At 44.5% G+C, this 104,875-nt stretch overlaps 5 protein-coding genes and 2 long non-coding RNA genes across 15 annotated transcripts; 3 read left to right on the top strand and 4 right to left on the bottom strand.

Annotated features, from left to right (window-relative positions):
- Positions 1–4,462: 4,462 nt before the first annotated feature.
- LOC132332579 (protein C19orf12 homolog) lies at positions 4,463–12,182 on the bottom strand. 2 transcript variants are annotated; one of them, XM_059857017.1, is made up of 5 exons: positions 11,912–12,182; positions 11,516–11,644; positions 9,723–9,872; positions 7,684–7,860; positions 4,463–5,534 (listed from the first exon to the last, which is right to left on the bottom strand). In XM_059857017.1, the coding sequence occupies exons 2-5, from the start codon at positions 11,532–11,534 to the stop codon at positions 5,266–5,268; spliced, it is 615 nt and encodes a 204-aa protein (XP_059713000.1). In that variant the 5' UTR covers positions 11,535–11,644; positions 11,912–12,182; the 3' UTR covers positions 4,463–5,265. The 2 variants fall into 2 exon arrangements, with proteins under 2 accessions (XP_059713000.1, XP_059712999.1); XM_059857016.1 differs by having other exon boundaries at positions 11,516–11,618; positions 11,912–12,181.
- Positions 12,183–13,896: 1,714 nt separating this feature from the next.
- PLEKHF1 (pleckstrin homology and FYVE domain containing 1) lies at positions 13,897–15,011 on the top strand. Its single transcript, XM_059857015.1, has one exon. The coding sequence runs from the start codon at positions 14,346–14,348 to the stop codon at positions 15,009–15,011; it is 666 nt and encodes a 221-aa protein (XP_059712998.1). The 5' UTR covers positions 13,897–14,345.
- A 188-nt stretch (positions 15,012–15,199) lies between these two features.
- LOC132332580 (protein C19orf12 homolog) lies at positions 15,200–23,673 on the bottom strand. Of its 4 annotated transcripts, none has more exons than XM_059857019.1 (4): positions 23,552–23,673; positions 21,463–21,565; positions 17,302–17,478; positions 15,200–16,272 (listed from the first exon to the last, which is right to left on the bottom strand). In XM_059857019.1, the coding sequence occupies exons 2-4, from the start codon at positions 21,479–21,481 to the stop codon at positions 16,010–16,012; spliced, it is 459 nt and encodes a 152-aa protein (XP_059713002.1). In that variant the 5' UTR covers positions 21,482–21,565; positions 23,552–23,673; the 3' UTR covers positions 15,200–16,009. The 4 variants fall into 4 exon arrangements, with proteins under 4 accessions (XP_059713002.1, XP_059713004.1, XP_059713003.1 ...); XM_059857021.1 differs by having other exon boundaries at positions 21,463–21,591; positions 23,552–23,635; XM_059857020.1 differs by lacking the exon at positions 23,552–23,673 and adding an exon at positions 23,170–23,380.
- A 1,010-nt stretch (positions 23,674–24,683) lies between these two features.
- On the top strand, positions 24,684–31,290 carry LOC132332581 (uncharacterized). Of its 2 annotated transcripts, none has more exons than XR_009487936.1 (2): positions 24,684–24,765; positions 26,236–31,290. It is a non-coding gene; the product is annotated as an uncharacterized LOC132332581 (long non-coding RNA). The 2 variants fall into 2 exon arrangements; XR_009487935.1 differs by having other exon boundaries at positions 24,684–24,824.
- On the bottom strand, positions 26,698–35,186 carry LOC132332582 (uncharacterized). The gene is made up of 2 exons (XR_009487937.1): positions 33,667–35,186; positions 26,698–29,961 (listed from the first exon to the last, which is right to left on the bottom strand). It is a non-coding gene; the product is annotated as an uncharacterized LOC132332582 (long non-coding RNA).
- A 32-nt stretch (positions 35,187–35,218) lies between these two features.
- On the bottom strand, positions 35,219–65,662 carry LOC132332576 (uncharacterized protein F13E9.13, mitochondrial-like). Of its 3 annotated transcripts, XR_009487934.1 has the most exons (8): positions 65,348–65,662; positions 64,152–64,234; positions 56,990–57,170; positions 52,274–52,424; positions 50,321–50,448; positions 44,691–44,786; positions 43,738–43,846; positions 35,219–42,604 (listed from the first exon to the last, which is right to left on the bottom strand). XR_009487934.1 is itself a non-coding variant. In XM_059857014.1 (7 exons), the coding sequence occupies exons 1-7, from the start codon at positions 65,418–65,420 to the stop codon at positions 43,818–43,820; spliced, it is 741 nt and encodes a 246-aa protein (XP_059712997.1). In that variant the 5' UTR covers positions 65,421–65,662; the 3' UTR covers positions 42,691–43,817. The 3 variants fall into 3 exon arrangements, 2 of the variants coding, with proteins under 2 accessions (XP_059712997.1, XP_059712996.1); XM_059857014.1 differs by lacking the exon at positions 35,219–42,604 and having other exon boundaries at positions 42,691–43,846; XM_059857013.1 differs by lacking the exon at positions 35,219–42,604 and having other exon boundaries at positions 42,691–44,786; positions 65,348–65,658.
- A 195-nt stretch (positions 65,663–65,857) lies between these two features.
- Positions 65,858–78,434, top strand: CCNE1 (cyclin E1). Of its 2 annotated transcripts, none has more exons than XM_059857008.1 (11): positions 65,858–66,015; positions 66,313–66,403; positions 66,623–66,691; positions 72,960–73,105; positions 73,181–73,316; positions 74,121–74,267; positions 75,040–75,135; positions 75,489–75,623; positions 75,706–75,817; positions 75,901–76,058; positions 76,938–78,434. In XM_059857008.1, exons 2-11 carry the CDS (start codon positions 66,368–66,370, stop codon positions 77,058–77,060), a joined length of 1,158 nt encoding a protein of 385 aa, XP_059712991.1. In that variant the 5' UTR covers positions 65,858–66,015; positions 66,313–66,367; the 3' UTR covers positions 77,061–78,434. The 2 variants fall into 2 exon arrangements, with proteins under 2 accessions (XP_059712991.1, XP_059712990.1); XM_059857007.1 differs by lacking the exon at positions 65,858–66,015 and adding an exon at positions 66,187–66,215.
- The last annotated feature ends 26,441 nt before the right edge of the window (positions 78,435–104,875 follow it).

Below are 104,875 nucleotides of genomic sequence, written 5' to 3'. Positions count from 1 at the left end.
CAGGCACAGAATTCTCAGCAAACCACATATACCAGTCCTCCTGTCAGCCCAACAGGCCACGGGGCTCACAGAAAGGCTATCAGGAAGGCAGCAGCAGTAGGATATAAAAGATATCTTAAAGGAAAGATTTGTCCAAAAAGTTAGCTAATCACTGACAATCAAGAAGAACCAGGAGATGAAGTCAGGATTTGACTCGTCCTCCATGTGAATGAGCAAACCTGGCCAGACCCTCTGAGCAGGCATGCCATGAGAGTATGGCTGTATAAAATCAAATTGCTTAATGACTTTGAATGTTGCAACCCCCTTCCAATAATCTTTCAGTGAGTTTTGTAGCCCTTATTTCCCACAAACCAACCAAAGTGAGAAAAGGCATGCTCACCTCCACTGGGTTGCAGTCATCAGAGAGGTGTCATCTGAAAGAAACGTGGACACACACTGTGGGTCTAAATAGCTTTATGCCATGGGTGCTAAAGAGCTGTGCCTCAAAAGAGCAGCTGTCCTGGCCCACCCAGGCCTCTGAAGCACAGGGTTTCCTCTTTAAAGAGATGAGTGTTAGTGGCAGCAGGGGATGGCAGTCATCCCCCCCAACCTGTGCCCCAGCTGCTGGAGCACATTTGGCAGGAGCTGTAAATTGTGACCTGTGAGAGGGACAAGAGCTCTGCCAGGGCACAGCAGCCTGCAAGCACATGGTAGCACACCCCATGCTGCTAGAACCACCTGAGATTAGGCTGAGTAACAATCAAACACCGACAACATGCTGGAATATCACACCCCAGTCACTGTCACTGAGCTCACACAGCACCCGCCACCAGCTGGGAGCTGCCCTCACCCCCGCACACCCCAGCAGCTGCTGGGGAAGCTGGGTGAGTGTCCCCATCAGCAAAGCACTGCTGCAGGAGAACGTTCAGCCCCCTTACACAGTGCTCAGGCACAGAGCCGCTCCCCAGCCTGCTCAGGCAGGGCAGAGCAGCCCCGGGGAGCCCAGCCCAGGCTGCCCTGGGCAGGAGGGACAGCGACACGCGTGTGTGCCCTGCTCGGGGACAACGCAGCACCTGGGCAGGAGGGACAGGGACACGCGTGTGTGCCCTGCTCGGGGACAGCACAGCACCTGGGCAGGAGGGACAGCGACACGTGTGTGTGCCCTGCTCGGGGACAGCACAGCACCTGGGCAGGAGGGACAGGGACACGCGTGTGTGCCCTGCTCGGGGACAGCACAGCAGCTCCTGGGCAGGAGGGACAGGGACACGCGTGTGTGCCCTGCTCGGGGACAGCACAGCACCTGGGCAGGAGGGACAGGGACACGCGTGTGTGCCCTGCTCGGGGACAGCGCAGCACCTGGGCAGGAGGGACAGGGACACGCATGTGTGCCCTGCTCGGGGACAGCGCAGCACCTGGGCAGGAGGGACAGCGACACGCGTGTGTGCCCTGCACGGGGACAGCACAGCAGCTCCTGCCAGCAGCCCTGCGGAGCAGCTCCTCTGGGAATGCTCTGCCCAGCAAAGCCCTCTGCAGGTGCGGGTGTGCAGCCCCGCAAGGAGAGAGGCTGACGTGGAAAAGCTGCCCAGGGAATGCCAGTCCCTGTTACTTTTCATACTACCTAAGAGGTGGGAGATGATGTGACAAATACGATGTGAACAGGCTGAGCCAAGAACCACCCTCCTTTGTGGGGCACCAAGAAATGCAGCCCTGCAGGTAACAAGCTCCTCACTGGCTTGTCAATTCCACTGTGCACAATCTGCCTTTGCAAACCAGCTGCTGCTCAGCTCACACAATCCACTTGTCCCTCAGTAATCAAGAAGGAAACTGCCCTCCTCTGCCTGATTCTGTATTTTCTCACTATAATTAAATGTGACATGCAGCTGCAGTAAATATTTGTGCTGTCACAGCTCACATATGATAATCACCAAAGAGCCAACTTCTGCAGGGAATGCATATAAATTTGAGTCTAGGCTGTAGCTGGGCTGATATTTTTAGTCTAATACAAATTCATTAAAGCTAGAAATTTGACAGAGTAAGAGCAAAAAAAGAATGCGACCTTACTTTTCATAGAAAAAGGTAACTAACTAACCGTGTTATCCAGATACTGAGGCAGCCTTGAGAGGCTGAGTTTAAGAATTAATCTAATTGCCACTAGATGGCACATCTCATTTACTAGTCTGTAACTGAATTCAGGACTGCCTTTTAAAGAAGCATGTATATTCCCTGTTCTTGCTAACAGAACACTTTGTGTTGCTTCCTATTTTGAAATCAGAAAGCTTAAAAAACCCCAAATTAAAAAAATAAAAAGTTTTAACTAAAAGTACACTATCTGCCAGTGAAAACTTAGCTTGATTCTGTCACATCTACAACCAAACCAGGTTAATAAGCAGCATCACAGATGGCTTTATATAGATATGTACATCTCCCCATAGTGACTCTTTCAGCTGCTTCCCAAAGCTGCTGGCACTGTGTTACCTCGTTTCCCAGGCAATGGCTGTGCCTCACACTCAGCCTGCACATTATGCAGCTGGAATGGATTTCAGAAGATGCCATCCCCTGCCTGTGGCTGTTTCCAGCACCAGCAAGGGCTGCAGTGGTGGACAGCCATGTCTCTACCAAAGAGCAGCAACAGATGGATATTAAAGCATTCTTGCACAGCTTCTCTGCTCCCTCAGATGATCAAATCTGCTGAAGGGTGCTTTTAACTTGCCCAAATTCCCACTCAAGGCTACAGACCAATATCATGGTAACCTCAGTATGACAGCAATGGGGCTGCAGTCAGAGCACTAAAGGTACAATTTGCTCTTCCTGCAGCATTCAGCAATATAAACTGTTAGAAACCACTGAAACACAAACAACAAAATCTTTGTGGCTGCCATGCTCATTTTCCCTCAGTAATTAACATCAGGGTGTCCAAGAGGAGTGGTCATTTCCTCATTGTCTCAAGTCCAAACTCACATGAGATGAGCATTGAGCTCTCTCTGTTCTTCCATTGCCAGCAGTGAAATGTGTTGCAGACCAGTTTGCAAACCTACTGCTACCACTTTGAAAACCTGCCACCTTCCAAGGAGCTCCAAGAGCATCAAATCTGTTAATTAAAGATACAGAGAACAAACAGAATTAAATTCCTTTCTTCTGGTTCTACTCCAGTCATCTGAAAACCTCTAGAAGTTTAAATTTATTGTAATGACTAAGAGCATGCTCCTCTGTGGCATAAAGCTTCTGAGGAGCTGAGCAGCAGTGAGGTTTGACATGAGCTAGGACTGCTCTGTAGAGAACTCTGAACTACTGGGACCTGAGTTCTGCTGGCATCCATCTAACACATGCCCCTTTTATACCACAGTGAAGGCAAAGAGTGTAGTTACAATTGGTTTACAATTTCTAAGGGTATAATAAAAGGCATTTCAAAGAACACTCCTAGAGTATCACAGGAGAGCAGAGGACCAGAGTAAAATGATCTAAACTCCATCCATGTCTATTACACTGATACAAGTGATAAAAATCAAATCACAACCTACGTTGGGGCCCACATTTATGAATACCTGTGAAATGGGGGTCATGATATTGTTGTCTGAAACCAGTGAAACTTGGTAAAGGTCTGTTTAAATACCAAACACTATTGGAGATGAACTGGAACCCCCATTTTTCCTATGGCCTGCTTTACAATCAGTTGTCAGCTCTGTTCATTCTGGGTTTGATCAGCTGAGCATAGGATGCCAACTCCATCCCACTGGATCATTCAATCATCTGCCACTGCTAGCAGCGTGTTGTTTTGGAAAGACTGAATTTAATTTGTGAAAAACCAGAAAATTACAAATAAAAGTGACTGGATTAATAAAAATTAGTATTTTGAAGTGGATATCGTTTGTAAAATGTTTTAAAAGTTGTAGTGTGTATAATCTGCCAATGAAATGGAAACCCAGCTGATTTCAGGCATGGCATTATGAAACTCAGACAAGGTTAGGAGTGTCCACTTACCATTCTTTTCCACCTCCTTCTCACATCACCGAAAAAGTGTTATCAAATGCTAAGAACAATCACTGCCCTGCATGCCACTAAATATATCAAAGGCAAATGGTACCTGCAGAAGTAAATTAATCAAATACATACAACAACAGCTAATGAGTTTAAAACTTTACCTTTTAACCTTACAAAAATCTCATCTCACACACACACAAACAGATAGATCTTTATTTTCGGCAAAAAAATGAACTTGGCAGAACAGTTTCAGTTGTGTCTATACATAAAAAGAAGGCACACCTGCCCATTTTCCTACCTACAAACTTGTCTTATGAAACCCAATGTGACCAACTGGCCAGGACACTCAGCCCCACAGCATTTGGTGCTGACAGTAACAATGCAGCTGGCACATCACCCCAGCCCAGCAGCGCTGCTGCTGCCAGCTGCTGGCTGCCCACTGCAGGCCTGCCTCAGCTCCCAAAGTGTTCCTTTCATTTAAAGCAACACACAGATCACTAGGAGGTTTCTTATTAAGATTTTAATGAAAACACAGGACCAGCTGTACAGACTCAGTCCAGAAACCAAGGCTCAAATGACAACCTTCATCCTGGGGCTCATATAAAACTGGCAGATTCAGCTCCCCATTTTTTAATGTCCCACCTTCCCATCCTAGGGCACAGAAGCCTGGGGAAAACTGAATTGAGTGTTCATAGTTTGTTTTCCTGCTACTTGAAATCTTGTTTAAGTATTTGCTTCACTTCTTACATAAAGGATAACTCAAGAATTACAATAAAAAAGTGACAAAATATGGACTGAGTCTTTTGAGTTCACAGTAATTTACTTCCTTATAAAACTTTCCTTTGCAGGGCTGAAACAAACAACAGGTAAAATTCTTCAGTGCCCCAGCTACTTTGGCACCTTGTGTGTCATTCACAGGGAAAAAGTAAATAAAGCACTTAAACAGAGTCAAGTCTCCAAAATAAAACAAAATGATTTTGAAAATTTTCACAAGTGACACATTAGCCTAAGAGCAGCATGATTCCCTTCAGCAATTTGAATTCGATTGCAGGGCAATCCAAAATTACATATCAAGTCAGTGTCAGGATAATGCTGTAATTTCATACTATCCTTACAAATCCACACAAATTAAAAATGATAATAATTATAAAAATTTTAAAACCCCAAATACTAAACCCAAACACCCCAAAATTACTTAGATCAGCATATATTTGTAATTAGTACTCATAACTAGCAATTGTTGTGTTAAAGATTCATAACTATGGGAGTAAAATGCATTCCAGCATAAAAATCCTGCTCTGTAGAGCGTTATTTTCTATACTTTGGTTTCGCTTCTAGCTTTTTGGTAATGAAATTGGTCAGCACTCCTAATATCTTGTCTAGGATAGGAACATTTGACATTACAAGTTTAATCAGGTAAGAAGCATCACTCTTACGCAATTTTACGTTCTTGAGAGCAGCCATGGCTTCAGCACAGAGCTTCTTCTTCTCAGCAGCAGGCATTTTCATTAAAATCTGAGGGACAGGCTTGAAATCTTCAGAAATCATCCATCCAATGAAACCACCCACTGCTCCTCCTAGGAAACAGAATGAATCATTACTCCTTACCAGTTAATGTTAAAGCCTGGAATTCTGTCCACAGCCTTCACCAACAATATTCCCACCTTGATTAGAAATCAACACAGAGTTGTGTATGTGTCTGCTTTATACAAAGTATTCAAAGCATCACAAAGGATTTTAAAAGCTCTTTAAAAACACAGCAATCATAAAGTAACCCTTTGAACAATCAATACTAATAGCTTCAAGCTAGAAACCAGAACCAAAACACCCCCTGGGACACTCCCTTAGGGTGAGCTCTACTGCTAAATAAAACCTTGCCAAAGGAAAACACCAGACCAACAACTGCCTCAGCAGTGGCACAATCTCTTACTAGATACTCCCAGACTGGTCAGAGCTTTCTGGTTCTTTAGGAGTCACACACTGCAGTGTCCAACACACCTGAAGCCCACCTCTGCAGATGTCAGAGACCAAGCCCATCAGACACATCCAGGCTTTCTCCTGCCATGGGCACACCACACCCTCCCCAGGTGGACAGGACATGCTGGGGCAAGTGGAAGGTCCCAGCTTATCAGGATACCAGCAGAGGGATGGATCTCCAGCTGATGTGCCTGCTGAGAAAGCAGCCCAGCAGCCCTGCAGGGCTGCCCTCCAACAGCAGTGTGAGTGCAGCACAGCAATCCACAGGGCAGCACTGCCCAGAGCACACACGGCCTGGGATGGATGGACAGATGGAATGAAGGCAGAAAGGAGAGACAGAGAGAACCCTCCCAATGGAGAGGTGGCAGAACTGACCCTGCCACCAAAATTGCCACCCCCAGAGACTGTTCCTAAAAAGTCATCTGGGCACTCACAGGGATGTAGTTTGCAGCTTTTACTCAGTTAGCAATTTTCCCCATGACAGCACAGAAATACCTGAAAGCCTCCGACGGCTGAATTCATCTTCAAGGGATTTTTATGAGAACATCAATAACTGATTTAGGGGCACTTAATGCAAAAGCCACTAGAAGCATTGATATCTAAGCTCCTTGTCCATTGAGACAAGATTTGTTTCACAATCACACTTTCTCCCCCAAGCCACAAACCCACACCCCCTGCCACCCAGTCCCACACCTATCCTGGCTGTCTGAGCAAGGTGCACTTGATTGCAAGTGTCTTCTCTAACTGTTCTAAACTTTTCTGGCTTATTTACCTCTCCCATTTTAAAAGTTAAATGAGAGGGTTGTGATTTAGTTGCACTGTAATTGAGCTTTGGCTCATAGCTTAGTTAGTACTTATTACTCTTATTATTTATGTTTATTAATGTGTACTTTCAGTATAAAGTAATAGGTATACTTGTTCCAGTGCTTTCTTCAGTGGTGAAAGAACATCAAGCTTGACTTGAGACAATTTGAAAGCTTAAACAAACACTTAAAAGAGAAAATGCATCCATTAATAACTTCAGTATTTCTCTCCATCTCACTCAAGAATGAGGCCACTTACATTATTACCTTTACTTCAGATTTTAAGCTTACAAATTCCTTACAAAAGCTTAATTTCCCTTCTTTGTTCCTGATAACTTCAGTCATACATTTGTCAACATATTGTTCCAGCAATTAAGTTTTGTACCTGTACTAGGAATAAATGCACAGCTTCACTTTGCATTTTCTATTATCACTCCTCACAAATTATTTGCTTGTTTTTGTAACTCACCCTGACAGAGGCACACTGCAATTCACCCCAGAACCAGTAAGCCTGTGAAATTCCTGCTCACAGGACATTCAATTGCTCAACATTCATGGGCCAGGGCCCACATGCCTTCAGCAACAAGGCAGCTTTCAAACTATTCAACTCCTAATTCCAGAGTTACAGAGGAGAAACAATTCTGTACTATTAGACTTTGACATTTCTGTAATTTTCTGCAACAAGAAGAAAAGCAAAGTGACAGGGAAGAATCCCAGCAGAGATTCAAGTTGATCAGGACATGGGTACCAGGAACTTTTAAATTAAAGAAATAAGGATCATTTTTAGTGAGAAATGATCCTACCCCATTATAAGGCTAATTCAGCCTCACCCCCATGGCAACAGGAAATCTCAACACTGAATGTCCCCCTCCTTCAAGCCACACCTCCTCATTTCTTCACTCAGAGATTTAACCACCCTCTTGTTCCTAAAGCAAAGCACACTTACCTATAAAAATTCCAACTGGGCCAAGCAGCAGCCCCCCAGCAATGATAAATGGACTTGCCACTGCTGCTCCCCGGGAAGAATGTCTGTAAGCAGCTTTCAAGCCCGTCACTGTGGCAATGTGGATGAGAAGCTCCATCACATCTTCAGCACTGGGTTTCACCTCTGCCTCTACAGATTCTGCAAAAAATGTCTTAATTTATCTTCGCACCATTGCATCCAAGACTAAACAGAGCTGCTAAAGGAATTTGTGTGGAACAAAACCCTAGTGTAACTAGTAACTGCCCACTCTGCACACCAGCTGAGGAAAGGGCTTCCAGGGATAAGTAAAAACAAACAAAAAAGTATTCAATGGGATTAAAAATAAAATAATACACACAAAAAAATGTAGTTTTCTCGTTGTACCTGTAATGTCAGCACTATAGAACAGATGAGCATTTGGGGTTTTTTCAGACACTAGAAAACCTCTAATCCCAGAGTGTGTGCAATACTTTTTCAGCCCAGGCCAACCTGTTTCAGAGTATTTCTTGAACAAATCTCCTCAGTGCAAAGTGAAAGTGGAGTTGTATCTCACTATTTTTCATATTAAAAATTAACTACTGCAACAGAGAAAGATTTCCTTTACACTAAAATGGCTGACTGCAAATCATCCATGGCACTGCAGGATCCAAGCACTGCTGACCCTGAAGAAGGGTCTGAGTTTTTGGAAGGGACCACATATGCTCCATAGCTGCAAAGAGACACAGCAGGAAATCTGTAAAATAGTTGATTTCTCTCAGTGCTTCATTCATCTTTGTGCCAGTCTCAAGGAAAGATCCAAGTTCACCATTTTACCACTGCTGCTTTTTGGCTCTTGGCAGGCTGCTGACCCAGCAGTGGCTCAGAGTGGCAGAGTGTGTGGTCAGTGACAGCAGAGCCACACACTCTGCTCCCAGAGTTACAGATTCTCTCTTTCCATAGGGCTCAAGCTCCAAGGAATGAACAAATGGCTGTCCTGCCTGTCCTAGAGCAGTGGGGAAAACCCCCAAAAGATACTGCTGGAACAGCTCCCACTGCCAGGCCTGGAAAAAGAGACAATTAAGTGTTTGTTTTCACCTTTCTAACCAAAGGTGAGCAGCTTTCCACGCAGAGTGCCATTCAGAGCAGCCCCCAGCAGGCTGAGGTGCTGCAGCATTCACTCCCTCCTCTCAGACACTGATTTGTGCTTGAGCTTCACCTCCGTGCCATGTCTCACACTAACCCAAAGCGCTGAAAACAATTTGCTTCTCCTTTCTGGGCTAAATTCAGTCCATGTCCCACACAAAGCCCTCCAGGTTGAAGGCTTGGCAGCATGGGTGGGACAACACATCTGGGAGAGCTGACAACCCAGGGCTCTCCCTGATGTTAAGATAATCAGCTTTGCCCCCTCAGACTGAGGCAGTGCTACAATTTCCTAAAGCAATCCAATTGTACCAGATGTGCAATGATGTTTTGTGAGCAGACATGCCCACAGCTGCAGCACCAGGTTCCAGCACTGGGTTGAAGCTGGCTGCCCAAAGTCACCTGCACTACCACCCTCCACAGGGCCAATACTGCAAGGTGTCCTCACAGTGACATGGCAAAGGTGACACAGTCCAGACAGTCATGATACACAAAATAACACCAGACAACTTGCGAAGGCAACTACCGTTGCTACAGCCCTTGGTCCACCTGCTCAGTTCTGCAAGCTCTCAGGCTCCGATTCCTCTTCCACCTCCAGCTCTCTTTTCCATTCGTTTAAAATCTCGTAGAGCAATCTCCAGGTGGTAGCCAAATCTGCAGCCACCTTGTCCCCTTTGGATACCACATCTCATAGACTTGCCCCAACTTCTTGCCATGTTCTGACACTAAAAGCAGTACTTGCATCACTCTCAAAATCTGGTGACTTTTCCCAGGGTAAAACACTACGAAGGGCGTAGTCAGTACTCTCAATGCCTTTTCTTTCCAACAAAGCTGTCCATGTAGATAAAACAAGCTGTCCTTCACTTAATAAGTTGGTCCCCATTGTGTCTCAAGAGGCTCACCTGTAGTCGTGAATTGAGGATCGTTCAGGTCCTGAGCAGACAGTGGATACTCCTTCTCGCAGGCGTCATACTGGGCTCTGTCTGTGGCTGGACCTTCCTGTACAGCTACACCGGCCACAGCGTCGCTGTCAGCATACCTTTCTTTGGAGACTGGCATGATACACAAAATAACACCAGACAAATTGAGAAGGCTTCAAGCATCTGCCCCTTCTATTCCCTCAACAGAACCTTTTATACCCTTCCACGCTACATGCCTTACACCTGTGCCCTCTGTACCAGTCTGTGATTGGTCACTGCAGCTGGGCACTACATGGCTCGTTGCCTTCAGTGCTATTCACCTATTCTATGCAGTTGGAGCTCACTAGGGATGAGGCTTGGCCCCAGGTCCCCTCCCAAATACTACAAACTGTACCTACCACACATTGCAAAGGGGACCTGCTACCCTTGGTTTCTCTGGATAAATAAAACATTCCTCAATATCAAACTTCGAAGTGCAGTTGACTTAAAGCTAAAAAAGAGCCAGGCTATAAGCAAAGTGGTAGTAACACTGTTGGCTGGTGGTATACAAATTATTGGCAAGCAAATTAATCAGCCTCAAGATAAAGCAGAAACTTACCGGGACTCCAGAAACTGAAAGTAGTTTCTCCATACTAAATTACTGATCATTTCACTCCCCCCCAACTCCCCCAGAGGATACTGCCATTTGCAATATTAACATTTATTTGGGCTCTTTTGGCTTGACTGAACAAGGTTCTTGGCATAGCAGAGTGGGTCCTGCTTAATTCTGGATGTGAGCATCACACTCCAAACACTCAAAGACTTCACAAGGAGAACTCATTTTCTCCAAACTCTTGATGATCTCTTGTCATATTCACTATAATTTAAGTCCTGCAGAGAACATTAGTGAACACAGTACCTGAGGCACAGCAAATACAAGGATTTCTTTTTAAACTGTACATACAGAGCAGTAGTGGGAGCCACTGAAACATAAACCATGTCCTAACATGTAAAGTAATCCCAGATTCCTACATTTTGCATACAGAAATGTGCTATTAGCACACAGAATTCCTTGAAAAAATTTAATTAGGAATCAAGATGATCAATCAGGTAAATTTTCAGTGAGCTGGTATTTATTCAACCACACACTCCAGGCCATTAAAGGATATTTTGACAATACACTAACACGTTGCAGCACAGAGACACCACAAAAGCATTTAACCTTCTATCAGGATAAGCAGCCCCTACCAAAAAAACAACTGTCAGCAGCCAGCCAGCTTACTCAGGAAATCAAAGAAAAGGCTTATAAAGCTCTACAGCTGCAAACCTCTAACACCTGACACTCCTGTACGGTTTTCTTAAGAAGAAAAATGCCATAGAAAGAATTAAAACAACATCATACCCAACTCACTGAAAGTCCTGCTAATACAAATAACTGACAAGGGTTTCCAGGTAACTCAGTGGTGGGAACCTCATTTCAGCTGTTCCCAGGTTAACATTCCCATCTCATCAGCCTACTTCCCCCTTCACCAAATGGTGACTTCAGACAAGCAAAAGCCCTTCTATCCCTGCCCTCACTATCCCACTCAGGGAAAAAGGAGCCTCTTCCAAATGCCCACACAGCAGACATTCCCACCAGCACCCAGCCTGCCCCAAGCTGTCCTCACTGCTCCTTACAGCTTCTCATGGAGGGGACTGAGGGAACATCTCTGCCACGGGCATGTACACAGCACAAGATCCCACCCCCACAGCACATTCCAAACCCACTGGGAAGATCCAGAGATAAGTCTTCTTACCTGTGCCTGTCCGTATCATGGTGGACACCAGATGGTGATGAACAAGAATGTGACAATTTCTTCTCTCTCAACTCTGCAGTGACAGCTCTCTGTGAACTGCAACCTTTTATAAGAAATAGGAGAACAGCACTGGCGGAATTCCAAACACAAGGTACTCAGACACTGGGACAGACTAAAGAACACAACTTCACAAGCAACAGTGTGCACGACAACATCACCTGATTGACTGAACAGGCCAGAAATCCATCAATAATTTCAATAACAGCTGGTGGACAGGCAGGGACTCAAGATACTGAGTCCATCTGCAGAGGAGGACTATCTCATCACTGGTCCCTACACATTCTGTAAGCATGAGCAGCATCTGGCGGCTAAACCATCACTTTCTGAAAATCCTACCTTTACAGCCTGGTCTTCTCCTGTAGAGGTACTGAGCACAACACACGGTGGTGATATCTTCAAAATCTCAGCTAAGCCTGAAAATTAAAGATGTTTTCCCTGACTCGTTGCAAAAACATAAAAACTCATCTCATTAAACACAGATTGGTATCCTGGTATCTCCAAATCCTGCAAAGGAATTTTTAAAGTTATCTTCTGACCACTGCAAATGAGACTAAACCCAGCGGCTAAATGAATATGAGGAGAACAAATCCCTAGTTTTTAAGAAAAAAAACACAGGAAATAGTAAATGCTTTCACTTTTGAGTCTCAGAAAACTGCCCCTTACAGGAATTGCTGAAGTTTACTGGAAATGGCAATGAAATCACATGTCAGACCAGAAAAACAATGGGTTTATAACAAATTCAGAGATTCTACAGAATCAAATTCTTCAGTAAATTCCTGTTGGCCTGAGCAATTCCCATCTGTGTTCAGCATCACACACAGCTCTGGGAAAAAGACAGAGCTTTACTCTGCCCCAGCTAGCAGATTATAATTGACTAAACTATCAGGTATTGTCACACGTCCCAGGTAGATGGTGACAGTGGGGGGGGGGCAACAGTCCCCTTCTTTCGGGGCTCCGCAAAATCCCAGCTACCAGTGGAGGCGAAACACGGAACAAAAGGCCACAGCACGGGCCTGGGGGGCACTGGGTTACTTTATTTGATGGTAAACTCCCTGCGTCCCGGGGTCCCAGGCGCTGAACTGGGGGCAAACAACAGCTTATAAAGGGGAGCAGGTCTCAAGGGAGGATACAATGTTCAACTAATCGGGAGAACTGGGGCTGGAACACAAGGCAGGGAATACAATGTCTAAACCAGTGAAGGATTTCAAGGGAGGAAAACCGCTTGGGATAGGAGATGCAGAGGGGGAGGGAGTTTGAAACTTGGTAGGGAAGTAGCTAAGTAACAACAGAAAAACCCACACCTGGTTCAATTGAATAACAAAGGCAGGTCTGTGTCACTCGAAAACAGGGGAAGAAAAAACCCAAAAGGACTACTAAACCACAAATCAAACAATAAACCTGCCAAATAAAACCAAACTGCAACAAGGTATCTTCTCATTGTCCTAACTTTTACCACAAATCAGTCAATTATTTTCACATATCAGTTCTTCTCCCTTTTGTGTTACATGTTTAAACAGATCCATGGTGATTTCTGAAGGCAGGAGGATTTCTGAAGGCACAGGATTTCTGTGGCAATAAAGAAGTACTTGCCTGACAGCCACACACTCTGCTCCCAGAGCTACGTATTTTCTGATTCCATAGGGCTTAAGCTCCAAGGAATGAACAAATACAATTCCAAAATCAACAGTGTGCAAGACATCACCTGATTGATTAGACAGGCCAGAAGTACATGAATTACTTCAATAACAGCTGGTGAACAGACAGGGACTCAATCCCAGCTGCAAAGGAGGACTATCTCATCACTGGTCCATACACATCCTGTAAACACAAGCAGCATCTGGATCCTAAATCATCACTTTCTGAAAATCCTACCTCTTCTTCCTCTTCCCTCCAGCCTCCTTGGCAGCAGGGACCCTGGGCAAGGAGCACAGGGATAGCAGTGGAGAGCAGCTCTGCATGAGTGCTTCCATCAACCAGCAGCAGCAACCAGGGTAACAACACATGGCCCTGTGATGTGCCTTGTGATGGCTGAGCTACCTCTGTGCAGGAGGAAATGACTCACATTGCCATGGCCAGCTGGCCTTGGGCAGCACCCTCCAGCCTGCAAGGGGCAAGGAGAAAATCCACTGACAGGGGGCACCTCCCTGACTGCAGACTGCCAAGAGCCAGCAGCTGCTTTCCCTTCAGGGTTACCCATACCTGGGTTTCCTGCTAGAACAAAAGCACAGCACACTGTCAGACCCCCAGACTGTGTGAGAAGGAGGGTGCAGAGGTGTGGGAGAGATGAGTGTGCTCCATTCCACTTTCCCTTCAAGCAGAGCTGACTGTTTTCAGAATGATGTGTCTTGCATTTGGAAGCACCATCAGTCCTGGGATAACAGAGGAAAGGCTTGGCTTGTGTGGGTTTACTCACATCATGAGGGCTTTTTAAATTTCTTCTTTTTACCCTTTTTGCCCTGCATGGAAGACCATCAGGAACAAGTGACAACAGAGGATTTTCTTTTGTTCCTGCCTCAGCTCTGGCCCAAAATGGAGCTGTGGGGGGTGTGTGTCTGTAAGCAATCCTTGAGAAGGCAGGTGTGCAGTCAGAAATCATATAAACCTGTACAGCCTGGGCTGTTGCAAAATGAGGTCAGAAAATTTGAAGATTTTATTTAGAAAGGAAACAGACTAAAGCCAGGAGTGCTCAGGAGATCACCTGTAGCCTCAGACTGCATCAGGAGCATCTCACCTGTGCATCCACTGGCTATTCACCTATGCCCTGGGGCAGATGTCCGCAGTTTCACCACTTCCCTCTTTGTTTTCCTCCCTTCAGAGCGAGCTGGACATGATGGACCACCTTGCAAACACGGAGATCAACAGCCAGCGCATCGCTGCAGTGGAAAACTGCTTTGGGGCTTCTGGGCAGCCCCTAGCCTTGCCGGGCAGAGTGCTCCTGGGAGAAGGGATTTTAACCAAGGAATGCCGCAAGAAGCCAAAGCCTCGCATATTTTTCCTTTTCAACGACATCCTGGTCTACGGCAGCATCATCATCAACAAAAGGAAGTACAACTCCCAGCACATCATCCCCCTTGAAGACGTCACTCTGGAGACGCTGCCAGACACCCTGCAGATGAAGAACCGCTGGATGATTAAAACCTCCAAGAAGTCCTTTGTGGTGTCCGCAGCCTCCCTGACGGAGAGGAAGGAGTGGATCAGCCACCTGGAGGAGTGCATCAAGCACCTGCTGAGCAAGACGGGCCGGCAGCCCTGCAGGGAGCCCGCGGCTCCCTGGATCCCAGACAAGGCCACGGACATCTGCATGCGCTGCACGCACACCAAGTTCTCCACGCTCACCCGCAGGCACCACTGCCGCAAGTGTGCCACAGCTCCACATGTCTTTACAGAAAAAGAAGGCACACCTGCACTTTTTCCTACCTACAAACTTGTCTTATGAAACCCAATGTGACCAACTGGCCAGGACACTCAGCCCCACAGCATTTGGTGCTGACAGTAACAATGCAGCCGGCACATCACCCCAGCCCAGCAGCGCTGCTGCTGCCAGCTGCTGGCTGCCCACTGCAGGCCTGCCTCAGCTCCCAAAGTGTTCCTTTCATTTAAAGCAACACACAGATCACTAGGAGGTTTCTTATTAACATTTTAATGAAAACACAGGACCAGCTGTACAGACTCAGTCCAGAAACCAAGGCTCAAATGACAACCTTCATCCTGGGGCTCATATAAAACTGGCAAATTCAGCTCCCCATTTTTTAATGTCCCACCCTCCCATCCTAGGGCACAGGAGCCTGGGGAAAACTGAATTCAAAATGTTCACAATTTTGTTTTCCTGCTACTTGAAATCTTGTTTAAGTATTTGCTTCACTTCTTACATAAAGGATAACTCAAGAATTACAATAAAAAAGTGACAAAATATGGACTGAGTCTTTTGAGTTCACAGTAATTTACTTCCTTATAAAACTTTCCTTTGCAGGGCTGAAACAAACAACAGGTAAAATTCTTCAGTGCGCCAGCTACTTTGGCACCTTGTGTGTCATTCACAGGGAAAAAGTAAATAAAGCACTTAAACAAATAGAATTAATTCTCCAAAATAAAACAAAATGACTTTGAAAATTTTAACAAGTGACACATTAGCCTGAGAACATCATGATTCCCTTCAGTAATTTGAATTAGTCCTTGTGCAGGGCAATCCAAAATTTCATACCAAGTCATTGTCAGGATAATGCTGTAATCTAATACTATCCTTACAAATCCACACAAAGCAAAAATGATAATAATAAATGATAAAAATTTTAAAACCCACAAATACTAAACCCAAACACCCCAAACTTAGATCAGCATATATTTATAATAAGTACTGATAACTAGCAATTGTTGAAGATTCACAACTGTGGGAATAATATGCAATTCAGCATAAAAATCCTAATCTGTAGAGGATTATTCTGCATATTTTAGTTGTGCTTTTAACTCATTGGTAAGGAAAGTGGTCAGCACTCCTAATACCTTTTCTGTGAGAGCAGAATTTGACATTACAAGAGCAATCAGCTGAGCAGCATCAGTCCAGTCTAAGTTCTTGACAACAGCCATGGCTTCAGCACAGAGCTTCTCCTTCTCAGCAGCAGGCAATTCCATTAAAATCTGAGGGACTGACTTGAACTGTCCAGAAGTCATCCATCCAAGCAATCCACCCACTGCTCCTCCTGGGAAACAGAATAAATCATTAGTCCTCACCAGTTAATGTTAAAGCCTGGAATTCTGTCCACAGCCTTCACCAACAATATTCCCACCTTGATTAGAAATCAACATGGTGCTGTGCATGTGTCTGCTTTAACTAGATTTATACACAGTATTCAAAGTATCACAAAGGATTTTAAAAGCTCTTTAAAAACACAGCAATCATAAAGAAACCCTTTGAACAATCAATACTAATAGCTTCAAGCTAGAAACCAGAACCAAAACACCCCCTGGGACACTCCCTTAGGGTGAGCTCTACTGCTAAATAAAACCTTGCCAAAGGAAAACACCAGACCAACAACTGCCTCAGCAGTGGCACAATCTCTTACTAGATACTCCCAGACTGGTCAGAGCTTTCTGGTTCTTTAGGAGTCACACACTGCAGTGTCCAACACACCTGAAGCCCACCTCTGCAGGTGTCAGAGACCAAGCCCATCAGACACATCCAGGCTTTCTCCTGCCATGGGCACACCACACCCTCCCCCAGGTGGACAGGACATGCTGGGGCAAGTGGAAGGTCCCAGCTTATCAGGATACCAGCAGAGGGATGGACCTCCAGCTGATGTGCCTGCTGAGAAAGCAGCCCAGCAGCCCTGCAGGGCTGCCCTCCAACAGCAGTGTGAGTGCAGCACAGCAATCCACAGGGCAGCACTGCCCAGAGCACACACGGCCTGGGATGGATGGACAGATGGAATGAAGGCAGAAAGGAGAGGTGGCAGAACTGACCCTGCCACCAAAACTGCCACCCCCAGAGACTGTTCCTAAAAAGTCATCTGGGCACTCACAGGGATGCAGTTTGCAGCTTTTACTCAGTTAGCAATTTTCCCCATGACAGCACAGAAATACTTGAAAGCTTCCGACGGCTGAATTCATCTTCAAGGGATTTTTATGAGAACATCAATAACTGATTTAGGGGCACTTAATGCAAAAGCCACTAGAAGCATTGATGTCCAAGATTTAACCACCCTTTTGTTCCTAAAGCAAAGCACACTCACCTACAGCAATTCCAGGAGGGCCTCCCAGCATCCCCCCCACAAATGCTGATGCCCCTGTGAGCATGGCTCCCCGGCCAGAATGGGAGACAGCAGCTTTCATGCCCTTCACTGTGGCAACGTGGCTGAGCAGCGTCATCACATCGTCAGCACGCACCGGCATCCCGGCGTCTCCAAATCCTGCAAAAGGTGTTTAAGTTACCTTTTGGTCATTGCAACTGAGACAAAACCTGTCTGCTAAATGAATCTGGGGGGAACAAAACCCTAGTGTTTAAGGACAAACATAGGAAATACTAACTGCTTTCTCTATTGATTCTCAGAAAACCACCCCATGCAGCACGTGTGGAAGACTACTGGAAATGCCAACGAGATCTCAGGTTAGACCAGAAAAAAAATGGGGTTATAACAAGTTCAGAGATTCTACAGAATCAAATTCTTCAGTACATTGCTGTTGGACTGAGCAATTCCCATCTGTGTTTAGCACCACAAACAGCTCTGGAAAAAGACAAAGCTTCACTCAACTACTGCTAGCAGATTATAATTGACTCATCAGGTGTCTTCTCAGGACTCAGAGCACAGATGCCAGGAGAGTCTCACAAAGGAACAAGCAGAGACACAGGAGCTCAGCTTGTGAAATGCTGTCACACATCCTCAGCAAGGGACAGTGACCTGTCCCTGAGAACAAGCACTCTGAGACCAAAACTTCACCTCAGTCACTAGCTGCTGCTGCTGCTCACTACATAAATTCTATCCACTCTGCACACCAGCTGAGGAAAGGGCTTCCAGGGATAAGTAAAAACAAACAAAAAAGTAGTCAATGAGATTAAAAATAAAATCACATATACACAAGGAGCCTATTTCTCATTGTACCTGTAATGTCAGCACTATAGAACAGATGAGCATTTGGGGTTTTTTCAGACACTAGAAAACCTCTTATCCCAGAGTGTGTGCGCAATATTTGCTCAGCCCAGGCCAACCTGTTCCAGAATCTTTTCTGAACAAATCTCCTCAGTGCAAAGAGAAAGTGGAGTTGTATCTCACTATTTTTCATATTAAAAATTAACTACTGCAACAGAGAAAGATTTCCTTTACACTAAAATGGCTGACTGCAAATCATCCATGGCACTGCAGGATCCAAGCACTGCTGACACTGAAGAAGGGTCTGAGTTTTTGGAAGGGACCACATACGCTCCATAGCTGCAAAGAGACACAGCAGGAAATCTGTAAAATAGTTGATTTCTCTCAGTGCTTCATTCCTCTTTGTGCCAGTCTCAAGGAAAGATCCAAGTTCACCATTTTACCACTGCTGCTTTTGGGCTCTTGGCAGGCTGCTGACCCAGCAGTGGCTCAGAGTGGCAGAGTGTGTGGTCAGTGACAGCAGAGCCACACACTCTGCTCCCAGAGTTACAGACTCTCTCTTTCCATAGGGCTGCAGCTCCAAGTCATGAACAAATGGCTGCTCTGCCTGTCCTAGAGCAGTGGGGAAAACCCCCAAAAGATACTGCTGGAACAGCTCCCACTGCCAGGCCTGGAAAAAGAGACAATTAAGTGTTTGTTTTCACCTTTCTAACCAAAGGTGAGCAGCTTTCCACGCAGAGTGCCATTCAGAGCAGCCCCCAGCAGGCTGAGGTGCTGCAGCATTCACTCCCTCCTCTCAGACACCGATTTGTGCTTGAGCTTCACCTCCGTGCCATGTCTCACACTAACCCAAAGTGCTGAAAACAATTTGCTTCTCCTTTCTGGGCTAAATTCAGTTCATGTCCCACACAAAGCCCTCCAGGTTGAAGGCTTGGCAGCATGGGTGGGACAACACATCTGGGAGAGCTGACAACCCAGGGCTCTCCCTGATGGTAAGATAATCAGCTTTGCCCCCTCAGACTGAGGCAGTGCTACAATTTCCTAAAGCAATCTAATTGTACCAGATGTGCAATGATGTTTTGTGAGCAGACATGCCCACAGCTGCAGCACCAGGTTCCAGCACTGGGTTGAAGCTGGCTGCCCAAAGTCACCTGCACTACCACCCTCCACAGGGCCAATACTGCGAGGTGTCCTCACAGTGACATAGCAAAGGTGACACAGTGCAAAGGTGAACAGCCAGCCTTGGTTTCTCTGGATAAACAAAACACTCCTTAATAACTACCTTTAAAGAGCAGTTGACCTAAATTTAAAAAATAGCCAGGCCATAAGGAAGTTGTAATCACACTATTGTCTGGTCGTGTATGAATTTGTGGCAAGGCAAATTTGGAATTCATCAATCATCCTTGATATAAAGTGGAAACTTACTGGGACTCCAGAAACTGGAAGTAGGTTTTCCATACTAAATTACTGATCGTTTCACTCCCGCCCAACCTCCCCTAGAGGAAATTGCCACTTGCAATATTAACATTTATTTGGGCTCTTTTGCCTTGACTGAACAAGGTTCTTGGCATAGCAGAGTGGGTCCTGCTTAATTATGGATGTGAGCATCACACTCCAAACACTCTAAGACTTCACAAGGAACACTCATTTTCTCCAAACTCTTATAGGTATTTCTGTGATCTCTTGTCATATTCATTATAATTTAAGTCCTGCAGAGAACATTAGTGAATACAGTACCTGAGGCACACACAAGGTTGGCCTTTTTTTTTTTAAACTGTACATACAGAGCAGTAGTGGGAGCCACTGAAACATAAACCATGTCCTAACATGTAAAGTAATCCCAGAATCCTACATTTGGCACATAGAATTATGAATTCTTTGAAAAAATTCAATTAAGAATCAAGATGATCAATCAGGTAAATTTCAGTGAGCAGGTATTTATTCAACCACACACTCCAGGCCACTAAAAGTTATTCTGACAATACACTAACATATTGCAGCACAGAGACACCACAAAGCATTTAACCTGCTATTAGGAAAAACAGCCCCTACCAAAAAACCAATTTAAATAACTGTCAGCAGCCAGCCAGCTCGGTCAGGAAATCAAACAAAAGGATTATAAAGCTCTACAGCTGCAAACCTCTAACACCTCACACATTGGTGAGGTCTGTGAGAAGCCAACTGCAAGAATGTGGAGCACAAAGTTGCATCTGACATCAACCTACGGATCAGAATCACAAACAAGGAGAAGAGAAAGATAGGCATGTTGCAGAATTCCACTGGTGCTACAAAGGACTACAGAAGGAGCTGTAAACTTTGTGTGTTAGAGGTACCATGACATGATAGCCAAAAACATTTACAAATTCTGATGGTGTAACTGACAAGTAACTTATTGTGCAGTTTGATTCTAGCAACAAATTGTTCCCTACTGAATTTATCCAGACATTAGGAAACACCACAATTGTAAACCACTGGCTTTGGTCTAATGAAGGGATAGAAATGTCAACATCCATAAAACTGTGTGCAGCTTTCAAAGGGGCTAAGTCCCCACAGCTCCTACTGACTTCACGTGGCACTGAGAATCTTCCAACACCTCAAGAAAAAAACAAACCCAAGAGTTCCAGAACATGAAGCTGCTGAGAAACCAAGCTCTGTTGTGCAATGTTTTTGTTGCACTGCAGTTTGATGGCTGCTCTCCTGGTGTCTTTGTGGCCTCCCCAGATACGGATCCCAAGTCTTAGATTCTGTACTTCAGTTGGTGCTGCCTCCCTCACTTTCAGCCCAAGGACAGGAGAACAAAGTGAGCAATGCTCCTGCTCTCCCTATCCAAAGAGATCATGTTCCAGCATCTCAACTTTGAACCTACAGCCAACAGGTTTTCTTAAGAAGAAAAATGCCATAGAAAGAATTAAAACAACATCATACCCAACTCACTGAAAGTCCTGCTAATACAAATAACTGACAAGGGTTCCCAGGTAACTCAGTGGTGGGAACCTCATTTCAGCTGTTCCCAGGTTAACATTCCCATCTCACCCTTCACCAAATGGTGACTTCAGACAAGCAAAAGCCCTTCTATCCCTGCCCTCACTATCCCACTCAGAGAAAAAGGAGCCTCTTCCAAATGCCCACACAGCAGACATTCCCACCAGCACCCAGCCTGCCCCAAGCTGTCCTCACTGCTCCTTACAGCTTCTCATGGAGGGAACTGAGGGAACATCTCTGCCACGGGCATGTACACAGCACAAGATCCCACCCCCACCTCACATTCCAAACCCACTGGGAAGATCCAGAGATAAGTCTTCTTACCTGTGCCTGTCCGTATCATGGTGGACACCAGATGGTGATGAACAAGAATGTGACAATTTCTTCTCTCTCAACTCTGCAGTGACAGCTCTCTGTGAACTGCAACCTTTTATAAGAAATAGGAGAACAGCACTGGAGAAATTCCAAACACAAGGTACTCAGGCACTGGGACAGACTAAAGAACACAACTTCACAAGCAACAGTGTGCACGACAACATCACCTGATTGACTGAACAGGCCAGAAATCCATCAATAATTTCAATAACAGCTGGTGGACAAGCAGGGACTCAAGATACTGAGTCCATCTGCAGAGGAGGACTACCTCATCACTGGTCCCTACACATTCTGTAAGCATGAGCAGCATCTGGCGGCTAAACCATCACTTTCTGAAAATCCTACCTTTACAGCCTGGTCTTGTACTTGGAACCTGCAAAACAGGTGCCCAGTCTGATATAAATCATGACTGGCATCAGCAGTCAGTAAATCTACCAGTTTTGAACCTGCTCTGCATTTACAATTTTCATTTATTTTGCTAAGAAAGGGTTTACTCCTGCTTGATGGCATAACAGTTAAAATATGCTTACTGCCATTCTCAACTCAGCATTTAGTACTCTTCTTTCCCAACCATAAGAATTGACTATATCTACAAATATTTACTGTAATAATATGTAACTGACTACATATTTACTCAGATTTCTTTTAGTTTCAATTATATGAGGAGATGGAAAGAAACTCTCATATTTGCTAGACAACCTGAATTCAATTGAAATGCATAAAAGAGTATTTTAATATAGTTTTGTAAGTACTGAGGCCTTAAGAGCATTGCTCTTCTGTGTATTTATCAAAGCATGTAATATAATCAAAGCACTTAATAGGTTTATTTAAAACAAGAGGTAACAAATTCACTTGAGGTAACAAATTCACTCATTAGATGAGCAAACTACTTGTAGAGACCTAGAAGCTGATTTTACAAGGTTCGTAGATACCTAAAAATGCAGCTAAATATTCAATGGGAATGATCTCATTCCACTGAGATAAAAGGAAATTTGGCACCTAACCTGTCTAGGCACTTAAGATACCCAGCTTACCTGGTCTGCAGAATTACAAAGCATCTGTGAAAGACTGGCTATAACTCCTTCTGCCCTTGAATTTTTATAGACTTCATTCATTGTCCTTCTAATTATAAACTAAGAGCAATTCTTTCCCCACATTTCCTAGCCAGTTTCTCCATTTTGAAAGTCGTATTGAAAAAAGTTACAGGTCGCTTTCATCAGCCAGCTGATACTGAAGCCAATAATGAGACTTTCAGTTAAGAAAGAGGAAAGAGCTGACACTCAGAAACACAAATAGCAGAGCTGTTCTGCTGTAGAGGTACTTAGCACAGCACATGGTGGTGATATCTTCAAAATCTGAACTAAGCCTGAAAATTAAAGATGTTTTCCCTGACTCACTGCAAAAACATAGAACTTCACCTCATTAAAATTAATCAACATGTTCTGAATGCTTTAAAATTTATTAAAAATGTTATGACTAAAATAGGCTGAGCATAAAATGTAATTATAAATCCTTCGAAATAGCCGAAATTCAATTACACTATAGCTATTTCTTTATTTATTTCCCTGTCAATTTCAGGTTTACTTTTGCTGAAGCACTGCTCCAGCCCAATATGACTTGGAGAAATAGGGAATGAGAGGTTCATTCAAAACCCACCTAAACGCGTTCCTGTGTCACCTGCTCGGGGTGACCCTGCTTGGGCAGGAGGGCTGGGCTGGGTGATCTCAGAGCTCCCTTCCCACCATAATGACTCGGGGATTCTGTGCAGCGCAAGGGGACTTCAGTAGGGCCTGAAGGTCTTTAGGGGCACTAGCGCCGCACCGAACCATGGCCCCAGGTCCAGGTCCGGGCCCGGCCGCAGGCGCTGGGGCGGCTCCCCCGGCGCTCCCTCCCCGGGCAGCGCGGCCCCGCCGGCCGCACCCGCGAACCCCGCGGGCCGATGGCGCTGCCCGGGGCCCTCACCGACAGTGCCAGCGCTACAATCCGCCGCACCACCCTTCCTTCCTCCCCTCCCGCCTCCCCTCTCTCCCCCGCCTACCTGCGCCGGCAGCGCCCGGCTCTCCGCCGGCCGGGCAGGAAACAGCCGCGGCGCCGGAGGAGGGGCCCCGCGGAGCGCCCGGCCCAGCCCGCCCTCAGCTTCGGCGGCCGCGGAAGGCCGGGCCTGCGCGGCGGGGCCCGAGCTCTCCGCCGCCGCCTCGGGCCCTCCCCGCCTGCTCCACCGCCGAGTGCCGCCCCCGGGCTGGGAGCACGGCCCGGGCGGACACGGGCTGTGTGCGGGGCGCCGCACGCTGTGCCGGGCCTAGAGCAGACGGCAGGGTGGTCAGAGCGATGGAGCGCCCAGCCTGCGAGGGAAGGCTGAGAGAGCTGTGATGGTTCAGCCGGGGGAAGAGGAGCTTTGGGGTGACCGCACTGCGGCCTTCCAGTGCCCGAAGGGAACTTGGAGAAAAAGATACGGAAAGGCTGTTTAGTAGAGCATGTAGTGACATGACAAGGGGGAATGGCTTCACACTGACTGAGAGTAGGTTTAGAATAGAGATTAGTGTCAGGAAATTAATCACGATGCCAGAGGTTTGTGTCCAGAAAGGAGACAGAGGAGTAAGTAAAGTTCTCTAGCTTTATTTGAATAAAGGGAGAGGCCATGGAGCATTTCCCATGGGGTCTCAAATTCCTAGAGGATGCAGCCTCCTTTTTATCCTGATTTCCCAACTGCATTTCCCCCTCTCCCCAGGGGCTGAAGTACTTGAGAGGTACAGACTTCCCAAATCGCTTAATACAGAGCCTCTTCTAACATGTATCCTGTTCTTTTTCTATAAAAGTCCAGGAATTCAGCATGGCCTTGGGTGAGCAGCAGTCTGTGTCAATTAGTGGAATTCTGAAATTTTTGGTTCCCCTCCCTGCTTCTTTCACCTATCAGTATCTGGCTTAGTCTACCAGCAGGCACACAGTTTGTTTGTAAAGACACCTCAGTCTCATTGCTTTCATTGGGAAAAATTCTTGGGTTGTGGTGAGGCATTGGAATAGGGAAGGAGAGGCATTGTGGTTGCCCCATCCTGGAAGTGCCCAAGGCCAGGCTGGATGGGGCTTGGAGCAGCCTATGGCAGAAGGGTGGAACAAGATGTTCCTCAAGGTCTCCTTCTAAGCCAAACCATTCTATGATGCTATGATTGTAGGAACATGGTTGTGGAATGGAACATCCCAGAACTGCCTAAGCTGGGAAAAAGGAAGAGGAAAGGCGCTGCCTGCCACAAAACGGTACCTGGCCCTACTCTGAGAATTTAGTCTCAGAATATTTTTGCATGCTTGTCATCCAGGTTTGTTTCAGCCACCAGCTCAGTAAAATGCAATGTGCTAGTCTGATAGAGCACCAGGAGCAATCAAACAAGCATTAAAACAGCTGTGTCACATATGGCTTCTGAAATACCACACTGGTTCCTAATACTAAAACAGTCTTGGAAAAGTTACTGCCAAATGTTAAAAATGCTGCCATTTCCTCAAGAATGGTTTAATAACAGAGGTTTTTGGGTTTGTAAACTAAGCCTTCATTATGATTTCATTTCTGATTTAAGATAAACCATCTCCCCTCAGTTCCTTATTCAGAAACCAAAAATGCAGGATGAGAAAATGGAGGAGAAATATAACTCACAGTTTTTGTCCCTTTCCTGCTGCTGCACTGGGGACTTCTTAACCTCCTCATGCTTTATATGATCATATAAAATAACTCTCTGTGTAACAACTCAAAATGTTACAGGTCTACTGATGCTCTTGATTTTTATGATTTGGACGTAAAACACAAATGTAATTCCTAAAATGAGCAAAGAGCCGAAATGCCATGTACATTTTAAAAAGTTACACCCCAAATTCCAGCTGCAAGCAACTTTCCATGGGACAAAATTAAAAGCCATGAAGTCTGCCAACCCTCTAAGGAGGGAATTTTTATCACTATGCCAAACGGAATCATTACTTCACTACTCCAGTTAAAAATACACACGGGTTATTAGGGCTACATCAGTGGGTATTTACTAGGTCTGATTCTTAGTATGATGGGAATTACTAAAATCAAGATGTAAGATAACTGTGTAGGTATCCTTTAACGCTGTACAGGCTGCTGTAATCACACTGCAGCCTTATGCAATCACTGACTCAGCTGCAGCCAGCAGGAATCTGGTTCTTTAAGGGAATCTGTTTATATGAGGGAATCTGGTTCTTAGAGGGAATCCGGTTAACGGAAACCTGGCTTACAGGAATCTGGTAACGAGAATCTGGTTCTTTAAGGGAATCTAGCTAATGGGAATCTGGTTCTTGCATCCGCTGGGTTAAGAAACGATTGTGTCCGCGGTTCCCAGCCAGGATCTGATGGAGTCAGCCTGTTCCTGCCCTGGGTGAGCACTCAGCCATGCCCGTGTGCCAGCCCGGCTCGCACTCGGTGGGCTCGGGCTGGATCCCGGCGCTGGTTCGGTTTTTCCGCGCCCAGGTCCCGCTGCCCGGCGGCTCCATCTGGCGGCAGCCGCAGCTCGGGAGAGCCCGCAGCTCCTCTCAGGGAGCCGGGGAAGCCGCAGCTCTGCCCCTCGGGAAGGGCCTCCTGAGCACACGCAGGGACAGCTTTGCTCCGGGACAGACGATCGTGTGCTTTTTAATTCTAGGAGCTGGTGGAGTGAGAGCAGCTCAAGGCAGTCCTGCTGCACATCCGATCCTGCCAATAATCTCACTGTATTCTCTGTTTAGGGACTGGAACTTCTCTCTTAGGAGGGCAGGCTGAGAGAATTGGGCCTAGAGAAGAGATGACTGAGAAGGAACCCCATCCCTGTCTGTCAGTGTCCAAGGGGCAGTGTCTGTCAGAGCACAGACCCAGCTCTGCTCTGTAGGGCTCAGCAATGGAACAAGAGGAAGGAACTGATGCCCAGGAAGTTCTACCTGAACACGAGGGAGAACTTTCCTGTGCAGTGACCAAGCACTGGACAGGCTGCCCACAGAGGATGTGGGGTCTCCCTCACTGGGGCATTCCACAACGATCCTGAACACAATCCTGGGCTGTGTGCTCTGGGATGGCACTGCTGGAGCAGGGAGGTGGGGACACTGTGTTCCCTTCCAACCCGGCCCATTCTGTGATTCCCTATTCACTACAGTGAGCTGGGCTCTTAATAAATACTAGATGTCATTGCTCTTCCCCCATCCCTTTTATCAGTATTGATTCACTATTTCATTTCCTGTATCAGGATATTTTATATATTTTTGCTCTTCAGGTTACTAGGATCTCCATGCTTCTAAAAATCCAGATAAAAGCCACCCAAAATCCTTTTACCCCCCAAAATCCTCATTATGTGTCAAAAGCAGGCATCAGAAATCAACCACAGCAGTGGTGCACTGGCATTCTGGTTTGAAGAGCCTTGTGGCAGATTTTTGTCAAGGGCTTCCCTAACATAAAAGAAGAACCCAAAATGACTGCAAGCCCTTCATTGTATCTTCAGCCTCACGTTTGCACAGCTTTTGACATACTAAGAGATAGGCCAAGGGGCACCACAAATGGTTTCAGCTGCAGAAAGGCTGTTGCTACCAAAACAATGATTCATTCTGGCTTTCAGCCTGTCCTTTAGTACATCTTGGGAAAATGCTCATAGGAAGCAGGCTCAGTCTGGAGAAACTGTCCAGAGACGCCTGATCCAATTATCTGAAACACCTCTATTACCTTCACAGGAAACCCTGACAGATATTTTTTTTCCAAGATGAGACACTTAATCTTGTTGCACAGAAAAAAGGTTGTTCCTCTACATTTTAGTTCATGCTAGAGCTTGCAGAGAAAACATGAGGATTAGGTAACTGTGTGTGACAGAATTAGTTTCATCATTTCATTTAGTTGCACCTTTTTTTTTTCCTTAAAATCTTGAATTTTTTTATCATCACAATGGCAGGACAAAGAACCATTTCAAACTTGAGGCATGCATGAAGTAATATTGATTTATTTGTCTAAGTTTGCAAAGCACTTAAAAATAGTCTCAAGGTTTTCCTTTAGTGTCAATGCATTGCTTGGATTTGGGTGAGGATGGTTTAATTTAATGTTAGATCAAAGCAAAGAGAAAAGAGGAAAAAGGAAGAAATGTCATGTGTTCTCCAGAACATGTGGTGGGAGTGGGCCATGGAGAAGAAAGGGGATGGAGAATGTAACAAAGCAAGTTTCTAATCACATCCCAGTTTAGGAGGGTATGAGATTCCCATTGTTTCCCCCCAAAGGCTGGAAAACCCTGTGCTGCAGTGATGAAAAGCTGCTTTGCTTATCCCTGTCTCTGCTGTCTTGGGCTCCAGAGAACTTCTGTCTCTCCCTAGGTACTGTCATACCCTGGTATGCGTGCTCTTACAGGTCACAGCAAGCACAACAGCTGTTCTGGAAGAGTTTAAGTGATTGCTATGAAGCCACTTCTGCTTCATGGCAATCATTTGAACCGTCTCTTCTTGACAACACAACAGTTTTATAACTTCTGAGCTCCTCTTATTATACTCAGGATTGCCAGGAGAATGGTGAGCCTTCACAGGATCACACAAGGCACAACTGTATCAAAAAAGAAAATGAATGTGGAAGTAATGCTACAGCATTTAAATCCTTAAACAGAGCTACTTGGTAAGGGAAATTTGCAACTGCAGAATGGCTTTTTAAAAGGAATGAGAAAAGGCAACATTTCTAAAGGCAGGAACATAACTCCAGTTGTCACCTATTAAAAGTCTTTACCCCTGAGCTGGAAGGTGTAAATAATACAGTAGAAATGACCAAATCACTGCAGGAAGACACAATAGCAGGTTACTGAGATCCACCACAAGCAAAGCATATGCTTGATGGCAAATCTTTTCTCCATTTCCTACACTAGATATTCATTGGGGTCTGACTTCTAATTGAATGCAAATAAAGAATAACAGGTTTTTGCATATGAAGTGAAGCTATAGAACATCTGCCTCTTCACAGCCTTTCAATGTACCTTATGTGATATTAAGCAAAGAAGAGGTTTGCCTCATCAGCTTGTAAGAAATGGTGAATTTAAAGAACACTGTGACAGAAGTAAATCATTCCACTGCTGCTGTAAAAGGTGTCTCTTTGATCTCCCCACATATTCCTAGGTGATAAAATGCCAAGTTGGGCAAAATCAGTTTCGATGCCAAAAAGATGGACTACTGGTGCAGAAGGTCACAAAACACTATTAATTGCCTTATATCATCTCAGTCTTGAAAGATGATTCAAAAATATAGGCTGGTGCTTTGGAACAGAGCACACATTGCTAGCTAGCATTATCCAAGCAAGCTGTTACAGGTACTTTAGGCATGCTCTTACCTGCAAATGAAATAACCTGTCTCCTGCTCTTTTAGCCTCTTTTACAGTAGTCATTGATGTTGGTTTTTACTTCCTCAGCAACCTAATTCACTAATTGTGTTTACTGGTATAGTCATTTTGTGACCTTTTCAGAAAAAAGCTACAGCAATCTGAATGTAAAAGTCAGTGTCCTGAAATTAGCTTACATGTTTGTAGGTTATAGCATGGATGAACAATGATGTGGAAAAAAAAAAACCTGGTTAAAAAATAGCTACACAAAATACCAGAGAGGAGCTAGAAAGATTCCCAGAGAGGAGCTAAAAAAAAAAATCCCCATCTCTTACAGCACTCTTGCAGAGTGTGTCTAAAACAGTGCATCTGAGCTTTTGTCAAGACTCTAATTAAAGGACATACAATAAGTAGACAAACATCAAAATCAGATCTAAAATGCCTATTTTACAATCAGTTAAGGAACAAAACACTTGAGTATCAAGGATGGATGACATTTGAAGGTGTCTGGAATAACATCAGCAATACATTTCCATGCTTGGTACTATTCAGTGGTGTGAGATGTGCATGGCACTTCTGGAGTCTGAGGACAGTAATTGAGTAGTTCTGGCCCCCACACACATTATTTTGGAGACATGCTGTAAGCCCAAAGAAGCTGATTTCAGTCCCACCAGAGCCAAGGGTCCTTGGCTGACTTCACTTCCAACCTTACACCCACTCCAGAGGTGCTGAATGAAAGCCCCAGTTTTCCAAAGGAACACAATCATTCTCTCCAGCATTCCTGGGTTGGAGTTCTGATAACGTGGCAGGCAGGAGGGGAAGCTGCAGGCAGCTGGGCAGTAGAGTGAAAGATGCCAGCTTGTACAGATTACATTACCTGATTTTCTTTTATCATGGTAAGTTGGAGGCAAAAAGATGACAAGGTGAATTTGAATTACTCTTTACAATGATGGACCAGATTTGAAGCTTCCAGAAGTCACTGCAAATGCTCAAATATAAAATGGGATTTTCAGACTCACAGTTTAGCAGATTTCAGTACTGTCTTCTGGGTCATCCCTCAGTGTCACATGCAAGCACAAAGGTGTCACCCTTTGGGATGGATCACATGATGCCTGTGTGGCTGCAGCAGGGTTCTCTGAAGAACTAAGCTAAATGAAGAGTAGGGCATTGTTTATGTAGCATTTATATTGTCCTCTAACATGAGCTAGACTTTGGAAACAAAATGAACTGGAAACTTTGCAATTACAAAGGGATCTTTTGCTGGCTTTCTGCAGCCCTAAACTTGGGAGCCACTGCTTTAAAAATGTCACAAATGACTGTGTCAGGAGTAAAATTATGTGCATTGCAAAACCAGTAAAGGGCATACTTTGTAAAGAACAGCTAATGCTGAATGGCTTTATGGACAACAGTGTGTGCATACCACAGTGACGAGAGGCAAGCACCACTGGAGGAGAGGGCACTGCCCAGGCAGGTGACAGAATGCTAGAAAGGGAAAGAACTGGGCAGCTCTTTCTCTACAATAAGTTCCAGGAAATTCTTTACTCTTCCCTAAGCAGACAAGCATTAAGTTTTCAAAGTCTGTTGGAAAGACTCACAGCAGGATGTGCCAATTCAATCAATAGCATGGAAGAATAAAAGGCCAAGACTTTGCTGCAGTTAGAATAAACAACTGTCCTAAATTTCTGACAAACAGGAGCTGTGTCTCTTTGGTAGCATTTGAGATGTATATAAAATGTTGTTAGGCTACACATTCACAGCCAGCATCATTGCTCTTTTTTTTCAGCTGATACTCCCATCATGCCTCAGAGGTGACGAAAGGAAATACTGAGTCCAAACCTGAGAACAGGGTCTCATGAAAACAAGAAATTATGCAATCTACTGAAGAGATTTTCTTCAGAAAGATCACAGGTCTCATGCTTTAGTCATGGCCTGTTCCTTTGCCAGCAGGTTCACTGCAAGCTAAAGGATTTCTTTCACGTAAGCTGCTCACAACGACTACAGAAACCTCCAGGATTACAGTGCACAAACAATGGGAGAAAAGCTGCTTCAAATAATACACCCAGACAATGGAGTTGCCATTATGGTAGCAATGCAAAATATAGACAGGGATTTAAATGAAACTGGTGCTATCTGTATACTTTGGAGGGCTCACGTGTGCCAAATTTGGCAGCATGAGTGTTCATACTGCTTGTTGCTCCACCCCTTGAACAATGAGGCTAAACCCCATATGTGCAGGAGTTGGTAGAGCACAAGCAGTTTTGCTAATCATGCTGCATGCAAAAGCAAAAAGACAAAGGAAACTAGTAATGCTTAGACTAGCATTGGGGAAATAATTAAGCATGAATGAAATATTGTATGTGGATTTGAAATGAATGTTCTCGGAAACAATTGTGCTGTTTCAGTTGTGCTGCTTTCCCCCCTAAGTTTCAAAAAGTAATTTGCATGTCATTTAAATAAATACCGTAAATTATTGCAAACTTTTTGTTTTTATTTACATAAAACAAAATACTAATTTCCATTATTGTTTGGATTACCTGACAAGAGTGAAATGCAGAGGTCTGAGAGGAAACCTGTCTCTCCCTAAAGTATTACAGATTTCTCATGCATGAGAGAACCAGAAAGCAGGACCCCATATTCAGCTTTGCCTGACATAGACAAGGAATGCTCTCTACATGAAACAGAGATATGGGATCAGATCTTCCAAGATGCAGCTCATACTGCTTTCACTTTCAGTGTCATCCACATGTCACCTATTTGACTTCACCTCCGATAAGTATTTGCCTTCCTTCTTGACTATTTAATTAAACTTTGTCAGATTCCTTCTCAAAACCTGCTTTCTCCTCTCACCCCATCATGGGGTCAACAGTAGCCAATTCAGAACCCTTGACATTCTCTGTGTTTAGACAAATCATAAGAAAATAAATTACTGAAATACAGAAATCCAGGAAAAACTGAGTGAACAATAACCTAAAAAGTTAAGAAGGTGCACACAACTCTGCAGGATCATATGGAGCCTGATGGCCACTCAACTCAATACAGGTACCTGAAAAACTAAGTGACCTAACATCCTGCAAAAGGAGGAATTTAATACATAGCATAATTTTTAATGTTCTGGCTGTAAGAGAGTAAATGATCATTCATGCTTCTGACCTATGAAATCTGCCTGCAGGTTTCCTCCACAATGCTTTTATTTATATCTAGTTTCTCTCTCCAGTCTAAATGGGAACCCAAGAGATATTCCTCACTCTTCCTACATAACCCTGGGCTGCTTTTCCCCATGTTGTTAAACGTGTCAAACATTACAGACTGCAAGCCAGATGAACTCATTATACAGATGTTCTTTTCACAGAGGACTAGCCTGTAGTCTCAGTTTCTAAGGCTGTTTTTTGCTTTATAAACCCATTCCTATTTTGGGTACAAAGGCATTTAGGTACTTACTTTCCTGGACTTGGCTTATTGGAGCCCTAAGATGTGCTTCACCACAAAGGAAATAAAATTGACTGGGTGTAACTACATGATTTCCAGATATCACTAGGGTGTGCTGTAGATCATGAAATTTCAGTAAAGCACCATTAGCAGGGAAAAATCTAGCTGCTATAAATTACAAACACAGAAGCAGCTCTCCACTGACTTGGATTCCTCTTAAAACAACATCCACACTCAAGATAGGTAATGTAACATCTAAAACAATTTAAAACATTTTTGTACACAGGCTTGGTCAGCACTCTAGCAGAAAACTAGAGTCAGGCAGATAATCACACACCAAAACTGCATGTAAATAACTAAAATTCAGGCATGCAGTCTGGTGGGAACGGAAAAAATGAGACTGGAACCAATATTCATAACAAACCAGGTAACAAGGAATAACACTGTGGAAAACATTCTCTGAAGAAAAAAACCAGTCTATATAAGTCACCAAAACTCACAAAGGTAGTGCAGAGTGAGTTATGTTTACAAATTAATATATAAAAAAACTTACAGTTACTTATACAAAGTTATTATTAACACAGTTATTTATACAAATTAATTAATATAAACAATGGTGCTGAAATTTCCAGTGAGGGTAACAGTAAGACTGAAACAAATTCATCATAGGAGACTGCACCCTTGGGTGTCAGCTCTTAGTAACAGAGGAGGAGGCTGCAGCTTTGGGAGGAAGGAAAACATCACCTCCCAGCTCTGGGCTTCCAGCCCCTGCAGGAGCTGGGCACCCTGGTTACAAACACCCCCAGCAGCTGCTCAGCACCTGGGATGAAACTCCTTCCTACTCTTGCACCTCTAACCTTCAGCCTAGGAGAGAAACTCCCTGGCACCCCATCCTTCAGCACCCACAGTGCAGGCAGGGAGGGCTGGTGGGATCATGAACCCAGCACAGTGAGGATGCTGAGTCAGAAGAGTTTTTAAGCACAGCTAACTTCAAGCATGTATTTACACCAAAACCCACAGACTCAAACACAAATTTAAGAAGCACCTATTAAAACAGTAACAAAAACTTAACTGGTTTATTGCTGAGACCTCAACTGTCAAGACATATCCAGAATGCCATAGTCAGTGGTAACAGCAAACACAATTATCAAGGGATGCTCCCAAGCTCCATGAACTGAGTTTGGTGGTCTTGCACCATGAACCACATATTCATTATTATCATAAATTGTATTGCTATTTGTTGCATCTAGGGAACCCCAATCAGGGCTCTATTGTGTGACAGACTGTACAAGCACAGAAAAATAGGATGGCTTTTATAATGAGTACATCACAAGCCCCACTACCATAATTAACATTGATTAGCATCGATGCAAACAGCATGGGAAGACAAAGATTGAGCCAGTTTGGAAGCTGAGGTACTCTCTCACCCTTTAAGGTGGCTCCTTTGGTTCCCAACTGCAGAACAGAGGGGAGGCTGTTTCAGTGGGGAAGGCTGCAGTCCCCAGTACTCCCAGGAGCACATTCTAGGACATGAGATATAAAGAGGCATCTTTGTCACTTACTAACACACTTTCTATCACAGGCAAAACCCCATGGCAGCACCACCATCAACTCTGAGAAAAAAGCATGGTTGGCAAATTCTGATCTACTCCATGTACTAGAAAGGACCCCAAAAAGCCAAGTTCACTTAAAATGAAATCTCAAAAGAGTGACCTTAATGGACATGGGATGTGTAGCTGCATGTGATAAACTTTCTGCAAAAACCAGCCCTTGCTAGACCTGTAACTATCACATGCATCTCCTCCTCCCAGGTCCACGGCATTTTCCCACACTTGCCTTGGATACTAATGCAGTTTTTCTGTTTTATCTGCAGGAAAGAGTTGACAATTCTGTAATGCCAGCAAAAATGGATAGTGTGAAATCATAGGGTTGAATATGTTGATTGTGTTAATGAAATTATCTTCACTAACCAAACAAGATTCCAGACCCAGAACCTTCCTATGAACTCTCCTCTCTCCCAAAATGTTTCTACACTTCTTTTACTGCATAAACTAACAAAATCCAGACACCTGGAATTTTATTCCCACATTCAGTAGCACAGAAAATATATCTAAAGAAAGTATATTCCCACTAGAAATTTTGTTCAGTTCCCCATGCAGTCTAACCTGCAGTCTGCTGTCTCTGCAGACTTACTGCTTGTTTCAAGAATTCTCATATGCATTAAACTGAACATGTATGTAAATATTTGCAGGACAAAACTGTAGCCACAATTTCAAATGCAATCAGGATATGTTGTGCTCAACTGTAGTTAGGGTCCAGTGTTTTGCTATTTTTTGCTGTTCTGGTGAAGTTTCTTAATTTGTTTTTCTTCTAAGCTACTTCCTACAATTTCACTCACAGGGAAATGAAACATAATTCTATAAAGCCTAAAAATAAACTCAGATCTGCTAAAAAATTCATCATTTCACTCCCAGGCTTCCACCAGCTGGGCTTGTCTGCTTTAGGTTTGACACCCCTGAGAGCTACAAGCATGACTTACAAAGATGAGCAAGTTTACATGAGAATGATGAAAAGATCCATTTTTTTAAATCTTTGCTTTGCCAAAATACCATCCGGGGCATTTATTACTTGAAGATATTTATTTTTGCCAATTTCTCACTCCCTTTAAATACCATACTTACATTATTTGCAAATCTGGAGAAGTAATACCCAAATCCATATTCTGCTTTACCTGTACTTCTTTCAGGCTTGCTCATTACATTGGTTAAACTGTTTAATTCTCAAGGATCTACTAGAGATACAGTGAAGACCCCCCGAACACCAGTTAAGAATAAACCTGTAATGAGAATAAATTACACATGCATATCAATTGCTACAAGTCCTGTAAGGATTGAGACCTTTCCACATAAACATCTGCTGCAAAATTAAATCTGATACATTAATAAAAGCCCTCCCCACCCAACCCAAACAATGGATGTGTAACAGTTACTCTATCAGTTAAAAGAATAAACCTTTTAAATAAATAAATTTGCGCTTCACCAATTTATGTCACTGTGGTACTTAAGGCGAAACCTTTTAAAGGAATAGATTTACTGTGCACACAGATCTCCACTGGGTATGTGTAATTATGCTAAGGAAAGGCATTACTTTTAAAGTGGATGAATGGCTGATACTTTTTGATTTACTGCTAGAAACAGAAAAATGGTAATGGCATGAAATAAGCATTTGCAAAACCGTTTTGGCAGACGGAAAATGTTTGATTTACCTAGGGCATCTATCAGGTTCTATATTTTAGATCAAAGTAGATAAATGGAAAGGCAAATGGATATTTGGAAAAAAAATCTACTGCTTTTCTGTCAGCCTTGCAAGTAAGTTAAATGTTTGAATGAGGAAAAAGCCCAAGGCTCTTTGGATGGAAGAAAATCATGATTCATCACTGCTCTGGCAACTACAGCTTTCTGTATTTACCTGAAAAGGTGACATGGAAGTCATTGTCACTTTCTCATTCTAGGCTTGATTCTGAGAGGTGTTTTTAAAGGCAGCTGGCAGAAGTCAGCATTTCCACCTGACAACTTGAAGTAGACAATACATACCCTGGGTCATATTTTCATCTCACCTCCACATTTTTTGTTTTCCTTTCTGGTTTGAATTCTTGTTGGTGAAGAAATTATGTTCTAGTTAAGACATACAGATGCAAAACCAAAAGCCTTCTGAGATCCTTCTGAAATCTGTGCCATAGGAAAGCCCCCTGAAGGCAGGGTATGGCTGACTACACAATTACCTGTTACAAGTCAGGAGACTGAAGAACCCAAAAAATCAGCTTCTTCCTATGACAGAATTCTTCCTAGAGGTTCCCAGTAAAAAGCATGATTTCTGATTGTGCAATGATCCTGTTCTGAACTCTTCTTACACTGAAATGCATCCCCAGGAGCTGTGGGGTAGAAGCACTGTGTCCAACCCTCAGAGCACCACCAGCCTAGTGGTACATGTGCTGCACAGATGGTGTGAACATGCAGAGTTAATCCAAAATGTTTGGGTCACATCCAAATTGCTGTGCTTGTGGAAATCCACAGGAGGGCACAGGCACAGGACCCCCAGCCACATCAGATGCAGGGGGAGTGTGCACACCACGTGCAGGGCACTTCCATGGAGTGTCAGGTTTGCTCTACAGGCACGGTAGGATTTGCTCCTGTGCTGGGATTACTTGACATCTGGAAATCCTGACAAACACATAAACCTTGCACATAACCTCTTGACAAATTGTCTGGTGTGGGAATGACATGTCTGGAGAAATTCAGCGTGTGTCCCTCTGCCTGCTCTGTCAGGAAATGATGGAGAGTGGGGTATGGCCTCTCCAGGTCTCTCCACAGCATTATGAACATGAGCAGCAAATCCATCAGCTACTCCTCATGCATTTATTCTGTGAAAGGGCTGACCAGCTCTTGAAAAGCCAAAGAGCAATCAAAACTCCTATCTTTTGCCTAGACAGGTAAAAAGCCAGCAGGGCTTATAACTGCACAGGGAGTTGGCTGCTCTCTAGGATGCAAAATCAACAGACATCTGGTCCTGCTGACTTACATGGCCTGTATTTTTAACTCAGTAGCTTATCTTTGATCACTGAAATACTGAGCAGGTTACCCAGAGAGGCTGTGGAAACACCATCCTGGCATTCAAAACCTGACAAGATCCTGAGCAACCTGTTCACTGAGCAACACTGAGTGCACTGTGCTTTGAGCTGTGGGTCACACTAGGTGCTCCTTCCAATGTCCACTGTTCTGTAATGCTGTGGTGAAGAACTCTCCCTTCAGTTTTGTAGATGCACTTCCTTTCTAAAAAGCAGCTGATTGATCCTAGCTCTGCCTTCAGCCATGGCTATCACTGTGGACAGAGTTCAAAGATGATGTATTTGTGGAGCAGGCCAAATCCTCTGCAGTGATCAACCAAAAATGACCACAAAATATGAAGTTTCACCAACAGGAGCCCAAGATGCAGGATGCTGGCCCTCTGCTTCATTCCAATACCTGTGACAGCCAAACAGTCCCTGTACAAAGGGTTTTACATGCACAGCTCCACAGATGAGCACAAAGCCAACACCAGGCTCAGCAAACTGCACCCAGACATTTTGTGCCCTTCAATCTCCCCTCCTCCCTCCCCAAGGTCATCTTTAGTGATGTCTCTCTGAAGTAACAATCCTCCTATACAGACTTTCACATACATAAACTACTAAAATCAAGACTCATGACTGTAAGGCTACCAAAGGCAGGATGCTTGTACACCCATAAGTCAATGTACCTCTTGTGCATACCCAGGGCTAGCTGGAAATTTTACACTTTGTCTGTAGAAAAAGCTTCTATGCAAAGAATAAAATAAGTCTTAAAATATTGAGCCAGAAGTAAGGCCAGAGCATATTTCTCCTCTGTAATAAATCAGCACTATATGTATATATTAAATCCAATCCCTTGATGTGTCCAGTTTCAGTAATAAAAACTTAGTGAGCAGGGCAAAAGTTATTGGGTAGAGATCAATATTCTTGCTTGTTGTCCTTGATTGGCAATAATGTGATGCTTTCTCCTTGACTGTAAGAGGTGCTTTTGTGATTTGGGAGCATAAAGAAATTCTGTACTTGACAGATTTATGCAGTAGGAATACGCTAATGTCCTTTGACCCGCTTAAGAATAAATATGACCTACCAAATTGTCATTTTTATGGGTATTTACAACTGAGGCACTTTGTAAACCTTAGAACTAATATTTCCCAAAGGAAATCTGTGCTCTCGAATCTTGATAAATTATTGAAAAATACAAGACACTACCAGCCCTACAAATTTTGTCTTCTCTTTCTCCTATATTTGGTTACATAGGAGTTGTCAAAGCAGACTGGACCACTGATCTATTTCACAAGGTATGCTGCTGCAGCCATGGTTAGTGATTCAGAGGGATCCTATAGAATTTTTGGCTCTTTGATAAAGGCAGTGCGAAAAAAAAAAAATTCCTTAAACTTGAAGGTTTTCAGTGCATGACTGAAATATTAGTTACAGAATTCTTTAAACTCTCAAATTACTGTTAGAAGAATATTACAAACTATAATTTCCACAGCCCAAATGCCACCAGCTGCATTTGCTCTCATAAATGCTTCAGCTGATAAATAACACAAGGAGTAGAATAAACCAGCCCAATTCACCCAGATGCCAGTGCTCACAGCCTTGTGGGTGTAATGCAGATATTCCTTAAATTTAATAATTGTTGCTAAACAACATCCCTAGCTCCTTAACTCTGCAGGCCAAGTGACCAGAAGCCTTCATTTAATTGCTAAATCTCAGCTCCACTTCATCTCACCTCCCCACCCACTTGCCACACATTTTTTTTTCACCATTTATACTGTCCCTGCCCTCAAAGGTTTCAGAAAAGACAAGCTAATTTCCCACAGAGATGGGAACTAGTGAGCTGAGGACCTCTGCCCTTCAGAATCCTCCTCTGAAGAAGAGGATGATAGCACATGACTCTCTCAATAGCTTGGTCTTAAGGAAAGAGAAGTTTTTGACACAAAACTGAATAGTAACAGTGTCATCCATACCAGAGTTATGAAAGCTGTTTCCTTTTAACCTTATTTGCCATCTGAAAACTGGTAAAGAGTCAGCACTGCTCAGGACAGTATCTAAGACATGAGACTTACAAAAGCTGCTTGTTCCACCTCTTGGTTACATCCCTGCACAACAGTACAGAAGCTCTCAAAGACTTTGAACACACCAGATTTTGAGTAAAGCACCATGACGTGGCACTCAGCTCTACTTTTACTCCATTTCTAAGGGCAGCTGCTTTTCTGTTTTTCTTTGCGCATCTGTGGACAACAAAATCTTTTCTCTCTCACAAGAATGTCTTCATTAAGTCAGTTTCTGCCTTCAGCTTATTCTTGTGCATTCTATAATCTGTGTATATGCACAAGAAAGGCTTGAGAAGCAGACTGAAAAAACAGGAAGCTGGAATAAACAATGAGGCAGGAACTGTGGGAAACTTAAGCATCTTTTCTTGCCCTTATTGTGCTGCCTTCCTTTTCATTTTTGTTTACTGCTGAATTTAGGATTCCTCCTGCATTTGCATGAAACATGATTTCAGTGTTCTGTTTTGTGACATCTTTCTGAAGCAATATGACACAGCACATCTAACACAGTGACCAGGCACAAAGTCAAACAATTCTGAGTTCAACCACTATCCTGAACACTTGGTTTCATATCAGATTTGCCAAATTTAGATGTATAATCTTTTTTTACAATTAATGTTGTTCACTGAGTAATAAAAAGGTCCTAAATACCCACCAATTCAGCAGCTCCTACTCTCTACACTGAATATTCCATCTCCCTTTGCACAGATGATAGGACAGAGGGAGAAACTGCATTTTAATATACAAAACACCCAGTAACCCATGCACCAAACAGCATCTCTGTCCCATTCACTGATCACTCATTTTTAAAGGAGTGACATCCTTTTAAAAAAGAAATTATAAAACACTAACATTTGCTGCTGACACTGAATTTACTTCATGAAACAAAAATTTGAGTGACAGGAAAGAGAGGAGTTAAACATAGATAGAGAGTAGCAGTTTCAGCCCAAATCAGCAAAATCCCTTTTTAGCACCTTGAAAAATACCTATTTAAGATGATCAATTTTTTTAATCAAGATAATTACCCTCACACATTTTTTTCCTATCCTTAAGTGTTTAACAAGAAACATCTCAGGCTCTCCTTAGCTCTACTACTTCTAAAGCTTCTAACTGTAAGCAAAGAACCAGATTATGTTGGGAATTGCAACCCTTTTACCTCATGTGAAAGGCTTTCCTGTTTGCATTGCAGAGATTTTTTCCACCTTTAATTTTCTGTGTTTTTAAAGATTAGGGTGAAAAAGCATCTACTACTCTCAAGATTTCACTGGAGACCACCTGGCATTTTAGTTTGGCTGCACCAGGGGAGGTTTAGGTTGGGTATTAGGAAAAGCATCTTCAGTGCAGGGGTGGTCAGTTCTACTACACCCACCATGGCATTTCAGCCCACAAAAACAGTATCTCAGCCCAGTTCTCCACCCTTTCTGAAAAATACATCCTTTAGGTCACTGATAAGCACAACAAAAAAGCCACAGTCAGTTCTGTTCCTAAGCTCAACTTCCTCAGCACAGCAAACACTGCCTGGATGTCAGGGCACAGTCAGTGAAGGTTTAATTTAAGTCACATTGAAAGGGTTTTTTGAAGATGCATGTATCTAAATCTGCTCTTGAACCAAGGGCTGTGAATTCCAAGCCTGGATTTCTCTACAGGCAGCACTTCCCATATTGCCATAATTACCTTGGAAACTAGCTTTCACTTGAGAAAAATGTCACCCTAAGCACAAATACAGCAAAGACAATCTTGGGAACAAAACCTAGGTGCAAATTCACAGTCTTAACTGAAGAGGCTGCAAACAACCTGAAAGTAGAGCAAACAGCCCCACTCACTTCCCTGAGGAGAGCCATGCAATGGAGCAACTTGTCCAGGACTTCAAGGTTCTGCTAAAGCCAAATATTTTGGTTTCATTTGCCCTTCCTGCTCTGCCAGGGCCTGCCTGAGAGTTCTCACATTCCTCAGTCTCCCCCTAGTGAGGAGTGTGCTGGGATAGGTGTGAGAAAAAGAACTGGACTCCCAGCTTGTGATCAGGGAGTCTGTGGAATCAAAATGCTGGATCAAAGAACAGCCCAGCAGCTGGATCTGCTGCTAAAATGACACTAAATAAAATCTTGTAAGTTTATATATTTTCAGCACCAAAATAGAAAGATGGGTTTTTACTTATATTTACCTAAATACTTGTTTTGTGGATGGAATGAGAGTTTATGAAGACTGACATACTGATTTAGACCACTATTATTAGCACAGTGTTTTATTCATCTATAATTTCACTATTTATCTTTCTTGGTCCAAAGGTGATACTGAATCTTCAAACAAAATAATTTTCCTATACAAATGGACACTTACATTCTCTGCTGGTGCACAGGTTAACAGCAGGATCCACCTGTGAAGTCTGGGGGGACAATTACTATTATATTTTCACAACCTATTGTTATTTTTCTTTCTGCTCAGCACAGAACAGACACAAGTAAGAACAGTTACTATGCAAGAGCAAAACCTGAGAGAGAGAAGAGATCCAACAAGAAAAGGAGGCCACTATCTGACATTTTAAAAGGGCAAATCGAAAGCAATCAACACCCAACAAAACGCTCAGTGTAAGATGAGGTGATAGCTTAGGATATACTTAGGGTGGTGTAATGAGGCTAACAAGTGCTGTGTGTTTTAATGTAAATTAACACAAGATAATCTCTTCACATGTTTAAGTGATGCACTTCAAGTTAATTAATACATATTTAATAGAAGTCTTCTTGAACAGCTGTTATTTACTTCTGGAGTTCCTACACATTAGCACTGGCTGCTTTGTTCTGCTCTGAAGTTGTTCATGCTCCAAAGTACTTTAACAACTTGGGCTGTATAAAAATTGAACAGTCTTCCCAAAAGTCAGCCTTTCTGATAACTTAATATTTTCACGTTAAATATTCAAATACTTGCTGAACAAAAGGTCAAATTCTACTTACAGCATCTGTGTGAAACAGACAAGCAGATGCTTAATGCTGCTAGACAAATACTTTTGGCACAAAGAATGACATAGAGCTGGTGATCAGTCACATTTTCAGGCTTGAAAATCAGCTCTCCTTTATTTCTGTTCCCTAAATCCTGCACTTACCTTTCATATGTAACAATACAGACCCAATTTATGACCTGTTCCTTCCACAAGTGCTGGTGTTCCTCACACAGTGTGTTACATGAAATCCTGGCAGTGAAAGTGCTGTCTACAGTATTCACTGCTTTATTTTGAGTATTACACCAACCCATTGAGGCTTCTGTTTCAAACAACTACTGTGTATAACATCACTGCCTCTGGACCTTGCATACAGCACTGAGGAAGTTCTCACTTACCCCCTCCTCTTATTCAGGTGAAAAACCATTTGAGTTTCAGGCACTTATGAGTTTTTAGGATGTAAGTAGAAACCAATTCAAGAAACATACTGGCAAACACAAAATTCTTATACTCACAGTGGTGAATGTGACTTTTGACAACAGGCACCAGTTTCTTTGAAAACAACTATCACCACTGAAGAATCCTTATCAGTAGATCTGTTGTAATTTTCAGCTGACTAAAGACTTTTACTCTTGTGCACCTAGAGCACCAGTGCTCATTGCTTGCACATCAGCCTTTCTAGCTCACAGGTTTACTGAAAACAACTTCCAAAGCTGGTAACAATTGTAACAGTGCATACCTGTTGGGACAACCTTCACTGCATCTTCTGTGCAATGCTGTATGGAAACACACACAAGACACTCCAAAATGCACAAAGACCAAACACATGTACTGATTTAAACAGATGGATATTACTACTATCTAAGCAAATTTATTTTAATTTAATGTGTTTTTCACAATACAGAGGACACAAAATAACATTTATCACTCAGGCTAAGAATTGTAAGACTAAACCAGATCACTGCTTTACCTGGCAAAGATGCTGTGTCTGTGTGGAATAAACATTCAAAATGCATCTTTTCATGATCCTTGACTGCCTCTACCAAGAGCCTGGTGAGCTGCAGATGCAAGGACTCAGGAAGATAACCTCAATTCTCCTTTCCCCAGCCCCTGAGTGTGGCTGGTACAAGCTGGGTTAGGTTCCAGCTAGAAACAGTCTCCTGAGCCCTGTAAGGCCACAGGGATGGGGTTGGGACACAACTGTTGGTTCTGAGGAAAGCACTGTGACACAGATTTGAAGTGCCTGTGTAAATGTGAACTCTGACAAAGCAGTGCAGCCACAACAAACAGACACCTGAAAGGATTTCTGAGCATTGAAGCTGTGTCAGTGCATTTAGGAGAAAAAGGGAGAAAAGCCATGGTTGCCACAGAACCTAAAGAACATCTTTTCCAGCAGGGCAACACACCAAAGAGATTTCATTGCTTTTGATGGGAGTCATGTGGGAAACAGATCAGTCCAGAAAAAAGAAACCTGAGAAGACAGTCTCATACTGTGATGTTCTGGAATCACCATTATGTTAACAAAACTAAATATCTTGAAAATCTGTCTTTGGAAGGAGGATATATCTTGTTCAGAGAAGCATGGGTGCTCTGCCAGCTGCCACAAACCCCATGCTTGTATGCTTGCTTTGATATCCACAATTCCACTTTCATTGGCATCAGCACAAGCCTGATGTGTACACATCAAGGAAAGAGAGATCCCAGAGGACAAACTCAGCTCTCAGTCCCAAGGAATGAAAATAAATGCCCACATTCTGTGCAGCCATGACATAACAGGTATTCCTTGGGTTCTTCTAAGATTCCTTAGTGCTAAAGGATCAAATTCAAGGGGATTGTCTTACAACATACACAGTGAGACTGTAATATTTTCTCTCTACATTTTACATGAAAAATAAAAATTTGTGTTTACCTGTGGCTTTGGTAGAAAGGTTTCTATTGTAATTATACCTTGTGTATTCCAAGGAAGTTTTTTACATCACTATTACTAGTCTAGAGAGGTACAAAGCTGCAGGTGCTTGCTGAAAAATAATAAGCCTTTATTAAAATCTCCAGTTTTTGCAAAAGCATTTTGACTACATTCCAAATCTACTTAAAATGTAATTAAATATTTACATATACTCTCTAATAAGTATTGTAAGTAAATCAATACCCCAATTATCTTAAATTTTTGTGTGCTATTACAAAAATGTAGCAATTGTATAAATGCACAATTCTAATGAAAAAAATAATGATCTTGAACTTTAAAAGAGCCCTTCATTTGGAGAGATGAAAGTGCTGCACATTCTTTCCTTCACTATGTCTTATGGCCCCTGTGTGATGTAGGTGCTATTATCATCATTTTACAGATGGGGAAACTGAAAGGCTAATTAACTTGTCCAATTTACAACACTTTTAGCTGTAAACTTAGGGCATCCTATTGTACTTAAAGGCAAAACAGAACTCAGCTCACCTGTGATGAACATTTTCTAAAAATTCCTAAACTCTGGAAATGTTTGACTTATAGGAGAGAATATCTCACACAAGATTTCAAAGCTGGCTTTGCATTGATGGTAGCTTTGAGCACCACAGCAATGTGCTGCCTAGAAGCAAACATCAGAGCACCAGGTTATTGTGCAGTATGTCACCAGGCTCCCCAGCTAGTTATGGAGATGATGTGCATTTTTATTTGCTATTATTTGCCATTTGGCCACACATTTGTGCTTTAATTCTGTAGGACTTACCACACTGCATTTCTACAAACAAACACAAACAGTGTTTGCTGACAAACTCATTCCCTCAGTTTACTTATGTGTTCCATGAATTTCTTGACTCTGTCAGGATCAACAGCATTTGCCCAGTATCCTTCTTTCTTGAAATACGAACCAATTATTAGAGCATCTGCATCCAAGTAATTGCTGACATTCTCCAGAGTCACTCCAGACCCAACCAGCACAGGAATCTTCACAGCATGCTTAACCTCTGAGGAGAAGAAAACCAAAATCAGGGTTAATTCTTGTCTTTGAAACTCTCCATAAAGACTCTAATTTGCCTAGTTTTTCAACAGATAAACAAATGTATTGAGAAATTTGTGATTGTGGTATTTATTACTTCTACTGCAGAATGAAACAGGTTCTCTAGAAAAAACACCTCTAGCTCTAAAGAGAAAAAAAAAAATCTTACTTTTTACATTTTGTTATCTGGAATGCTTCCTATATTTGCTTGTGTGAAAGAGAGCAAGGATCATACAGGCACCACTGACAGCTCAGCTAGTTTTGCCAGAAAGCAAAAGCCAGAAAGAAGAGTGGTCTTATATCACTATGAGGAATGACAATGGGATAAAAAAGCCTCTAATTTCTCCTATATACAGTGTTACTTAATCTTTTACCTGGTTTCAAGAGGAGAAACAGACAAAAACAAGGCTCAAAATAACATACTAGCTTTGGGAGGAGGAAAAAAAAGCCCAGCTCAAGAATAACTTAAGCAGCCTTCTCATCATTTTATGTCAAACTGACCATCCAAAGAGTGACTCATAGGACTGGATGCTTCATCCCTTAGAGGAATGTTGTGAGCCATTATTTCTGACCTTTAAAAACATATAAATTGGCTTAATTAGTGATAAGCTGATGGCAAGGTAGTTATAGCTTGAGGTAACTTGGGAAAGCACACATGCAACAAATAAAAGTCTGCTTCAAAACACTGTTTAAATGAAGTTTCATCAGAAGCCTAACTTATTAATTATGCTTCAGGGAAGACTAATTATTTATCACCTTCCTACTTCACTGAAGAAAGGGGATCAATTAAAATGTTCTTGAATCTCTTTTTAGGTCACATGCTTTACCATTTTTCCATCTAGGAACAATAACTCCCTCTTAAAATATTTTAACATGAAAATAAAACCATTCAGCAGAGCCCTTCCTGAAAACATACAACAAATCAAATGGCTCATGCATATATGATTAACACTTAAGTTATTTCTAGGCATATTTGATATTCTTAGTCATTCTGCTTACAACAACAAAATAATTCCTAGTTACTTATAGCATTATTACAAATATCCTGTTCTAAAAACCAGGAGATTTACTTTAAATTTTATTTTTTATTTATATAATATCTAGATGCTCTTAGGATTATCCTATCTGCTTTACATCACTACCAGCACACAATTAAGGTGCATCTGACCACAGATTTGTGACAGTACTTGACTAAATCCCCAGAGGAACCAGGCTCCAAGTCAATATTTGTTCTTACAAGTGTGTAAAGCACGTTAGCAGGGAGTTGCTTGATAATTATTTCACATCAGCAGGAAAACCAAAGAGCCAAATAATTAAAGAGAGCGAGTTCATATGGGTCTGAAACAACTGGGCAAGGGGAAAAAGCCAGTGGAGCCTGAGACTGATGAGAAACTCCAGAACAACCCAAAGCCTTCCAAAGTGGGAAGGTATCAAGTGCTGCTGTGATCTACACGAGGCACAGAGACTGCACACACATCTCCTGGGCTGCAGATCTATCCAGAATGACAATGTGAAGAACGGCAAAGGGAGTGCTCAGTGTACACTGAGATGTGTTACCTCATCAAGTATGCCACAGATGCACACCAGGGCCTAAAGTTGTTTAGTAGGTGATTTGTCTATTGGCTGTGCTAATACAAATTCTAACCTGTAAAAGAAAATAAAGCAACAGCAGTGAGATGTGCTTTTGTGTGGCAATGTTCAGTCACTGTCAAAATATCTCTAAACACGGAGCTCTGCTTCAAATCTCTCCGTTTTCCTGGCATTCTTTTTCTTGACATAGTGAGAAAAAGGAGACAATTTTGTGATGTTACAGGTACAAGATGCTGAAGTTTACACAGATTTCTCTGTTCCAGTGGACTGTAACTAGAGGGCACTGTGCTCTTTCTTGTGGCAGCACAGCTGCACACAGGTCTTTAATAAAAGCCAATGAAATCGTGCTTGGTTGCAAAGCACAATGAAAGCATTTGAACTATGGTATGCACAAGTTTCATGAAATAAAGGCCAAGTGCTCCTAGCTTGAAAACAATGGCAAAGAGTGGTGTAAAAATAAGCACCACTGTGCCAATAACTTGCTTGACTACTCTTCTCTAACAGCTTTCTCATTGCAGTGATCACTGTACCATACAAAACACTCTGTTTATGGTAATGCTCCCCCTCTTAACACATTTTAGGTTTTTAATTCAAAGGACTTTTTCTCTGTCATTAAATTTAGGGCCTAAACAGGAGATATGAGTGATCAGTACTTTTTCTATCTCTGAGGGTATCACACAGGCAGCAGTCTCTATTTTGGCCATCAAAAGATGAGAGGGGGTGAGCCAGTCTTGAGGCCCCTTTTATGAACAGTAATTAAGGAGGTGACAGTCACAGCCAGCTGTTGGAATTCATTATGTACCTGTTTTCCACAGGTTACTCAGCTGAGACACTTTGTTTTGCTCAAAGAGATAACTGAGCAGTCATTGTGCAAAGCTTTGGTCACTCAAAATACAAACTGGATGCAAAGCAGGTAGTTGAGCAGTTAGAGCCAAAGAAAAAACCTGATGGGTTCACACATCACACATCCAACCAAAGAATATTCCACAAGGCAGCAAACTGGAACTCCTATAACCTCTAAGACGAAAAGATGGTTTATTAATGAATTCAAAATGCTCAGCTATAATTCTTGCTCCTTAACAACAGGAAGCCTGATTTTTCAGACCTCGTACTCCCTCGACCTCTGGTGCCCTGCAGTGCCCAGGCAGCCCTGGAGCAGAGCCTGCCAGCCTCCAGAAGGCAGCAACACAAACTGCCAACAAAACCTGACTGAACACACATCTCTGCCTTGAGAGGGAAACACTTCCCACAGCCCATCACAAATCAATCAATTCTACACAAAGACAAAACCACTTCTACATTACTGCACAACAAAGCTGAAAAAGAGACATGACAAAAATCTCATCTGTCTCTCAGCTTTGCTTTCAAGAGCTGCTTTGCAGTGTGATGAAAGGTGCCCAATTGTATCACTGTAATACAGCACTGCCAGGGCTGCATAAATTCCTGAAATGCAAAATCTCACTCACATCAACACCAACTTTGTAGACTGTAGATCTGATCCCTTTTAAGAATTTCCTGACATAGATATGCCTAATTTGTCATTTTTTTATACTGTGGAATTTTTAAGTTCTTCTCTTACCTGTTTTAAGACATCTTTCTCCTGAGAGGGCCTGCTAACATCCAAAATGCTGTGATCTAAGTACAATAAACCCATGATCTGCACACTCCTGCTTTCATAACACAAATCCAAACACAGAATTAGTGTACTTCATTACAGCTGCCAACTCTGATTCATTTTGTTCTTTGGACCCAGAAAGAGAAAGAGACAGGGACTGACAAGTTTGTTCACATGAAAGAAAAGCAGAAGCTGTGGTTCTGTCTGGTTGGGGTCCTGTGACAAAAAAGCCTCTGGGCCTACAGGTCAGGTTTTGCTCTCTGATGCAGTAAATCAATGGAGGTTGCATGTGCATACATGAAAGCAGAATTTAACCTAGGATTTTGCCCAAAGACATATCAAATATTTTTTAAAAGTTATTTGATCTACAATAATAACAGTGGAGACATTAAGTACAAACAGGGATGGGTCTCTAGATTAACAAAATTTTGCAGTCTCTAAAGCAGGCATAGCTTCCAGTATCACCTGTTCCACATATTATTTCTGATTTGCTGTACCAAAAGACCCAGCTAATTCAAGAGGCTCAGTGTTCACACCAAGCCATCATTTTCTTTTTAGCATTGGTGACTGAGCAATTTGTAATCTGTTTTATTAGCAAAAAGTTTAATATGTATGAAATAAGAAAACCATTCTGAGAAGTTCAACATTCATTTTGAATGCTCTTAAGCATGTGTGATATACATAAAGCCCTAAAACCATGGAATGATTTTATGTTGTTTCAAGAGATACAAAAATAGAACACAAAAGATACAAATACAGCCTCTTGAGGCCCAGCTTATCTCTGACAGGTAAAGTATGTTTTTCACGCTGATAAATTGGATACAATACAGTGCACTGGAACTTCAAAACATGCCAAGTTACAGAGTGTTGGGTAAAGTAAAACCTAAAAAAATACACATTCTATTTTATGTAGTGAGACATTCAAATTCAAGCCATTGATCTAAATTAAAACTAGTGATGAAAACTAAATGTCCCCATGATAGAACTTTAATTCTAGCATGGGAGCAATACTGTTTCATGAACACAGCCCAAACTGATGCTAATATAAAAATATCAGAATCACAGCAGTTCTGCAAAGGTCAGAACTCATAGGTCAAATGAGTCTCCCTTGACAAAAGTCCACACTATTTAAAAAGTATTTTGATGTTAATATCTTCCTGTCTAGCAATGGATTTGTATTCTTTCTGAAAATCTTCCGAGCAGTACTTTCTCTGGTATTAATATTTGGAATGTTGCCTTATGAAAATGCCCCTTTTCTTGCAAGAATTCAATTTTCATTGTGAAATATAAAAACACTGAACCCTTCAATGAAAAGATTTATGGTTGGCTAGTTAGTTTAATATGGCTAGTTCTGGTATAGCTAGTTTTCTAGGGTTATAAAGTGTTTTTTTCTTATATTAGGGGTTTTTACAAATGAAACAGTATTTTCTTTCAGCCTCAGCATCACCCAGTGTTATAAAAGCTTGGAATAATTGTCATTTTTGCCCTGCCAAACTGTTGTATCGAAACATACCACAGCCCATCTAAGTACCATCTCAAATATGATCATTCTGATCAAATCAAACCCCACAGTGTGGTATCACAACCTCTGAACAGAGAGAGACATAGCTCTCCCAAGATTTTCCTAGGAAGCTGTGAGAAAGCTCAGAGAAAGAATTAAAACAATTATTATCTCAATCTCTGCACCAGGCAGGCAATCTCTGTTTGTCAAAGATGTTTATAAGAAGGAGCTGACCTTTCTTGACCAATAGGTGAGAGAAGATTCCTAAAGGCCAATCAGGTTTTAGGTCCACCATTGTTTCTATAAGAACTGTGGATTTCAATAATGAAGTGCCTTTTCATGCCTTCTGATGATGAGTCTCTGTATCACCTTTGTCTGTCCCGATACCCCTTTGGTGACACCACAGTGAGAGTTCCTTGTCCCCAGCACGTCCCCTCCCTGCTGCCCAGCTGGGTGCCCTGGCTCACCTGGCAGCTGCCCCCTCCCTGCTGCCCAGCTGGGTGCCCTGGCTCACCTGGCAGCTGCCCCCTCCCTGCTGCCCAGCTGGGTGCCCTGGCTCACCTGGTAGCTGCCCCCTCCCTGCTGCCCAGCTGGGTGCTCTGGCTCACCTGGCAGCTGCCCCCTCCCTGCTGCCCAGCTGGGTGCCCCGGCTCACCTGGCAGCTGCCCCCTCCCTGCTGCCCAGCTGGGTGCCCTGGCTCACCTGGCAGCTGCCCCCTCCCTGCTGCCCAGCTGGGTGCCCTGGCTCACCTGGCAGCTGCCCCCTCCCTGCTGCCCAGCTGGGTGCCCTGGCTCACCTTGCAGCTGCCGGGGGTCAGCGGGGTGCCCGGTGGCCGTGCCGGTGAGCACCACGCCGTCGGCCAGGAACAGCTGGGCTGCGCTCGCCGTCTGCGCCACGCTGACATCGGCGGTCAGGGCGTGAGCACTGCAGGGACACAGCCTGTCACACACCAGGGACTCACGCCCTGTGTCCCCACCCTCCTGCTGGCAGAACCCCCAGGGGCTGCTTTAGCAGTGTCCAGCTTCACACTGGCAGGTGACACTGCCACCAGGGGACACTGCCACCTGAGCAGGAGTTAAAAACCAACCCTTTCCTTCATTGATCGGTGATTGCTCCTCCGGGTCTCCTGGCTCTAGAGAGTGAGTGCTAAGTGTGAACCACCAAGTGTCAATTGAGACAGCTGCTTACATGTCAAGCACCTGTATTTCAGAAGTGTTGAGCACACAGAGCTCTCTGCCTTCAAGTGGGAGTTGTGGATGTGCCCTCATTCATAAATCAGATCCTGTTGCCTAGGGCAGAATCAACAACCTCCACAAGTCCAATAACAGAAAGTATAGTTAATACCTATGATATAACCACAGGAATCATCTTACACAGCAATTACAAGCATCAATTACACCTGCATCCCAGCTGTTCAACAGCAGGCTTTGATGTATGGGTGACACACTTTGTCTGAAATCTATTGCAATAGTAACTATTAATTTATGTGGTCCCAAACTTGGAAAGAATTCCAGCCATTGCTGGTTGAACATCCAACACTGTTGGCTTTTCTGTATTTAAACAGAAAACAACAGCTATGGCAAACATGTTGCACTGCAGAGCGCTGATGGCACAAGAACAGTTTCTCCTCATTTAAAGAACAGGAGCATAGCAGCTCTCAGTGGCAGCTGCACTTTTCTACATTAAAAAGCTCGACCAAGAAGTCCTTCAGCATTTCCTTTTATGTTTCTGCATGAAACAAAAGCTTCTTTGCCTTTCTTAAATGCCAACTCTTTGAAAAATGGGAAGTATAATCCAAATATCAATTCATCAAATTGTCAAGACTAAAAATAAAAATTACATGATGCAATTTCATTTACAAAAAGTCTCATGCAGTGTATTTGCATTTATATATATACATAAAAAATAATCAGAAACAAACTGCTCTGAAAGGACCTGAAAAGCTTCACCTGACCACCACACTGCATTGTTTCCTTTCTCTTTTGAAATTTATTACCTGCTTATTACATATTTAAGATCTTCCAAACTTGATTATTCTCATGATTGCTCACATACTACACACAAACATTTTAATTAGGTTATTTAGCATGTATAATACATAGCACTTGAGCAGTTCTTCTGGGGAAAAAAAAACAACAAATCCAAAGAGTGACATCTAAATAGCTGAAAGTACCATGTGACAGGTAAGATAAAGTATAAGCAGAAAAGAAACTGAATTTATCTGTCATAAGTTCCTTCTGTTTGATAATCATAGAACATAACCCTTACATAGACAGCACTGATTTAAGTAGCAAGAATCAGTATTATTGGCAGGAAGGAGAAGAAAGGCTTTTTAAAATGCCAAACTATGATCTCTTGGATGCTTTTATATGGCAACTGCCTTCATAACTAAAAAATAACCTTGGATACCTAACTTTCAGAAACAAAACTTCTTTAAACATAATAGACATTTACACATGCATACAAAGTCTCAATACCAGATGCAAGGCTTTCATAGCTGGCATAATGAAAACCTGAAGGTTAAACAACTACAAACATCACAAATAAAGCAACTTGCAACTTACAGCTGCAAATTTATTTTCAAATGTATCCCCTTACAGCAGTGCAAGTCTGTGCTTAAATAATAAACTTCTCCCTACATGATTAACTTTCCTGGAAGAAAATTGACATAAAAAAACCCCCAGAAAATGGAGAAAAATATACGATCATTATTGCATTCATATTTACATAAAAATTTGCTTTTATTTACCTATGCTTCTTTTTAATATCAGCAAAAATCTGAATGTTGTCTGCTCCAATGTGTTTTCGGTATCGCAGCAGGTCACCTGCACAGGCATTTATAATCCCTTCATCAGCCACATGAGAAAACACAAACCCTTCAGCCCGGATAAAATCAAGACCTGAAAACATTCAAAAAGCAACATTAAAAGAAAAACACTAAAAGCAAACGAAAATCCACCTTACTGCCCTTCCTATTTGATCCCAACACAAACTGTTTCATGTGCCCTAGGACTAACCCACCTCATTTTTCCACATATTTTCCATTCTTTATTTTTGCCCCTATTCTCTCTGACTTCTTCCCATCTCACTGCTTTCAGCTCCCATCTCTCCCACTGACCCCACCAGTTTTCCCCCGGCCCCTGGGCCCCTTCTCTCCCCCTCAGTTTGTCCCTGTGTGGCTCAGAACAGGCAGCTGCACACCCTGCCCTGTCTGCTGCCATGATGTGCCATGCAGAGGAGTAGGTGGGTAAAACATAGCTCTAATATTCTAATGACATGTTTTCTCTCCAAAAAGGGTCACTGACCTGCATCTCTTCCCCCTTTCCAGGCTACAGACACAGAAGACACACACTGTTGTCTTTCTTTGGGAAATTAGGCAAGAAAACACAGCCTGAAGCATGTTATATGCAACCCATGTGACTCCATCTGAACATAGCTTGTGTTTTCTACACAGCACCACATCAACAAATTGCTTCTAGAGCTGTGCCAGAGGCTTAGGAAGAGTCTAACATTTGCCATTCTACTCCAACCATCAATTCTGCCATGCCTTAGAAACACAGGTTCCACCATATTCATTAAGTTTTGTCACTAGGAAGGTTTTGTGGAATGGATACTGAAGAGGAAGATTATGAATTGTAATTACTTCATAAGGGCCAGTCATTGACATTCAGGGCCCCCCTCCACAGCCTTGAAATATCTCTGCTGTGAGACTGAAGCCTTGGACCACAGAGCAATAAGCCCACAACAGTGAGGCACAAGACTTAATTCTGACTCCCTTATTGCAATCCCCACTTCTCTCCTGGCTTTCATAGCCCTGAACCTGTCACTTAAAACCTGCCTCTTTTACACATTTTTGTAAAAGCTCTGCACTCATCTTGGGCAGTTTTGCTGCTCTTCCAGCTTGCCTTGGAGGTGTCTTCCAAGCCCTTCTGAAGCTCTGCTACTGCTCCAGCTTTGGAGTCAGATGCACATTTAATTAGAGCTGACATCATTCAAAGGAAAGCAATGCATGTGGAAACAGTCATCAAGAATGCAATCCTACCCACAACTGATTAGGCAACAGAGGCATTACCTTAGCACATTCCAACTATAAACATAGCCGATCTTGAAAATTTATTTACCAAATGACAAGGTGTCTGTTTATTTTAAAATTCCAGTTTCATTCCAAAAGCCCTGAAGTTGCAGAAACAGAAGCTCTGCCTGATAGAGAAGAGCCTGCATTGCTTAGCAACACAGACTCCAGCTCACAAGAAACATCACAGATGGATGCCAAATCAAATGCAAGCTGTCCTGTGCCTTGAGATTAGTGCAAAGCACACAGTATTCCCAGGATCCAAAGACAAGAGTGTGCCACAAGTGCCATTGCAGGTGCTTGTAGACACTGGGTGATAAACTCAGTGCAAATAACTAAACTGAGATTTCTACATCGAGGAACAAAAGCTATAGCTTCTAATTACATCACCCAAGCTCACAGTATAATTCAGAGTTATATAAGAATAATTATTTCTCTAATCATAAAACTGAGCCTAGAGACATGACACTTTCACAGCAATCAAGGTTTAACTTGGGACAGGAGCTATTCATTGAGTAATTTCATTTACTGAAGCCACTGCTTACTCCTTCTTTGTTGATGTTTGGTTTGTGTTTCCTTAGTGCAGTAATATAAGACTTTCTGCTAAACACTGGATTGTTCTTAGTTTAGCAAGGCTGGACTCTCAATCTGGGTTTTTGGAGGCCATGAAAATACAATTTTTAACCAAGTGTAATAGGTTCAGGCACCATATCATTACCCTTCTGTTTTATGAAGCCATAATCAGATTCTGCTAATGAATTCATTTTTATGCTCATAAAATTGTGAGAATGATACTACTGCTTACTTGCACATTTGGCAAGTTGAAAAGTAATAGCCACTGAATAGTTAATAGGCAGTCCCATTTCTGACTTATATGGGAAAAACACATTTTGTAGTTTCATTGGAAAAGAAGAATAGGGAATATCCAATAAAAACTAATAAACAGAACTCTTAGAGGAGCACTGACTTTGTCTGCTGCTGACACTGGAGGCACAGAGTGTCTGTGCTGCAAAAATACTTCTCAGGGCGCTGTCTTGCAGCAGCTCCTGCTGTCCTCAGCATGGGCTGCAGGCACAGGAGCAGGGTCTCCAGCAGCTCTCCCAGCAGGATCCACAGCACTCCCTGCCTTTCACAGCACCTCTGGGTGCTCCCTGCTGCAGTTCTCAGCTGAGCTGCCTCCCCTCACCACTGCATTAATATGGTGGCACTTAAAAAGGGCAGCAAAAACCACAGCACACAGCTCTGCCTAATTCTGTCCTATCCTAAACAGTGTTGTGGATGACAGTAGCTGAATTCCCACTCTGCTGGTGCAGGAAGGAAAGGAATGGGCTCAGACAGCAAAGCTGTGTTTGCAAAAGACATGGAGAGATCTGGGGTATCTCCTGACAATGAAGTCTCATTTATCAGCTATCAACTGCACCATCATCATTGATGAGGACTGATCCAGAACTGCAATTTCAGTAATTGATTCTTAAAGGGAAAAGAGCAGTTTCAGGTAGAGAGGGCAGCTGGACTAGATAACTGTTTGAAGTCCCTTCCAACTGAAACTTTTTTTTTTAAATTTATGAGTAAGATAAACTAAAAATTGAGCCCTGATTGAGTGCCCCAGGCTCACCCAGGCACAGGATCCTACAGGCCTTGCTCAAGCTAGCTGAGCTCCTAGTCACACTGCAGACCTGTGGATTTCCTCCCACCCTTTACCAAATAAAATCATTACCTTCTCCTAGAGACCAGTTAGGAAATCTCTGTGTGGCTCTCTTAAGAACAGTTATTCCTACCAAAGACAGGGATCTCCACAGGGAAGATGAAATGACTGTACAGTAGGCAGAAGATGCTACATATGTTTTTTAGCTAGAACACCTTCAACAAATTATTTGTGTAGTGAGAGCATACAGGTTTTGCTTTGTTAATAGCTACCTATCAAAACTGTATTGACATTAAAGCCACTACTAAGTTGCTACAGAAAAGCTGTTTAAAGATTTGCTATCTACAAAGTAGTACCCACTTGACTATGGTTTTGCTTAAAGAGATTTTCTTTTTGCTTCCCTGTTCAGTGAACTTGAGACAATCATTTTTAGAGAAGTGCAATGAAATGCATTAAACACAGGCCCTTCCTGGTTGGTGTTCTACAGTTACAGAGGAAATAGTGCAGAACAGTAGTGGAGCTGAGCAAAACCCAAGCCCTCCAGGAATTCTTCCCTTCATTAATAATTGCAAAGAAGAGAAATACATTGTTTCCACACCATATCCCTTATTTAGTGATGATTTTTGCTCCTCAAAGGATTGCTTTTAAAAATAGGGTATGTACTTTTTTTTTTCAAATACCTATGTACCTCACATGGCCCACATGCAGTAACCTCTAAAAACTAAAACTGGTTTCTGTTACCATTTCTATTTGAGGTTTTTATATAGATTCCAAGGCAGCAATAAAAATTCGGTTTTCTCAATTTGTCAAATGGCAAGATACTTTGAAAATGGCAACATCTGATTTTAAAGCTCACAAAAGAAATGCCAGTTCAAAACACATCTATTAACAAGAATTTAAGGCTTTTAGAACATATTAGGCATAATTAAAACTGCCACTGCATGATTGTACCTGAAGTATGGCTTTCACTCGACACCAGCATCTTCTGCCTGGTTCTGTGAAACTGGTACATGCAAAAATGTTCAGCCTTAGCAAAATGACAGTCAATTCAGGCAAAAAACATGCATTAACCCTCATTTTGTGAATTTAGGAAATACAGACTTTCCATATTAAGCCAGCCTACACCTTTACATCAGGGAGAGTTACATATGAAAAACTAAAATTGCTTCAGCAAACAGTAAGAGCAAGAAGTTTAGCCAAGTCTAGGATTCATGCAATAAGGCTAGATTAATTTATATTTGATTCCCCCAAAGGCAATTTAATTTTAAGTACTTTGGCTATCTATACACTCAATTTTTGTCATTATATAAAAAGCTTCATTCTACTCATTCATTAAAAAAAGACAATGAAAACTTAGTTTTCATGGACAGCAGTAGCAGCAACAACATATAAATAGATACTGAAACAGGATGCTTAACCCCCGTGGGTTAAATTTATCCTCACATATAATATAACTGAAATAAATAAAAGTTACACCAAAGGGGCTTTTAGACACCAGCAGATTTAAACTAATGAGCACATTTAGACAGGTTTCACCTAGAAAGCTGTGGTGGCAGCCTTTAGCAGCCTCCATGTGAAGCAGTGCACAAGCACCACCCACTCTAATCAAGCAGGCATCATTCTCAGGACCTAACTGCTGCTGTTTCAGGGCACAGCTTTCCATGGTATCTGTGCCAGCACAAGGTGCAGCTTGTGGAGAGTGAATGCCACAGCAACAGCAGCAATACCTGAGGAGCCCTTTGCATTACCTGCAGCCAGAGCAATGGCTATTGCCTGCTGGTTGGCAGCACACAGCACCTGGACACCCAGAGGGACACGGGGACAGCTGTGTCTGATGGCAGCACCGAGCACGGCCATGGCTGCAGTGACCTCCGGGCCCGGGCGCACCGTGTACGGCACATCGTGCATGTTCTCCAGGATCAACCCATCCTGGGCAAAGAACGAGAAAAAAATATCACTGCACTGAACAAAAGTGGCTAGCTCACCATTGTGCATTGTGCACTGAGACACACAAGTGTAAAGGTGTTCTTTCAGAGGGAGGATTATCTACAGCAAGTTGTGCTGATGCATTTGATGCACACAGCCACTTATCAAAGTGCTTTCATCAACAGCGTGGTATTTGCAGTGAAATCATGAAGAGAAATAAATGTGATTTTAATTATACATTCATCAATTTGGGTTCCTTTGATCCATCCTAAAATGTGAACTATAGGTAAATGAGTTAAATCTTATACCTCATTAAAAATAGTGTAAGGTCAAACTTCAATTATCCAAGGGGAATACAGGATATTGAGTATGTTCAGATAACAGAGGACTCTGAGATAATCAGGGCGATTTTCAATTCAATTGATGTCAGAAAATAAGTGTTACTTTGGATAAATACAGGAAGTTTTTGTTTGACTGTTATTGTTCCAAATGCCATAATATGAACTCGTGATATTTCCCCCATTCTGTATTCAGAATTACTGGAAAGAAGATATTGCTATTTATTGCCTGTTATACCTCTCCATCCACATGGACATACTCTTACAAACAATGGAGTGATGATAAAACACTCTGTTGATACAATTTGTACATTACTTGATGCCACACACATTTCTAATCAGTGCAACAACTGCACATAATGCATAATTTTGTTAAGGATTAATAACAAGAGTAAAAGTAGAGCCTTGAAACCTATTCCATGCCTGGTATTTTGCATTCGCAGTAAGAAGATGAAAAGAAAACCAGATCTTTCTCACCAGATTAATTCTAAAAATGCAAAAAGTTTAATAGACAAACTAATTGTATATATAGCAAATAAATTCTGCTCTCTCTGGAGTTTTATCACACATCTTAATCCTTTAAAATGAGAGCTTTACCTTTCACAGAGATGGTAACTGAACAAGAATAGAAAGAACATTTTTTGGGAAAAAATACAATTCGAGATTAAGTATAGCAGTTTGGTTCTTAATAACACAGAGAATCAGGAAGGGGAAACAAAAAAAAAGTTTCCTTTTAAAAAAATCTTTTATATGTGACACTTCTCTAATCTTTGCTGTAGTGTGGAAGGCCTTCTGGCAGTAAAAGATACAAGAGTATATAAAATAGTGTCAGCATTTAATGGCTGAATTACAGGCTATGGCACAGGCATCATAAATGAACACCCAACACAGAGGGTGGGGAAAAGTGAGAAGGAAATAATCCAGTGGAGCAACACGGTCAGTCCAAGCACAGAACCTGCAAACATTCAATGCACCAGGGCACAGCTGCTTTCTCCAAATTACTCACAGCTCAGTATTTAAATACACAAAAGACATGCTACCTAGGAATCAGTGGGATGTGACCTGTTAATGGAAAAGGTGACATGATATGATGACACTCCACATCAGACCTTTGCACTATGTGATGTCATTCACCAACATATTTAATTACATAATTCCAGCTCAGGAACACCTGAATTAGGCAAAGGAGCAGCAGGTAAGGCAGCCAATCAAAACATCTGCACTTGACCTTGTTTGTGTGCCAATATGGAATATCCACACTTCTGTACCTGTGATGGGAGGTATGGGTCATATGGGAGCCATATGACCAAGATGACAACCTGTCCTAAGAAAACCACAAAAAAACCCCACAATTTTTAGTCATTTTTTTGGGTTAGGACTGCTCCAACAAACCTGAACTGACCAAATGGTCTTGGTGTCTGAGGTACAGCTCCTGAATCCCTTGTGGTACCAACAGAAAGAGAAACCCTGTAGCCTCTTTTTCTCACTACATATAAGTATATGAAGTCAGTCTCAGCAAGAATGCAACGTTGGTCAGTAGTTGCATGTGGCAAAAGGACTAATGTAGAACTAAAATACTTTAACAAAGCAAATTCAAAAAAAATGCAACGAGCTATCAAAACAGGTAATTCCATGAGGCCAAAAAGCCTGGAAGCCCTTGGCACAGAAATGCTCTACTTGGCAGATTTCAGCAGAATCTGGGTATTAGGGAAACTCCAAGCTTATCATAAAGGCCAGGAATCAGGATCTGCAAAACAGCATCCCCAGGCTTCCAGGCAGTCAAGAATCAATCTCAACAGGAAGAAAGGCAACTGGGAATGGGGCTACAAAATGCTCAGCTCCGAAAGAGCCACACTAGAAGCCAAAAAAAAGCAAGAGAAGGGGCTGGCAGAATTCCACAGTGAAACTGAGCTTTTCACAACTTGCTACTACTTTGACAGTTCTGGATTTGCATAAAGCAAATTATTCCATTAGCTACATTAATGAATTAATTCCTTTAATAAGTTATAAAAACCCCTAGCCATAGTACTACACATAAAAAGTGTCTCATTAAATTCTAACTCAAAGTGCAGGCATATGGGAGGACTGCAACAGTTCTCTCTCCTGCTTTAAATTTACTATATTCACTTTTCAGCAACTGCCTCTTCCTATAGCCTTAAGGTCCACAGTTACAGTGAATATTTTTGGTAGAACTTTAATAATGTGTTATTCTTTTGGTACCATCCGACTGTTCTTTTGCATATTATGCTTTGTTTAATTAAAAAGAGAACAACATATGTTCTGCAATACAGAAAGCTGAATTACAGATGCATTAAGTCAAAGCTTTCTTTCATATTTTATATAAAAATATAACACCACAGATTTGTGTTTACTGACTTGATATATATAGGAAACAAACTTCAGTACTATCAGACAGCTAATTAAAATGGGGGAAGAAAACAGTTATGCTAAATTAAAATTCTTGGAACTTAGGCTTATGGTTTAGAAGCCTATGGAAACAGCTTCTGCATTGTATCCTCCAAAGCAGGATTTACATAGACAGTATGAGATAAAACTCTTGCAAGTGCCTTCTGTGCTCCTTTTCCATTGAATGTTAAGATAATTTAAGTGTTGCTTATATGCAATAGCCTTATTATAAGTAATTTTCAAGCAATGTATTTCCTTTTTACTTTGAAAGACTTCTGAAGTGCTACACATGAAGTGCCCTTTGTATCACAGTTAGCTACTGAAAAATAGGTCCTTTAATTAGCTCTCTAACTACATGAAAAATAATTTCCTTAGCTGTATTCTGCTTACAGAAATAACCTCTTAAAACACTTCAGCCTCACACATATTACAGCAGGAAAGCCTCAAAACAGTAACAAACCACAAATGAGGCAACAATTGCATAAGTTTTAACTCAGCATATGCCTAACATAACTTTTTCCCAGGTAACTTTAACCCCAGTGCTTCTCCCCAGAGAAAGGCTTTACCTGCAAACATGTGCACCTCAGTACCAACCTCTCCAAGCTCAGCACTTCTTCCTCCAGAAAGGGAGAAGGCCTGGCACCATCCCTGTTATTACAGAGGCTTAGGTGGGGACTAAGACAATGGCAGCAATTACTCCCACACCCCTCGTGTGCCCCTTAGAGAGGAAATCAGGTGCCTTTGCAGAGCATTTAATTGCTGTTTGTAAGCAGAGCTCTTAGCAACTTCTTTAAAAACTCACCTCCAGAGCAGATTGCTGCCTTAACAGAAGTAAGCTGCTATCTCATGTTCTCCTGCACATGCCAGAGGAGGTAGCTGTGGGCAGTCTGTCTGCTATTTTATTTCCTGTAATACAGCTGAGATTTGAAATGTTAAACTCTATAATCAAAGTGAATGCTACCTACATGTTTTTATGCAGAAATACTACTTTATTATGTCTCCACTGTTATTAAATTCTAACTGTTGTGAATTCCAGTTATCACTGTAGTTACAAGAGCAATAGGCTTACCACTCTTTTTTTTTAAAAACACATACTAGTAACTGTTTTTAATGTTCTCCAGTAGCTACAGTTAGGAACAGTAACTAACAGTCAAGTGGAAACCTGTGCTCTATTTTCTAGCTCCAAAACAAATGTCAGCCAGGCTGAATGGAATGAATAAAAGTTAACCTGAATAGATACATTTTGCCTCTTCCTTAAAGAAAAGCAGGTACAAATTGGAGGGATTATAATGGCTCATAGCCTGCTGCTTATAAAATCTTGTCTAGGGAATTTCATTGTTTAGCAACACACAAGTACAAAGCATATACATTTTGAGCACAGATGGCTTCCTAACTGAGCACTCACTTGTTTTCATTACTATGCTCTAATATCACAAATCTTTCATATTTATTATGTGAAGCTGTGAATGTGCCAGACAAGTCACCTTACTCTGAATATACCAGGATTTACTTCCCAAGTGCAACACAGATGGAATGAGCAAGACCATATACTTTATTTTTAAATGTTAACACCAATCTGAACAATTTGAGATAATATGTAAACATCTAAATAGCAGCAAATGGTTACATATCTTCTTGAGGGCTACTGTGGGCAGCATTTGGGAACACTGTCAGTACAAGCATCCACGGGGAAAAAACCATTTCTCTAGCTCTTCTTTCACAAGAAAAATAGACAGCTTAACTGTTGTTTTATATAGCATGAGTTCTAACGTCATCATAGTGCAAGGATTTCATATCTCCAGAGCTCCATGTCTCCTGGATGTTTCTCAGAGGCAGCTCCTCTAAGCACTGACTGTTCCTGGTCCTTGCAGCAGCCATCTGACTCCAGCTCCCACCAATCCACTCTTTTATACCACTTGTTCTTATTGGCTACAGGTGTGGCCTGTTAAGATCAGGCCTGCTTCTAATCTTTAGTAATTGGTCCAGCTGCAACTCATTGGGGGATAAGATTACCTTCTATACCACCTTCATTTACCCACACTGTATCCCCCTACACTTAACAGCTCCTTTGGAATACTGAGCAAGAAACCCAAATAGATTCCCATTCCAGAATAGTTTGGCAGTAGTGACCTCTCTGTAAAAGCTGGAAAGCTCCTGAAAGCATCTATCATGAAAATTTGCATTTCTCTTAAAGTAACACAAAAAACTAAAGAATTGAATTGCAGAAAGTGTTAAGCAACCCCATTGGTATTTATGGAGGCTCACCTGATTATCTCTGAGACTTATCTCCTTAATAAAAGATTTGTTTCATTTATTGCTCTAACTCTGTTCTGTTCTATTCTCTAGCACTGTGCAGACCTTTAGAACGAAGACTGGTGTGGAAGTATATTGGTGTTCCTGTGACTTCTATAGGAAAATGGGTTAATTACAACTCTAAGCCCTGAATTTGTCCAAATGTGTAGAGAAATGACTGTACCTCAGGGGTCTCCTGACAGGTAGGCTTAAAGATATATTCAAGTTCAGAGACTGCAATGCACTTGCAGAAAAGGTAAACCAGTTAGAGCTGGAACTGCTGAATTCAGTACTACTGTTGAAAAGACAAAGTATAAAAGCCAAATTAAAACTTTTTGTTAGTACTGATTTTAAAGCTTATCTCAAAGCTGCTCCAGCTTTGTGCATGCCAGCAGTGGCAGTAACTGCTTCTGTACCTTGAGTATTTGGTGTCTTCCCCCTGCTGTTGAAGGTTTCAATGTGCAATAATTATGTAAGGAAATGGGCAAACAAGCACTGCAGTGTGGAGCAATGGCTTTATGAGTTACAGATTATCTGTGCAAGCACTTCTTCTGGCACAGGAAGGCAGAGATTAGTGTTTGCCACTCTTCTGATGTAGATCGAATCACATTATACCTCATGGTGATACTGCAACAAAATATAAAGGCACAGTACAGAATACAGTTATTGCACACCTGTTCTTTCAGGAGGAATGAAAAGGAAGAAAACATGTTCTGTTCAGCTTGCAGTCAGGGACTATTCTAACTGGTGGACACCTCACACATGTTCATCTGGTTCACAGGTACTAAAGCCCACTAGGCTTTTTACCCCATCATCTACCCATTTTAACCCAGTGCTGTTTATCCTTTCAATGATTCTATTCTCAGCATTCTTTCCTAGTTTAGTCTCACCAGGGCTCTGCCCATAACCTACCTTGTGTGACTTGTCTTGCATTTTGACCTTGGTCTTCTATGATATTTAATTTTGTTCTGTCTGTATAGTATCATTCTACTTTGTAGATTAAAAATGCTTCAACCTGCTTGTTAATAAAGTTTTTCTGAAAACAGCAGCTCAGAGCAGTGACTGCTTGTTCACTGAAGATATTTTCAAACCTTGGACATTAGTACACCACCAGAAAATGTTCATAATGCTGTGGGCAGGTCAAAGAAAAAGCACATCAACACCCCAAGACAAAGTGTAATGAAATGTTTAAAACATATCTGACCTTTCAAAAGGACATACACCCTGTTAAAATGTACTGACCTATGAAGATTACTACACCACTTCAGGTCCAACAGCAATTCTGACAGCAGTCTCTTCTTGCCTCTGGCTGAGAATGGCCTTTTGGGCCTGCTCTTCTGGACGTGCAAAGCAGCCTTGTTTGCTGCCAGGGGCCTGGAGAGAGGCTTAGAGAGGGCAGAAAAGGGCCTGGGCCTTTTTTTTTAGATCCTGAATGATCTGTGCTGTTTTGTTACAAACACAGCTGTGGGGTGATCCTGCACCCTCCAGGTTTCTGAGGTGTGCATGCAGTGTATCAGCTGTGCACATGGCACACCTCCACGACCTCAGGAAACCAGAGACTTGCACAGAGCTAAAAATACAGTTCCTTGTCAGACTAGATTGATGAAGCTTTCTACAGCCAGAGACCTTGAATGCCAGCAACAGCCTGTATTTCAGGCCACTTTTTTTTTTAACTCCTTAAATTGACTTGATTCATCCAACTCAAACAACTTGAACTGTACTATTTGAATCTAAGCTTTTTCAATTGTTTTGGCTGCAGGTGTTACTTATCTTAGGGGTTTTTTGAAATCTAGAAGACCTACTTCCTATGTTGAAAGAAACAATATGGATTTATGCATCTCTAATCTATGAGCTTCAAGATGCTTTTGATGAACTATAGGCTCAATTTAAAATTCTGGCTATGCAGAAGTGTAATGGCCATCATGGGAAGCAAGAAACCAAAACTTACAACTCCAGCATCCTTGTAAACTTCTGCCTCTTGACAAGCTTGATCAATGATCTGGGTCAGTGGAAGAGAATTTCTTGGTGTCCCTGCAAGCAAGAATAATGGTGCTAACCCCAGGGCATGCACAAATCAAACCTATGGACAGTAACAGCTTTGGGTAGGACATCCATGGGGATAGCATAGAGGGACATATAGGGCAAATTTTGTTCAAAGGCTGCCCTGTCTCCTTGTGACATGCCTTAGTGACACCTCTTTCCTTAGCTGAACTTGGCTGAACTGCTGTAACCGTTCAGCTCCTAAATCTAATTCACAAACTTAAGGAATGTCTGCTATAATCCCCTGTTGCACTAGGTCTGCTCTTAGCTTGCTATTTACATACTTGTAATTTATCCTGCATTAGTGATGCTCCAGACAATACAACCCATGGGCAAGACTGACCTCTGTGACAGCACAGAACACCTGTACTAAACATCAGTGAGTTTAAAACCAGTTAAAGCTCTCCTTAATCTGCAAGGATGATTGGATGGCAGAAATACACACATACAGATTTTGTTGAGTTCAATGAATTTGCCTTAAGACCAAGTCTCCTCTGACATGTGGGCCCCTAAGGTCAGGCAGAGGGAGTCTGAGATGGGGACTGTGCTGAGCCCCGTGTCAGCTCTGTTAGCTGGCCTGATTTCCCAGCACAGGGGGAGCTGGCCCTATCGCCTGGGGCTGCTTCTGGGGCACCCTGAGCTCCGGGCATCAGCCTATCGAGGGCAAGGGGGGCTGTCCTGAGCAGCCCTGCCCACCCTGAGCCCCTGGAAAGGACGAGGAGGCCAGGCTGGAACAGATCCCGCCTGTTGTCTGAGCTTCCCGCTGCCTCTAAGGGCATGGGAGAGCTCTATCCAACCTCTATCCCATCCCAGCGCCCATCCGTGCAACTCCCTGACCCTCACTGCTTGAAACACGAAGCTCACCGAGCCCAAACCCTGTTTTCTCAGCCCAGCTCCCTGTCTCGATCTGTTTCCCGCCTTTTTTACCTCTGAAACGGGGAGCGCCCAAACCGAGCGCCTCATGAGGGGCCCGTGGTGGCGGTGAAGGGACAGCCTTCCAGGGGACCGCAGCCGGGCTAAGGGCTGACACCGGCAACACAGACCCGGTCCCGGTCCCGGTCCTGGTCCTGGCCCCGCCAGCCGTGCCGCCCGCCCGCCGCTTACCTGGCAGCGCTCCCACGTGCACCATCCCGACGACCGCGGCCTTGAGCCGCCCGAACAGCCCGGGCCGCTGCATGGCCTGCAGGGAGGGAAGGAGGGCGTGAGCGGAGCCGGGCCGGGCCCGCCGTGCTGGCGGCCCCGCCTCCCGCGGCGGACCGAGACCGGGACCGGGACAAAGATCGGGCCGAGAGCCAGGGCCGGGACCGAGTCCGGGACAGGATCCTCGGCTCGGCTCGGCTCGGCTCGGCTCGGCTCGGCTCGGCTCGGCTCGGCTCGGCTCGGCTCGCCCCGGCGCGGTCCCACGTGCCACAGCCGCTCCCGCCGCTTCCGCGTCCGGGCCCCGCCCTGGCCCCTCCCCGCTCCGCGCGGGATCCGCAGGCCCCGCCCCCGACCCCGCCCCCTGCCGCGCGCGGGACTCCGCGCGGCTCCCGCGCCCCGGCGGCCCCGCCCCGGCCCGCGCGCGGGCCCACGTGCGCGGTCGGGAGGCGGCCCCGCGCCGCCGCCGCGCGTTTAAATGTCCCGCCGGGCGCGGCCCGCGCCGCGCGCAGGGACGGGAGCGGCCGCGCCGTGAGGCAGCAGGCGCCCGGCGGAACCCGCCCGCCTCCCGCCCTGCGCCACCGGCCCGGCACCCGCCGACCACCCACTCCCGGCCGGCAAGGGCCGGTGCGGCGGTGAGTGAGTGGCAGCGCGGGCGGGCAGGGGGCGGTGGGCGGCCGCGGGGAGGGGGGAGCCGGTGGGGCCGGTCCGGCCGCCCGTTGCGCGCTTCTGCCGGGCTTTGTGGGGGGGTCTGCGGCTCGGGCCCGCTCGGCCCCGTCCCGCGCGGCGCTCGGCTCGGCCCGCCGGCCAAGGCGGGTGCCATGCGCCGGGAGAGGTGAGTGCGCCGGGCCCGCCCTGCGTGGGGCCCTGCAGGCCGGGCACCCCGGGCGGCTCCCCGGCCGGCGCTCGCTCAGCTTCCCCTCTCTCCGCAGCGACTGCGCGGACGACAAGGGTCCTGCCAAGGGGGACGCGGGTGCGGAGTACGCCATGCGAGCCCGCAAGAGGAAAGCTGATGTGGGCACGGTGAGTGCGGGCCCGGCCCGGTGCCCGCGGGCCAGAGCCCGCCGGGCTGGGCCCCCGCGGCCTCGCCGCCTTTTGTTGGGGGTGCGGGCCCCACGCGGTGGGCCGGGGCAGGGTGGGCCTGCGGGGCTGTGCTCCTGCGGGACCAGGCTCGTGTCACAGCGGCCAACAGCTGCTGGGCCCGCGGTTTGTACTCCGGAAATCATATGTCGCTTTCTGTAGTTCTTACAGGATCCTGATGAAGAAATTGCCAAAATGGAGATGACTAGAAAAAAGCCGTGCGAAAAGCAGGTAATTAAATTTGCCTTATATGTAAATATTGTAATCTTAATTAATCCTGCACTTACTTTGCAGCACCTCATTATTTATGGCAGCCTGGTGAAACAGGTATGCTGCTGCCACATGCTGCATAACAGTGGGCAAGGGGGACTGCTGGTCCTGGTTGATGATGGAGTGTGCAGAACAATTCAGTTCATATATGTAGTTTTGAAGCCTTTGTAAGATACAAGGCATGTGTTGATCTGAAGCATTATGTTAATGCTGAAGTGAATTCAGCTGTCCTGGGATTGCAAGGGTGCACCTGTCAAGCCTTTAGGCCTACTCTGCATTTGCTTCTCTAGAGAGGTGCAAAAGTACAGTCATGTGCTTATGCACCTTGTACATGTGCTCCTTAAGCATGCAGGTAGGATCATCTCTTGAGGTGGTTCTGCTTGTAGTCATGTCTCTACTTCTCTGTCATCTGGGAAAGAGGATAGTGTCTCCTTTTCTCCTAGATCAGCTCTATTCCCATGGATGAGGGTAGTTATCAGACAGATTAAGTAAGGGGTTCCTGGTTAGAACTTGAAAGTGTATGCTTGATGCTCATGGTGTGGTAAAACAGGCTTTGTTTCTCTGCAGAACAAAGAAATACTTCTATAAAGTCACTCCGCCTGTGAAAATCAGTTCTGCAGTGGGGGTTGATAGTGACTATTGCCACCCTTCTCAGCAAGACATGTAGAATGCACCAGCTTAAAAAGTCAAAGCTAGTTTTGCTGGTGTCCTCTAGTTCCATTTGTGTGCTTTCCATATTCTTGAAAAAGCAGATGCTCTTGGTATCTCTGTTGGATGCCATGTGGTGTGGGACATTGGAAGCGTGCTGTTTTTTGTACCTTGTGTAGCCTGTGTTTAGGAATCAGTGCATTCCCCTTTTTTCCCTGAACACGTGCACTCCTGCTCAGTCCCTGTCACTTCAGCCTGTCACTGCACCCAGGGTGATGCTGAAGGTGTAGAAGTCACGGGCAGGGTGTGCAGCCTGTCCTCGTTTGGTAGGCCAGGCTGTGCATAATGTGGCACATCTAAGCTGAAGTGGCAGCTGGAAGTTCTAAGACTGAAGTGCTACCATAACAGATGGGCATCATTGTTTGGAATGGCCTCTACTTGTTGCAACTGCGTACACTAGTTATCAGTCAACATATTAAGCAGGGCTCAAATGGTGAGCATTTAATGAGGGGATCTCTCCTTCCCTTCTGTCTTTCTTTTGCACAGTATATTAAACTAATTTCTCAATTCTGACAAGGAAGAGCTGCCTGTCCTTCACTGCAGCTATCTCCTTCACCAGAAGATTCATTCTGTTCAAACCAAGCAAGGCCTTCTCGTGCATGTTTATTGTATAACAAGGTATTTGTTAGAAAATCTCAATAGACACCCAATTTTACTGTCTTCATGGAAGACAGTGGAAGGAAACTTGAAGTATCTTTTGTATATGTTGACCTTCAACTTTCAAAGTAGATAAAGACTTCCAATTTTGTCTTCTTGTTTGTGCTCTTGGCCTGGTAACCGTTCAGTGTTACTTCAAGATGGATAGGTAAACTAAAACTTAGATAATTTAGGCAGTAGGCATCAAAAATCTTTCTTGGTAATTTTTCAAGGTCATTATAGGATGCTGGTGGAATTTGATCCTTTCATTCTATAAAAAATAAATAATATCACACCTATCTATCTTTCCCTGCATAGATCAGGTATTTTTGTTGTGACAAAGTAGCCAGATTGTTCCAGATCTGGTTAAAAAAGCTGACATTTGGCTGCACAGCAGCAGCTCTTCAGTCTATGGTGTGACACAAGCTATTCTCTGATACAAATTGCCATGGACCACTAATGAGAATATGTTCACGGTTCCAGCAGCAGTATAGCAGGCTGGAATGATAGCCAGGGTGACAGTTATTCTGTGGAGACACGACAGTTCTAAAATGCAAGCAGCTATAAATCCACTGCAGCCTATACCACATGACTTCTGCATTAAATAAATTGTTTACTGACACTAGTTTATCCACAAGGCAAAATATCAGAGTCACATCCCACTTTATGACATCTTCATAGTCAATTCATTAGTTTGCTTCTGTGGAACATAAGGCCTCAGTTCTTAATTAGGATGCCGTTACCCTTTATGTGATGAAAGGGTGGCTATATCATCAGGTCTGTGACAGCAGAATATTGCATAAATTCTGTGTTTGATTTTGGAGAACTGGCACTGCTGTAATTCTGCTAGCAATTCTCATACTAATTCTGGCTGCTTTGTGGGGATGAATATACTTCTGAGGCTCCATGTAAAACAAAATTCATCTAACTAGATTACAATAATCTGTGTAATTGTGATGCAAGTTGCATGGTCACCTCCATATAAAGTGAAGAATGGAATCTGTAAGTTAGTTTCTTTAGATGAAACTAGCTAATGTTTTCACATGTAAAGGTGGAGTAAACTGTCAGGAAGGAGTTTTGATCAGTTTCTTACTAGATGTTTTTCAGAATCTGATTTCAGCATTGTCAAAATGTTCACCTAAGTGTTTTGAAAAAAATAACCTCAAAAAAGTTTCTTTTACTAATCTCGATTAACTTTTGAAGATTCAATTAATAAAAACCAAACAAAACAAAGCCCACAAAAAAGGAGTCTAAACTATACACAGGTTGAGAACTGACTTGCCTCTAATCTGGATTAGACTCTTATTTCAAAGGTGTAGAAGCTCCTATGCTATCCAAGAGGATTGGACCAACTTAATAGTGTGAGTTGCTCTTTTCAGTTGTTGTCCTGTGTACTAAATCTGGAACTCCCTTCTGATGGCAAAGAAAAATTCAGTACTTCAAAGTAATGCATCCTATGAGTGAAAAGTGGCTAGAATTGTAGGTCTTGCTATTTCTGATGGGCAGACTAAGGCTGTGGACTTGGAAGTGATACCGTTGTCTGTGGTATGAGGTGGTGCATTAAGGGTGGCAAACAGGCCTGTTCTCCTGCCATTGAGTTCCAAGCTGAAAAACCTCTGATGTTGTTGTTTGAATGCAGTTCTGTGTCATTCTCTTCCTCCTGCTGCACTCCTTGCTTGTCAGTGGAAGCTCATTCTGGTGGCTCCTAGCTCACACTGAGTGCACAAGTGTTTCAGCAGTTTGTATTTTTAGGTGTTCTTCACTGAAGGCCCTGCCTGGCCTAAAACCAATAACTCCAGTGGTCAACCTGCTCTGTCTTGTGTCTGATCTCTAGCCTGAATGTTGTTCAAAAAGATTGTCTGTGAGTATTTGATGTATCAGTGAATGGTGGCATGCTTCAGGGAACTTAGGCCTGCTAATGTTTGATTTGAGCTTTATAAAGACCCCCACCTCTGAACTCCTGGGTTTTCTGTGTTTGGAGCTGTATGGGCTTGGGTGCTGTAATGGGCTTATCATCCACCTTCTTCCCTCTTGGTACCTCTCCTCCTAATGAGCTTTCTCAGGTGCTTTTTTCCTCCAGTCTGTCTTTTGTTCTTAGGTCTGAGATAGAGATCAGCATCTGATTAGTTGCTCCTGTACCTGGAACATTACTGTGGAGTCACCAAGCTTTCTTGCTGGGCTTCACATGGAGTTGAAGAGGCTGTTGTCCCCTCTGATGTTTTTGCTTGTGTGCTGCTTCGGCTCCTGTTTGTCTCAGAAGTAAGCTCAGGACTGTAGTGTTTCCTCTGTTAGGCTGTAGAGATTCTGGGTAGCATCTGTTGCTTTCTGACAGGTCTCTACTTTTGGATTGGCTCTGTGCAAGCCCAAAGGAAGTTCTTCATGGTTTCCTCATACCCTCCCCACCTTAAACTGTTCTTTTTTCAGTAGTGGCTCCTGTTCCTTACAGTGTGAGGTAATGCAGTTTCTTGATAGTGTTTCTTGCTTTCGATTGAGTGTCTTGCTAAATCTGTTTTAAAGACTCAAGAGCCTGATTGATATTCTCATTCTCTCAGCCAAAATCTGTGCCAGAGTTATGGTGCTCCCTTACCCACACTAATTAATTCCTGTCTCCTTCCTCATAGGCTGCTTTCTTTTGAGGCCCTGCACATTAGTTTCATTTTTGTCTCTAGCTGAGCCGTGTACTTGTAGTGTTGCTCACATCTCTTCCCCAGTGTCTCGTTAAGTGACATTATGTTGTCAAAAATTTTGTTTTCCCTTCTTTTCCCAACACCTAAGAGGCTCTTGAACTTTGATTTCTATTTCCTTTTAGAAAATTGAGGGTGGTGAAATATCTTTAGTATTGTTGCATGTGATGTGTCTGCTTTGAGAGCTTTGTGAGCAAGTCTCTTGTCCTTCAGAAGCTGCTGGTGTAGTAGGCACCTTTAAATAGATACTGTATAATCTACTGCTTTTCTGTTTGCTGATTAACTGATAAGACAGCACTTCTCCAAAGGCTGTTGGCAGCTGGGCTTGCTGTGCATTTTGAGAACAAAGTGTGACTAAAGTCTAGTTTTAAGGGAGGACAAAAATTAACTTAAAGCTACGCTGATGTGACATTTTCATTCGAACTTTCAGTTTGTAAGGAGTCTGTCATTTTTAAGATAAGGATACTATTCCCTTGTTTTGCCTCCTCCCCACCCAAATTAAATCCTGGCATGGCTGTGTATGTAGCTATGCTGTATTTGCTTGTAGAACTCCCAGGAAGTAAAAAGACTGATCTGTGTGTCAGTAACTCAGAGTGCAAAGCAGTCTTAGCTGTGAGAGAACTGTGAAATGTGGTTTTGCTTTCATCAAGTCAGTGGTTTCTGTTTGTGAAACTGGTGCAGGAAGGAGCCATTTTGCTGAAAAGTGATGTCATATGTAAGAAAGATGGCAAAAATCAGCTGTGGAAGCTTTTTTGCAAGAGGCAAAGTTTCACATAGTGTTTTACTTGATAGTGCCTAATGATTCTTCTGAACTTGTTTTTAATTTTTTTTTTTTTAGCATATTTGAAATCTGTTAGGGAGTTCTGTTCTTTTAGAGGTGCAGAACTGATCAATTTGCAGCAAGATGGCTGACTTCATTGTTAAACAGAAATGCCAAATTTTAATTTGCTTAGGCGTGATGACATGGTACTGGCTTTGTATTCTACTGCAAATAAAATAGTGTTTTCCTGGGGCACTGTGTGAAGTGTACAGGATCCTATATAAAAGTTAGCTGGTAGAAGAGTAAACTTAAATCTAAGTTCTGGTCCAAATAAAAGTTGAAAGGACATGCCAGGTGAAGTTATGGATAGCTGATGTTTGCAGACCATGGCAGAATTTGACATATAAAATTGTCAGCTTGATAGTTTAGTAGCAGTTGCTTAACATGTACTTGGCTATATTCTGAAAATTGGGTCATAAGTGCTTTGGGTTATTATCTTAACTCTGATAAATGAGTACAAAATCCTACAAACTGTTTTGCTGTGTTCACCATCTGAGATGCTTTGAATGAAAGCATGGCTTCAGGCACATTATCTACATATTCCTGACCAGAAATCCTGACCTCATATTTGGGTCTTTGAGTTCCATCTGCTTGTTCTTTACTTGAGGGCAAGTATATTTTTGGTAAAAACAAAACACAGCATGAGTAGGAGGTTCTGACTTGGGTATCCTTCCATGAAACACTTGTGGTCCTTCAGAAGAGCGGGGTGAATGTTCTTCAGCTTTAGTTCCAAACTTTCTCTCTGTGCTTATAAGCAGCACCCCCTCTACTCAGCACAGGTGAAGCTACCTGTAGTGTTGTGTCCAGTTGTGGGCTCCCCAGTAAAAGAGACTTGAGCATACAGGAAAGAGTCCAGAAAGGTCAGTTAAGGTAATTCCGGAACCAGAGCATCTTGCTGATAAGGAAAGGCTGAGGAAGCTGGGGCTCTTAAGCCTGGAGAAAAGGTCTGTGGCAACTTGTGTCAATTTTTTATAACTATTTGAAGGGAAGATGTAAAGATGGACCTAAGCTCTTCTTTGTGTGATGGGACAAAAGGAGATGGACACAAACTGAAGCAGAAGAGGTTCCCTCAAAATATCCTGGAACACTTTTTACTGTGAGGGCAGGCAAGCATGGCACAAGTTGTCCAAAATAATTCTGGAGTCTCCATCCTTGAAGATACTCTAAAACCTTCTGGTCATGATCCTGGGCAACTGGCTTTTGTTGGCAGGGAGCTTGATAGAAAGACCTAGAGGTGCCTTCCATCCTCTACTATTCTGTGCAGTTCAAGGAGATAAGACCCTGGAAAGAAATTGTGACAGAAGTTATGAGTATTATCTATCTACAGCTAAAATGATTACTTTAAAAAGCACAGTGTGCAATGTGGTGTTTGGTTTGACAGAAGTCCTGGACTAACATCCACGAGCATGCCCACATGCTGATTCCCACTCCGGATAAAGACGACGACGATCCCGTCCGTGTCGATTACTCGCGCTTTATCCATCTGAGCGTTGTTCCCACCAGAGCTACCCCACTGCCAGCTCTAGGGTGAGTGTGCTGGGCTGCTGCTGCTCTGCCTTCCTCCTGTCTCATGAGCCAAGACTCAACATTGATCTCTTTTAGCTGGGCAAACAGGGATGATGTATGGAAAAACATGATAAACAAAGAAGAGACCTACGTGAGGGATAAATTCTACATGCAAAGGCACCCCCAGCTGCAGCCTAAGATGAGAACCATCCTTCTAGACTGGCTAATGGAGGTAAGCTTTTCTGTGCTTCTGAGTGTTTCAAGTGTGCTTTTGTTGAAGTGCACTAATAACTGTCATGAGTGCACTTCAGGAGCATGTTTAGCTCCAGGTACTTGTCTTCATCTTAAATTTTGTCAATGAATGACACCAAACTTAAAGAATATATGATGTACTGAGCTGATGATTTGCAGACTGTCAATACATTCTGTTACTCATTTAGATTGATAGTGGGCAATAATCAATTTGTCCCTAACACAGGGTAAGCTTTTAAGGTCATATTGCAGACAAAGGCTGAACAAATAATTACAAAAGTCACTGTAAGAAGAAAGGTGGGTAGTTCTGAGATCAGATTCATCTCCTGGCCTTTTTAATCTGTTTTTGTCATGCAGAATGTGCTACAGCTCCTCTGTGTCTTGAGTCTGTTTCACTATTTGGATGACTTGGTGCCATAATCCTTGTTCTTAGTTTTAAAGTGCTTGTGAGAATTTTCTCTTTTAGGTGTTGGAATGATGGATCTTTGCAAAAAATGAGGAACTGATGTTCTGACATTGTTGGAACATGTGCTTGCATTTCCTAGAAGGGTTTTCTTTCAGATCTGTTTTTTTTCTTGGAAGTTACTGTAATGACAGTCATCTTGTGTCAAAGGAAACTGTTTAACTCTTGCAGTCAGTTAACATGTTACTTCTCAATAGCAGTGAAGTAGAAAGCAAATAAAAATTTTATGTCTATCTTAATGTTTTTTTTTGGATACATATGTAGCATCTAGTTTTGACTTTTTAACCCTGTTCTTGACCTTTGTAATCTCTGTCTTTCCAGGTTTGTGAAGCCTACAAACTTCATAGAGAAACTTTTTATTTAGCACAAGATTTCTTTGATCGCTTTATGGCAACACAACAGGATGTTGTAAAAACACTATTGCAGCTTATTGGTGTCACTTCTCTATTCATAGCAGCAAAGCTTGAGGTAAGTATCTCCAGCTTTACTTGCCATAAAAATGTGAATGGACACACAGCACAATTCTTGGATGCTGGACGTATCGTGGAAAGCTTTATGGAGTTACTTGCTATAATTTTTTTTCAACTGGGAGACAACAAAGATTTTTGTTTTGTTTGTTTTCAATATTCCTGTTTTTTTTTTAGAGGTGGGTAAAATTATACTGTGATGTAATCTAATTTTCTCATTAGAGAATTCAGTGTTAGAATAAATCTAAAGTTTTAGTTGCAGTTGCTAAATGAATTTTTGGCTGGCTGCTGTATACAGAGACCACTTGTTGCAATTTCATTGCAATAGAGTACCTACTGCATGATAGTCTGAGCTATTACTTAGTAGAACATTTTGAACTACTAAAATACACAATGCTTTTTAAGTTCTTAGTTGTTTAAAAGAGCTGATGTTCAGTCTGTGCTTAAGCAAGGGATAAAAGGCCTTTTCTTTAGGATGCTTTAAAAAAATCTTTATGTCAGTTGTGATGCAGTCACAGTGGTGCTGTAGTCAAACAATGTAGGTTTGTACTGATCCATCCAAAGTGAGAGTTGAAGGCTGTGATGGACAGGAAATCTGTGTATTAAAGGCAGAGAACACAGGATTTAGAATGGGGGAATAAGGAGCTATCCCCTCTCCCCTTTCTGTTTTGGCAGCCTGAAACAGTGGTTGTTCTGTACTTTTACAAAAAGTAACACATGAATCTAATTGCAACCTATTCCACAGATTAAATACTTGATCCCCTATCTTTCAGGAAATTTATCCACCAAAGTTGCACCAGTTTGCCTATGTTACAGATGGAGCCTGTACAGAAGATGAAATCATCAGTATGGAATTGATCATTATGAAGGTAATATTTACAAGTGGAATTAGTTTTTAGAAAAGTGTATAGCATAATCAGACTAAAAGCAGAGCTTCTCAGTTAATCCTAGGTGCTGCTAAGAGGCACAATTTCTCTTGCTGATTAGAAAGCAGTGTTTTCTTTAGGTAACAAGTGATCTAAGGCATCCACAGTATGTGTGTATTAACAAAATTGTTTGTTCCCTGACCGTATCAGCAGGTAGAGCTGCAGGATTTGATTTGCATGTTCTAAAGATGCCTTAACCAACTGGGATTAGAGCTTGTGATTGTTTAACCATCTTGCATGGTTTAAGTTAGGAACTTAAATTGGCACTGAAATCTTGTGTATGTCTGTTCTTTCAGGCTCTTAATTGGAACTTAAATCCACTGACAGTTGTATCGTGGCTAAACATTTACCTGCAAGTTGCATATTTAAATGATCTTTATGAGGTAATGCTGCCACAATATCCACAGCAGATATTTGTACAAATAACAGAGGTGAGACTGATTTCCTTCAAATGCTGTTTCACCTGGAAAAGTGTTGTTCTGTCAGGCTTACTCAACATCTCTTGTCTTTTAGCTCTTGGATCTCTGTGTGCTGGATATTGGCTGCTTGGAATATACCTATGGAATACTTGCAGCCTCTGCTTTGTATCACTTCTCCTCATCTGAGTTGATGCAGAAGGTTTCAGGTATTGGCATTTATAGATTTGATCTTGTATGTTGACAAACATTGTCTTGATTCAGGCAGGTAAGCATGTGTCTTGTGTTGCAGGTTATGAGTTCTGTGAGATAGAGGACTGTGTGAAATGGATGGTCCCATTTGCCATGGCTCTGAGGGAAGTAGGAAGCTCCAAACTCAAACACTTTAGTGGGATAGCTCCTGAAGATTTGCACAATATACAGACACACATCAACAGCTTTGATTTGCTGGTATGTATGTGCAAACGAAGACAAAAAGCTGTCTGTGAAATCTCTGAAGTCTTGTTTCTTTGGTTTGAACATACAGTCAACTTAAGAAACGCATGAGCAGGTTGAGACTGAGTGTATTTAGATTACAAAAGGTATAAAGTTGTAGTCCAGATACAAAATTCTTGAGACAAAGACTTTTCTTGGGACTGACTTGTTCAGTATTTTGTTTAAAAAGATTTTTAAAAAGATGTGCCTTCAGCCTCTCATATCAAAAGCATTTGATTACCCTAGAAATCAGAAGCATTTCTCTACCCTTTGGGGTACTTCAAATACCATATGCTAGACCATTCTCTCTAGGAAATACCACTAATACAGTCTTGTCTGATCTGGAGGAAAAACAAAAATTGATCACTTGAGACTGATGTGGTGGGATTGTTACGTGGCAGAGGTCACTGACAAGCAGTGGAGCAAGAGCAGTTTTTAGTGTGAGAAACTTGCAGAGGATCAAAATCTTGTTCAAAGAATTGTGGTTTAAGCTATTTGGGTTAGTTTTTCTCTTAAGGTTATTGAATTCTAGGTGGAAGTTGAAGTTCTTCCTGCTCAATTGTTTCTCCATTTTGCTTTCTTGAAGGTACAGGAGTGTGTGTGCGTGTTATGAATGCCTAATGCTAATCATCAGATTCCAAAAATGAATACTGATCACTTTGAGTTGTACTGCAAGTAACTACTGTGTACTGTGTGGTTTATTAGTTACTATTAGGAGAGTTAGATATGGATATGCATATGCATTTCCAGATTAACAGTCCATCAGATCATAAAACACTGAATTCTGTTGCTCTGTTGCATAGACACACCAAAGTAAAGATTTAATTTTTTTCCCTCTTTTTGATGTGCTTTCAGGACAGAGCTCAAGCAAAACAAGCCATATTGGCTGAGCAAAATAGGACTTCACCTTTCCCCACTGGTGTCCTTACACCACCACAAAGTAGTAAGAAACTGTCTTCTGGACTGCAATCAATCTGACTTTAGGAACTGTTGGTGGACAATTTTGCTCAAGTGCCTGGTCTGCTGGTTTTAGCTCCTGCTCCATTACAGAAATGCTGCCAGTGAAGTTCATAAGCTTTCATGAAATCTGAAAAGGAAACCTTGCTTTCATCTGACAGAAGTTTTTCTATTTGAAATTGTTTTATTGAATGTTAAAGTATTTTAAAGAAATGGATCAAGTACACCAGCCACTTGAAAGAACACTGAAGTGTGCTCCAGATGCTGCTACGGAGGGTGATGCTTGATCAACTGTTCAGAAAAAGGGCTTGAAGTTTAAATTAGTCACTGTGCCTGTTTGTCCTTTGGGTAATCTGCAGATTTCTCTCCCTTGTTGACAAATGGGCAAAAAGTGCTGTGGAAGACAACATTTCAAAGCCTCTTTTTTGAATGGTTGGCTTACAACTTGATGCCTTTTTAAAAACTCTTTATTGTAAAAGCTGCTATGTCTCTGTGTATTCATTTTTAATAAAAATGCTGTCTAAGACAGCTGGTTTTATGTATATTTCTATATTTCTTTTAACTATGATCAGTTAAGGTTTTTTCAGACTGTGACCATTAATAAGTGTGGGAGTTGGGGATGAATAGTGTAATAACTATTGCTTTATTTATTTACCACTATTGGCTTATCCATGGAAACTTTTTATTTGGATACTAAGGTGAAATTGTCATGCTGGTCTACTTGGATTTCCTCTAGCCAGGTGCAGGAGGCTGGGGAGGGGATAACAGACATGACAAGTACGTGGGGAATTAACACTCTGTAATGATCAGCTTACTGGGAAATTCTTGAATCAGGTTGTCTAGATTGTTACCCTGAGGTGATCAGTAGGAAAAGTCTACCTCTTCCTAAAAAGTCATTTAAACATTGGGGGTTTGGCACAATATTTGATAAACAATCATGTGTGCAGAATTTAATTCTGGAGAGGTATGTGCCTTGTTACAGGAAAGTCTTTGACTTTTGCAGTGTCTGAGGATCACAGAGGTCCTAGTGGGACATTTTCTGGAAACTCATTGTTCTGGAGAGGAGGGGAGCACAGAAATAAATGGTTCTTTGTTTTTTGTGTGTTTTTTGGTGCTTATTTTGAAGGACTGTTCCATAACACTGAAAACTGTTGTGAGACTACCAGGGTTCCTCATGTCCTGCTGCAGATAACTTAAATGCGACATTTAATATTTCAGGGAGCTTCTATTCTGTTGTTGGTTAGATTTTTTTTTTTTTTTTAACAATAGTTCCCAGTAAGGCTGCTTTTGATTCTTTTAAGTTATTCTACTATTTTCTCTTCCCTGACCCAGTATTCTGATAAATGTTAAAGCTTTAATGTAATAAAAATGCCTATGGTAATTAATGGTAAGCAAGTTCTTTGGTGCTGCTGGCTTTTTTCCTTGCAATGAATGGTTATAAGTTCTGTGTTAACAAGTGCAAATGTGAGCTGAACGTGTTTGCTGGTACCAGTTTAGAGAGGTTTTAATTTCTCAGAGAATTGCATGCCCTAGACAAAGGGGATGTAATTTTTGCTGATTATTGAAGGATTTACCAAGACTTATTTTGGTGCTTTGTCCTTAAATGTAGAACACAAAATGGGGGTGGATGAGGGAAACTAATCCTCCTGAAAGGTAGTCTCCAGGCTTAATTCCTAAATCAGCAACCATGCTTCAGTGCTAGGCCTTTTGGTATTTATTTTCAGATCTTAGTCCCTTTTAGATGTTTCACAGCAAAACCACAATTCCATTTTTAAAATTTCTAATTGTCCTCTTCAAAATGGGGATTGCATTTAACTGTTCAAGAAACTATCCCATAGCAATATTAGAGATAGGGGAAAGTCTTAACTTTCAGTTGAAGCTGAATATTTAGCTGTGGTTAATACCTCTGCAAGAGTGACTGTAGATGTTCCATGTGTTCCTGGGCTGTGTGGGAAACCAGGAGCTGAGAGATTGATACACCTGTAAATGAAACTTGTTCAGACAACAGGCCTCTCTCCAGATGTGATCTCTGCTTCAGATGGTAATTCTGTTAATTTGACAATTTTCTTCTGTGAAAGGCCAGCCTCCTTTATTCTGATGGAAGGCACTGTGCTCAGAGCATGGAGATGGTGGCTTTGCAGCTCCCCAGGTAGGAATGCTGTCACACCTCAGCTGGGGGGGAGGCTACCTTGAGAGCTGTTTTCTTACTTTCTCACCTTTTATAAGAATTGTTTCTGGTTTTCTGTTGCAACACATGGATACTGTGTTGTCTGTCTGGTGCTGTCTTTCTAGGGTGGCTTGAAAAAAAAATCGCATTGGTTACCACAAGCTGAAAAGAAGTTTTTTAGAGAAGAAGAGTACAGATAATTTTAAGGAAGATAGTTGTCCCTATTAGAAAAAAGCCAACCACCTCCAAGAGGGAGTTTGCCTCCCTTTTTCTTTGCTTGTGGATCCTATGCTAAATTTTGATCCTGGCCCAGTCTGGTAGGGGGAAGTCAGCTCTGCCTGGCTAGGTAAGAGAAAAAGGTTTGGGGTTTTTGGGCTGAAGTTTGTGCAAAGAAGATAGGCTGATACCAAATATTATATTCCTGCAGGCTCTGCCCTCAGATGTGTCACCCCAAGAGGTGGGGAGAGGCCTCCAGGGGGGAACAGCCCCAGGGTGATGCAGGAGGGGCAGCACTGGGCCATCCTGAGAAAGCAATTTAGCTGTGCAGTGCTGCACACTCCTCAACTGGAAACTGTCTCTCCTTAATAGCTCCAGACCAGCATAAAGCATGCTGCAAAGTAAATTGAATTTGCAGTAACCCAGGTGGTGCATGATTATCTTCTCCTCCTGAAAGGTTTGTCATAACAATGCATCAAACCCTCACCTTGGTCTGAAAGCTGGGGGCATCAGAGAAACAACAACAGGAATGAATCCAGTGCTAATTTTGCATTACTGCTACTGTGAAATTGGAAGTTGGGGGTTGTTGTGGGTGTATTGAAGGAAATAGCCCCAAATGAGTGAGCTGAGGCTGCAGTTGTGAGCTGGGGTGGAGGGGAACAGGGCTGGTGATGAGAAGAAAGGATGGAGGCATGGTGGTCCCCACTGAGCCAGCCAGATGTTCAGCTCCTGTAAATGCTGCAGATACCTAACAGAAATAGTTACTGGTATAAATAGTTTACAGAAATAGCTGTGCATAGCTTGTCTGCCCTAAAGCAGGAGGGTGTTTTCTCTGGTTCTATTCTAGGTCTCAGGTCAGCATCTCCTCTTGGTTCTCAGGAATTACAACACAAGGGGTTTGTTACATCCCTGCTTGCACAAGGTGGAGGCAAGAGCCAGCCCTCAGGCCTGGCTCAGGGTTCTCTCTGTTCCTGGGTGCTATTTGCTGCCCACACAGCTCAGCCCAGCAGCCTGAGTGCAGGAGGCTGGCTGGCTGGGACACTCTTCCTCAGCCAGACCTCACTGCCAGTGTTTGAGGCTCACAGCAGCATCCACTCCTGGGGGAAGTGTCAGGGAACCTGAGCCTCAGCTTGGGAGTTGCCACAGGCTGCAATGGGCTTTTTTCCAGGCTCAATTTGGAGTACCACCTGCAAGGCAAAGCCTTGTGGAACAGCTGGGGGTCAGTGTGCAGGGCAGCAGGGGGCTGGTTAGTGTGCAGGTTGACACTGGATGTACCCACTTCCCCTTGTTTGTTGGCATGAGCCTTCTGTTCTGGGGATTCAGGGAACTGCTGTCTCTGGGTATTTCACAACAAGCATTTAAAGCACCAGATTATTCATACCCCATCTTCCACAAGCCTCTACTATCAAAAAAGGAGTGACACTGGCACACATGCTGTGAAATAGCACAGGTTAGCTTTGTCTAGCCTTGAGTTTGTTGGGGATTAAGAACAGCTCTGCCTTGCTGGCAAGGCCAAGGGCAGCTTGGCCTGGACTCTTTGGTCTCTGTTCAGGTTTGGCATTTTAAATAGGAGATGTAGCTCTGTCATGTGCTGCCTGTGGCAGGAAGCAGCCAGGGCTCTTCCCCTTCTGGTCGTCCTGCCCTCGCCCCAGCCATGGGGTGGCCAGACAAGGTGGACAAACTGAGAGGTTTGGGGGTTGTATTTTATTTTTCTGTGTCTGTGAGATGGCAGAAGAAAAGTAAGTACAAATATGAGCCGACTTTCTTGTTCATTTCTTGTTGTTATAGCAATTTGTGAAACTTCTCTGCTTTGAAGTTAAAACTACAGCAGAGCATCCACCTGGCTTGAGTTGATGAGCAATAAGAATTTTGATGATGATCCTGTGCTCTTTCAGCCACACTATCTGCAAGCCAGCTTTAAAGTACAAAATGTGTTTCTCTCAAATTTTGAGCAGTCCACTCTTGCCACAACTTAGACATAATCAAACATTTAAGCCTGCAGAATATTGCAATGCTGTATGAGCTATCCCCTTTCAATCTCTTGGAATAAGAAGTTTAGGTTAAGCAGAAAGGGCAGGTTTGTATATGAAGCTTTTCACTTCTGTTAAAGGTGAGTTTCACATTAGAAAAAGAAAGGAAGTGTTCTTTGTAGGCAGAATAAAATCAGGAATTTCAAAACTCCACAGACTGGCGTGTTTGAGGGCAAATTAAACGAGGTGGCTCTCAAGGAGGGAAGGAAAACCTCTCTGATCCCAGGGCCTTTGGTCCTACAGATGCTGCCAATTCAGGGGAGCAAACTGTCTTCTAGAGGTGCAAATCTACTTGAAAACTGGGTTTTACCAAGCCAAACATCTTCTCATGTAACTCATATAGCAAGAAAGCAAATGTTTTTATAATGCCCTGATTTTTTGTTTTTCAGCATGTTGGCAATAATATTCAAGGAGGAAAATTATGAAATCCTAAATGTTTGCCTCAGCATATGTGTTTGCCTGGGATATGAGGAAAAATTATGTGTGGAGCTTCTCCCACCTGGTGCCTGTTCTGTCAGATGTGCCCCCCAGCCCTGCTCCTGGGGTGGAGGAGAGCAGGTGCCTGACAAGAACTGTCTTTATTTGGGGGAAAAGATTTCCTTTATCAGCCTGTGCTGTTATGAGTCTCAAATGTTAACTTCTGCCTTGGCTTGGATAAAGAAGTAAGAGTTTTGTTGCTTTCTTAAATTCCCATGACTATTGGAAAAAGAGAAGTTACTTTGTTTATAGACAGTGGCTGGGGAGGGGAAATGCTTCTGTAAATCTAAATGCACTTAATGTCTTTCTGGCAATACTACAATTGGTCACTCTTCATTTAAAAATCAGTATTTGGTCACATATATTATACTTTATAGTATAAAGGCAACATCAAAGCATCAAATGTTTGGGTCTCTCACAAACTGTATACAGTAGCATTCCTTGAAAATGAAATAAGGGGTTGAGCTCTCAATCAAGAGCTAAACAATTTTCCTGACAGAGAAAAGCAACAAACCTAAACATTTTCTGGAAAATCCTGCAGTTATCATGTATGTGGGGTGGCTGTTTTTCCTGGTGCTAAAAGCAAAGCTGGGTCTATTTTCTTCCTTTGGGGGACAGGTGCTTTCATTTTCAGTAGGGTCAGGAGCCCAAAGTAACTTATGTACAGATGTGTTTCCAGAAAGAAGCTGTTGGTGACACAAGGATGGGAAGTCCCCTGAAGCTGACAGGGTGACAGTGGCTGGTGTGCCTGAGCAGGGAGCAGACACTGCTCTGGGTCTAGGACTGCTGTTCTTAAATATGGATGAAAGAGGCCTCACATACAACTAAAAATAAGTGGCTGGGCTGGAAAGAGGAGAGTAAAAATGTAATGAAACTGTGTAGGAATGTGTTTGGGCTCCTCCCAAGGCAAAAGGAGAAGTAGGGACAGCTGTGACTTGCTCAGGTTATCGTGTTCAGACTCCAGTTACACAAACTTACCTATGGTGTGCTCTGCGTGCAGCCAGGATAAATGGTTCGAGCTGTCTTGGATTGGATCCCAGAGCAGCAGCATCAGATGGAGAAGAGTAATATGGTGCTTTGTTCTCAGTTCTGTGCAAGGATTTTTTTGAGGGAGGGCACTCTATCAGGACACCAGCCTCTGCGCCTCAGCCCAATTTTTCTACGTGTCAAGAGTTATTGACCATTACAAGACTTAAAAGAGAAGCTTTATCTTTTCACCCCATTATCCAGTTCCAGTTCTTACTAGATGCCAATGTCATTTTTGGGCTGTACAGCTCACGGTGAGGTTTGGTTGTTACACTTGGGTTTAAGATCAGTCTGAGAATAAACAAGTTGCTTTCTCACCTCAGCCAGACCTGCCAAAAGCTGCTGTCTGATGGGGTAAAGCTGATGTTTCTGGGCTTGCAGGAGGCACCCCTCTTACCTCTGCCAGAATGATGATGATGGCGATGTTATTTGAGCACAGGAGAGGGCAAATGAAAACCTTTTTACATCTCTGATTGGGAAGTCTGGTTGTCAGCCTCGTGAGAGCAGAGAAAAATGTTTTCGTTTTGGCCAAAATCTTGCAGAATGAAGAATGCTCTGAGGAAAGGTTAGCTGATCCTGCATGCTGTTATTAGTATTCTGGGCTTCAGTCAGGAGATTAATAATAGCCACAGACAGTGTCTCTTCATATTAAAGTGTCTTCACATGAATAGTTTGGGTGAGTGCAAAAGGACTGCAAGGCACAAGCAAGCTGTCTTGTCTCGCCCCAGCTGACAATGAGTCAACACTTTAATATAAAGAACAGACAGTTGGTAACAGTCATTAACATAACAAAGTGCCCTATAGATCACTCCAAATTCATCTGACTGGTTTTAAGCAAATGTTTTCCCCTGAGAAGTGGCAACGGAACAATTTGTTGGATGTTTTGCTGCCTGGGCCACCCTGTTCTGCTGGGAGTGGGAGAGGTGCTGCTTGTGGGATGGCTGCTCTAGAAACCCCTAAATAGGGGGTGGTATTTGCTTGCAGTGACTAGGTTGGTTGGTTTTTAAACCTGATTTCCTACCAAACCTCAACTCATGGGGGTTTTTTGTGGTTCCTCTCCCCACTTCCCCGTCTCTTGGCTTCCTCCATTGGATAACTTAAAGAAGATCTGGCTTCTGCTAATGCAGGTGAGAAGAAAAAGGAGTCAGACAAGCTACTGATCCCCTGTGAAGGAGCAGCACAGGCTCATCCACCTTGCTCTGTGCTTGGCCACAGCCTGGAGGAGTGATGGTGGAGGCTCTGTGCTGGCAGGATCAAAGGTGGGAAGAGAGGAAGCAGGACCTGGGGCTGTATCACTGGCAGATGTGATTCCCATCTTGCACTGAAGTGGGCTGAGCCTAAGAGTAGCCCCAAGGAGGGAGGACATGCCATACACAAAAGCAGGTCTGTTACTGGTCCTCAGGGAGGAATTTGCATGACTTCCTTGCATTCCACTGTGCTGGGAGGATGCAGGGGATGCACTGGTGCAGCACACCGGGAGGCAATCCTGCATCTGCCCAGAGCAACCCGGTGGTGCTGTTGCTGTAATTCCTGTGTGCTCTTGGGCTGTGGTGGGACTCCAGGCTTCTCCTGCCATTTCCAAGGACTGCCTGCCACTGGCAAAAGCTCTGGAAGTGCCAGCAGCTGCAGTGGGTGTGGATCCTGCTGCTGCCCAGCAGGCTTTCTCCCCAGCTGCCTGCCCACAGACAAACCACCTTTCCAGGGGCTGCTGTCACAGAAAGAGTTGACTCCAGAGATGAAAATCATGGGAATCTGGGACACTCTGTGCTGGCTGAGTGGCACCACAGGTGAAATTACCACAGCAACCCAGGCAGGGGCTGCTTTGAGAGGCATCACTTCCCTGCTGTAACTGACTTGGGGAGTGCCTGCGGGTGGATGGCACCTCGAGGGCAGCTGCAGGGACATGGGATGGCTGGGGCTGGGCTCTTTGGGATGGCTGGGTTTTTGGGATAGCTGGGGTTTTGGGGGCAGCTGGGTTTTTCGGGATAGCTGGGCTCTTTGGGATGGCTGGGTTTTTGGGATAGCTGGGGTTTTGGGGGCAGCTGGGTTTTTCGGGATAGCTGGGCTCTTTGGGACGGCTGGGTTTTTTGGATGGCTGTCTGTCTCTGCCCCCACACACGCTCAGGATGGTTCTTGCACACTGAGCTTCAAAAGATGAGTCTGGACGCTAGTTTTTTTTGGTCTTCAGAACTGTTTATTATTTCTTATCTAAAAAGTCCTTTCTCTGCCCAAAGGATCTGACCAGCACGGCAGCCAAAGGCACTCTGCCCACCCCCAAGGCAGTCGCATCTTTTATAACAAAAACTACTTATATCATATTTACCTTTTGTCCCCAATTCCCCAATACCTATCACCCTCGTCACCAAGTACACCCTCATCCCAGGCCAATCCCCAAATGCCAACACCACTGCAGAAGATGGAAGACAGGAAGAAGAAAGAAGAGCCTGGTGGCACACCCTGATTCCTCCATCTTGTCTCTACAACCCCCCTGTACCAAAACCCCAAAATTTGTGATTCACCCTATAATGATATCGTCCCTTCACCATTTACACCCGAGTGATTCTCGCAGGTTCCATTTCCTCATACATCAGTGGCACATCTCTAGATGGATCAAAATCAAGCCACCAAGTGCTTTTGGCAACATTCCAGGACTCCCGAGCCCCCCAAGGGTTCCCTCGGTAGCTCTGGACATCAGGAATGATGTGCTGAGCTCCCACAGGCTGGGTTTTTGGAATGGCTGGGCTCTTTGGGATGGATGGGGTTTTTGGTGATGGATGGGCTCTTTGGGGATGGCTGGGGTTTTTGGGGTGGCTGGGGTTTTTCGGGATAACTGGGCTCTTTGGGGATGGCTGGGTTTTCTCGGATGGCTGGGTTTTTGGAATGGCTGGGCTCTTTGGGGATGGCTGGGTTTTTGGAATGGCTGGGCTCTTTGGGATGGCTGGGGTTTTTGGGGTGGCTGGGTTTTTCGGGATAGCTGGGCTCTTTGGGGATGGCTGGGTTTTCTCGGATGGCTGGCTTTTTTGGGATGGATGGCTATGGGACCTGCTGCTCACCTGCATCAGAGAGAAACCCCAGCCTGTCCCCAGCTGTGGTGTCACAGGGGAGCCAGAGGAGCTGCCCCAGCCCCGCCGGTGCCACCAGGCAGGGTGGCCGTGCGTGCTGGCGGTCATTCCTGGCGATGCGTGAATGTCCCTTTGTGCGGGGCTGCTGTGCTGGGGGCTGTGCTCCTGCCGAGGAGGGCTGGAAGGTGGGAGCTGGGGCGCTGGGGATGGCGGGGGATGTTCGGCGGCCCCACGCTCATCGAGTTAATTGGGGCTGCGGCGCGGGCCGAGGAACGCGGCACCGCCGCGATTCTCACGGCGCGGGGAGGCTCCCGGCCGGCCAAATCATTAACGTCAATTAAGTCCAGAATGTGTACATTACTGACATGTTATTGTTAGGGCTCTAAAGGAAATATAATTAATAAAAGCCCCCCCGCCCCCCAGCAAGAGGCAGCGCTTTGTGCTCCCTGCCGGCACCGTCCATCTCCTCCCGCAGCCCCGCGCTCCCTTCTGCGGCCTCGGACAGCGCTAACATCGGAATTAACATAAAATCACTTTCTGAAATCTGTTCAGATGTATAATGTTGCTGTAACTCCGCCTGATCATTGCATTTTTTTCTGCCAGTTTGAGCTCGGTGAGGGGTTTCTTCTTTTTTCAAGTGATACCAAACATAGACCCATTATGCTGCAAAAAATCTCATATTTGTTTAATGATTTCCCATTGGTATCTTTGTTGCTATGAACCAAAGCATTAAATAGAAGCCAGCACGTTAATGCCATGTTGTTCTACATAATAAATTTGAATATCCCCCGATGAATATTTTTAACAGGAATTTTCTGAATAAAATGCATATGTGCCAGGGTATTACTAATTACTTAAAATCAGTTTTTGACATTTAATGTTGACATCTGAAATATTTCCTTTAATTTTTGGTTGCTTCTGCAAACAGAAATGATGGCATTCGTCCTAAGGAAGGCTGGGTGGACAAATAACGCTTTTACTCACAATGAAATGAAAAGCAATAAAGAAAATGTGTTAAATGTCAACAGTAAAGCATATCTCCTCTGCACGTATTATGAGGAGAATATACCCCAAAATATGCATCCACACAAAAAAAATCCTTCAAGTGACTTAATACGTCTGAATATTAATGGTTTGAGTGTTAATCCATTGCAATGGCTCAGTTTTTTTCAAAATTGGCTATTTAAATACATTATTACCTCCATAAATTCTCTGTGGTCACTGTGGTAGCCATAGCATGAAAAATAATCATCATAAATCTGAATTTACAAAATATCTCCAAAAATTGCACAGTTTTGCTGAGAGAAACAGAAGATGAAGCGTGCATTATTTAACTCGATAGATTTCTGTCCTTGCAGGAGCTGCTTGTCTGAAAAACCAGCAGATGGAGTCTGTTGGAGGACACAGGGCCTGGCAGCAGCCTGGGAGAGCAGCTCGGTTTTACCCTGTGAGATGAGGTCTGGACACCTCTGCTGAAGAAGGTGGTGGATGCTGCAGCAGCGACCTCTGCAGAGAGCGGCTTTTAAACTCGGTTTTTTTAAAGTAACCACGAGGAAAACCATGGAGTCCTTCCACACTTCTGCATCCCTGAACACGTGTCTGTCCCTGAATGTCCTGGGGTGCTATTTGTGGTCAGCAGCTGCTGGGATGCTCCTGGCACAGAGCTGTGGAAAAGCAGAGGGAGAGGAGAGGATGCTGCAGCTTCTCAGTGCTCCCCTTGACACTTTGCCAGGACAGAAGGAGGGTTGTGATCAGGGTGTTTGCAAAAAGCAGCGGCCAGCAGGAGCTGCAGGAGAACCATGGGCATCCCTCGTGTCCCAGAGCAGGGGCATTTGGGGCTTGCATGGAAACAGCAGTGCTTTTGAACAGAGTGGGGGAGGCTGCTCCACCTCTGACCTTCTCCATTGCCAAGATATCTGTTCCTCATCATTTTCAGCTTGTGCCCCTGAAGACTGCTCTCAGCCACACCTCAAGATCCTTGTGCAGGTATCTGGGGATGTTACCTGCTTTTGGATTTCTTTGGCTGCATTGTCACTCAGCTAATAATGTTCAACAAAATTTGCCAAGGCTGGGGACATGCTGCCCCACGTTAATCAATGAGAAGTTTTGCTGTTACTCTTCTCTTTCACCTGAGCCCTTACAAGTGGAGTAACCTGTGCACACTGTCTCAGTCAGATGATGCACCCAGGTTGTTCAGCCACACGTGTGGGACAAGGACAAGGAAAGAAGCCAAAGGTCAGTTGAGTCCTTCCCAAGCCCTGAGAAGGGAGACAATGCAGCAGCTCATGAAGGAATGTGCCCAGGTAGCAAGTACAGCATGGACACCCCCTTTCACAGGGGGCAGGGTCCAGACAGACCTGTGTATGCAGGGACTGGTCCTTGCCTGGCTTGGAGGCATCTGTATAGGCTTAGGAATATAGCAGTGGGATTAGCTTTGCTGCTAAACCCTCAAAGAGCTGAGCACCCTGTGAATTACAGCCTCTCCTTTCATATCTGCAGCTGAGTTTGACATATGTAGCTGCAGCTGGCCCTACCTCAACAGTTTTATTTGATAAATCTGATTGATGAGGGTTTTTTAATTCCTCTCAATCTATTTAAATTAAAGAAAAAAGGAGAGAGAGAAGCTGAAAAGTGCTGTAATTGCGAGGGAGCACAAGAGAAACCTACAGCCAGCAGGCATGCTTCAAAGGGAGCAGGGCCAGCCAGAACCCTTCAATTGCTGGCTAGTGAGGGCTTCCAACGTGCCCACAAGGTAGCTGTGTTTTCACTCTGATCCACACCAAAAGAGCTTAATGGGAAGGCCCTGGGGGCGTTGATGCATGTGCCTCTTCAGTCTGGAGAGCATTGGCTGTGGCTGGAGCAGAGGCCAGGGGTGGCCCTGGCGAGGTGGGGTGGCTGTGCTGGCACCTGGAGCCCCCTGCCCAGGGCACAGCCCCCTGCCCAGGGCACAGCCCCTGCTCAGGGCACAGCCCCCTGCCCAGGGCACAGCCCCTGCCCAGGGCACAGCCCCCTGCCCAGGGCACAGCCCTGTCTCCCCTGCTGCCCTCGGGGCACTGCTGGGCTCGGTAGCGAGGGGAGCTTTGCTCCTCAAGGAGCCAGGGACCTGCTGGGAGCCCAGAAAGCCCCACGGCTACAGAGCAGCCTGCCTGTGCCAGGGGCATGGGGACCCCCCCTCCCTGGGCTCCTGGGGCACCCGGTGTGTGCTCCGAGCTCCCCGGGCAGCAGCAGGAACCCGGCTCTCCTGAGCCCCTGAGTCACTGCTCTGTGCTCTGTGCCCACCCACACTGCCATGTGGCCCCTGGCTGGGCTCCTGGGCGAGCTTGGCCAGCTGCCTGCACACCCTCCTGCTGCCTGGCTGCATCAGCCTCTTCCCAGCCATCCCTCTGTCCCTCTGTGCCATCCCCTTCCCATCCATCCCTCTGTCCCTCTGTGCCATCCCCCCTCCCATCCATCCCTCCGTCCTCTATCCCTCTGTCCCATCCATCCCTCTGTCCCTCTGTGCCATCCCCTTCCCAGCCATCCCTCTGTCCCTCTGTGCCATCCCCTTCCCAGCCATCCCTCCATGCCCAAGGAATGGGGCAAGCAGAGCAGCAGCCTTGCCTGGCTTTCCCACTGCCTTCCCCAGCATGCTCCCTGGTGTCACTGGCAAATTAAGCAACTAATTTTCATTAGTGTCAATGCACCTTGCACCTAACTCTAAACTACCAATTAAAGTTATCGATTCTGATCAGCAAAGGTACTAAATTCCCCCTGGAACTGAAAAAGCAGGAACTAAATGTACAGAGACAATCTGTTTAAAGCAGCCACAGACTAAAGCAACTCATTCATCATCTTTGCACCTCTGCAAGCACTAATCCCAGGGATGTGTGTCTGGACACACTCCTGTGTGCTTGGAGTCTTCTCCTTTCATCTGACTGGGACAGGTTTGAGCTGTGAATCTCCAGCTGCTGCCCCTAACAGCTCCTCAGAAACAGGTTGATATTTTTTGGTTCAGCTGATTCATTCTACAGGATAATTAATTATTGTGTAAAGATAATTTTGTGTTTATTGGTTTGGGACATGAGAATTTATCCCTCTATTTCCTGATCCTGCAAACACAGGCAGTAGCAAGGGGCTGCTCTTTTTCACTGACTTCTGCTGTGGATTCTCATGTGGCATCTCTCACTCTGCTCATTGAATTTGGTCCTTAGCTTGCATTCCACAAGGCATCAGTCCATATAGCTGCACTCTGGAGAAAGTATTTAATATTTTTATCTTCTAATTGCATCTGGCTGAAGGTTGCATCCAAACAGTCATTGATTCTTAGGGTAATTTGTCCTGGAATATACAGAACAAAAGGTGCTTCATCCTCTGTTCTTTGGTCTGAGCTGGTTCTGGAGGCAGGACCATCAGCATTCCTGTGCAGCAGGAGTGACCTGGGTCTGCCTGATGCATAGCAGCAGTTTAAGTAGCTAATAGTGTGTTCCAGCTAAGAGTGAGGGAGAATATGAAAGAATATTATAATTGTGCATAACAGAAATTTCTATAATTAAAAATGGAATTCTCTGGCATTGGAGCAGAAATAGCAATTTTCTACCCAGTGAAGCTCCAAATTATTTTAAAGGGAATTAGATGTATTCTCCTGGACTGTGATCACTCTGAAAGATTTTTTGATGCTAAACTGTCTTTGAATATTGGAAAGAGCAAACTGTGTTGTCCTCACCTGCTGCTAAGCTTGGAAGTGAGATCATCACAGTCAGAAGTGTCATGGCTTTTGGATTTGTTGCACAGTTCTGTTCTCTCTGAACTGTCACATGATTACAGCATGGGAAGTACCTTCAATTGTGCATTTTCACACAGTTCTTTGCTGTGTTTGAGACAAGATGAATACAGGCTTTGTATGCAGTTGCATCCCAAGAAGCCACTTCTGTGATTAAGCAATTTAAAGGTGCAGGAGGTTCCGTGTGTGAGCAGAGACCTGCAGAGCAGGCTGAGGTACCAGAGTGTCCAGGAGCTTTGTGGCCCAGGGACTCCCAGATGTGCCACCCCACAGTCCCTGCAGTGCAGTGCACAACTGAACAACCCCTTTATTTTTCTTGTGTGTTTTTTGTATGGTTTTTTTTCCCCACCATGTGTTCAGAACTGTCTCATGTTCTGATCAACCATCACAGCACAACCCCCAGTACCATTCTGAATTTTTTTTGGCTCTCCCAAACCTGATTTTCTGCATACCAGAAAGCTGCCTAGATGGGCTCTGGAGATGCTGGTAATGAAATATTTGGGATGTGTGTTTGAGCACTAGGTTACCCTCTAGCTCTATTTCCACTGCAGTTCACCCCAGGCTGTTGCCACCTTGCCCAGGTTTGTCCAAGCAGTGTTTGCCAGGCTGGGAGCCCCATGAGGTGTCACATCAAGTGCCAGCCCTGGGGTAAGTGTGCTTGTGTGACTCACTGTTTGTCAAGCTGTTTGCCCCCATGAGAAAATGCCCTGCAGGCTGGCCCCAGCCCTGTCCCACTGGTTGGGGTGCTGGTTTTGGAAAGGAGCTGGAAGGATGGGCTCCTGTGGCTCAGCCTGGCCGTGCTGTGCTGGGTGTAAATCACAGGAAGGCAACGGGTGTTTGCCTCCATTAGCTCTGATATAAATATTGCTGCTCTGCCCTGGGTGCTGACAGCCTGTGTTTCCTGCTCAGCAGCCCAGAGCCAGGCTCTGACAGCCTGTCCCAGAGCAGGGAATGCCTGACCTGGCCTCTCACCCACTGCTGAGGACAGGAGGGCTCAGTTTGTGCTTAATGTACTGGGTGGGCACCCAGGGGAGCCTCTGCAAATCCCAGTTCTGCCACTAACCTCTACTGTGACCTAGGATAAATCATTTAATCTCTCTTTCTGCAGCAGCTCTCCCTTGGGGAGAGAGGTGCGAGCAGCAACACCAGGCTCCTTTGTACTGTCTGCTTTAGGACTGTATTTTTAATAAAGTGTGGCACCAGATCTCTACTTCAGGAGTTGCCTTCTGAAAACAGGTCTGTTTTCACTTGTTGCTGAAGACTTAAACCCACACCTGACCTGGCTTTTACCTGTGTTGGGGCACTAGGTCTTGCAGCAGGCGATAACACTCATTGCTGCAGGGTCCTGTCGGTGCTGCTGGTCCTGCCACCTCTCCCCTTGCTGGCTGTGCCCTTCTCCTCTCAGGGAAATCTCCAGCTGTCCCCTGATGTCTGTGTTAAAGTAAGAGCCAGCCAAATGCTGCCCTACCTAGCAGCATGGGGAGGTCAGGCAAGGGAACGTATTTTACTTGCAGAGCTGACATAATTGTTTAAAGCAAACAGACAGCTCAACATTTTTGCTAACTTAGAAAATCTGGCATCTTGGGAGAACGTGTTTGGACTCAGCAAGGCCATTTTCACAGGCAAAGCATTGTCATTAATCTGCATGTTTGGCATTGCTGCTGGAGAGCCTCCTTTTTGCTCTGAACGAGATGTATATTCATGGCCCGAGAGTTGCCTGGTTTTGTTCCCGTGCTGGCCGCTGGGCTGGGATGTCCATGAGCAGGCACCCGGCTCTCCCAGCTGCACCAGCACAAAAGCTCTGGTCACTGCTGCTGGATTGTCAAGCAAAGTGTGAGCTGTGATTGTATTGAGGCCAATGCAATCATATCACCTGCCAGTCTGGGGAAAAATAGGGTCTAAATAAGATGACGAGTGAATGATGTGGTCAGAATTAAAAGGATAAACAGCATCTTTCCCTTAATGAGCTCTGTTTAACATGTGAGAAGCCCCACACATGCTTTATCAGTATTCTGACCGGCGAGGAGCCTTGCCCAGACTTCATACAACAATTCATCACGGCCGATTTGTGCAAGGCATATTTGAGATGTAAGATGTGTGACTCAACCTCTTTTATTCCCTCATTAATTTTCTATTCTGCCTGAAATGGGTTCTTAGAGTGCTCATCACCAGGGTTTAAGCTGGTGAAAATGGGGCGTTGGGATTTCTGCTCTTACTTTTGTCCCGTGGGTGGATAAAGGGGCAGATGTACAAACACCTGGGCTGGGCAGGCCGGGTGTCCCCTGCCACCAGCACCTGCCTCCACCTGCGCTGCTCCCACCCATGGGCAAGTCTGAGAACAAGGCTGATAATTGCTGCTATCATTGACAGTCTCGCCAAGAAAATTGGTGGCTGAACAAAAGGAGTTTGAAGCTTTTAGCTCTTGTTGATATTTCTGAAGGCTTCACCTGAAAGTGCTTGAAGAGCTGGGATTTTGGGTGAAGTTTGTGCGTACATCTGTGTATCTCGTGCAATTTGCTCTCCTGCTCTGGATCCTGTCTCCCTTTCAGCACTCCTGCAGGTGCTTCTCACTGCGTCTTTGTGCTGCATGCTTTATGTGTCCTGCTGCTCTGATGTGTATTAGCTTCTCACACTCCCAAGGGCCACAGAAGATGAATGGCTTTATCTATAGGATTGCAGTAATAATCCATTTGAGTGGGAAACATGCTCCCCAGCATCAGTGCAGTGCAGAGGGCTGGCATTATCTGATAGCTGCAGAGGGGGCTGCAGGCAGCAAGTGTGATCTGAGCTGCACCTCGGGCTCTCCCGGTAACTCCTGACAAGTCACTTAAATCCTCTCCGGTGCCCTGGACCCACACAAGGCTCAGCTCCACAGATACCTGGGGTGCTGCGTGGCTTCCTGAGCTCACTAACACCTGTGAAACGCCTCAGCCTCCAGGAAAGGGCATCTGCTGAGTGCTGCATCACAGCAGTGAATTCAGGCACCTTCAGGGAGGTACCAGCTGGTGTAAGAGGGCTCGGTGACACTCAGCGTGCTCTCTGGGGGTGTCAGAGAGCCCCAGCCTCCTGCAAACACCCACCTCTGATGGAATTGGCCTTGTCCAGTCATTTCAGGCCGTGCCTGTGGCAGCAAGGCAGCTCACTCCAGCGTGCAGGGCTGTTGTCCACTGGCCTCTGACTTAATTTCAGTCTAGGCAAAAAAAATGTCTCTGGTGCCAATCAAGAAGCACAAAGCACACAGTAAGCACAGCTCAAAAGCTGCATTACCCTTATCTATTAGTAATGATCAATTAGCATGAAGGTCAGTGGGCAGCCTGGAAATGAGTCAGATAAGAAGGGCAGAAGGAGGACTTGAATGGAGAAGAAATTTTTGATTCATATTTGGCGTTTAAAGTCATAACTCTGGAACAGTGGGGGCGGAGGGTAGCGTTAAGTAGTCCTGCTGTCACACTGACTCAACCAGAGTGTAAATCATGCTGGGAGAGTGCTGTGGCTTTTCCTGGTGCTAAAACATTATATTGTACCACAGAAGGGATTGCAAGCTGCAGGAAGTCCTCCTTGCCCTCCGGCCCACCCTAAAAACCCCTGGACACCTTAAGCCCCCTGGCATGGCACAGCACCACGGAGCTTAAAATTCTCATCCCTGGCTTGCACCAAAATGAGCAGGATTGGCAGTGAAGGGGAGTGCAGGACAGAGGGGGCCTCAGTGGGCACCTGGGCATGGTGCAGTTAGGAGGTGCCCCTCAGGGCACTGGTAATGGTTGTGGGGGAGAAGGAGGAATGGCTTGTAAGCCTGTCAGGGGTCGAGAGGCATTTGGACACATGGCACCGGGCACATGGTGTAACTCCTGGGGATGGTGCTGGGCAGACCAGGAGCTGCACTCCATGAGCCCTGGGGGACCCTTCCAGCTCAGCTCAGTCTGTGATTCTGGAGCCTCAGGAAGGGACCTGGCCCCATCCAATCCTCCCAGGCTGGGTAAGGGGCATCTTCCTCATAAGATCCACAAAGCTGTTCCTGAGTATGAGCTGGTGTCTGAAGCAGCTTCTCTGCACTGAAACAGACCAGTGAACAGTGGCTCTTGCCACAAATTGCAGACAGTACGATACAATCATTCTTGTTTTCTCATGTTTAAGTGCCCCAGGTTTTCTCTGTTGCTGTGGGGCCAGTTGGTGGATGGGTGGGAATCAGTCACTTCCCAGGGTGTGAAGTTTATTTCTATGTATTTCTCCCACACATGTGTACACATGCACGAGTGCCAAGGCTTAACAAAACACTGCACATCCTTTCACTCTGTGTGAGTGCAGGGACACAGAGCACAGTGCCTCCAGCCTCTGCCCCTGAAACACCACATGATCTGGCTAAAAAATCCTGGTGAAGTGATGTTTTAAAGCAGCAGAGCACTACAGACAGGGTCTCTTCTGTTTTCATGATGTTAATTAACCCCCTTAAAGAGAGGGGGTAGTGAAATAGGTGATCCTGATACCAAGCAACTGCACTGCCTTGTTGAAGATGATGAAACATAAGTACAAAAGAGAATAGGTAGGGGTAGGTTAAACCCAGTGTTCCTGCCTCTGACAGTTTACTTTGATGAATGCACTCATTCACTCAGCTTCACCATTTGGATCCTGCATAATCAGAGATAACAGGCGGATGGTTTGCATGAATAACTAAGTTTGTCATGTTTAATTTTCTTTAAAAAAAGAAACAGCAGTTGCTTTACCCTCATCCTTCAGGCCCAATACATATTTATAAATTGTCAGGAAATGAAAAGCCTTTTAACAGCACGCAACAAGCATGCAAAGCTACCAGGAGAAATAAGTGGGAGAGCAGTGAGTGTGGGGAGCAGCACAGCCCACCTGCAGCTCGTGTGGGCTCACCTCGTGTCACCTGGAGTGGGCAGAGGATGCTGAGCAGGCTGTCTGAGCTGCTAGGCAGCGTGGCACTGATATTTGTTTTGTGTTCTGCAGACAGTGTCTTCTGACAGCTTGACATTGTGCAACAAGAAGTGTTAAAACTGAAAAAGAACCCTGCATTTGGCAGTTGGCTGGCAATTCAGCAACTGACTGTGCTGCTTAATATTTGATTGGGTGCTCCCTTTAGAGTGCCCATCCCATCACTGACAATTTCTTAAAAACTACAAAAGGTCCTGCTGGAGTCTGCGTGGAGCAAAGTGGTGGAGGAACATCCTGTGCAGAGCACTGCTCCCAGCTCCCAGACCATCCCCTCCAAAGCCATTCCCAGCCACCCTGGGAGCTGTGCCTGGTGGAAATGTGAAGGTGAAAGCACTGACTCACTGCTGGGATGGCTCTGGCCCAGGACCAGCCCTTCCCAGCCCCTGCCAGGCGTAGGTGCAGGCATCGTGGCTGCTCTTAAACACTGCTAATATTACAATTAAAAAATATCCAGTCTCTTTATTAAGCAAATGACTTCTGCAGAGAATAGTGTGATATATTAAAATATCTGTGTAGAAAGTTCCCAAGGGAGAAATTCAGGGGAAGAAAGATTGGATCACTAAAACTGAGAGAGAAACCAGGACCTGCTAATGTGACGCTGAAAGAAGATGGCCAAATCTAGTTAGAGGGTCTTCTAACCAGCATGGCTTTCTTCATAATCATCCTATCAAGATGATCTGTGCAATAGGCGACCTCTGACTTCACTACCAATATATATGTCACCAGACACAAATCCCTCAAGAGCTAACTCAATGATATTTCAAGTAAGAACTACTAGGCAGAAGCACAATCTGATTACCAGTGTGTTTGCAGCCTGGGAGGCACAGGAGATCTATGGATGCTGAATCCACAGAGGAGCACCAGGCTAGGAGCACACCAGGCCCCTTGCAGTGGCTGCCTACCCTGGTCCCACTGATGGCATGTGGCTTGTTACTACAGTTTCCTAAAGAAGTCAAACCTTGAGTTAATTAGGGATCCCTCTGCTGGATAATAATTTGACTTTAGCATCGATTAAAACAATCTCAGACTTGCTTCAAGTTGCAATCAGTTTATCACACCCTGAAAAGCCCCAGATGGCTGGCAGGGTGGGTGCCAGGGTTGCTTGTTGTCCTCAGGGAGTCTGAGTCCCTAGTGTGGGCTACACAAGCCCTGCTGAGCAGTGTGGTGCTGGAAGGCAGTGTCAGTGTGTGTTAGAGTGCAGCCCTGGATCTAATGGTAAAACCAATAAATCTTACCAAAAGTACCACCGAGGTGAAAAGTATGAAGTGTTTGCCACTAGTGGTTGTCTGGGGAATAGAGAATAATAAATTAGCAAATTCAAAACCACACAGGCCTGTAAAACGTTGTTTCCCTGATGAAATTATATTACAGAAAAATCTTTAAAACATCAGTCCCCTTCACTTTTATAGACCCCACTTCAAGGGGCCCTTCTGCCTGTGCTCAGTTTTCAGCCTGTGAGCTGCTGTGCCGGTGGGAGGAGGGCAGGCTGAGAGAGCTGGCACGTGGGAATGTTTGGCTGGATCAGCCTGTGGCCAGCACTCGTGGGAATGTGGCCAAGGGTGGGTGTGAGGAGCCTGATTCTCATTTACCTCGAGGTGGCTGCGCGGGGCTCCCTGGGTGAGCCTAAGTGTGTGTGAACACTAAAGCATGCAACGAATTTAAAATCCCCCAAAGTTAACCCAAAACAGTCCCACAGAGGCATTGTGGTGCTGGTAGAGCACAGGCACGGGCGGGCTGCACCCCTGTCCTTGCCAGGGAAGGTGCTGTGCTGCAGGCACCCCACAGCCACGGTGGGGATCTGTGTGCTGTCGCTGCCCTCCCGCCCTGGCCACAGCCCAGCCCAGCCCTCTGCCCCCAGCAGCTCATCTGCTGTCTAGACTGAGAGCCTGGCCTCAAACAGAGACATTAATGTTTCCATTAATAGGGATCTCTGTGTTGCTACATAGTCTGAATTGGCCTCTATTACTTATTAATGAAGATCCAAAAGTGCATGTACTTAAGACCTTGCTTAGCTAAGGGGAGTCTTCTAGGGCCAATTTGAGTCCTATTTAATGACTAATGGCTATTGAGACATAATGTCCACTAAGCAGACATCACATCCTATTTAGTATTTAATGTTTAAATATTTAATTAATTAAACACTGCCAAATATTTAATTAAACACCATCAGAGCCATCCTGACACTTCCACTATGCATAATGCAAAGGAAATCAGGGCTTTCCTTACCAGCCCCACAAGTAATGCAGACTCAGCCTTACTCAGAAAGAGCTGGGGTCTGCATAGCCAGAATACCTGCAAACACACACAACAGAGAAGGTGGGTTATTGAAAAACATCCTTTTTTGGTTTTTCCCTCCAAATGAGCTGAACTAAATGCTTTGTTAGTAAATCAGGCTCTGAAGTGACATGCAGGCAGAGCAGTGGCACCGTGTGCTGCACTGCAACAAGAATGCTATGCTTGTATATTGACTTTTAATTATTTAAAAGTAAATGATTGCTACTTAGCATGGCATACCTGCCAGCAGTTTACACTAGTTTTGCTTAAATATTTACTCTGCTATTCAATAAAAAATGAGTCTACTGAAGCAAAAAATGAGAACATACCATATCACATGACCCCTTTCCTACCTGTGGCATGCCAACCTCACAAAGATTTATTCACAAAGAGATGCTAGATTTTGATAGTTTTCCTGGACTAACCCAAAACACATGTTTAAATTAACCAGACAGATATCCAGGCACAAACAGGTTGTAATTACCAGCTTTTGACTTTCAGTTTCATATTTACTTATGGAAACTTGGCACTTCAAAAAATGAAGCTCTATAAACCCCAGTTTCAAAATCTGGACAGTGAGCATCATTTGGGGCTGAATTGCTTATCTGAATATTTTATCACCAAGCTCCATCCTCTGATGCATGCTGAAGCTGCTAGGTCATGTTTCATCACTCCCAGCCTGTGTGGGGTTATCTCACTTTAATGTTCCCACATGGGATCTCTCGCAAACAAGGAATGTGGCTACCAGTTGGAAAAACCATTAAAGTCACATCATTTTTATGCTTGGATTCAAGCCATTTATTAATGAAATGAGGATACATATTTTGGGCTTCCTTTAGAGGATCTTACACTATCTTATTGGCTGCTCCAGACAAATTATCTTTCACTGTAAAGAGCTGATGCTTCAGTTGCTCAAATTGGGTTTTACTTATACAAACAGGAAAAAAAAAATTGGACTCAATGCTGTAAAAAGCCTCTATTGTTAGGGGACCTTTATCTCTCAAGTTCAGTGATGCTTTGCTTTGTCCATTTGCATTTATTGAACAATCAGTTGCCTGAACAGCCAGGAGTTTGCCTACATCTATAGGCTGCTGGGATGTTTTGAATTTTCATGTTCTTCTGCCCACTCAAGCAATAACCTCAAACTACATTCATTCCTTTCACTTCTCTGCTCCTTACAGTCTTTTAAACAAAGGTATATTGCCACCCAAAGTATGGAGGGGGAGGCAAAATGCCATTGTGCTAATGCTTTGCCCAAAAATAAAGGCTAAAGCTGGGCAGGATGGAGGGCTCATCCGCCTCATTTAATGTAACAGGCGCTTGATGGTCTTGCTTGATGTAGGTCATGTCTTTTAATTACCTTTTCCTTTATTCTCACGTGTACACAGACTGCCTCGGCAGCTCATGTACAGCGGGCTGTGTGTCAGAGGTGCGCAGGGAGCAGGAACCGGCCCCTGTGAGCAGAGAGGGGACGGGTGGGGACAGCGACTGCGGGGCTGGGGTTGGTCCCCGCGCTGGGTGGGGAGGCACAGGGGATGGAGAAGGCATTGGGCTGGAGAGAACGCGGCTCTCCTCGGAGGGAGCTGCCCCGGCTCAGCCGTGCTGGGAGCGCTCTGCCAGGGCGGCGTGTGCCTGCTGCACTTGTCACATTAACGGGGACCCGGCCCCAGCTGCAGCCCAGGCCTTCCTGCGCTCATTTATAATTCAGCACGTCTTGACTGCTTAATTGCGGAGATGTGTAGCAGTCTCTAACAGCGAGTGAGCTCTTTTCGGGGAAAACCAGTGCGGACAGCAATTCCACGTCTGCATTCTCAGTTTTAAAAGAAACTCCTTCCGCCATCTGCCATCAGCCCGCAGGTCCCCAGACAGCCTTGGCAGCCGCTGAATTTTGACGGTGCCGTGTCTGGGTTTGCCGTGGAGCTGTAGTTAAACCCAGCCCCAGTGGTGCCAGCCCGCCCGCTCAGCCCGGTCACAGCCGCAGCGCCCGCGTCCCCACGGCAGAGGTGCCGAGGACACGGCTCCCGGAGCAGCGTGGGCAGTGCAGGGGACAGTGCAGGGGACAGTGCAGGGCTGCTTGCTCTCAACTTTGCCCCGGCAGGCAGACGAAGCAGAAAAAGAGGAAAGGGGGAACCTGTTTCTGCCTGTGACACACGGGGTGGGCGAGGGGCCGTGCGAGCCCCAGCACTGCCGAGTCCTCAGCAGCCCCACTGCCCCGAGAGAACCACAGGTATTCCCGGAACAATTTCCTCCTGTTGTGACGTTTAAAAGATCCCGACAACACTAAATTCCTTCTCGTTCCGGCAGCCCCGCAGCAGTTGTGCCGGCAGCGAGAAGGGGCGTCCGGGGCGGGCGGCAGAGGGGGCTGGAGCCCGGGCAGCGCTTCTTGGGGCTGAGCCCTCTGCCCCTCGGGCTGCAGTAGGTACGGCCTGGGGTTGCTCCCGCACCGCCCAGCCCTGCCAGAGCCCCTCCGGGGCGGGCCGGTGCCGCTGCTCCGTGGGACAGACCCCTCTGGAGGCGGCGGGTCCCGCGGCGCGGCGGGGCCGGGCAGTCCCGGCGGAGCCCCCGCCCGCCGCCGGCCCCGCCGCCGCATTCCAAAGGGTCTGCTGCCACCTCGTGGGCCGCGCCGCGCCCGGCCCCGCCGCGCCGAGCCCCGCACGGCCCCGCAGAGCCTCCCGCCGCCGTACCGCATCCCTCCACAGCACCACATCCTCCCGCGGTATTGCATCCCGCATCCCTCCCGCGGTACCGCATCCTTCCACAGCACCACATCCCCCCGCGGCAGAGCATCCCGCATCCCACCCGCGGTACCGCATCCTTCCACAGCACCACATCCTCCCGCGGTACCGCATCCTTCCACAGCACCACATCCCCCCGCGGCAGAGCATCCCGCATCCCACCCGCGGTACCGCATCCTTCCACAGCACCACATCCTCCCGCGGTACCGCATCCTTCCACAGCACCACATCCCCCCGCGGCAGAGCATCCCGCATCCCCCCGCGGCACCACATCCTCCCGCGGCAGAGCATCCCGCATCCCCCCCGCGGTACCGCATCCTTCCACAGCACCACATCCTCCCGCGGTAGCGCATCCTCCCGCCGCGTCCGCATCCCCCCATAGCCCCCACAGACTCCCGCCCATCCTCCCGCCGCTCCACCTCTCCCACCCCGCAAGAAGAAGATTCTCGTGCGGGGAATTTCTGGCCCAGCAGCCCGGCCCTGGGAGCCTCACGCAGGGCCACCGCACAGACACACGGAGACTCGTGGGCCCTTAGAGGATTTTGTTCTCCACACTATAAAGTTTGGTGTGGAAGAGATTCACTGAGGCACAGCCACTGTATCCTGCAATCCTGCTGGTGCAGGAGTGGATTAGTATTGTCTCCATTAGAGTGACTAAACTAAACCAGGTCACTTGTCAAAATACAAAGCTCAAAAGTACTCTACTAATTTGGGGTTAATATTTTTTTTCCCTCCCAGGTATGTGAAACACTACTGGAAACACAATGGTTTTGGCTGTATTTGTTTATGGTCAGCGATTTTGTGCTTATCTAAGGACTTGAATCAATATGTAGATGAAAAGGCCCTTTTTTTCCTCTACAGTCTTAAAATGTACATATTACAATTCATTGTCTCACATAAGATTTTATCAGGCATGTTGTTTCCACTGCACATCCTGACTTAATGCAATGTGGCCTTCAAAAATTAGTCATAATACAGCACATCAGCTGGAAGAGACAAACATTTCCATAAACTGCATGTTCCATCAGCGTTTCATTGCAACCTATAGGCAGATGGTTTTTTCCAAATTCAGTGGAATCACATGTGTTCCAGATGGCTCCATGTTCACAAATAATGTATTCCCATACAACTCTGACCGGGACACGGGTCAGACTCAGTCTTGAAGCAAAGGCATATTAGTAACAAATGTGCCACTTTTCCTCCCCTCCCCATTTCTGAGTGAGCTCACTACAAACTGTTGTTATCTGAAATACAGGCTCTAGGGCAGTTGAAGATCCAGCAGCTTTCACGTGGATTTTTTGGTTCCTGGCTCCCGTGGTTGTCCACAGGGAAGATCATGTGCTGCAGGGACCATGGTCCCCCCAGGCTGCCACAGCCCCTCCAGCTCCAAGTACAGGAGCTCTTGCTGGGATCTCAGCCCATGTCCTGTCCTTGTGAAGCCTACCTGGTGACAGGTTCCTCTTTGCCCTGGGGCAGTGCTTTCCATGCACGGTGCTCAGCTCCTGGGAGGTGTCTCCGGGCATTCCCCACTCTCCAGCTCTGTCTCCCCACTTTACAGCGCCCTGTGAGCTGCTCCCGTCACCATGCAGCGCTGCATCCTTCGTTTCCCAAGGAAGCTGCCCTGGCAGGGCCAGCAGGATGTGCGGGTGATGCAAAGAGGGAATTTGGGAGCAGCTGTGGCCCCCGTGCCCGGACCCCCTGTGCCGTGTTCAGCGGGTCAGCCCCGCTCCTCACCACGGAAATGATTGTCAGTTGATCCTTCACTACTTCAGCGATGCTGATCAGCTTTTGAACTGCTGCAAATGAGGCCAATCAGCATTACTTTCGTTTCATTACTTCAAGAGCTTACTCATAAATTTCCTCTTATCCTGCTTCCCCTTTGGTCTGGAATTAGCCACAGCATTTGCTACGAGCTGCTGTACCCAGTTCTCCTCCAGTGGAGCCGTTTGATCTTTCCCGGGTTTAGTAATCAACTGGCAAACACGCCTTATCTTGTTTGACTTAAAGCAGCACACCTTCTTGCCCATTTTTCTCCACGTGGCACGCGTGGTGCTGCAGCTTTGCTGCCTCCCCAGCAGCACCTCACTGTACACCTCACCACCTGACCTCACTATAACACAGCAGAGAATGAATTGGCAACGAGTCCATAAAATAATTAACAACATCTTTCATTTAGCTGTGTGAATTTTATTACTTGGATGTTAAAAATGAGGAGGATGGATTTCACTGCAGATGAAAGGATGGTTCCTCCTTGTTGCTACCAAGCAGACCACAGCTCAGTGCACTGCAGGGATGAGTTTGATAGAAGCACACTTCTGGGGCAGAGGTCAGCATGTTCCTGAAAAGGTACAACTGTAATGTAAAATATTTCCATTTTCACACCATTTCATTGGTGTTGGGGTAAGCTGAAATGAGGTGATGGATGCTTCCAACCACGCGCTGCCAAAGGTGCACCAAAACCGACTTGGATGGTTGGTCCAGGGAGCTCCAAAACTCTTCCAGACTACAGCAGATGATAAACAGAGTGTGGGCATAAAAGAGTTCCAACAAATCATAGGCCTTCATATGTGCTTCCCTGTCAGAAGAGAGCAAAACAGAATCATTTCCAGAGATATTTTACCTCAATTTTCCCAATACGTAAAGTAACCCAGCCTGCTTTCCACAGAGAGTGAGCAGCAGCTCTCTTTCTTTGAAACAATTAATTTCTCATAAAATGCAAGCTGAAAAATTATTTGCTTCCATGTTAGGATATCTTCTAAAAGTTTATGAAAAAGGTGAGTGCTGAAACTGCTGAGACATGTAAAAGGCAGCAGGGTGGATTACCTGTGTAGCTGGGGCTGAGCCCAAGCCTCCCCAGCAGCCACAGGCAAGAGGGTGAGGAGCCCTTGGGCAGCACCACTCCCTCCACCCACCTGTGCTTTTGGGATGGACCATTTCCTGATGGAACACAATTGTTTCCACCTGGCATAAATTACAGCACTTTCAGGGGATGCTGAAATTCACAGCACCTGAAGGAAAGTAAAGGCAGGAAAGAGGCCTGTGAGCCCTTTTGGGGCTTGGGCTCTTTCTCAGCACCTCTTTGTTTTGCAAGCCTGGCCTTGGAGTGGACCCAAGGCAAATAACTATTGCTTCATACTGCCCTGCTGGCTGGAGAGGCAAGGTGTGACCTCGTGTTCCCTCGGTGTGCCTCTGCAGGGATCCTCTGGGGCAGGAGGGCAGCGAGCAGGAGCCTGGTGCTGGGCTCTGCCTGGGGGCTGGCTCTGGCTGTATCCTGTAATGGCTGAGGAGCTTCCCACCTTTCTGCTGCTGCAGGGTGATGGTCTTTACCAAAAGCAACCCTTTTCAGAGTGATGTGGTGTGCTGGAGCACAGCCCTCAGGCTCTGGCCGTGCTGCTCTGAACGTGTGCTGGAGGGAAGCGGAGTTCTGGTGACTCCCGTTTGTCATATATAAAGTGGGGATAATAATAACCTGTGTCACAGGGGTGTTGCAAGACTTAATTAATTAGTATTTGCAAAGAGCTTTCAGATAATTGGATTAGAGGTGCTATATTAACACAAACGGTTATTGTTATTATTTATTTATTATGAACTTGTAGAGTTCATCTGTGCGGGATATTTTTGCTGATGTAGCTTGCAGATGTAAACAGAGGAGATTGCATTGAGTTAAAGGGAGCAAAAGGTACAAATTTCTATTCCAGTTCTTGCTTGTGACCTCCTGCAAGCCAACCCACACCCAGAGGCTGAGAAACAGTTACAGGGAAGTTTTGAGCAGTGCCTCCTGAGCTGGGAGGAGATCCGTATTCCTGAAAATGCTCCCAAAATGGGTGGGAACAAATTCTGCAGTCTGGGAGGCTGTTGTACAACATGTTCAGCTTTCCTTCCTTCAGCCCCTGTGTCAGGCAGAGGATGACATGGAAGGGGAATAAAAGACCTGTGTCCCCATTCCCATGTGAGATTCACAGCCCAGCAGCAGCGGATGCTGAAATTGTGGCACCGTGACATGTGCAGGTTATTGAGGTTGGGTACCTTGGACTCATTTTTATTTTGGACTATATTTTTAGGGCTCATCTAAAATGGAAAGACATGAGAAGAGCAGACATGGTCAGAAGGGGCAGCAGTGTGGGGATCTGGTGCTAT

This window comes from Haemorhous mexicanus, chromosome 12 (assembly GCF_027477595.1).
Source record: "Haemorhous mexicanus isolate bHaeMex1 chromosome 12, bHaeMex1.pri, whole genome shotgun sequence".
NCBI lineage: Eukaryota > Metazoa > Chordata > Aves > Passeriformes > Fringillidae > Haemorhous > Haemorhous mexicanus.
Note: the sequence above shows the minus strand (reverse complement) of the source record. Positions and strands in the feature narration are given on the sequence as shown.

Coding starts and splice junctions, on each gene's coding strand:
- LOC132332576 (XM_059857013.1), bottom strand. CDS start 65,420: ATGCAGCGGCCCGGGCTGTTCGGGCGGCTCAAGGCCGCGGTCGTCGGG. Junction 52,425..56,989: donor AGCCATTGCTCTGGCTGCAG/GTAATGCAAAGG, acceptor GAATGTTTTCAG/GTCTTGATTTTATCCGGGCT. Junction 50,449..52,273: donor GATATTAAAAAGAAGCATAG/GTAAATAAAAGC, acceptor GTGTCCCTGCAG/TGCTCACGCCCTGACCGCCG.
- PLEKHF1 (XM_059857015.1), top strand. CDS start 14,346: ATGTCCGCAGTTTCACCACTTCCCTCTTTGTTTTCCTCCCTTCAGAGC.
- LOC132332579 (XM_059857017.1), bottom strand. Junction 7,861..9,722: donor TCCTCAATTCACGACTACAG/GTGAGCCTCTTG, acceptor CATTTTTTGCAG/AATCTGTAGAGGCAGAGGTG. Junction 5,535..7,683: donor CCCAGTTGGAATTTTTATAG/GTAAGTGTGCTT, acceptor TCTGTTTCCTAG/GAGGAGCAGTGGGTGGTTTC.
- LOC132332580 (XM_059857019.1), bottom strand. Junction 16,273..17,301: donor CCCTCCTGGAATTGCTGTAG/GTGAGTGTGCTT, acceptor TCTGTTTCCCAG/GAGGAGCAGTGGGTGGATTG.
- CCNE1 (XM_059857007.1), top strand. Junction 75,624..75,705: donor TATTTGTACAAATAACAGAG/GTGAGACTGATT, acceptor CTTGTCTTTTAG/CTCTTGGATCTCTGTGTGCT. Junction 75,818..75,900: donor GTTGATGCAGAAGGTTTCAG/GTATTGGCATTT, acceptor CTTGTGTTGCAG/GTTATGAGTTCTGTGAGATA.